This window comes from Protopterus annectens, chromosome 7.part0 (genome assembly GCF_019279795.1).
Source record: "Protopterus annectens isolate FY-2018-M chromosome 7.part0, PAN1.0, whole genome shotgun sequence".
NCBI classification, from domain to species: Eukaryota; Metazoa; Chordata; order Ceratodontiformes; family Protopteridae; genus Protopterus; species Protopterus annectens.
In genome coordinates, this window is record NC_056739.1 from 1,549,232,856 (window position 1) to 1,549,377,034 (window position 144,179).

Sequence of the window (144,179 nt, forward strand, 5' to 3'; positions counted from 1 at the left end):
TGAGTGGCATGTGTATTGGAAAACCACTGCTTTGTGAGACAGAAGTATATTGTATTTACAATGAGTTACAATGCACATATGTTCAGATACATCATATACTTATCAGGATATAGGCACAAATGTGTTGCACATAGGAGCAGTACTTTCTTTGGTCTCCTCAGACCTTACTGTTACCCCCATGTCCACACTGGGATTGCCAGCTATCCTATTACCCATTTCCCAGACTTACTGCAGTTTGCTGGCACCAGTCATGAATCCTGAGGGCGTCCTGGAGGCTCAGCACGTCTGTGCTTTCATCTGTGGGGCACATAGGAGTAGTACCGATATGAAATCAGTATCCATACACATATGTGGCTGTTTGCTTTAAATCTACCATCAAGTTATTGAGCACTAGAATAGCATATTTAATGTCAGGGAATGATAATAACAATAATAATAATAATAATAATAATAATAATGCTATTTGCATGTTAGATGGATATTTTGAGAGTAATTTGGCCATTTTAATGTATGCTGCCCTCACTGCTTAATGCAATTTGACTGTCACACATCATCACTGTAGGTGAAAGCGTATGAGATATTTTGCATTGTTGAGTAGCAGAGTAAATTATACTGTTGTGTTACTATTATGCATCTGCATGCATTATTTATGTATATGTTTGACATGCATGATTGCAAGCATAGACGTTATTCCTGTTCAGCAGTCACTGATAGTATTTTAATTCATGTCTGCTTACCATGCTAAGCTACTTCAGTAAATAACTATTGCAATTTGCTATGTGATTCTCTGTCTGCAATGTTATGTGTGTTTCAGCTTGTGGTAGGGATGTCTGTGTGCCATGTAGGAATATTATTATGATAAATAAATAACATTTGCTGGAAGATCCAAGTGATTATAATGGAGCTAATGGTGCTATGGTGCTGTGCCTAGAAATTGCAGATACATTTGCATAATGTTATTATGACATACTTAGGAAGCAGTCTATCATAGAAGATGCATAGATCACATAGGGGTATATAAGTATTGCATGTGCATGTGCAACTGTAATTTTCTTACAGAATGACATATATGTTTCAAACATGCTAGAGTTTTGTTGACAGCACTGAAATGGTTTAAATTTTTTTTTGGTGTAAACATCCTGGTGGTTGTCATATTTTATATCTATATCAATAAAGTTTGCATTTTAATTATCAGCGTATACTAGGTTTCTGTAATCTTATTTAATATTATAGAACGCTATTAGTTCTTTGCATGGAGTCAGACGGGAAGGCTAAATATGGCATTTCACTGAGCAGACTCAAAGTTTTCTGTATCTGGCCATTAGAACAACAATAAAATAAGTTAGAGTAAATGTTGTCACTGTGCTTATAACACACGTTACTTTTAAATGTCTGCTAGCTATCACCTAGAGTGAAAAAGAAAATGTATTGTCTGTAAAAGATGGTTTTATTTGCCAGTAATTAACTACTGCATTCTACAATTTCTTCAGTGTCAATGCAGGAACATAGGTTATAGTTGCTGTAGAAATACATTTCAAGACTATAAAGAAGATGGTGGATTGTACTGGTTTGTTTTTTGTATAAATTATTAAGTGAAGTGCTCTTAGTTGAAACATTGACATTGCACTTAGAAGATTGTCCATTTACAGTGGCATGCAGGGGGAAAAAGTGTTGGATTCAAGTAATATTTATAGAGAGGAAATGTATTACAGAAGAGCTTGAAATGCACTGTGTATGTAATCTGGTATTAGCCATTTTGATTGATAAATTTAAAACTGCACCACAAAAAAGAATATTCATGAAGATGAACATTGTGACTTACCAACAAGTAACAGATATGTCCTTCTGAATTTTTTATGAAAACCGGATCCAATAATCAGAATTTGATAAGTATTTTCATGCTTTTATGTTTCAGTTTTAGTAGCTAGTTTCCATTTGCATCTCTTCTTACAGCAAGGATGGAAACTATCAAAATTGCCTGATTTTCATTTGAAAAAAAAAATCACTATTTTAAACTTTTTAAATTTTGTCACATGTAAGTCTAAAATTCTGAGTAGTATGTTAACAAATAAGCTTATCAAAGTCACATCCAGCAAAAGTAAAGAAAATGGAGACATTAGGTAGTGCTACAAGTAACTGAATACGTATATTCAGTGATTTATTAATGCCTGCTACATTGAGATGATTAATATGGCAACAGTTTCTGCCGATCTGAACATATAACATCTTCAGTTGATCTCATGCAGGTTTCTTTCACTCCCAGCCTGAGCACGGTGACTCCTTGTTCCCCTTTCTCCTCAAGAAAAGGTGATTTGTTTGAAATGTTCACTAGGAATCTCAAGACTTTTTGCTGGTTTGTTCTGTTTCTACATCTGGATCACTTTTCTCCACAAAACAATTTTCCTCTTTTTTGTTACCTCTGTTTTATCTATTTTCCTAGACTAACTTGGAGATATGTTATGTCCATTCCTATTGTTTTTACCGATCTGAAGTTAACATTTGTGCCTTGAGGAAGCCCAGAACTGCTGCTGTTTACCTTAGTTTAGTAAGCAGAACAGATCATCTTTCTTTTTTTCTCTCCAGGTGCTGAAGATGTAATCGTATCTGTTGATCTGATAGCTATTTTACCATAAAGCAAACTAAATAATGCTAGAGAACTATGCAGTATTAAGAGATCTGTCAGCAGAAATTTTAGAACACATGTACCTCTTCTTTAATCTGTGCTAAAAGTGTCTCAGTTTGAGTCATAAACAGTTATAAGGAAATACGAAAAAGACAAGCTGTAGAACATACTGTTATTTCATAGTTAAAACAGTGTCTGTTCTGAATGTTCAATATGAATGCTTAAAAACAGAAATGTAAGTGTATAGTGACAAACAAAATGAATGGCAGGCTAGAAATATAACATCGAGAGACAAAAAAGGTATATTTCAACATGCTCTGATTAGTTTTCCTTGGCTTCATTTAGTCTTTTGATTTGATAAACTAAAACTCTGAACAATGTTAAATAGCAGCTGCAGGAAGAGAAATAGCAGATAGCAACTTTAACAAGGACAATACATGATTTTGAAGGAGGGGTTCCCCTACTACCCTTCTCACCCCCAGTAAAACAGACAATCATTGCACATTATACATTTTTTCTGCAATGTAGAGAACTATATACAACACTACAGTTAAAATGTGCACTTCACACTTAGCATACAAAGTTCTGTTTTAAATAGAGAGATAATTATTTTGCTTTCTGTATATTTCAGACTGTGAAATTTGCAGAGAGGCATCAAAGTGTACAATGGGCACTTTACAATACTATGCAAAGGATTAAGTGAGCAATGCTGTAGCTGGGCATATTCTAAGTGCTCAATTATATTTTTTCACATCTCTCAAAAACATGTTGAGGTCAGATCAAAATCTTCTGTCAATAACTGCACTTTTGCTTATATCAGTACGCTGACTTCTTTCAGGCAGGATTACTTGTCTGAAAGCCCTCTTTTTTGGTTGAATGGAGCATCTTACAAAAAATTATGCATGCAGTTCTGATTTACACAATTTTTAAGCTGGATGGAAGATGAAGCAATGTCAGGCTGCTCAACACATTTTAATGAATAAATAAATAACAAATCCAATATTCGTAACATGCTTTTCATCCAGCTAAGTAGCCGAACTTCATCAGACAAACAGCAAGTAAAGCCACAACTTAATATAGAAGCAAAACTCCACCTCATGCAATTGTTCAACCAATGAACCTCACCAAATAAAAAAAGCTCCACCCATGTATATCATGAAGTAACAACCAGTACATTCAAATCAATTAATATCTAAAATACAATCATACTAAAAAGTATATAATCATAATACAGTACAAATTACTTATAAAACATATGTCATAAAGTCTTTATAATAACAAATTCCATCCTCAAGATATATGCATAATATAAAATGTGCATAATAAAAAATAGGTAAAATGTTAAACATAAAACATTGTTAACTATAACCCCCCACTAGATTCTTAAAGCCTATATAAAGGCTTATATCACCTAGTCAAACTTCTTAATTTCAAAATACATGTTATTGATGTAACCTCGTTTAAGCCTGGCTGTCTGCTAGAGCCTAATCGTAGCTGCCACAGCAGCTCTTGTTTTTCCAGCAATAACTGGAAGGGACCCCCTCTAATGTCAGGTACAACTTGCTCAATAATTCTAAAAAGGAACACATGTTCAGGGTAACTTGCACAGTGTCTTGCTAACGCGTTCTCCATTTTACCCTTATTAATACTGTACATGTGCTCATAGACCCTTTCTCTAAGTTTTCTGTTGGTTTTCCCGACATAGAACACTGGACATGTTTGACATTGGGCTAAATAGACCACAGATTTCGAATTACAATTAAATCTTCCATCAATTTTATATGTCCTGTTCCTGACATAAAAAGTAGCCCCAGAGGCCATATATTTACAAAAATTACAGGATTCACACTTATACATTCCTGGGGTCCTGTGTACATTGTGTTTATGCCCTTCTAGTAAGGCCTTCATGTTCCTACCCTTTCTAAAGATCATAGTTGGTCGTTCGCCTACTTTTTCCTCAATCACCTTTTCAGTAAGCAGTAGGTTCCAATTCCTTACCAGGATGTTTTTAATACTAAAAGCATCTAAACTGAAAGGTATGATGAAACTAACCGCATAATCCCCTTTCTGGATATGCTCCCCTTGTTCCATCCCTATATGGCTTGTGGTATCAACATGTATAGATGCTACTTGGGTCCCAATTGTATTGATTACTTGCTGGGTACCTAGAATAGGTCTACAAGTCCTTATTCTTCTTTTATGTTGCACATAATACATAATACATAAGTTCCATAATCATAGACTCAGGGTACCCTCTATGTAAAAACATGTGTTTTAACATTTCACATTCTTCAACAAATGTCTCCTCTTCAGTAACCATTCTGACTGCTCGCACCAACTGACCCTTAACAACTGATCTTTTCTGGTGAGTTGGATGCGAGCTAGTAAAATGTAGTAAGGAATTTGAATATGTTTCCTTACGATAAATCCTGTCGGAATGTTGCTTTCTAATTTTATCCTTCCTCAAGTCCACATCTAAACAAGCAATCCAATCCTCTTGAAAGTTGCTAGTAAACCTTAAAAAACTAGTCGTGTTATTCAAAGTTCCTATCATTTGTTCAGCAGCAACTCCACCCCCTTTAAACATGACAAAAATGTCATCAAGGAATCTGGTGTAAAAAAACGATCCTTGCAGTAATATCAACATGATTGAAAATATAGTGATGCTCCCAATGGGCCATCACCAAGTTAGCAAAACTTGCTCCACATGGTGAGTCCATTGCTACACCCACTTTTTGTAAAAATATATCATTGCTAAACAAAACAAAATTGTTCGATAAAATTGTATCTACTAAATCTTCAACGAGTCTCACTTCAGGGTTAGGGGCCCCATGCCATCTAATTCTATCTAAGACCCATTCTATTCCTGTTACTTGTGGTATCAAAAAATATAAATCTGCAACATCAGTTGTAAGAAAGTTCACCTCTTTGCTGTATTCATATTTATTGATAGCAGCGAGAAATGCCCATGAGTCTCTACAAATTAGTTTTTCTTTCTCCACATATTTCTTTAGTGTAGAATCGATCAGTTTTGCTATAGCATATGTAATAGAAGATCTAGCATCTACTAGTACTCTCATAGGGGAGTTACAAATGTTTTCATGCATTTTGGGGATACCAAACAATAAGAGAATTCTTGGAGCAAGTGTAGAAAGATAATTAAATGTCTGAACATTTATCATTCCATCAATAAATAGGTAATTTTAAAAACACTTTAATATGGTTGCATGCCAAATGCAGTTTGTTCAGACTTGCTTTTTCATATGTATCACTTTCCAGAACTGCCCTCATCCTCTTGTTATAGTCCTCAATGTCTATGAGTACCAACCCACCCCCCTTATCAGTCTTTAAAACTCTAACAGGCAAGGATGTAAATAAATGAAGTGCCTCAATTTCCTTCTTCATTATATTCCAATCATCTAATTTAATAGAATGGTTTGCTAAGGCCCTAAGATCAAGTTCACACATATCCTCAAAGAGCAATAGTAATGGATGCATGGTAAGGTTATATGTACTTAACACTCTCCCGCTATTGTGTTCCACCAGCTTGTTACCAAGCAAAATGTTCAAGTTTAGTTTACGAATGTAAAGTTTTAAGTCCACATTGGTTTTAGGCAGGTTAAACCGAGCTGATGGAACAAAGGTAAGACCCTTCGAAAACAGTTCAATTAAATCAGGGTCCATTTCAAAACTAGAACGATTATATATCTTAAAATCACCATCCTTGTTCATCACTATCTTACATTCCCTAGTGTTACCATCATCAGTGGATAAAACCATTGAACCAGGTTTTACCTTTTCTCTTTGTTGTTGTTGTTTTGGTAGAACTTGGTGGCCCCTCTCGTATTGTAGGGCCGTTGATGGTTCTGCCCTCTGTTGTTGTGAAAACCCTGCGAGTCCTGGTGCTGCTGCTGGACATTCTCTTTGTCACGAGGGTTATTGTAATGGGTTCAAATCAGCGTGCTGGCTGCTTGCATAGGCCGCTCTTCTCCTTCACAATTACTCAGCCCTAAGCTGGGTGATGTCACTTTCTCATTGTGATCTTCCCTGTTAATATTCTGGATGAGGGGGTGGTTATCCCCTTGACCAATAGGGTTCCTGTTCTGTGAAGGGGGTGGTTCAGGATATGCTACCCTGTTCCTGTAGTCTCTAAGATCCCTGTTTAATTTCTTGATTTTTATCTCAGTACATTTAGAAATTTGTTGGCTAACAGGGTTGCCACCTTTTCAAATGCCCAAAGTGGGACATTTTTGGTACAAATATCAGATTTTGCAGTCCAAAACATACCCATGACCAGTACGAAGGACAGAACTTCACTTTTTTGCTTAAATAAAAACTTATTCTTGTAGCATTTTAGTTGCTTATTCTGTTTCTTTTAACATTTAGGTGTTTCAGATACAGAATAATGGTTTTATGCAACTATTACATAAAATATAAGAAATAATTTTGCCCTAAAATCTCAGGACATTTGCCATTTTTACAATTTTTTTGCAGGACACAACTGCCCAAAGAGGGACTGTTCCTCGCAAAGTGGGACAGGTGGTAAAGCCTGATAGATGAAAATATTCTTTTATAATCAAACTGGTACCTTGCAAAATCACAGTCCGATCTAATGTCAGTATCAAGTTCAGTAATCTCTTGATGCCAGGCTATATATCATAAGTTTATAGTGTTTACACATCAGGTCAAGGAGTTCTAAACCATTCTTACTGAACAGTTGAATAAGCTCTATGTGGAAGGCAAACGCTCCCTCCAGCCCTGTGGGGTATTACCAGGACCGGAGACCTTTCGGTACAACACCTTCCTTGTTACATTCTGCAAAATAGTTCACCCCCAATTGTAACTTCTTAATTTTTAACAACTTATAGTCCAGTGTCTTTAATTTGGAGGTTATTGACACACGTCCCCCAGCTGGTCATCCCTGATTCAATTCCTCAGCACTGTTCTTTACAAAAATTGTTCGATAAAATCATACCCAATAAATCTTTAATGAGTCTCACTTCAGGGTTAGGAGCCCCATGCCATCTAATTCTATCTAAGCCCATTCAATTCCTGTTACTTGTGGTATCGAAAAATATAAATCTGTAACATCAATGTCTGATGAAGTCTGGCTACTTAGCTGGACAAAAAGCACTTTACAAGTATTGGATTTGTTATTTATCTATTCATTAAAACATGTTGAGTACAGTTCTCTGTTCCTTGGTGGTGTTTTCTTAGTTGGTCGTTTTTGTTTTGGTTGTTCCAGCTTTTTAGTTACACTATTGAAAATGAGATATTTCTGCTGACTTGCAAGGAAAAGTAGAATTTTCTATACCTCAGCTTATGGGAAACATTAGAAGAGATTCAGTTTGTACTGTTAAAAGAAGAACAACAATTTACCAAATAAATTACAAAATATGCTGCAAGTGCTTCCACTGCTTTGTAGTGCACAGTTCAGTAACATGTCATAATATAGTGCACATTTCTTTTTTTGTATTATTATTTATTTGTGCTGTTCATCTGGAATACCAGACCTTCTTTGAAAATGAAGCCTAAATTCACTCAGAACTTAGCAAAGTAAGTAGTTCGGAAAAGTGTAATGATTTTTTGCATCTGTAAAATACACACCATAATATAATCTAAAATGTATGTGTTGTGCTTATATTTTTGTCATACCTTAAAATGGGATATTTATACTGCTCTGGTGATACACTTTTCCATTATAAACACTGGTATACTTAAATGGAATTCTAATTACACAAAGTACTAATGTAGTTTAACTACTGTCTGTACTTTATGTATTGCTTGTGTCATGTGATGTTCATTTCCATGTTGGGGTCAGAGTCCTTGAACATATCACAATATAGAGGATTGGGGGGGGGGTCTGAAATATATGAGTAAATGAACAGAACAACTATTTTATGCTCTTCCCGATGTATCCTATGAGGAAATTGTTATTTTCAGCATTTCTTATATTTTTTCATGGATATTTCTGGCTACTTTCATCAATCACTTACCATTTTATTTCAACATTTTCTGTTTCTAGCAAACTGTAAGTATAGGCATCCATTCTATGATGCATATATTGGATGAGTTGGCAGTACACATACAACCCACTACCATAAACATACAATAACGATTAATCTGGAGACTTGTCTAAGATGTTAGCAGTTTGGCTGGCTAGGACAAACTTGGTTCAATAAACAATTGTTTTTTTTTCCTTCTGCTCTTGAGTTCCATGTATGTTTATAATTTCACTGTCCAGCTGCTGCAGACACCTTTACCTTCTGAGGAAGGTGCTTTGAGTTGCCTTTTGATATACTTTTATGTATTGTTTCATTAGTTGTATCTAGTGATGTTTACAGTATTGCAAAATTCAATTGTGTTGTTACTTATCTTCAGTAGATAAAAGGATACATTGTTTTTGGGGCAGCATTCAGTAGTTTGTGTGGGGTTTCTTCTGGTGGTCCACAGAGACTGAATTTTTTTGGTGCTACCCTTGCTTTGTTAACTTTATTCAAGTACTGACTGCATTTTGAATGTACCCACTGTTTTCAAGTGTTCTGTATGTCAGTTGATATTCAGACTAGATTTGCTATAATTTCTGTGGACTATAGCTTCTGAAGGAGATCTTGTAGAGGTATCCTGGTATGAATTTAAGGTGGATTTTCTTTTGATTGTCTTTTTCTGGGCCACGTTTTAGCTTCGTTTTTCACTTGCTGCTTTTTTGCCATGTTATGTTATGTAATAAACTGTTCTGGGGACTGTGTGGCCAGAAATCATAACAGAAAAATCCAGAATTACTTGTCTAAAGCCAGTAGATGAAAACATCACTATAACACATGCTTATTTGAAGTGCGGTTTGGAATGTGGCTGACCTGCTTTAGTGGACTTAATCCAGCCACTATGTTGCTCCATCCCTTTGGCTTTCTATATAATTCTGGAGGCTGCTGAAGTTGCTGTTTCATAACTGTGGTGCTTCATCAAGACCATTTAGAATGTTTCAACTGCTGCTCAATTTATATCCTTACTAATGAATATGACATTTTTACAAAATAATATACAGATATTTATTTATTCTTTATTTGCTTTGGTAGTTCACATTCTTATGTTTATACTCCATGTGTGCTTGTTTGCAAACGTTGAATGTTTAGTTTTATATTCTTCTTGTCTACATTCTTAAATTTCACTTGAATTATTTATAACTATACTTAGGAAATAAGCATTTAAAAATGCAGTTGAAGTTGGAGGCCAAACAAACATAAAATTCAGTTCCAGTATGTCTTACTCCAAAATGTTGAACATTGTATACATTATAATCCTTCCTCACACCATCCAATTTCATGGTGGCTTTTGGAAACCCCTCAGCCAAAACTTAATCCCATAAGACATGAATTTGATAATGCCAACCCATTAATTTTGTTTACAAATACTGCTGTGTCTCAGATGTTGTATACAAGCTTCCATCATTGTTCAAGAAATTGTCCTTTCTTCAAATACTTCCAGATGGAGAAAAAAATCTAATTGTTACAGACTGTGGTAGCTTTATAAAAACATACCATCACATCAGCAGACCATTTACTGCCATTCTCTTTTGTACCCTACAGCAATAGTCTGCCCTGCCCTAAGATGCAAATGAAGATCAAACTGGTAATCATGCTGTTAAAAGTGCTTCAAATATTTTGAACCTCTGGCTATTTCAAATATTTTATGAAAATGAGATCCTATTAGGTAGCCATGCTTCCAACTTGAAAACTCTTTTGCATATTTTTTTTTCCAGATAAGATCATTGCCACTATAGAAATTAAAAATATGCATCAGCAAATAATCCAAAAGCAAGGGAGAAAAGTGACCTAAAGTAATTTGTATTTATGTCAAATGAGCCATTTGCTCCTCCAGAAAGAAAAACAGTCAGGCCTCATGCAACTCACAAAGAGCCAGTTCCAGAAAAAAGGGGCACCAATCCTGTATCACTTTTGCTTTATCTGCTTAATCCATATTCATCTGAAGTGGACGAGCAAATTTACAATCCCACACCGTGACATGAGCACTCCTAACCCCCAGATGTTGAGTCTACAAGTACTTCCAAAATTCACCATCATAGATTTCATGCTAAATCAGTACTTTGGAATGATTCCACAACTGTCCTTGATCTATACAAGTCTTGTACCAGACCAAACTCTAGATGCCTAGTGAATCTTCTCCTGCACAATGTGGATGTGTTTATTAGTCCAAAGGAAGACAGATGTTATGTCGCTGGAACATATCCATGTCAGACCATTGACGAGATGCAGGTTATTCCAAGTTACTTTTGACCAAGGATTATGCCTTTTTTCCTTTCAACATTCACATATGGTCTTCATGTCAAACTGCCCTTTCCTCTGGCATTTGTGATCCCCATCAGTTTCTGGGTTCAGAAGGCTAGTTGGCTGTAACTGAAATCTGCTAGACTAAGATCATGCAGCTTATAAATTAGACAGTTGACATTTTCCTTACGTGTGCTGGATTAACGGGTCAAAGAAATGGTGACAAGGTACTGAATTTTTTTTTATATATTTAGAATTAAAGGAAAGAGGCAAATGGACTAGGTATCTGTATACTGGCAAAGGTACTATCACCTTTCCTGCAGCCAGTTTCATTCTAAAGGTAAAATTAGATGTTCCCAAGCCTCTTCATGTCCCTGCTATGAGGCAGTAACGCCTCATACTTTGCTATATGAATGAGCATCACCACAGACCTTAGCTAAAACCCAGCATTTTGGTATTCTCATTTGCTTTTGATAAAATGCTACTACTGAATGTGAGAGTCATTCAGAGGGAGTATTTATAAGGTACTGGCCTATAGGAACCTAGTGTTAAATCTGGTTCATAGCTACATACTGTAGTGTCATCTAGAAGAAGGTAAAACAGAAGCAGAGCACTGAAAAGAGTCTTCCGGCAAGGGTTATTTAATAGGATCTTAGGATCATAGGAAGTTACTAGGCTATTGACCCTGAGGTCCTTATAAGCCTAGCCAAGAGTTTAGCCCATGCACGGACAAATCAGCATCCGATGCCCCTGTCCAGCAGGGACATGGGTGGAATCTCAGGGATCTATTTTCTATTTCCCATCCAGTTATCCAGGTTATGCTTAAAAAGGGATAAAGAGGTACTCTGCTTGAAGCGGAGAGGGAGTCTATTCCATAGATAGGGGAGTCTCTGGAACACAAATCTGTCCTGCCAACAAGTCCTATTGATGTCAAAGACCAGGTTGAGGCCATGTGTGTGGGTTACTCGAGTGGAGCTTGACTTGCGGATATGCTGACATATAGAAAGATTTTGCTCCTTCTCAAGATTGTCCATGAACTCCTTCATACAAAGCACTTCATTGCCCATTAGTAGCTAATGTGCAATTCTAGAAATTTACTATGGATCTAGTGGGCTCATTAGTGAAATCCACTAGGGGTGCCACTGCATCTTAGTTGAGCTGAAATATGCTGACCATTTTCTAGAAGCTGTAACACTGTTCAAGTCTTCTATGAAATGCATAGTGAAATAGCTAGAAACAGGAGACCAAACAGTTAATACTGAGCTTTGTCAAGAGACTGAGCGAAAACGCTTGACTGATTCCTTGTGTGTGATTTAATAAACCTTTTGGCTAGATTTCCTGGCTTGCACTTCTTTCTTGCTGTGGACTTACATTTTTTGCTGTTCATAGTGAAATAGCTAGAGCATACTTATGCTAAATGGGGTTGGAATACCAGAAGAAATTCCAGCCATTCAAAGAAAAAGCCAACTGTAAGCATTTTTTGCAGTAATGTGGTGGTAAGACCCATACCCCAAACCGATATATATACCAACTCCATGGTTGCACAAATATGAGAAAGGGATAAATCTCACAAAATAAAGAAAGAAAGAAATCACTACTACACATACTTAGAAACCACACCAGCAGTGATTTCCTGTGGAAAGCAGTAGTCAGGGGAGTTCAGCTTCTCTGAGTTGTGCTTGGCATGTTGGTTCCTTTTCCAGTCTGTACTCTGAGTAGTAGCAAAGTCCATTAAACACGATCAGAGCAAAAGTCAAATTGTTTCACTACATGTCAGTTTTGCTGTCAATAATTCTTGCATGCCCCTGAGATATATAAAAACAGCAAGCATTGTTTAGTATCCATTTGTTTTTTCTCAGTGAGGTCTAAGAAGAATCCTACATTTCTTATGGAAAGAACTGATGAATAGAGTTTATGTATGAAGAAGACCTTGACATGCCTTGTATATGCTGATGGACTGCTTGTATTATGAGAATTGAGAGAAAGGTAAACTAAGGTAGCACTGAAGTATGTCATGAAAATTGCAAGTTAGGAAGACTCAGAAAGACCATGGTGAAGCCTAGAGGACATGAATGAATGAATGATGAGTCATTTGGGAAAGATGCATAAGCTACAGTTATAAAGAGGGACTGAGAGAGAAATCTGGCTGCCATATCTTCCAACCAGAATGAGAGCCACTAATTCTAGGACTATCATGTAGGTCTCCTGGCAAAAGTGCAGCCAATATCGCCCCTCGCTGTACCCGCTGTTTTAACAATGGCTTTGTCTTTAAGGAAATTACAGGAGAATGCTATCCAATATGCCAGCTCATTACATATAAAATGCATACTTTATAAGCTGATATTAGTAACTTACATGCAACTCAAGAATTATTTTGCAAAGGCTAAGTTTTATAGTTTTATATAAAGGTAACTCAATAGTTATTCCAAATATAATTTTATGGTGAGGATTAAAAAAAAGGGCAGAGTAAAATTATGGATCACTATCCTTTCTGAAAATCATGGATTTTGTTGACCACTATTTGATTGGTTTTAGAAAGACTGAACCACATGGTAGTTGATCTTTACAGCAGCCAGCTCTGTTTAGTTTCATATCTTCTTTGGTCTACTACATACTTTTCTTTTAAATAGACCCCCTTGCCAAAAAAGAAAATGATTTAAACTGTTTTTCCTTGATTCTACTCCCATTGCACAGTTACTGGCCATACAATGTTTGACAAACACCTATAATTAGGAAGTATTCAGTGAAATTAATCCAAGGGAAGTAAACAACTATGATCTGTTGTGGTAAAACAAAATGATACTCAGTTTTATTTGACCTAACAAATCATAATTAGGTAACCATATTACTGATTATTATAGAACACGCACACTAAGTAAGTAAGTGGCAGATTCTTAAACTACGTTAAGCGCTTAAGGTTTAATATAGTTTCTTTTACAGTTGAAGGCTGAGAATTAACTTTTTATTAGTATCAGTGAGTATGCTGTCCCCAGTCAAAATATTAATGTATTCTCTCAATCAGGCTGCATGGGATAGGAAGTATTTTGCTCATTTTAATATTACAAATGTGCAGCGGGTTGGAGGCCTGACTATAATCCAAATGATCATACCACTAACTTGTCCCTTATTTTGCAAAATGTCCTTGATTTTGCCTCATATTTTTGCACTGTGCCTCATAACATTTTTGACTTTTCTGGTAAATGATTGATAATTGCAGTTAGTCAATAATGCCAGACATTAGGGTTTCATGCTTCATATTGTTGAAAAAAATGCATGTTACTGTCATACCTTTTCATATATTTTGAATGAATTAGAATATTATTTAAAAATCGTCCATAATATTGGGGCTTTGACATCCCCCAGATTATTTTTGGGTTTTTCCAGAGTTCTTGAGCAAAGAAATTATGAGTTATGCTGGTGACCCATGTTTAATTAGTTGGACTAATCCCTGGGGAATAGAATGGGGAATTAAAAGGGAGCAGCAGTTATGTTATATCACGTATCCCAGGGAAGGGGATGAGGTTTCCTGGCAAGTAATGCAGCCCACAGTGAAGACTGCAGACTCTAGTCATACTACAATGGAGATATACACTACCACTGCATTTTTTTTTGCTGCCTTGCTCACATTGACACCATTTCAAAGATCAGACATAAAGCTGGGACTGAGGGTAGGGCATAAAAAACAATATGAACTTCCTGAGGATGATGGCTCACCTCCACCAGAGTCTGTCACCAGCTGTTGATATGGCTACAGCCATCTAGTGGAGGAAGAAATGTGTCAGAAGGGTGAGGAAGGGCCTTGATTGTCTGGGCAGAGAAGGCTAAAAAACAAAAAAAAAAAAAAAAACAAAAGAAACAAATGTAAAGTTAAAATTTATTTTGAGAATAATTCTTCCCAATGTTTTTGTTTCCAAAGACAGCTAACATGCAAGATTTCACGAGAAAAAACACAAATGAACTTAAACAAAATGAAAGGCAGTGAAACCAGAGGTAGAAAACAAAACGAGCTCTAACAGAAACAAATTCAGATACCAATGGACTCAGAATGGCATCAATAACTAAAGCTATCCCTTCGGTAACCGAGTGGGGAGCAGAAACTATAGGCCGAAATGGTGGATCTAATTGATTCTTATGTGTCTTGGGAATTCCAAATAGAATACCTATTCTAGGTTTGTCAATGAAACAAAACTCATAAACATCCAAAGTGATTTCACCTGACATTAGGGCGTCATATAAGAAAGAATGAATTAATCTCTCCTTTCTCTTAATGTCAAAGAGCTTGACAATTTCATACTCATCCTGATTCTCAAGTAATTTTAACATTTTTACGTTGTATGATTCTTGGGACATAATTACTATATTCCCACCTTTATCACTTCTCATGAATCTGATGTTATGATTCATATGTTTTAACCTGTTAAATGCCTTTCTTTCCTCAATAGTTAAGTTATGTACTGGCCTATCATTTTTTCCTAAGGAAGAGTGTAATTCCTGTAAACAAGCTTCCTCATAAATTTTTAATGTATGGACCAATGGGGGGTTAAAGTTAGAAGATTTAATTAACTTTTTATCATGACATGAAACATCATGTAAGATGTAAGCAAGATTTAATCTCTGAGTAAATTTCTTAATATCAATGGTAGTTTTGCAAAAATCAGCCTTCCTGGTAGGGACAAAATTTAGTCCCAGCCTAAGAATATGTAATTCATATGGCCCTAATTCAATATCAGTCAGATTAATAATGTCAAAATTAGTTGGTTCCACAGATTCTCTTCTCAATTCTCTTCCCCCGAAGAGTTGGAGTTCAAAAATGTCCTGCTTCTGGTAAAGACAGTCTTCTTTGTCACAGCCGTTTTTTTGCCTAAAAAAGTCTTGTTACCCAAACTTGTCGAGTTAACTTCACTCATAAGATTGTCAGCATTTAAATTGTTAACTGCGTCATTGTCAGGTTCAGAATCAAAATCGACATTATTAGCGGAAATACAGTGGTCGTTTTCATTAAGTTTTTTACTGCCAAAAGAGGTCAAATGTCCAGTTACAGGAATTGCCTTTAACTTTTCAACTACAGCGTCACTGTTAATGATGGCGGTAGTGACTCGTCCAGCTAAATTAACATGAGCCGAGGGTTCAGATCTTGTAAAAACACTGGAGGAAGGCACCGTGTTTTTATTGTAGGCAAACCCCTTAGATTCTCTGCCATTAGGAACAAAAAAAGAATATGCAGAGTTGTTCTTATAAGCTAAAATGTCACGTTGTAGCTTGACCAGTTTCCTGTTTGTAACTTCAACGGAATGTCTGTCAACCTCCTCAAATAGAGGTGTAAGAAAGTCCGCGTTGTCAACACAAGACAATTCGCTTTCCAAGCTTAAATCAGACATTTTTAAACTGTTGTTGTCGACTAACAGTTTTAAAAAAGACATGCTACTTTCATTAAAAAAAGTAACCAAATTATCGTAAAAAACATCCCCAACATGTACACCGTTGGGACACTTAAAGAACCTTAGTCCCTTGGGCATTATTTTAAGTTCAATGCACCTTTCAAAATAATGATTCTCTATAGACAAAGAACGGAATCTTTTAACCAACCTGGTCAATGTTTCACGTTTCTTTAAAATGTCCCCTTCACAATAAAAGTCCTGGTTGACGAACTTCGCGAATGGGTTGTTAAATAAATCCAAAAATTTTTTAACATCACGTCGAGTTGAGTTTGTACCTTGTTGATGCTGAAAACGGGAATTGAGACGCAGACCACCATCCGTTGTTGAATTCCGCCCCGTAGGTTCTTTAGTTGGCTCCACCTCGACAACTGTATCTAGTTCCTTAAAGGAACCGTGCGGGCTGGAAGCTGCAATTACCTCGGCATTAGAAGCATCAGCTCTGGACACCAAAAACTTTAAAGACTTTTGAATATCGACAAGAGTGGAAATAAATAACGAACTAATGTCCTTTTGAGTTTCCCCTTCGGGAAAAGAATAAGTGCTGAGATTCAGTAGTACCTCGTCGGTTCCCTCCGCCATGGTAAAAAAATGTCACAAGAAAAACCACAAATGAACTTAAACAAAATGAAAGGCAGTGAAACCAGAGGTAGAAAACAAAACGAGCTCCAACAGAAACAAATTCAACTTAGTATCATATATGAAATTTTACTAGTAACACTGCAGCCTTGAATGTTAAAATAAGGACATGCCACAGCATAGTCCACATACATTTTTGGAGTAATCCTGTTTAGAATTAATACAGCTGACTTTTTTCACAAGACTAACCAACCTTTCTTAAAAACAACTGTCAATAGCTGGTAACAATCTGTACATATTTCATTTGAGGGAAGTAGTATTTTGATCCTCTGATTTCAAAATCAAAATTTCTATCTCTATCTCTGTATTGTATACATCTGTGGAATATGGTCATAGGAGAAAGTTTAATGTGAATTTTCCACATGATGGCTTTGCTCAATTAATTGTAAAGATGAAACTGTTTAATTCTTGAACTTTTTCTGAACTATTACTATTAAATCCAAGTGAATGATTCCTTGGGAGCTAGACAAGTACATAGTACATGTTCTCATAATAACACAGAGATACTGCTAGGCAGGCGATCACAAGGATCATAAGAGGCCTAGAGTTCTTGTTACCTTTTCAAACAATTAAGAGTGATCATCCCCCTCCCAAATTTAGTAGGCTGTACATGATAACCCCAATGCAAATTTTGCCTACCCATCCAGTCATCAAGACTTGCCTTAAGGTATCCAAAGTAGTACCTTGATCTCTCTTGGTAACTTATTTCATGGGCTGATAATACACTGAGTTAGAACCTATCCTTCCAGCAAGTCTGTTTTATTTGTTAGTGTAGATTTAGGTCTGTAATGCAGGTATTTGTATGGCCACTGGTTTTGCAATGAAATAGGAAGTTAAAAAAGATTAGGTCTTTTGTGGATCAAAAAGCAATTCAGTCACCTCGAAGCCACTGGTTGGCTACTAAGTATAAGGCAAGTTGTCCTAATCAAAGGCTTTAAGGCCTTTAAAGTTCTTGGTAAGAAATAATTGGAGCCTTTCCAGTTGAGCAAAATGCTTGGATTTGTACATAGCAAAAAAGGCACTGTATTCAATGATGTATCTGATAGTAGGATGACTTCTGCGGATCTTGAAGATATTCCTCTGGAAATTAACTGGGATCGGTAGAAGGATTTCTTGACTACAGTGAATGCATGATGATTAAATGACAATTGTCCACATAATTACCCAGGTCTCTTATGACTGTATCAGTCTGAAGAGGAGTACCATTTATAAAATATGAACTAAGAGCAGAGTATGTACCAAATGCTACTATACTGGCCTTTTTTTGCGTGCACATTCCAGACTTTAGTGGAGACATTTAGTATAAGTGGATGAGCAGATAGTGCACAGCTTGCAGTCACCAGCAGATTTGGTTTACTACACTTCTGGAATATTGGCTTGGATGTTTGCAAGATAATTGCCAAACAGGAGACGGCACAGCACTGATCCCTGTGGTACCCCTCTAGTTACAATGTTGCATTCAAAGAAGGTACCAACAACTTTTAATTCTTGGGATCTGTTGGATTGCCATTTGGTTTGCATTACATTTGTGCAATTCTCCAAAAGAGTCAAAAGCGAAGGTTGAGATAAACGCTGTGCATGGAGTAACCAGTACATACCCTCTGCAACCTTTCTAAGAAGCTCACTAGGCTCAGAAAACAGGACCTGCCCTTCAGAAAACCAAACCATTTGGGGTCTAGATCAGTTAAGTTGCCTATGTCTGCATAACTAAGTCCTAATATGGCACATTTCTTGGCTTTGCATGTAAATTTGGCAAGGCTGCTGGCCCTATAATTACACATGTCTGTAGAGGAGGAGCCCACCTTGTTAGGGAGTCAGATGACTGATTTCCAGTTACTAAGTACAAACCCTGTGAATAAGCTCAGACTGAATAGTTAAAGTAGAAGCTTGCATAGGCCACACTTGTCAAAACAGAATGCAGCCTGGTATACTGTCTGGTCCCACAGAAGTGGTACTTTTAGCCCTTGACAGGATTTCCAAGACTTATTGCAACTTGATTTAAGGGGATAATAATGCTGGCAAGTGGGGTAAAATGAACACTAAGTTTGTCTACTAATATATCGACTGTATCTTTGGGATCAGAATGCACAATATATATATATATATATATATATATATATATATATATATATATATATATACATATGGATCTACTTCAGTAGATCAAACTTTTACTAGTTCGAACGACATATGGCCAAGACCATATGTTCAAACTCGCAAAAGTTTGAACACTGACATAAAACCACATAAAACTAAAAAACACAAAACTAAACATCTATAGCTACGCCCCCCTGCACCTCCCACACCCCCTTACTTAAATATACCAACTCCAAGATCGCACTACATTACAGAAATGGGAAATCTTCCCTTTCCGCTCTGTACAGAGATCTCCATTCAGTCAGATCGGACTTTTACAAGTTCGAACATATGGTCTTGGCCATATGTGGTTCGAACTTATAAACGTTCAATCTACTGAAGGGGACATATATATATATATATATATATATATATATATATATATATATATATATATATATATATATATATATATATATATATATATATATATATATATATATATATAAACTAATTGCACTGCTGGATATTCTTTCTTACTTTCCTGTATAACCATAGATTCATAGGTTCATAGGTAGGTACTAGGCTATCGGCCCTGGGGCCTATACAAGCCCAGCTAAAAAGGTACCCTGGCTTTTGCCACCCAAGAAAATTATTTTCCTGTGCCACTGTCGAGCAGAGCCACAGAGGTGAATTTCCTATTTTCCATCCAATCATCAAGATTTTTCTTGAAGAGCACTAATGAGGAGCTTTGTTTGATATAGATAGGTAGTTTATTCCAGAGTATGGGAAGTCTCAGGGACAGGAATCTATCCCTCCAGCATGTTCTGTTTATTGTGGTGACAAGGTTTAGGCCCCTAGCGTGTAGCTCAGAGGGATTGGAGTTTCTTTAAGTGGAGCATGTCCAACAGCTCTGGGTTTGACATAGCTTTGTGTGTTAGGCAGAGATCACCTCTGGGTAGGCGATATGCGATGGAGTAAAGCTGAAGTTTTTTGAGACGGTCTGCGTAGGGCATCTGTTTGAGGCCGGTAATCCTCTTTGTGAGGTATTTCTGTGCCCTTTCCAATTGTTGCAGATGTCTTGTAAGGTACATACCAAAAGGGGCATTGTACTCTATAATGGGTCTAATGAGCGATGAGTAGAGGGGAACAATGACCTCTTTTTTTCTGGATAAGAAACCTTTTGTGATGAGGTGTGCCATGTAGAAGGATTTCCTGACTACTGTGGCAATGTGATTATCAAAGGAGAGACTATTGTCCACCTGTGTCCCACGGTCTCTTATCACACTTTCGGTGTTAAGTATACTACCGCCTATGTTGTAGTACATGGGTACAGAGTTTTTACGAAAGGGGATGACAATGCACTTTTTGGCATTGAGCTTGAGGCCATGGCTTTGACACCAGGCATCTGTCTCAGTGAGGCCCTTTTGTAGAATGTCCACATCGTTAGGAGTTTCGATTATGGCTCCTAGTTTGCAGTCATCTGCGAACTTCATTAGCCAAAGACCATCTGTGTTAGCCTGTACTTCAGAGAAGTAGATACCAAACAGAAGAGGACCCAGGACTGAACCCTATGGTACTCCACTTGTCACTGGTCTGAAGCCGGATTTGGAGTTTGCTACTTTCACAGTGTGGGTTCTGTCAGTGAGCCAGTTGACAACCCATCTTGTGGCATAGGGATTTATACCTAGTTTAGTGAGTTTATCTATAATTCCAGAGTGGGGGATGGTGTCAAAAGCCTTGGCAAGATCTAGATAGGCTGTGTGACCCACCTTACCCTTGTCTATTGCTTTGGTGACTGCTTCAAAGAAGTCTATCAGGTTTAGGAGACATGATCTGCCTTTTACAAACCCGAATTGGGTGGGATCCAGAGTTTGGAGATTACCAATGTCTTTGTTTATAAGTTCCATGATGATACGTTACATGGCCTTGCAGACCAGGCTGGTCAGGCTAATGGGGCGGTAGTTCCAGGGGTCCGTGGTGGCTCCCCCCTTGTGGAGTGGGATAACCGTTGCTGTGCGCCATTCAGCAGGCACAAAGCCTGAGGTGAGGCTATGATTGAACATGGTACTTAGGTGGGGTGCCAGTTCGTTCTGTAATTCGTGTAGAATGCAGCCTGGGATGTTGTCTGGTCCCATGGATGCTGTGTTCTTGGCTTTGGAGAGTGTGGTTTTTACCTGTGCAGCCATGATTAGAGGAACTTTGCATTCTTCCGGTATAGAGAAGGGCTCTTTAGGGGGTGAGAGGGGGGTAAAGTTAGCACTGAACCTATCTGCCAGGATGTTGGCAATATCAGTTGGGTCTGTATATTTAGTGCTATAGAATGCTTTGTGGTTGTCTTTAGAATCAGTGGCGATTTTGTTTTCGTAACTAGCTTTGGAGGATTTTATCAGGGATCACAGCTTCTTACTGAGGCTCACCAGGGAGCTCCTCCACTCGTGGGATTTTACTCTCTTTTGCAAGAGTTTCTTCCTTCTGTTGTACAGTTTGTTTATGGCAGGGGACCACCAGATTGGCTTCCTTTTTTTGGAGGATAGCGTCTTGGTTCTGTTTGGGATAGCACGATCCATACACTCATGTAAGTGCTTATAAAGTGCAGTTGTGTAAGATTCAGTAGTCATAACTGTATTGTCCATCTGCATGGGTGTCATGAAGTTCACCACTTCTGTCTTAAGAAGCATGAAGTTGGCTTTGGAGAAATTTTTTACCATGGTTTCCTTAATGGGGGGTGGAGGCAGGATGTGGACATCTAGGGTAATTAGCTTATGGTTGGATCAGACCAATGAGGCGTTGACTTCAGGTGTGAAACACCGGTCACTCATATTGATAATGACTAGATCTAGGATATTGTTGCCCCTTGTGGGGGTGTGGATAAGTTGATCCAGGGCATTGGAGTTTATGAATTCCAGAAAGCGTTGAGTGAAGGAGTTGGTACATGAGTAGTTTTCCCAGTTAATGGTGGGGTAGTTGAAATCGCCCATTATTAGGGTGTTTGGTTGAACCCTAATATTTTCCAGTACATCAAGAAAAGAAGAGTGGGAATCCTGGGGCATGGTGGGTGATCTGCAGCAAGCTACAATTTGGATTGCAGTTTTGCCCAGAGTTAGTTGCATTTGGATAACCTTGGCTGCATTATGCTGAGCAACTAGCCTGGAGGTGTAGATATCCTTAATGAATATGGACACACCTCTGCCTTTGGTGTTCCAGTCCAGGTTACATGGCCGAAAAGTGTGGTATGAGTTATAGCCTGGTAGTGCAGGGGTGCTCTCTGGAGTCTTGAACCTGGTCTCAGTCACTGCACAGATATCAATGTTCTCCATTTTAAGGAGTGCCTCCAGTGAGTGCATTTTGAGATTTAGACTTCTAGCATTGAGTAGCATCACCCTCAGTTTTTGCTTGCCTGTTCCTATTACAGTGGTGAATTTGTCATTTGAACCTTGCCTAAAAAAGGCACTATAGGGGCGGCAAGAACCTTAGCCAGTATCCGGAATCCCAGGGGGTGACAGGTGCAGGCCATCTCTGGCAAAGCATTATGGTCTGTCGACCATGTCATCCCAGGCAGACAGATACTGGATCCCTTTAGAATGGCACCAGAAGCTTAGCCAATTGTTGAAGTCAATCATTTTGTCCTTGTACTGCGGCATCATTCTGGGTGATGGCAGAATGCTACTCAGGGCTAGGGTCATACCTGCCTGGGCTTCCATGTCTCTTTTCATGTAGTCCAGGGAGGTACGTCTCAGGTCGTTCACACCAACATGGACAATGACCGAGTTATATTTGTACTTGTTGTGGAGTGACCTGAGTGCGTGGGTTATGTGGCAGATCCTGGCACCTGACAGGCAGCTGACAGTAACCTTCTCCTTGTTTAGCCTGGTGAGTGGGACATCAGTGTGCCTGACTATAGAGTCACCTATGACTAGTGTGTTGGGTACGTTGTTTTGCCTTATTGGCTGTGGTTGAGAGGCACACTGAGTCTGCGGGCTATGTGTCATTTGGGTTGTGTTGGGGGTGGAGGTTGCTTGCATTTCTACTTTGGAGGTCTCTGTTGCTTGAGCAGATTATTATTGAGAGCCTCCGCAAATGTTTTTGTGTTTCTATGTGTGGATTTTGGTGGTGTAGATTTAGTGAGACTATGTGAAGAGTGTGATATGGTGCAAGTGTTTACCTTCTCCTCTTGACTGCCAAGTTCATTCTTGATTGGAGAGCGCTTTACCTCCAGTTTGGCTAGATAAGTGCATCTCTCACAGGTTCTAGTGTTGGGTGGTAGGAGGAGAGGGTTGTCTGTGTACATAAGGCAATTTCTGCATTGCCCTAAGATGCCCAGATTCATCAGATAGACAGGAGAGAACACTGGGAGCTGACCCTTGGACATGCCTGAATAAAAAAAACTATTTTCCTCTAGATAAGTGAGGAAAGTGAGTACAAGAGCTGTTTTTCTCTAAGCAAGTGAGGAAAGTAAGTACTAAAACTGTTTTCCTCTAGGTAATGAGGAAGGTTGAGTGCTGTAGTAATTAGTAGGTTATTTAGTGCTTACAAGTTCTGAACAAGTGCTGATCATGAATAAGCAAATTCAAGTGCTAAAAGTAAGAATCTGTATCTGGACTAAACTAGTTACAGGAAAGGGGGGAAACAAGTGCAAATGTGGGCTTTTAAATCAGAAAGTTGAGAGAGATGGAAAAACTGCCCAAACGGCCAATAACTAACAAGAGGTCATTGTACCCCAGTCGCCTGCCGTGTCTCAGGTGTGATCTCTGATATACAAGGCCATGTCCAACCCGGAATTAATCACCTCAAAAATCCCACCAGAGCCAGAGAGAGAGAGAGACTTAACCTCAACACGGATATAATAAGGACGTGCGCTGGAGGGACAGAGACTCCTACACTGATGGGAGATCATAGGTTTTACCCGGGAATCATCTACAGAGGCACAGCAAACAATGGGTATAGTATTTTTCATCCTAAAGGGGTGGGAAAGTCCACACACACTCTGGCTAGAACCTATGAACCTATGAACTACAATTTCTGGGCCAGAACCACTCCTTATGTGGTAGATAGGTTACCTAGTGCTTACCACTCCCACTGATAAGCTAGAAGGCTTCCCTCCAACACAGAAAGCTTGGGGGGGCTCAGAAGCTTACATACAGTCCTGGATACAGCAAATCTGAATCTGGACTACACTAGTTACAGGAAAGGTATTTTTTATTTATTTTTTTATATACAGAAAAGTAGCTAAAACAGCAGTCAAAACAATTCAAATGTAGTTGAAGCTAGCACATGAGTATGTAGCAATGTTAGACCAAACAGTTTAAAAAATGCAATTAAATTAAAAATGACTAAAAACAATGCAGAAGGAGTCTATTAGGTAGAATGAGGTAAAGAGATGGGATGGGGGGGGGCGTGTCCCAGATCAAATCTACAGTGGGGGCGGGCAACTGCAAAAACCTCCAAATTTAAACAACACAGGAATAGGGAGGGTGGGTATGGGAAAACTAACACCTTCAGCAGAGCTCTGAAAAACTATACAGTGAAGCACAAATAACAGTGCACAACTCTGAAGTCAGCCAGCAATGATAGTTTTATAGTTACCTTTGGTATCAGTATTGACCTAGGCTTGTACTCTGCTTTATATTTTCTAATAGCACTCTTGAGTTCTTTGCTGGCATGCTTCAGTGTGGTCATAAGATAGGGGGATGAGAATTTTATACAACTTTTTATTATTTCCCTTCTTTTGTATTACAGGTTATTAATACAGTTGTTCCACCGGAGAAGTTTATTCCTGAATTTACCAGTATATTTAGGGATGAAATCTTAAAACTTTTCTGTGTTGCAGTTTAGGTAAAATTTGGAGGTGAATGCAGCAGTCCTTTCAGTTGATTCTATTTATGGGGAACTGTTGAGAATTTTGCATAGGTCTGCTACAACCAGAATCAAGTTTGCCCTGGAGAAGTCCCTAAAGAATGATATCCTTCCATTTCACTGTTGCAGTATTCCTTGCAATATGGATCCCCTGCCAAGGGTGGGCCGATATCCGGTCAGTATACCAAAGCCATCTTCAATTGTCTGTCTGAATGCTCACTTCATTTGCTGGTTTACCAAGCCATCTTTCATATAAGTGCCATGTTGGGGTTTTGCCCTTATCTTATTTCCTTTGTTTTGTTGCTTGTGGGGTTCATTTCATCCAGAAAGGGTAAATGCCAGTGTGGGAGACAGATTCTCCATAAAGACCATCACAAGCAGTGCTTATTTTGTCTAGGTGCTTCCCACGACAATAAGTCCTGTCCTATTTTCCAGGCTTTCATCACAAAGACTTTGCATAGCCAGCTTTCCTCTTTGGCCATCTATTTAGAAAACCAATATCTTAAGCTTTTGGCAAAAGACACAATGGAAGGAATTTCCCAGTCCAAAGGTCAGCAGTTCATGAAGAAGAAGAGCAGGAAATCTAGGTCTGATTCTTCAGCTGTGCTGCCTCCACTGGATATCTCTCTCAAGACTAATAAAAGCCTGGAAGACCACCTGGCTCCTTTGTTGAATTCCTCTGCCATAATCACTTCAGAGGTTGGCATGGATCCAGCTTTACACACATCCCTGGAGGCCTTGCAGATGTCTGCTTTGGATGTTCAGGAGGAACCACGGCTGATTATTACCAAAGGACCTAGGGGTGCTCCTCAGATTTTGGTTAGGGAGGAGGTGTCAATTACTATTATAGAGTGTTGTACAGGGTCTGAGCATTCTAAGGTTTACAAGGCTGATGTCCCCTTAAATAAGAAACAAAAAAGTAAACATGTTTCTCTTGAATGGCAGCTGTTCACTCAAGGATTGTTTAATGCCTTTAAGGTTTTGAAGCCTGTGCAAGGAGTTTCTGTTCCAGCTCCCCCTTGGTCTTCTACTCCTCTTAAGAGGCCTAGGGAACCAGATTCCTTTGAAGAGGAGGAGGATTCGGATGAGGAACCTCTTCCATATTCCGTCTCCCTTAGACTATGGTTCTGAGGAAGAGGAGTCCACTAGTCCTGACTCTCCTTTTGAGGAGATTTCCTTTGAGGACACAATTTCGAGAATGATGGAATTTTTCAAATGGGATTGTGACCAGGTGTCTGATGTTCAGAAAAGATAAAGCTTCTTCAAATGGACTCTACTAGACCTTCTGCTGTTCCTCCTGTCCTGGCTGTCTTGTTGGATGTCTTTTCTACTGCATCTAAGGCTCCTGATTCTCATCACTCCACTCCCAAAAATACCTGATAGGCCAAGGGAAACAACAGGGAAGACAACAGAATGGCTACAATCAACAAAACGGCTATAAACGACAGTATGAAGGTAAGAGAGACTTTCAACAGTCCAAACAACAAAATAAAAGGACTAAATATTAATTTTAAATATGTTAGTACAGTAGTTAATAGTATGAAAATATGTGCTTTGAATAACTGCGTTATGAATTTATCTGGGGTTGATTTAAGTGAAACTGAAATATCTCTTTTAAAATATGGGTTAAAGTTCATACCAACATCTCTACCTAGAGCACATTTTATTAAAGCAGAAGTGTTTAAGTTAATAAGAAAATTGCATTTGGCTAATTACTGTGAATCTAATGGTGAAAATGTGTGAGCTAATGAAGAAAGTGCATCTGCAAGTGAAGATGAATTGTTGGATTTCTTTTCTTGTGATTCTTCATTTGAAACAGCTGAAAATGTTAATGCATACTGCACTTTAAATACTGAAATGGTTACTTATACTAGCATATCTATACCTGTATTTAATAATCAGGTGATTTTGCAATTTTCCAAGATGCTTAATTTTGCACTAGAGAAATTTCTGAAAGATTTTTCTTTTGAAAGGAAAGACATTTTGTATAATATGAGTAAGAATGAATGGTTGTCTTTATTAAATGTATGTAAAAGATCAGACATAATTATAAAACCCTCAGATAAAGACAGAAAAATTGTTGTTATGCACTGGAAACAAGTATCTGAAAATGAATGTTAAATGTGATGAAGAATATTACTAGATAGTTACAGATGTAAAAAGTCTCTGTACAAGTATTGCTCATGAGTTAGGTATGGAAACTGTTAGATTTTTCCTGGGTGATAGAACTGTCACTAATTATGTGATGGAATTATTATATTTTTGTTTGACGAACAATTTTTTTGAATTTAATAAGCTCATTTACCATCAAGTACAAGGTACTGCCATGGGTACATCTTTTACACCCATGTATGCTAACCTGTTTATGGGCCTCTTTTAAGTTGGGTTTCTGTATAGATTGTGTTTTTTTAATAGTTATGTTGTTTTATATTGTAGATATATAGATTATTTGATTTTTTTATGTAAGTGGGAGTGCTGAAATAGTCCCTCAGTTTATTAATGATCTAGATGTAAATCGTTTTCAGGTACAATTTGATGGCTTACAGATAGGAAAAATAGTTAACTATCTAGATGTCACGTTGACTGTTAGGAATAATAATATAGTAACTAACATAGATAGAAAGGGAAATGGAGATTATAATATTTTGGATAGTAGTAGTTGCTATCCACACATATTTATTTTGAAAGCGCTACGTTACAATGAATTATTGAGAGTCAGCAGACTGTGTAATGATGAAATGGGTTTAGAAAAGGATATAATAAAAACATGTATCAACTTTAAGCAAAGGGGTATGATGAAAATGTTATTTTAGATACTCTTTATAAACTGATTGATACTAGCTTACTTCATGATAAGCCTTTAGTGAATAAGATAAACAACAATAGAGAATTTAATATAGTGCAGTAGTGCCGAAAAGTTTACTTTGTTACTGTATATAATATTTTAAGTGAGAAAATTATTAATGCCATTAGATATTATTGGCCTTATTTAATTAATATGGAAGGGGTAAGAAATCTTTGTAGAACTCCAAATATCTCATTTAACAGAAGTAGAAATATTAAAGACACGGTGGTACACAATGGTTTTGTTTCACCAGATGAAGAGTTAAATTTACAGATTTTGGAATGTGGCACCTTCCCTTGCGGAAGGTGCTCAGTTTGCCCTAATATTACTAAATGTTTTGAAAAAATAAATAGTGTAAAATGTTGTTCCACTTCTGTTTTTTCATGTATGACTAAATCAGTGATATATGCTTTATCTTGCCCCTGTAATTTGTTCTATATAGGGGAGACTAAAAGAATATTTAAGCTACGGTTGCAAGAACATATTAGAGACATAAAAAATAATAATGCTATGAGCCCTATAGCTTTACATTTTTTTTTACTTGTCATAGTAGTAAATTTTCACTGTTAAAAGCTTGTATTTTAGAACATATTTCAGAAACATATAAAGTGTTAATGAAAAAGAAATTATTCTACAAAGAAACTTTATATATTTTAAAATGTAATACACTATTTCCAGAAGGTTTAAACAGTGAATGTAACTGGAGGGTGTTTCTTTAAAATGCATATATGATTATTTTAATTTGATGGTTAATTGATTAGATGATTGTTTAATTAATTGTATTTAAGTGAATACGTGTGTGTGTGTGTGTGTGTGTGTGTGTGTGTGTGTGTATATATATACATATATATATATATATATATATATATATATATATATATATATGTATATATATGGATGTATGGTGTTGGGAGTGTTATTTAGTGTGAATAAACTATTTAATGTAAGATTTGTGGCATCTTTTCACTGGCTTTGTAGTCTGGTGTGCAGGTTTTATAAGGTGCCTGATGATTGCAAGTTCCTTTATAAGTGCCCTTCTGCTGACCCATCTGTGGTGTCTGTGACATCTCACAAGCCATCAAAGTTACTGCCTTCTACAAAGTTGCTTCCTTCTGGTAAAGACAGCAGAACTATGGAAAGACTGGGTAAGGAGTTATATACCTCAGCTACCCTGGCTTTTAGGGCTGTCCAGTCTCAGACCCATATGCTAAGATATACTTTGGCTCTTCTATCTCAGGCCTGTCAGGTTATTTCTGACCTTTCTGACTCTGAGGGGAAGACTTCTGCTCTCTCCATGTTAAGGACTTGTTCTCAGGTGACTCGCTATTCTATCAAATGGAGTTATGATGCAGCAGATGCTTCTTTTGGTTCTGTGCTGAGGAGATATTCCTGGCTTCGGCTTCAACCCTTTGCCCGATGATACTAAGGCTAAGTTGATGTTCCTCTAGATAACAAGGATTTATTTGGTGCTGCTGCAGATTTGTTTAAGTCTCTACTGGAAATGAATAAGGCCCTACAAGATGTGAAACATATTTTTGTTTCTCCTGTACTTAATTTCCAAAGGAATTACCATACTAAGCTGGCCTTTGATTGTAGGCAGTCTCACCCTCCACCCAAAAGTAAAAAGGATGGTAGAAGCGTCTGCCTGTTAAGGCTACCCAGACTCCTTCAGCTCAGAAATCTCATTTTCCTGACAAACAAAGTGCTATCTGACTATCCTGTTCTTCTTACCCACATTCCTGTTACTTTTTTCATGTCCCTTCCTGTTTGGTTAAAGATTACTCAAGATTCCTGTGTTCTTTCCATCATTCGCCAAGGGTACTACATGGTCTGGAAATCTCTTCTCCCTTTCATAGGAATTCCTCAGCTTTCTAAGGAACAATTATCCTTTTTTTCCAGAGGTGCTTCATAGCCTCTTGACTCAGGTAACTATTCAGGTCTTTCCAGTTTCTCATAGGGGGAAGTGATTTTATTCCCTAAAATTCTTGGTCCCTAGGAAACAGGGTAATTGAAGACCCATTCTGTCTCTCTCTCACCTAAACACCTTTCTGAAGGTCCTTTCCTTTCAGATGTTGTCCCTTCAAACTTTGTTTTCTCTGCTGTTTCCTCAGTGTTTTCTAGTTTCTCTGGACCTGAAGGATGCTTATCTTCATATCCCTATTCATCCCCTTTTCAGGACGTTTTTACATTTCTCTGTTGCTTCCTGGCATTTTCAGCTCTCCACTTTGCCCTTTGGCCTTTCTACTACCCCAAGGGTATTCACCAAATGCATCACTCCAATGATTGCTTTTTTAACAGGCAAAGGGGGTTATAGGTATTTCCCTACCTACACAACCTGCTTTTTCAGGGCACCTCTCCAGAAATTCTTCTGCAGGATCTTCACTTTTCCATTTCTCTCCTGCAAAGCCTGGGGTTCACTATAAATTTTCAAAAGTCCTTCCTGATTCCCTCACAGGAGTATGTGTTTCTGGGATGCAGAATCCAGATTGCTTCAATGCTGGCACCCCTGCCCCTCCCAAGGTCTTATCTTTCATTGCCTTCTTTCAATCCATTCTTCATGTGGCTTCAGTTACAGCCAGGGAATTTCTGTGAGCTCTGGATTTCATGGCTTCCACCATTCCTATGCTCCATCTAGCCAAACTCTACATGAGAAAGCTTCAGTGGTTTCTATAGTCAGTTTGGTTTCAGCACTCTCACCCTCTAGATTTCATAATCCCTCTTCCTCCATGCCTCAAGCTAGGTGGTGGATTCAGCAGTTGTCACTCAATCCAGGGCTTCCTTTTCAACCCCCACTCCCCTCTGAGGAGCTGTTCACAGATACTTCAGACATGGGATGGGGAGCTTCCTTCAGCTCTCTAAAAGTGCAGGGCCTCTGTTCACTTCAACAAAAGAAAGACCACATTAGTGTTAAAGAGATAAGAGTTCTTCTGTTAGCTCTTCAAGCATTTCATCCTCTTTTTACTCAAGGGACCCTTAAGGTATTTACAGACAATACTACAGTGATATGGTATGTGAACAAGCAAGGGGACACAAGATCTTATCTCCTTTGCAGGTTAGCACTTCTTGTGTGGCAGCTAGCTCTGCAGTATCAATTGACAATTCAGGCAGTTTGTATTCCCTCAGGTCAGAACATTGAGCAGGTCAATATCACAATCCAGTGAGCGGATGCCTCACAGGGATGTGTTTCTGGACATTGTTCACCAGTGGGGTACTCCACAAGTAGATCTATTTGCCTTCCCTCTGAACAGACAACTTTCTCTTTTTTGTGCCATGTCCACTGGTCTGGAAGGTGGACGCCCTCTCCTTTTCTTGGAAGAGGATATTTTTTTATGCCTTTTCTCTCTTCCCTGTCATTTCAAAAGTCCTGTTCAAGATTAAACAGGATGTTCCCAAAATCTTGCTGGTGACTCACATTTGGCCCAGACAGCATTGGTTCCCTCTTCTTCTGCATTTAACCAAGGGCAGTTATCAAAGGTTACCTCACAGGGTGAACCTACTCACACAAGACAAGAAATCTTTCATCCATTCCCACTTGTCCACTCTATAACTGACACTGTGGGTGATAGGATTTTGATTCCATATAGACACCTTTTTTCTGAGGATGTGCTTAGGGTCCTGCAGGAGGCCAGAAAACCCACTACTAGGAAATCCTACTTATTCAAATGGAAGAGGTTTTCTGTTTGGTGTCCTTCTCATAATCTGGATCCACTTTCTGTGGATGTTTCTTTGTTTAACTCTTATCTGTGTGAATTGTTCAGTGTTTGGTGGGCATATTCTTCTGTTAAGGCCCACTTGTCAGCTATTTCTGTTTGTCAACCTTTAGCACCCTCTTTAACCTCTAGATTTGAGGCTAAAGAGTTTTTAAAGGCATCCTTCATATTAGACCTCCCAGGAAGCCTGTCCCTCCTTCCTGGGACCTTAATTTTGTTTTGAAGAAATTGACCCAGGCTCCTTTTGAGCTTATGGCTTCAGCTTCCTTGTAGCATTTTTCTTGGAAGGCTGTTCTTCTGTTGGCCCTTACTTCTGCCAGCCAGGAGTCTGAACTTCAAGCCTTTATGGTCGTTCCTCCTTTTTTAGTTTTCCATAAGGACAGTGTGTCCCTTTGTACTAATCCTTCTTTTATGCTCAAAGTGATGAATGAGTTGCCTCTTAATCATTCTATTCATTTGCGCACATTCTTCCCTTCTCTGCAATCTGCTAGTGAAAAGATTTTCCACACTTTGGATGTGCCTAGACAACTCAGATTTTATTTGGATAAGAATAAAGCTGTTTGAAAACCTAATCATCTTTTTACTTCCTTTCATTCTATATCTTTATGACTGGCTGTTTCCAAGCAAACTATTTTTTCTTGGATATCCAAAGCCATTTCTTTTTATTCTTATTTTCATGGCATGCGCCTTCCTTCTTCTGTTAAGGCTCATTCTACTAGGGTTGTGGCTCCTTCTGGTCCTTTTTTCCAAGGGTTTACTTACTAACTCTGTTCTTGAGGCAGGTACCTGGACTTCTGTGCATACTTTTACTAAGCAATATAAGTTGGATGTGATATCCAGGGCTAGAGCTGGTTTTGCTAGGGCCATCCTTCATGGGTTTCTAGAGGGCTCTGCTGGTCCTTTCTCCTCCCTGTCTTCTTCCTGAGCTTTTGCACTCTCCCTATTGTAAGGCATACAGTGAAATGGAAGGACATAGTACAGTTGTGTAAAGTCTTACCATAACAGTAGATGTCCTTCTCTTCACTGTTGCAGTATTCACTCCCCTCCCGGTTCTTTTTCCTTCTGGATGTGCTTGTTACCTCTCTAATTCTTGGACAGGCATTTTTACTAGAGCTCTCAGTTATGAGGATGGTACATCTAGATGTCACCTTTATGCCCTACGCTGTACATGAGGAGCATCCATGTGACGTACGGCATGCCCTTGGCAACCTAAAGGCTTTGCTATACTGGCTGGACATCAGGCTGCTCTTGGTAGGGGATCCCTATTGTAAGAAATACTGCAACAGTGAAGAGAAGGACATCTACCATTATGGTAAGATTTTACACAACAGTACTTTTTATTAGGTGTTGGTGGAGGGATGCTATCACTAGGCCTGGTATGGAGGTGGATGACTCGTTTGTGTTAATATTTAACCAAAAATGAGATGTGGGGTGAAGAATAGCTGTTGGCTAGGTTTGTAAGGCCCAGGTCAAGGATATTAGAACATTTTGTGGGTAGTTTAAAAATTTGCTCCACTGCATTGATATCATACCTCTCAACCTCTTAGTGCAATAAATCTGGACAAAGCCCGACTAAATGGGAGAGAAAGGCCCAGAAACAGGGACATATTTTAAATATTGTTCTTATAAACTTAGAAGGTTGCTAGAGTAATAGAGCTTGTTTTAACATACATTTTCTGAAGGATTTGAAGTCTGAAACTCCAATGTATTTCATTATTTAGTGACTTCAACCCCCAGATCATCCTAGTGATTTGCCAGAAAACCACAAATTTTATGAGGAACAGACTAAAAATATGGGCCAAAAATCTGGACATTCTGTGAAAATCTGGACAGTTGTGAGGTATGATTGATATTAACAAACTCTAGATAAAGTTGACTATATCCATTTTAGAGGCATAGGTGTGCCAGTAAATGCTTGGGTAATTGAAGTCCCCTTGCAAGAAAGTGCTTTTTTGAAATGTAACCCCTCAATGGTACTAGATAATTTCTATGAGCTCTGGGGGACACTGATGGAGATTTGGAGCTAGCAATAAAGAAATAGCTGGACTTGTTAAGGGTGATTAGGACTGTGAGTAATTTGATGTGAGGATCTGGTGTTTTTGGCAACTGCAGTTACTCCACCGCAGTTACCCAAGGGTCTAAAGTTATAATAAGCATCAAATCTTAGCAATGACAGAGTATTGTCATTGCACTGAAACCATTATTTCAGCAACTACATAAATATAAATGTATTTGAGTTGTAAGAGGGCCTCAGGTTCAGCATCTTTCTTTTTAAAGTCCTTGTATTGAATTGTGCCATCATGATAGTGTCCAAGTTTGAGTTTAAGTTTGCTATGTAGGAACGTCCAGTAGAGGGACTCTGCTTAAAAAAGGCACAATGGGGGCAGCTAAGGTTTTAGCCCATACACAGAAGCCCAGGTAGGAGAGCTGCAACCCATCCCTGGTGAAACATGGCATTTAATCTACCATGCCATCCTAGGCTGACACACAATGAATTCAGCATTAGAATGATACCAACTACTTAGCTAACTGTTAAAGCCATTTATCTTGTCTTGGTATCTAGACATCATGCTTGAAGAAGATAAGATACTACTCAAGATTAGTGTCTTTCCTGCCTCTAGTACATGGGCAATAGGTTTATCATGTCTCTCTGCATGTCTTTGTGGATGGAGTACCTTTGGGCATTCACTCCCACATAGGCCATCACTAGAGTCACAGTCATATTTGTCTAATTCAAGGGGCCTTAGGGCCCTTGTGACATCATAGACTTGGCACCTGACAAGCAGTTTACAGTCACCCTGTTCTTGCCCAATCTGGTGAGTATAAAATCTGTATACCTAACAAAAGCATCACCAATGACTAAAACATTTCCCTGTGTAGAAAAAGATTTAATAAATCATGTGGGCTGACACCTATTTTCTTGGTGACTCTTGGTGAGCTGTTTTGATGGCAGCATGCATGCATGAGAAAGTAGGTGTTGTCTTTTGTGCTGGGGGCTGTGATCTTCTAGAATGTGTTTTAGGAGACTATGCCAATTTTTATTTACAGCCTCAGCATAAGTTATGGGCCTAGTGGTGTGTTGTGACTCTGAATGTTGTTGTGTCTTTCGGCTTTTCCCGATTAGGGGTCACCACAGCGGAACTCCGGTCCGCTAATGATTGGCAGTAGATTTTTACATGCCAAGTTGCCATCCCTGACGCACACCCTTCAACGAAGATACTCCCATTCATGCATGTCTCCACGCAGAAGACGCTCTAGCTGAGAATCAAACTGGACAGCTTCTTACTGTGAGGTGACAATGCTACCGCAGCACCACCACTGCAGTGTTGTGACTCTGAATAAAACTATTTTTTTCTCTGATTACTGTACTATTTTTTTTCTCGTGGGTTGAAACTTGGAGAAAGAAATCTAATAAAGCTCACATATAAATGTACATACTGTATATACTTGAAATAATTTTGCAGAACACTAAAAATTAATCTTATGAGCTGTCCTGCTAAATCCATTATTTTGGGTTTCATCCTTTTAAAATGTTTTGATTTCATTTTACTTTTCAGAGTGATGATGCATAGTTTCAGACTATCTGGGTGGCTATTATCGAACCAAATCTGAAAATATTAAAGATGTGGAACTTAATCTGAAAAGATTAAGTAAATATAGAGAAGAAGGAGAAAGTCAGTACTCCCTCCAGTTACTCTATTGAACAAATTAGGCTAGGCAGGAGTCTTAACTATGAAGCAGAAGAAAATGTAGAAGCTTGACAGAAGCAGAGAAAAGTACAGACTTGTTAGCAAGACTCAGTTATAGAAAAATATGTTACTTTGGAAAAAAAAAACATAACAGATGAAGAGAAAGGTATAGTTTTAATAGTATGACCTAAGTGAGAGGAAAACTACAGAATCACTTATGGAAGAATATTTTAATGTTTCTAGAGGTAGCTGAAGCAATGGACCTGAAGCAGTATGATGCCACAGAGGAAAAGTCACATAAAATTAACTTCATGGCTCTGTTTGAAAGACTGCATCTTGTCAATCAACTTTTTTGTTGTTTAACTTTGCCACAGGTGATGGCTGGAATTCTTCTTACATCATTACTAAATAGCTAAATAAATATCTGGCTGTATAGCACAAATGGGAGAAGCCATAGGCTGCTGGTGGGTTTCATCATGTAGTCCTGGGTTTAATTCCTTTAGTCGCCACTTGCTGAGTAAGTTACTTAGCTTAATGAGACCTGTGTTCTTGGGCTGGACAGGTTAGATGTGCGTAGTGGGGATTTCTCCATTAACAGAATACTGAGATTCAGTACACTATCACTATAGGATGGAGCTCAGATGCAGCCTATTTAGACTCTCGCAATGGATCTGACACAGTTCCAGACATTTATGAGATACTGTCTCTCTTGAGTTGCACAGCAGTATGAAGCAGGACATGCACCTATGAGTCTTACTAAGCTACAAACGTGATGGCTGGTAATCAAACGTATTTTGCTGATCTTTTACACTTTACAATCAAATGATAAATGCCTGTCAGGAATACAAAAAACAACAGTGTTTACTTTATGAAACAAGTAACTGTTAGCCTGTAAAACAGTTAGTCAGAGTCCCTCATATAGTTATATTTTTAAGTACTAGAAATAGGCAAAATAATTGTAGTAAATTCGGTGCTGCCTTCAGGTTCCTCTTTCTGATGGACCACAAGAGGGACACAGTAGCTAGCTGGTGGGGCACTTAAGATATGTTAAAAAAACACACCAGTACATGATACATGGTAACAACTCACCCATAATCCAGTGTTAAAATGAAAGATCATTTCCTATGAAGAAAAGAAAAGCAGTGAATGATATAATTTTACAAATCCTGGCAATCTTTACAACGATGTCATACTTATAAATTATGGTTTGGATGAAATGTTGGTATGTTACAGAGTAACAAGTCAATGATATAACTATTAATACAACAGAGGTAGGAAAATGTCATACACAAAGATGTTTGTGCCTCAGTAAAAAGAGAAAAAATATCATCAACCCAAATTTAAGAACAGAAAGTCAGATTTATTGTGTTCTGTGCTGCATTGTAAGGAATATTTTAAATTAAATGCATCACATTTTGCCAACATTTAAGATAAAGCACACATATTCCCACAGCAGACACCAGTGAATAGTAAAGTAGTTTAAATGTCTGTTAAACATTCTTTGAGGTAGAAGCAAGAGTGGTCAGTTAACAGCTCCGGGATTACAGTGATAATTTTGACACTGTGGGAGAGGGTCTGTCAGCACTTGGACTAAAATAGGAAGCCTTAAAACAAACAGTTCAGCTAGTTTATTTTGTTGAGTATTTACAACTACTAAATAAAACAAAAAACAGTCCAACTGTGTAATAGTGAAAACAAAATCCCTGCACACTGAAGGTCATGTGATGTATTGTGTAGAATTCAAAAGGGCTTTGTATGAAACAATGTAACTGTCTGATGAAACGGTCTTCTTAGAACCGCGAAAGTGCTTACATATTTTCTGTCAGAATAAATTGCATTTTTTAACTTTTGTGGATTTTCAAGTACTTAATTCCTTCTACAAGACTTGTTTCTGCTGGCTGCTGGGATTTTGTTTTCATTATTTACAGCTACTGTTAAAGATGTAAAAGCTGCTCTGAGAACACAAATCAGAGTAATTCAAGCAAAAAAGTGAAAATGAAAATAGGTTCCAGAGCCTGTGCAAGGTGCTGTGACTCCCATTACTGCCACTCTATTTGCAAATAAGTTAAAAAAAAACAAAACAAAAAAAAAAAAAAACAAAAACAATTTCCTTATATCTAGTATGACTCATACAAATGGGGCTTGAAATGGATTTTGAGGGAAAAAACTTCCAAGTTCACTTTACAGTAGCAGGTCCATTGAGATATAATAACCATGATCACTTAATTATTCTGATGCATTAACATAGTCAAGATTACAAAGATGTAATGAAATAACTGATGTAGTGACAACAATAATTTATTTATACATTTTGTTGACTGGGTTAGTCCTATTAGGGCAATGGCCTCATTTCAGGGGAGACCTGAAGTACTATTCATACTGATTAGAGGAAGTTTGGCCAGGACACCGAGGAACTTCCCATATTCTTTTTAAGAAGTGCCATGGGATGTTTTACATCTGCTTGAGCTACCACCAACTCAGCCAGATGGGATTTTTGATTTAACATCCCATCCGAGGGATGGCATACCCAGGAGTAAAGACCTGCCCTATGCTGCACTGAAATTTCTAAAAAAAAATAATGTTACTACCTTGGCCTGGAATAGAACCCACAATCTTCTGTACCGAAGGTGCATGTGCTACCTGTTGAGCAACTCAGTTTGCAAATAAACACATTAGCTTTCCAGCCCCCTCCAAGAAAAACAGCACTGATAAATAAAAAAGCCGTACCAAGCAAATGCAGCAACATCAACTGCCTAATACTCTGTTTCTGGTTTGCTGAAATAGCACTAATAGAAATAATTTAGATCTGATTGTTTTTGGTTAGCACCATACCTTTTAACTTATTTAGCCAAGACTTCTGGACAAAGCCAAAAGTAATTTGGGGGGGGCACATTTTAAATATAATTTTTGTTTATCTTAACTATGTAAACCCAGTGAGAAAGTGTCCCTTATCGGGGATGACATGGGAGCACTGTCTGGCTAACTGACTTGCTCCAAGTTACAAATTAGGCAAATAGATGTGAAAAGATTCCACCTCTGTACCTTTGTCTACAGGAAGCAGTTTGTCAATATAAATGCCAGGCAACTCTAAATCTTTTAAAATGTTAATAGAACAATGAGTGCTGCATTGCCATATATATTTTCAAAATAATAAAGAGTATGAGACTGTAATGACTGGCATTACTGACTGATAGTAATCCTCAGTGATTTACCAGAAAAAACTAAGTTAATGAAGGGTAGGGCATAAATATGAGGGAAAATCTGTGAAGTTCTGCAAAATCAGAGACAGACAAGAGGCAAACTACTCATATAAAAAGTGAACAGAACAACAGATTGTGCATCAACATGCATTTTCTTAATATCCGAACAACAAAAATTATGAAACGCTAATAACTCTAATAGCAGAAATTAATTACTGATTATAAACCTTGGCGATTTTTAACCTTTGGTGATATATCAGAAAATAATTTAGGAATTTTTATTTGTTTTATTTTATTGTGTTTTTAGTGTAAAATAATCAGGGAAGTAGAGTGTTTTTCATTTATTTTGCGAAGGCCTGTCAGTTTGTGCAGAGTATTAAGACTCTGAACTCTTAGTGGGATGTTTCCTGTAATCAAGGGTACAACATTTGATTCTTTCTACCTCTGTTTGCCTATTGTGTGACTTTGAGTAAGTCACTTAACCCAACAGTGCTCCTTGGTTACCTCTTTACCTAACTCAATGGACAGTTCATGTAAGTCAGAATCAAAATTCTTTAACATTAAATTCTTTTGAATTTTCCGAATGGAAGAGTAATGGCTTTAACTTTAACACTGATAGTAATTCCAGTTTGCAGAGAAATGTCTCTGCTCCCTCTTTGGTGGAGCAGCTTCAAGACTTTGAAAACCTATTGCATAAGTTCAAGAAATGCAGTTGGAAAATGCTTATTTAACAAATAACATTGAGGCAAAATGTATTCCTAGGGGTTTAAGAATTTGGAGATTCCCTAATGGTGCAGCTGAGAAAAATGGATTTATTGGCTGATTTGCATAATTTATTTAATCAAACTAGTTTGGAGATTATGTGGCTGCTAATAAAACATAATAATATAGACTCTGGTGGTTCAGAGCGTATGCTCTTTGAGTTGGCAGTGGTACCTTTTAACTGTGTTTTATAATAATATAGAACTTGAACGGTTGTCAGCCGAGTTGGATTCCTTGAATAAATCCATTAGGGATGACCTTCTTTTTCTAACCTATGAAACCAACTACTTGAGTACGTTTGAAAAGGTGGACACTGCTTGTAATAAGATCCTCAAGCAAAAAACTATAAAGTTTAAAAGAGATTTATCTGACTTTGAAAAAGGGAAGGTTTTTCCCAACCCACCAGGTTACCAGGGTGACCAAAATCCATCGACCAATCGTATTATTTCTGATCTGCCTACTTCCTCAAACTCTACAAATTAATCTTCAGAAAGTGGTGGTATCCCTTTTGAGAATGAATCTGTAAGGAGATCTGAACAGATCAAAACTATCAACAGCAGAACAATGGTTCTTAGATGCAAACCACCAACGAGATTTATTTAACCCAAAGAGTGAATCCCAAGCAATTTTACAAGAGGAGTCAACATTAGAATTAGAGTTTTCTCCTTTTACAGCAGGTGCTGAATATTTAATTCTGGAAATCATTACCAATTCTTTGAATGATTTCAACACCTATAATTATTCCTCTAAGCATCTATCTATGGCTCATGTTGATCTTCTGGCTAAGGGACGCACTTCTATACCTGCCAGGAGAGCTGATTTAACAGATACTTTGATTGATTTAAAGTTATTTATTCAAAGTTAAACTTAGGCTTGTGGTTTAATAACCATGGAACTACTGGGGACTTAATTACATTACATTGACCCAGTGTGTTCAACCCTCCTATACAGCATGAGTTACAGACATTTGATAAAATTTGTGTATTGTACATTTGGGACATTTGTAAAGACAAGTGTAAAGTGGATTATTCTAATACATCAAGAAGGGACTATATGTTATTAAATGACATTACTGGTGATGCTAATTTATGGGTTATGAAACCATATTAGGGCAGAGAGCTGGTGGTGATGAATCAGATGGATTATTCTAACATCATGAATCTTATGTTGTTGGATGACACATATTAAATTATATCCAAAAATGAGAATAATATTGCATATTCTAAAACTGATTTATTATTGTTTGATTTACTGTTGGAGGGACTTACTGCTAAAAGTGAGAATGAATTTATGTTGAATGACAAACCAGTAGTAGCTAATATTTTTGGAATACCCAAACTGCATACAAATATCCACCAAACCCCATTTAGACCCATTGTTGATGCTAAACACTCCAAGACCTTTTTTATAGAAAAAAAATCTGGATATTAAGTTAAAAAACAATCTTTCAAAAGTGGGACAGATATGCAAAGACTTGTGGCATTTCTTGAAATTATTGAATAAAGTTTCATACCAACTCCATTTTGGTTACTATTGATGTTCATAATTTATTTTCAGTCATTTCTTATGTTATAGGCCTTTTATGGTTTGAGCAACAATTGTTTAAATGTAGTGAACTAGATGGTGTCAAGGCCATGGTCACCCTTATGGAAATAGTGTTAAAATATTTTTTTTGTATTTTGAAGGGCAATACTTCAAGTAAACTACAGGGGTGGCCATGGCAGCAGCTTGTGCCCATTTCTTTGCCAATTTTATTATGGCCAAATGGGAAGATTGTTTTATTTTCAAAAGTAACTATGTTAAGTGTTGGAGTTTATATACACAGTTTTTGGACAATATCTTTCTTTATGGAATGATACACTAGAGAAATTTCAGGAATTCCTTATTTACATTAATAACAAAGTAGATTTTTTGTCTTTTTCTCATTCATTCAATTTTGATATGATTGCATTCTGGATGTTGTAAGTCATAAGGACAAGTTAAAAGGATGTATGGTTTCTAATATATTTTGCAAGCCTACTTTTTCTTGCTGTTACTTGCATTATTCTAGCTGGCATCTACAACATCAAAAGAAATCGGTAGTTAAAGGCCAGCTTGTAAGGCTTGCAAGGATATCAGATTACAATACTTTTATTTCTGAGTGTGACAATTCAGTGAATATGTTCATCACTAGGGCTTGCCCAGAAACTTTTTAAAATGAGATTAGGATGGAAGTAACCACTAAAAGTTTTTTTAGGGGTTTACACCCTCATTTTAAACAACACTGACCAATTGACAAAGGACAATAATGTTATAAGTAATAATAATGACAACTTTGGGAGGGGTGCTTTTATCACCATGTATACCCTGGATAGTTTGGCTATAGCTGAGATTATCAAAAGAAATTGGAGGCTATTTTTGGTGGATTCTCACCTACTGGATAATTTTGGTATTTTTCCTACCATTATATATAAGAAAGATAAATCTTTTAAATACTTATTGGAAAATAAGAGAGTTCATCACTACTCTACTGGGAGAGACGGTACTTTTAAATGTGGCACTTGCCACCAGTGCAGTTACATTATTGGGAGAAACTGATTTTATGTAAAAGGGTTACCATATAGAATGAGAGGACATTTTTATTGTGTTTTGCAGAATGTGGTATATCTAGCCCAGTGTTTAAAGTGTCTTGCCTATTATGAAGGAAAAACCTCAAGAAGGTTGAGGGACCATATTTAGGAACACTTTACAGACATTAAAAAGAAAAAATCTACCATTGCTTTATTTAAGCATATTTCAGTGTACCCCTCCCATAAATTTGGTTTTATGGTCATCTACCACATTAGAATAGATTCCCAAGGACGGATTATGGAAGAACATTTAAACCTTAAGGAGCTAAAATGGTAAAGTAGAATAAATGCTACAATTACACCTGGCTTAACTGAAAGTTATTCTTTGACTCCAGTTTTAAAATTGAAGCATTATGTGACGCAAATAATATATATATATATATATATATATATATATATATATATATATATATTTATTTTTTTTTTTTCATTTCCTGTTGGGAGTCTTGTTCATAGGTGCATAGGTGTGTACTAGGCTAATGGCCATGGAGCCTTTACAAGCCTAGCCTATAGAAGTGCCCTGGCATCGTGCCGCCCGACGTTAGTTCCCAGTGCCTCTGTCAAGTAGAACCATTGGAGTGATCCCCAGGGTGAACATTCTATCACCCATCCACTCATCAAGATTTCTCTTGAAGAGGGGGCAGCAAGTGCTTTGCTTGATATGTATGGGAAGTCTATTCCAGACTGCATGGCAGTATCTGGGTGAGGAACCTGTCCCTCCAGCATGTTCTGTTGATTGTGGTAATGAGGTTGAGGTCTCCGGAGCATGTGGTGCGGAGGGATTGGGATTTCTTTAGATGTAGCATTTCTAACAGAGGTGGGTCAGACATGGCTTTGTAAGTCAAGCAGAGATTGTCTCTAAGTATGTGATATGAGACAGAGAATAGCTGGAGTCTTTTGAGTCTGTCCATGTAGGACATGTGTTTAATGCATAGAATCCTCTTCATGAGGTAATTCTGTGGCCTCTCCAACTGTTGCAGGAGTTTAGTGAGGTACATGCCAAATGGGGCGTTATACTTGAAGATTTGTCTAATGAGGGAAGATTAGAGAGAGACAATGACCTCTTTCTTCCTGTATGCAAAACCCTTGGTAATGAGATGTGCCACATAGAAGGACTTTCTAACCACAGTGGCAATGTGGTGGTCGAAGGACATGTTGCTGTCAACTTGTGCCCCCAGAATCTCTTATTACACCTTCAGTTTTCAGTGGGCTCCCATTAATGTGGTAATTAGTGGGAAATGAGTTTTTACCAAAGGGGATGACGACACATTTTTTTGTCATTAAGCTTAAGGCTATGGTTTTGACACCAGTAATTGGTCTCAGTGAGGCCTTTCTGTAGGATGTCTGCATCACTTGGAGTTAATAATGGCTCCCAGGTTGCAGTCATCTGCGAACTTGGTCAGCCAGAGTCCATTTGTGTTGGTCTGAAATTCTGAGAAGTAGATGCCGAACAGGAGAGGACCCAGGACCGATCCCTGTAGGACTCAACTCATGACTGGTCAGCAGTCTGACTTGGAGTCCGCTACTTTCACACTGTGTGTTCTATCTGTGAGCCAGTTTGCAACCCACCTAGTGATATAGGGGTTGATGCCTAGTTTGGTGAGTTTATCAACATTTCCTGAGTGAGGAAGGGTATCAAAGGCCTTGGTCAGATCGAGGTAGGCTGTATGCACTGCCTTACCTTCATCCACAGCCCTGGTGACTGACTCAAAGAAGTCAACCAGGTTGAGCAGGCATGATCTCTCTTTCACAAAGCCAAGTTGTGTGGGGTCTAGTGTTTGGAGATTTCCTATATCTTTGTTAATGAGGTCCATGATGATGCACTCCATAGCTTTACATATCAGACTTGTCAGGCTAATGGGGCAATAATTTGCAGGGTCTGTAGTCGCTCCCCTTTTATGGAGAGGGATGACTGTAGAAGTGCACCATTCAGTAGGGACAAAGCCTGAGGTGAGGCTGTGACTGAACAGAGCACATAGATGTGGTACCAGTTCACTTTGTAGTTCATGTAGGACACAGCCAGGGCTATTATCGGGTCCCATGGAAGCTGTATTCTTGGCCTTGGACAATGCAGCTTTAACCTGTGCTACAGTAATGCTGGGTGTGATTGGTCCTTTGGGGGAGAGTGAGGGGTAAAGTTGGCACTGAATCTGTCGGCCAGTATGTTGGCATTATCTGTTGGCTCAGTATAGGAGGTACCATTGTGCAGTAACTCAGAGCAAATCTGGGTATTGCCGTGGAGGTTCTTGATATAGCTATAGAAGGCTTTGTGATTGTGTTTAGTGTCTGCCACAATTCTGCCTTCATAGCTGGCTTTAGAGGACTTGATGAGGGATTTCAACTTTTTGTTGAGGCTAATAAAGGAGTTTTTCCTGTCTTGGGATTTCACCTTTTTCTGCAACAATTTCTTCCTTCTGTTGTAGAGCTTATTCATGGGAGGGGACCACCAGATTGTCTTCCTTTTTTTGGAGGAGAGTGTCTTGGTTCTGTTGGGTATGGCTAGTTCCATGCATTTACGTACACATTTGTACAATGGATTGGTGTATGATTTGGCAGTCATGCAGCTTTTCTCCATTGGTGTGGGTGCCGTGAAGTTAGCCTCCTCTGTTTTTAGGAGTCCAAAGTCAGTCTTGGAGAAGTTTTTCCAGGTGGTTACCTTTGCGGGGAGGGATTGACTATTGGTGTAGAACAATGGTTGCCTATGTTATTAATAAACAAGTCAAGGATATTGCTTCCTCTAGTAGGTATCAGGATATGCTGGTCCAGGGCATTGGAATTGATGAATTTCAAGAAGCGGTGGGCCAGTGTATTGATGGTTGAGTAGTTTTCCCAGTTGATGGAGGGGTAGTTGAAGTCTCCTAGTAAGAGAGTGTTGGGTTGGACCTTGATAGATTCCAGGGTGCTTAGGAACATGGAGTGAGAGTCTGCGGACATGGTTGGGGACCTATAGCAGGCTATGACCTGGATCGCTGTCTTACCCAATATTAGTTGTACCTGAAGTAAGGTTTTATGTCAAGTAAGGTTTTATGTCAAGTTTTTAGAGTGTTTTATTGTAATAAGGGCATGTGACTGGAAAAATGTATTTGATTGGTGTTTTCACATTTAAATATGATGGTTGAGTTAATTATTAGTTCTTATGAAGTTCCATTTAGAGAATGAAAGTGCTTAACTGAGTTTTTGCAACAATAAAAGCTCTATTTTTGTCTTTTTGGTGTTTTTTCAGTCGTGTGCCCCCTTTTTCTGTTGTGTGGGGTTTTATAGTTTGTGGTTTTCTGGTTCAGCTGTTTACCTCCTTAACTGCTTTAAAAGATAGACTGAGGAAAGGTAGCCGGGAGGAGGTGGGGTATAGATCTCCTTTGTGAAAGGAGGAAAAATGCCAGTAGTAATACCCCTACGAAAGCAGCTAAGAATGCGCACCAGTTGTGCTGTGACCTTATAGTCCTTTTGTAACCTCTTGCACAGCTGAAAGTGTAGGCTAGAAGACCAGTGGAAACAGGCCTGGGCTCTAGTGGTTGAGGGTGCCCGCCTTACTGGTGGCACCACCTGTAGTGCTGGGTAGACTGAGTTGAGGGTATCATGAACTCAGTCCCTTAATCTCAGTCCCGAAATCTGCATGTGGAGAACCCACCAATGCTGTTGGGAGGGAGCCTGTCTTGCTAGTAGCACAGCTCGGAGCACTGGGGCTGCCAGTGGCGTGGGGCAAAATCTTAGGTCAGACAAACTCAGACACAAACTAGACAAATTCAGTGTCTAAAAGACCAGACCAACTCAGTGTATACAAGACTGGGGTCAACTGGGTGGCCACCGGACCTGCTGAATGGACAAACAGCTGTAACAAAGATGAACAGACAAAGTAGAAAACACAGACGAAAATTCTTCAGAAGATCTCAAAGTTTATTGTAGCCATCTAAGCGTAGATCCAAAAAGTGAGACAGTATGGTGCATTGCTCCTAGATTTATACAGAAAGTAGGGGGCATGTCCAAGGGGCCTAATCTTTGCTGGGAGTAACCTTTATTTTGATTGGGTGAACCACTATGTACATGTCCCTTGACATTTAATATCACAGACCATTAACTGTCGTCTTTAACCTAAGTCAAAAGTACATATTTAAAAAGTAAAAGTTAAATGTTGGAAAATACGATCAATGTTCGATGTAAGAACTAAAAGCAAAAAACAATCAGTAATGGCTGTTAGAGCTTAGGCATTATAGTAAATGTTTTTTGTACATATTGTTAGGCTACACTTTCCATAGGCACCTTCTTCAGGATGGCTAACTAGACCCAAACATTAAGCTGGGACTTCAAGGACATAATACAGAAAATCAATAGCACATAAAACCACAATAAATGCATATGAAATTGCACCCTAACACTGAAAACATGTAATGAAGAGGAGTATATAATCAGAAAGGGGAAAACCAGCAGTTGGGGAGAGTGGGCACCATATGGAGTGAGCACCGGAGCTGAGAAAGAGGTCACAAGGCATGCCACAGGTAAGGCAGTGGCCGCTGGTGTGGGCAAAATGCAAGAACAAGAAGAGAAATATTAAAAAATCTAAAATAATCAAAAAAAGGGCAAGGGGTAGGCTTGGAGAGGTGGCTAAAGGGGAACTGTATCAAAAAAAGGGAGGTGTATCAGAAAAAGGGAGTAAGAGGGTAAGAATCCATGTGGAGAGGTGGTGGTGGTGGAAAACGTGATGAGAGGAGCCAACGATGGAACAGGTTGCAGATGCAGTCCTGGCCGCTGGAGAAGTGGTGACTGTTGGTGTAGGGAAAAAATTAAAATAAGTGGAAAAGTACAGGTGCTACGTGGCAAGAAAGTCGGCGCTAGGGTGGGTGGCCAGGAAGGGAACACAGTGGTGCAATATCACTGAGAAGCAGCCAGGGCCAATGAAGAGAGATACCAAGTGAGGCCTCGAAGCTCAAAATGGAGAGTGGAGGCAGGTGGAAAGCGAGGAGTGGGGGCAAAGCTGTCCGGAGGCTAAGAGGCAGCTGCTCTGTTAGACAGGGAAAATGTGGCCTGAGAAACAGGAGAATAACAGTTGAGATGGGAGACATGTATTAGGGCTGAGTGGAAAGCCAGGACCAGGGAGAATCGGCCATGGGAATGCAATGGGTGGCAATACCCACAATGTAGGCAAAGCAAAACAGACCGAAGCCAAGCAAAATGGAGAAGGCGGCAGCAAAAATAAAAAATTTTAAATAAAAAGAGAGAGTGAAAAGTAGGGTAAAAGGAAATCCAGTGAAGTAAAAAGTGACTTGAAAAAGGCTGCAGTGGGAACTCGTAGATAAGTCGCACAAAGAGTAAACAACAACATGCCTGAGAAATGGTAAAACAAAACATGTAACATAAAAACTAGGACATTCCTGAGAACTTTTAAAGTAAACCGCATAACATTGAAACTGGAAAGCAACAAGGCAATAACCAGAAACATACTAACCGACAAGATTAAAAAGAAAACAATAACAAAAACAAAAAATACTGTGAAAAAACAAGGAAATGAGATTACAGTAGCTGGTGTGTTGTCTGAATTAGGTGGTCCGGGTCCAAAAAGGTTCAGTGTTGTATTTTTCTTAGGATCAGAACAGGCATGAGATACTCAGCATAGTTAAGTCCTGGCTTGGTCCTTGCCTAGCAATTTGATGTGCAATTCAAGTCCCTTTCTCTCTAGGAGAGCGTTGTAGTCCCCTCTGAGTGGGGCTTTGGGTAAGTGGTCTAGCACATGGAATTTGAAGACATTGTGAACTTGAGTGTCCAGAGCATGGAGCGCCAGCTGATTTGTATGCTTAAGGTATCTAAGGTCATGCAGATGTTTGGATATCCTGGTCTTAAGAGCATTAACAGTCTTGCCAACATAGAACACTGGGCACTTAGTACAGGCTGCCCTGTAAACTACCCCTTCGATATTCGATTATGTTTGATTTTTTTAATATTTCTCTTCTTGTTCTTGCATTTTCCCCCCACACCAGCAGCCGCCGCCTTACCCGTGGCATACCCCGCGACCTCTTTCTCAGCTCCGGCACTCACTCCACATGGTGCCCTCCCTCCCAGACCACTCGTTTTCCCCTTTCTGGTCAGATACCTCTCTTCATTAAATTTTTTCAGTGCTAGGCTGCAATTTCATATGCATTTATTGTGGTTTTATGTGCTACTGTTTTTGTGCATTATGTTCTTGAAGTCCCAGGATAATGTTTCGGTCTAGTTAGCCATACCAAAAAAGGTGCCTACAAAAAGCATAGCCTAACAATATGTACAACAAACAGTTACTATAACGCCTAAGCTCTAACAGCCATTACTGATTGTTTTTTGCTTTTAGTTCTTATGTCGAACATTGATCATATTTCCCAACATTTAACTTTTACTTTTTACCTGTGTACTTTTGACTTAGGTAACAGACAAGACTTAATGGTCTATGATATTAAATGTCAAGGGGCGTGTTCCTAGTAGTTCGCCCAATTGAAATAAACGTTACTCCCACCAAAGGTTGGGTCCCTTGGACATGCCCCCTACTTTCTGTGTAAATATAGGAGCAATGTACCATACTGTCTCACTTCTTGGATCTACACTTAGATGGCTACAATAAACTTCGAGATCTTCCGAAGAATTTTCATCTGTGTTTTCTACTTTGTCTGTTCATCTTTGTTACAGCTGTTTGTCCATTCAGCAGGTCCGGCACCCACTCAGTTGAGAACGGTCTTGTATACATTGAGTTGGTCTGGTCTTTTATACATTGAGTTTGTCTGGTCTGTGTCTGAGTTTCTCTGGTCTGAGATTTTGCCGCACGCCACTGGCACCCCCAGTGCTCCAAGTTGCACTACTAGCAAGACAGGCTCCCTCCCAACAGTATTGGGGGCTTCTCCACACAGAGAGTTCAGGACTGAGATTAAGGGACTGAGTTTGTGATACCCACCACTGGGTGCCACCAGTAAGGCGGGCTCCCTCAAACACTAGAGCCCAGACCTGTTTCCACTGGTGTTCCAGTCTACACTTTCAGCTTTGCAAGAGGTTACAAAATGGCTATAAGGTCACAGCACTACCGGTGCACGTTCTTAGCTGCTTTCTTAGGGGTATTATTACTGGCTGCTTTAAAAGGTAGAAAAACAAAAATATAAAGCCATACTTTTGAGACTATATCTACAGTTTCATTACAATTAGATCAGAGCTGGATCACCATCAAATGGAGCCCTAGGCATAGTAATGGACCAGACCCCCCCCACTCACTCCCATACCAATATACCATTACTTAGCTTACTGTCCCCAGTTATCATAAAACATTGATGAAACCTTTCCATGTAATTTTTCTTCTTTATTTTTACAATGATGACAGAAATTTGGATTTAATTTAAAATGTTTTAAAAATGTCTATAGCAAAAATACTTAGCATACATTTGATAAACAAGACAAAGCACTTCCACACTGAGAACTTACAGCATGAGCAACAGTAAACTTATCTTCCTTTAAAAATCACATTTATTGAAAATATATGTGGCAATCCATTAAACTACAACAGAAGTACAGTGATTCATTGTCAAATAGCATACAGTAAAGCACAAATTAGGGGCTGTCTTAAGGATTCAGGAATTCAAAAGACAAATGTAATTAATTTTCTAACAGCTTGGGCAGCCTACTGCACATGTTCTTCGGGGTAGTCCAGGAGCACTGTCTGGTGCAATGACTTGGCCAGACTCACAGCAGACAAATGAAGGATGACAGAATCAAAACTTATATTACAGGAGGTGAATTAACAGCTAGGGTTACTGCCTGTCCCACTTTAACAGGACAGTCCCTATTCAAGCATGAAAAATTGCAAATGTCCTGAAATTTTAGGATAAAAGTATTTCAGATGCTTGCCTGCAATAAAATGAATAAACAAATACTGTACATAAATAATGGCCGAAAAGTGTATTTCAAATCACTATTGTAAGAACCATACAGTGCATACCACTGCACAGCCATCCTCTTAGATCAAGAATTACAGACAAAAACCCAGCAATCGGAACACATTTTAAATTGTCTTGTTATATATTACAAAGCTGAATTAGCAAGCATTTTCAGAAAACCACAGATTGTACAAGGAGCAGACCAAAATAATTCACATTTTTTTTTGCTCAAGAATTCTGGACAAAGCTGAAAATAATTGGGGGGGGGCAAATTTTAAATACCAATTTTTTATCTATTTGTTAACCAGGTAAACCCACTGGAGAAAGTAATTTGAGTGCTGTCTGAACGACTTTCTTATAGTAGGCAAATTGAGATTGGAGGATTCAAACACTGTAATTTTGACCACAGGAAGCAATGCATTAACAGCTCAGAGTTTTATGGGCTATATAACTCAAATCCACTTAGAATAGTTAAGAGAACTTACAGCAGGTGGTGAACAATGAGAACTATGAAACTATAATGAGTGATTTACCAATGAGTCAGTCAGTTGGTGTGGAAGATTAAGGCTTAAAGCTCTTGATGAGCTTCTTCAAGCGTACAGTGTTTGATTCTTTCTATCTCCATCTCTGACTCTGAGCAAGTCACTTAACAAGAAACCCCTAACTGTAGCATTACACACAACCCTGCTATTGGGAAAAACTGTAGTTCAAGACATTTACTAAGACTTCTCCCAGCTGCTGCCTAAAAAGCAAGACAGTATAAGTACCTTAACATGCAGTAATCTGAACCACATGGGTGGAAAGCAGAAACAACACTTTGGAAAAATGACTGTGCTTGCATGTGCTCAAGAGATTTTTTTTTTTAGCATTCCAGGAACTGGAGCATTAAGGGGAGAAGGGGACACGCATTTTAAGGGTGAGGTCACCCCTGCATATATTTCCTTTGAGAATAAACATGTCCTAACTAGCTAAAGCAACAATTTATTCTATTATTCAGAAAGATTCCTCTGCTTTATCTGTGAGCACAAACATCAATGTAATTGCAATATAGTATACACACACACACACACACACACACACACACACACACACACACACACACACACACACACATATATATATATATAGCCCCCTATCCACCCTGCTAATGCATGTTAATGCAAAATCTACATCTTATCATAGAAAAAGAAACCTTCTGTAACACTATTCAGACAAACCATGTCTTATGGTACTGCTATGATTTAGGAATTTTTGTTTTATTTTATTGTGTTTTTAGTGTAAAACAATCAGAAAAGTAGAGTGTTTTTCATTTTTTTTGCCATTTATTTCCTGTGGGTTTTGGTGTTTTTGTCAGTATTTTGATGTGTCGACATTACAAACTCTGTCTTTTTGATTCAGTTGTTTGGATGTCTGCATTTTGATATGTCGACTTTTTTAGCTGTAATGATATATATATATATATATATATATATATATATATATATATATATATATATATATATATATGTATATATGGGTCTACCTGACATTGCCGACAGTCCAGGCTGACACCATATGATCGGCATTCGGATTGCTGACAATGGGAAACCCGCATTGCACTATAGTGTGGAATGGAAAGATTTCCATTCCTGCGCTGTAGTGTGATCTCGGAGTTGGTATATTAAAGTTATGGGGGGTGTTGGGGGCAGAGCCCCCCTGCTAGCAGTTGAAAGGGAAGTTTATGTTAGTTTTTTATGATTTTATTGTGTTGTCAAGATTTTGGTTGTCGGTGATGTGGTGTCGGCCATGTCGTTGTCGGTGTTTTGTGGTTTCGGTGTTTTCAGGTAGATCTATATATATATATATATATATATATATATATATATATATATATAGATATAGATATATATATATATATATATATATATATATATATATATAAAATTATATAATATTAATGTCACCCAACTAAATGCACAAAATACCTTAAGTGCATTAGGGTTTTTGCAAATACTCATCAATATGATATGCTGGTTGTCTTCGATACCTATTTTAAACTTCTCCCTTACCCCATGCTTCCAAGAAGATTTTCTCAACTTCTGTCGCAACTGCCCAGGTGTCAGGTTTGAGGGTTATATAACAGTACTTAATAATAAAGAATTGTGTGGATATCATGTTCAGAATAACCGCAGTACACTTAGCACTGCCATGTTCCAGACTGGATATTATTTGAAATCCTTTTTAGCTGGGTTACTACAGTTTTAATAGCAAACATCTGTATCTCTCCACAGTCTATGATCTCAAAACTTTGAGGTAATCTGGTCTCCATCATAGATCTATATTCCATCAACATAACATACCCATACTGGTTTCTAACCTAACTGGCTTGAGAGTAGTATGGGTGCCTTGGACAGGGTTATCAAATCTCTTGATCTTACCAAATTCATGGACAAACCCACCACAGCTAATCCATAGGCCTTAAACCACTCATGTTTGAACTTGTGATTAAAAAGAGACCAATAGATTAATAACCAGTTGATCAGTGATTATTTTACAATATAACATCTTGGCCTGCAGAAAACATTAGGGTAGTTTAAACTGTTATTTCCTTTTGAGACTTCACTCCTCTGTTTAAGCTTACTGTTCTACACAATATTAATAATATGTCTTGGCCTCTTCTATATGTGCCCAAGGATGTGTATACAGCCTCAGCATTCCTCTGTATTATATAAAATTTACAGTGTAAACTGGGGGGGGGGGGGGGGCAGGACAGGGTGATGCTACTAAGGCACAACATAACATGACAGCTCCATGCATGCATATTCTTTTTTGTTTATTTTTTTATTGAAATTGTCTTAAACATTGTAGTTACAACCATAGCAATTTTTCATAAATATATTAAAGGCAAAGTCATCTGCAACCCCCCTATTCATAACAAAAATCATTCCATTCCCAAAATGGCGGATGATCCTTTACCATGTTACAATACATTCTAAATACTTCCAGATTCATTAGCTGCAGTTTAATATGGCAGTTAGTGCATGACACACCTTTCTCATTTACCTTCCTTCCTCTTTCAGTAGCTCCTCCACATAATTTTAAACATTCCATTGTATTACCTGCCTCTTACTCCATATTCTTTATATCTTGTCTTTCTAACCACCTTAACCTCCAAAAACACACAGACCATTTGAAATTCCACAGGAATAAGTTGCCCAACCACAATGGAAATATTATTTACTCTTTTATTATCAAACAGCAGAGTGTGTTAGTCTCTATGGACATTATCAGAACTACATGACACTTTCCCATCACATGATTTTATACTTACATAATCAAGATCACTTGTTAAAATCAACCAATAACAATCAAGACATTCTGTAAAAAATGTTAAATGTATTATAAAAATACAAAAATGCAACCTATTGCCAAAATTCTCTGAATACATAAAACAGTGTAAAAACAATCTAAACTACGAAATCGGTATAGTAATAAATAAATCATTGACTAAAAATTATATTGGGTCCGTAAAAATATTCTAAAGAGTAGCAGGGTGATATAGAAAAGAATGTATAAAAAATAAAATGATAAAAACGTTACAATCTCTGTACGCTCTGTCTTACCTACATTACTCTCATTGTGTTTTAATACTATACAAATGAAATGTTCCTAAATATATTTCCAGAGTGTCTTACCTACATAACAACAATAACAACTACATAACAACAATGGCGCAGATCACAGTAAGCTAGATACACTAGCTCCGTTTTGTTATAATTATATTTATAGGTAAAATTAAAATTATAATCAAAAGTTTTAAGCTTAAATTCCACCCCAACATAGATATAAGAACATTGCAAACACATCCATTTAGCTGTGCAAGGCACTCTGGTAGAACATTCATACACATTGTTCTCCCTTTCTAATCTCTCTTAAATATTCATATTTCTCTTGTACACAAAGGCAGATTTTTCACCAGATTTTGGTCTTATCGTAACATGAGAAAACAATAGCTTTATTATATCCATTGTTATTAGGTGGAATAGTATCAGTTCTGTTGATTCCAGTACCCAAAAGTGAATATTTTGTTTGACTTGTAGTGGCAACGTATTCCACAGGCTGCGTATATGCAGTATTAGGAGTCTATCCCTCCAGTGAATCTTGTTTATGCTTTGGTATATAGTTTGGTCCCTAGTGCAAGTATTTGTAGAGGCACTGGGTTTATAAAGAAATAGAAGGCCAAATATGATTGGGTCTTTCATGAATGAAAAAAAGTTAGTCACAGGTCACCTCAGTGCAGCCAGTAGGCTACAGAGTTTAAGAAGAATCGTGCTAATCTTTTGGTATAGTTGAAGGATTTAAAACTTTTAATTTTTCTTGGTTAGAAATCTCTGAGATGTTTCCACTTGATTGATATGCTTGGATTTGTACATACCAAAGTGGACATTTTATTCAATGATGGGTCTGATAAAGGAAGATTACAAGGGCAAAATGACTTCTTTGCCTCTTGAAGATATTCCCTTGGTAATTAATTGGACCAGATAAATTCATATACTGGAAACATGATGATCGAATGAGACAGTTGTCCACATAAGTACCCAGGTCTTTTATGATCATTTCAGCCTGGAAAGGAATACCATTTATAATATATGAAGGGTGTTACTGAACTTTACTATGCTGCACTTTTTTGCATTTAAATTGAGACTGTTTTCAGTAGACCAGGTATACACATATTCCAACTCCTGCTGGAGCTGTTTAGTATCAGTGGATGAGTGGATAAAAGAACTCAGCTTGCAGTAATCAGCAAACTAGACCAACCACACTTCTGCAGCACTGGCTTTGATGTCAACTAAATTAATGCCAAAAAGAAGTGAACCTAGCATGGATTTATGTGGCACTCCACTTATTAGAGTTTTACATTCAGAGAGTGTGCCAACAGCTTTCACAACCTGGAGTGTATCGGAGAGCCAATTTACAATCCAGCAGACAGTATAGGGGGTTATATTAAGTTTGTCTAATGCCTTGTCCAGGTCAAGATAAGCAGTATACATCTGTGCTTTCTCATCTTGTATATAACTCTCAGGATAAGACATTTTTGTTTCAAGGAGATGTCTTCAGTTTCTTCTGTACAACTGACCATCTTTTACTTAAATCACATAAATGATTAGTTCAGGTGATGAATCAGTTATTAAAGCTTTAGAGCGCTCATCCTTCCAAGACTGTGTACCTCTTGCTCTGTCTCCTCTCTGTAGTTATGAATGTTTTCTTGAGTGTTAGTCATAGAAATAGTCCCATCTTTGTTGATTTCATCCAAGCATCTTATTTACCTTGACTTAATTCTTTAGGATTAGTGAAGATATATATATATATATATATATATATATATATATATATATATATTATTTTACTTGTTGGTATTTTCCCATTAGTAAATGACTGGTAAAAGACTGAGATTTTGCAGTAGAGTATTCATGCATTAAAAATTTGCAAAATAACATTCCCCAAAATTACTGCTTGTTTGCTTGCATTTTCAGCAGCATTTTCATTGTTTGGAAAGTCCTGCACACCTAGCCTTTACAACATAACTGCTTTGCTGTTACATGCTTAAACTCCAGTTTTTGTTTGCACCTCTTAAATTCCGTAATCTTAAATTATAGATTATTACTAGATATGCCTTGTCTAGAGTAGACGGCCTTATCATTATACCTGTTGCTGAATTTGTTAATTTAATAACTTCAAAGTACTTTGCAGTAATAATCTATGAAACCCAGGTAATTTGCCTCATCAAACGGGAACAAATCTAACAGTTCTGACTGCTTCGATCACAAGGTACCATGTAAAGGCAACAGCTCTTTTCATAGATTCAGTATATTACACACATCTCAGTTCTGCTTGTCATTCTCTGTATGCGCTGACATTCCTGTCTAATGTGTGATTCTCTTTCTTTTTTCTTACATTTTACTATTGCAAAATGTGATTTGTCTGTCTCAAGCATATTTTATCCTAAGCTCTTAGATGTCTTGCTTACAGCTAAATTTCCTTTGCCTAGTTAAAAACTGGATTTCCTTTTTGAGTGATCTTTTTACCTGGGCAAAGTTCTCCTTGTCACTCCCGTCAGTAACTGCATTTCTAAGTCAGTGTCGGTACAAATATGAAATTCTTTCACTCTTAACTTTTTCACTGTCAGCTGTGGGATCATTCTTCACATTGCTAGTGGTGGAATCATTCAAATAATTTTTAATTCATCATCTAGTAAATCTCTCTGCACCAATATATATTCAATTCAACACATTTGCTATATAAAGTTCTTTGTCTGAGCTATATTTCACTTTCAGGTCATACATGTGCAGATTATGAAACATCTTCTGCAATCCCATTGGTTCCTTATACAAAGATGCTCGGAACATGATTTGCAAAGATTTAGGAATGCTTCTACTTGTACTTCATTGCCATAAAATATAGTCATGGAATTTCTCACATCCAGTGGTGAATTATAATAGGGGAAAATGGGAGGCCACCTAAAATCCACAGATTTAAGAGGCCCCATGGCCAGCCAATAAAACAATACAGATATAGCATGTCACAACTAGCAAAAAAAGTTTTAAAAGTCTCTCTTTTCCAGGTCTCAATGTCTGTATGTCTTTCTCTCTCTCTCTCTCTCTCTCTCTCTCTCTCAAAATCTCTTTTTCTCTCTCTGTCTAACAGCAAGCACAGGAAGAAGTAGATGCCTATAACTTCTGGTAGGGGCTATATGTGGATGAAAGTGCCTTATGCTCTTATTGAGTTATTTTAAACAGTATTTAATCTGTTTTTTCAGGACTAGTGTACATTTGTTTGTGAATTAAGTTGAAATACTATACTATGTCTAGTATGTGTTTTGAGTGAAATACATTTACAATATGTTACTTTGACTATTATTATTAATTTTTTACAAAAACATCTGAGAAGGATGTAGTGAACAATATTGTTATAAATGCTGGGTTTGGGGATGTCTTTGGATAAAAGTGAGTGGCCCCATTGAGTTCATAAAGTCATTAGTCTGCCTCTGCAGGAGTAGTGTGTACTTGTATAAAGCAAATTGTAATGCAATACTTTACTGTGATAATTTTTATCACAATCAGAAATATTATGTGTACACAGTTATTAATGTGGCCATAACTGATAAGTACAGATATTGTTGGATTATAATGGCAGCAGTTTGAGTGAACTTTTATGGTTGAAATGTTCAGAAATTTATATTTTTGTCATTATTGTTTAATATGTTTTACTTACTGAATGGATACTTTTGCCACTATTGGCTAATACATTTGACTGCACTGATTACTGGAAAATGTTCACAGCTACAAACTTAAACACACTCTAACAAATGTTACTATATTAAACAAGAAATGTAACATAAAATAATCAGGAGTGTGAATCCAAAAGAATGCATGCATTTATTCATGGTATGAAAAATTTGGGGGGGTTGAAAAAGCCCGTGAGCCATTGCTCACATCCATATATTAACAATAATAGTTCTTTGTTAACCTGAGGCTATCTCTTTTGTGCATCTGTAAATGCTTTTAAAGGAGAACTGCACCCACAGATTCAAAAAACGTCTGTTTCATTATGGTTTGGTGTTTCCTACATTTTAACATCACTCTGGGACTATTTAGAGCTTTTTAGATATTTTTATATGCAATTTCTGACTCTGACCACATGGGGTCTGGCATCTTGAGATAATTCTGATTGTTTAGTCTGCCTCTAAGTATCCCAGAATGCATTGTTTGTCTCCAAAAAATTGCATCATGTCTGCCAGTTTTTCCCTAAAGCTCCTGTCAGTGCACTGATTTTACAGGCATGCACTGCTGTGTTATAGTCACCTACTTTTGGTTAAAATGTTATCCTTTTTCAATGACTACTTCAAACACAAGCAGTGAAAATGCTAGAGAACAGAACTGGAAAGTGCATTTTATTGCTCTTTCATCTTAGAAATGCTAACTTGATTTCTTTTGTGAAGGCTAAAAATCTAGTTCTTCAAGGTATCTCCCATCCCCCTTCACACCTACCTCCCCTAGCTGTCAAACAGATAAGGGTAATTTGACCCATTATCTGCATGTGATTGACAGCTCACAGCAGGTAACCAGACTAATGTACTGTTTTCTTGTCAGCCTTTCCTTCCTTACAGTGGGAGACTTTTTTGTTGCACTCCTTCTGTCAAATTTAAAACCAAGCTCCATAGCACTGGGAATAATCACTGCTTTGCAAAGCATCAAACTCCCACTTATTTTTCCTTCCTGTTTGGTTAAATAGCTAACAAATGATACACTATAAACACACACACACACACACACACACACACACACTTGCCCCTTGCTTGCATTCACACACACACACACACACACACACACACACACACACACACACACACACACACACACACACACACTCTTGCCCCTTGCTTGCATTCACACACACACACACACACACACACACACACACACACACACACACACACACACACACATATACACACACACTTGCCCCTTGCTTGCATTCACACACGCGCACACACACACACACACACACACACACACACACACACACACACACACACACACACACACACACACACACACTTGCCTCTTTGTTCTACAAATATGTAAACTCGGATTCAATTCCAGCTATTGCCATGCATAAATGCCCAGCAAAGATGGCTACTTAGCACTTGCCATTATAGTTTGATAGAGAGATTTCTCATAAAATGATTACTGGCTTCAAAAATACAGCCTTCCAAATCCCAGAACTGGCAACTCCTTCAAAAGATTTCACATAAATCTGTTATAGACAATCAACAGAAGTGAGACTTTTGTTCACCCTTATAGGGTGTAGGGGGCTGGGCAAGGCAGCTCTGACATCACAATGTGGGAGGTCCACTGGCTCTTCTACAGAGCATGCAAATCAGACAGTGCTTATGCCACTTTGGGGGAGGAAACATCCCTGTAACTACAGCAAGAGCTCTGGCAGATGTGACATCATCATTTAAGAGCCAGCTAGAGGGTTTTCAACTTGGCTTTCAAAGTGAAAGTAAAACAGTAGCAAGCCTAAGAGGTAAAACAGTTGAGTGGATTACTTTTTAAAGCTGCAGTTCTGATTTTTTGGCTGTATCGACTAACAGGGACTAAAAGAGACAGTAGGTTGAGCCATCTACTTGAATATCCCGTTGTTGTCCTTTAACCTATAAGCAACTAAACTGTTTTTCTGTAAGATCACAGATACTGTACCATTCAGTCTTTCAGCTGGGTCTATATTAGAAGATCGAATGTTTAGACGACCGAACACCTAAACATCTACTTTCTAATATCGAACCTCAGAACGTTGAACGTCCCAGGGAAACGCGTTCTTTGGCCACAAAAAAAAAAAAACTTTACATCTAAAGTAAGTGGGGGGCTTTGCCCCCCACACCCCCCTAACTAAATATACAAACTCCGAGATCGCTCTACAGTATGGGAAATGGCAAAATCCAGCGAACGGCCAAGGGAAATCTTTCCCTGTGTTAAATCAGCCATTCACCGTTTTTTGCTTTCGATATTGGAAGATCAGTGTTTAGGTGTTCGATCACCTAAACATTCAATCTTCTAATATAGACCCTTTCAGCCATATGTAACACAATTGTCTTATTATACCATACAATTTCAGCATAACTGTATCTGTCTCTTGATGTTTGCAAAGCTCATTTCCAGGTCATACCATCACTGTAATCCTCCATCTTGCTCAAGCAGCTTTCTAAAAGGCATATTTCTCTCATTCATGCTAGGTATAAACTTTGTATTATACTGCATCATACCCCAAAACCCCAGCAATGCCTGTTTTCCTTCTGGCTTTGGCATTTATTACAACTGTTCTGGGTTCAGCCCCAATGATATCAGATTATGACCCATACATTTCTGGACTTGGCACTCTTATTTAATACTTGTTCTTATCTAAAATAAAACTGTGCTGTCTCATTCCATTGAGTAGCTGTATTGGTCTCTTATCATATCTCACTTACAGATCATCATTTATGTTCACACTAACAACTAAGCCTTCAGTTGCTTGTGCATCTGCTATTGAAATACGTCAGGTACAGATGGCATACCAAAACAGAAGTCTCATTAATCTAATTTTTCCTGATGGCATATTAAATGTACACCACTTGAAAGTTTCCTCATATAGATCCATATGCTAAAATTCCTCATCTGCATTCAACATAAAACACAACTTACAATTTTCAGCATAGATGAGACCATCTTTTCAACTATAAGTAACAAGTAATGTTCTTTTATTCACATTATTTAGGTCTGATGGATCATTACACATGCAGTGCTTGTTCTGCTTTACAACACTGACTGCTATTCACCTATTCTGTTAACTATATATGTTTCTTAATGATACTGAATGGCACCTAAGCTTTCCATTCATTTTAATTTCTCCTTCTTTTATAAGCAGTATGTGTTGTCTTTTGCTGCTTTGAACTGGCTAAAAAGGATTTTCAGAACAATCCACCTACTGGATTGACAAATGAAAATTCTAAATTAGATACTTAATTTAAAGAAGTGTACATATTAATGACAACATCCAAAAACGTTATGGCACGTCGAGTAGCATATCATGAAGACGGCTTTTGCCAAAGGACAGAACAGACTACCTGGGCAATGTCAGCCACAATGGGTGTTCAGATTGCTTGTACTTTGACACAAATGTAGAAAACAGCTTAAATCAAAAGGCCATAATAGATTCAAGAGCCAAGTGATGTTAATGTCAACAGTTTGTATGATAAACTGTACAGAGCAAAAACAGACTCAAAGAGACTCAAATGCTCATGAATGACCTAAATGTTATAGGTTACACAGTAAAGATACAAGACTAAGATTTGTAAAAATGGAAGCATAACTTGGACAATCATATGGGGAACAGAAAATTCATCCTGGTTTTCATCTATGTCTCTAATTGACAAGGCATCCTGTAAATGGTTCCTCTCCCAGGTCACTGCTTGCAAATCATTCATCTCCCAAGCTAATGCTTCTACTTACCAAGGGTATCAGAACTTCTTGGAGATATGGGATGCATGGCCAGGCTTAAAAAAGCTCCAGTGGTTGGTAACCTAGTACACACTTATGAACCTATGTCAGCCATTCAGTGTGCATCATAAGTAAGTCAAAAGGTTATTATTCAATTGTTAGTGATCTGCTCACAAGGTTTAGGCCTATTGCTGACTGTTTTCATGGGGTTTTAAAATCTTGAGTTACAAAACTCCTTAATATACAGACACATACCTTTTAGTAGTTGTTCCTGACTCCCAGCTAAGCCAAACACACTAAAATTAACATAAGTACAAATACACAGCACAAGGTTTCTGAATTGGCTAAACAGCACATTGTAGGCAATAAAGATATTACTTTTTTTCTGTAAGGCCCTGCATATATTCTACATATATCTCACATTTGCTAATAGACAAACAGCTACTGATTGTTTTTTGAGCTTTCTTGCATCTATTCTCGTATCTCGGGTATAGCCCTGCTCCGTTCGCCCTTGCTATGCTTGGGCTCACTTCGAGCCACACCCACCCCCCCCAAATCATTTCCTTTATATCTAACCATTGTTAACACTCACTCTGAAGCTTACTTCCCCTTCCTGTTCTCCACACAAACCAGAACCAACCCCTCCCCTCTCCCACACTACACTACCCACATTACTCCTAATCCCCTACTCAAACATCACCTAAGCAACAAACTCACACATACCTACCAGCAAAATAAACCTACTACTAACTCCCCAATCACCAATTTCAGTACTCTAGCACTCAATACTCTTACCGATCGTTTCTTTCTCTACTACCCATTTTGTAGTACTACCTCCATTATTCCTCCTTCACATTCTCACCTCACGTAATATCCAGTTATCTCCTATTCTCAAAGTTCCTACAATACCTCATACTAGTGATACCTCATCTCCTTATCATACATTTGCTATTTTTGCTTCTATCTTTTCTACTGAAACTCTCTTCCTAAAGTCAAAATTCCCCCCACCTACATCACATTCCCTAAAAATAAAACAAAATATTTTATCTTTCACTTTTACAAATATAACTGCCACTACTATCCTAATGTTTTTCTACTTGCAGGAGATATTCATCCCACTGCAGGTCCCACTCAACACAACTCCACTGATAATTATACTCCCACTAACTTATACACCTCTGCCCCCCCCCCCACACACACACACAAACAGATCTCCTTTTACTCCATAAACACTAGAAGTATATTAAACAAGGTTAGTGAACTTCATGCTTGGATCTCAAGCCACACTCCTGATGTCATCACCCTAACAGAAACTTGGCTAAAACCACAACACCATGACAAAGACTTTCTCCCTCCTGGCTATAGTACACTGCACCTTGTCCGCCAAAAGAAAAGGGGTGGTGGAGTTGCCATTATTTACTCTAACCACCTTACTCTGATAACTCCTAATAAAACTATCCCATCCTTTTCCCCTGCTGAAATACTGACATCCAACCTTGTACTTAACACCCATACCACCATCACAATAGTAGCAATCTACATTCCCCCAGGGGATAACTTAACACTGCTGGAAAACATTCTCTCATACAACTCCCAACATATTCCTAATGAAACCATTATTCTTGGTAATGTCAATATTAATTGGTTATCTCTCTGTACCCCAAAGTTTTCCTTACACATCAACTTGTACGGCTTTACTCAACTTATCACTGATGCCACCCATACCAACAACTCTCTTACACACAGCACCCTTATCGACTGGATTCTAGTCTCTCATCCCTCTAAATATCACAATCCTGAAATCCTTCCCAACACAGTAAGTGATCACTCCCCAATAAAAGTACTTAGATATAGCCCTCACTTTGCTAAACAGCATAGATTTATCACATGCCGCAAGCTTACTAACTTCCACCCTGACACCTTTAAGTCTATTCTCTCTAAAGTTAACTGGAATTTCCTTACCCAACTCTCCCTTGATGATGCTGTCCTGTCTTTCAACTCCACCTTTCTCAATATTCTTGACTCACTTTCCCCACTTTGCACAGTCCATATTAAATCTAATATATCTCCATGGCTATCAAATTCCACCCACATCCTAATGAAAAATAGAGACAGAGCATGGAAAACATGGACCAAAACAAACCTCCCTGCAGACTTGCTAAAATACAAAGAACTTAGAAATCAGACCAAAAAGGGTATTAATAAAGATAAAAGAGACTTCTACTATAATCCACCCTCAGCCTTGAAATCTAACCCCCCAAAATTTTGGAACTCCTTAAACTACATACTACATCCTGGTGGTCCCTGCTCCCCCAATCCTTGTCCTGATAACACTCCCAAAGATACTGCCTCCACCTTCAACACATATTTCATTGACTCTATATCCAAATAATTTAACCCCAGTGCCAATTCATCTACCTTGAATAATATTTCTAACCACACTCTATGAAATCCCACTATACTCTCATCAAATTATTTTTCCCTCAAACCTGTACCCACTAGCTGCATCAAATCCCTACTTTCTAAACTCAAACCTTGCTCAGCTTCTACCAACAACATTCCTTCCCTTTTCCTTCAGTTTGCTGCTGACTGTCTTGCTCTCTTTGTATCTATCTTAAATCAACCGCTCCATTTCAGAGTCCAAAGTCCCTTCCATACGGAAACAATTCTTCACTCTACCAATACATAAAGGAGGTAACTCCTCAGACATCACTAATTTTAGACCAATTGCCGTCTTCTCTCCTCTCCTCTCTCTAAAGTTCCAGAAAAATGCATACATAAACATGTTATACCCTACCTACTCTCTGCAAATCTGCTTACATCTACTCAGCATGGCTTTAGACCTAAGCATAGTACTACTACTGCCCCACTATCATTCCTTAATACTATAGCCCTTGCCAGAGATAACAACAAATGTGTCTCCTGCCTATTCTTAGATCTCTCTAAAGCTTTTGACACTGTCTCTCACCCTCTCCTTCTGCACAAACTAACCAACCTTAACTTCTCCCCTGCTACTGTTGTATGGTTTTCCAGCTACCTCACTGACAGATCTCAAACAGTGAAGTGGCAAGCTGCACTCTCCTCTCCTCTACTCTCCCAGTTAAAATGAATGTCCCTCGGTTCCATCCTTGGTCCACTGCTTTCAACATCTTCACTAATCTTCTTTATTCTTCCTGTCCTCGGTCATCACTGGTCCAATACACTGATGACTCTACTGTCATCACTATTGCTGACTCTCCTTCTGAACTCATCTCTACAACACAGACTTCCTTTAACTCAATAGAAAACTGGCTCTCTGATAACCAGCTTATCCTTAACCCAAAAAAATAAGCTACTGCTTTTTCTTCCTAAAAACTACAACCACATTAAATCCACTTTCACAATCCTGTCCCTCAATAACATGCACATCGAGGTGAAAACTAGCACTAAACTCCTTGGTGTCATCATTGACAACCAACTTAAATTTGATCTACACATTAACAACTGTATCAAGAAAACTCATCAGAAACTAGGGCTCCTCAACTGCAACAAAAAGTTCCTCACCAATGAAGCTAAAGTAACTCTACTTATGCCTACCTCCTACCCAGTCTATTTTATGGCTCTCAAATTCTTACTTTCCTCAACTCCACACTCCTTGCCAAACTTGAATCTGCCTATAACAAGATAGCCAAATTTGCAGCACGTCAAACCTACAAGTCACATCACTGTCTCTCACTCGAACACCTTAACTGTCTTGAACTACCTCACCAGCTTCTTCTCCTCAACTCCAGATCATCCACTCCATCCTTTATCAGCCTTCTTACTGTTCTACCCTATCATCTGTCATCTCCCACTGTTCACCTGCTAGATCCCTCCGGAGCTCTAACCTAGATCTGCTACAAATCCACAAATCTAAAACTAAGAAAGGATGTATTCTCTATAGCTATAATCCTTCCAAGGCATGGAACAAACTCTCACTAAAGATCAGGTCACTCAAGCAACTTAGTCAATTCAAGCTAGGCACTAAAGAATACCTGTTAAGCCAATGGACCTGCCTCTGTACCCACCCCCCCTTAAACAGCTTATCAACCCTAACTGCACACTCTATCTACTCCCAACCTATGTAACTTTCTCTAATTCTCTAGAACTTGTCTCACATTAACTTCTCTATCCTAAGCACATTACATAATTCTTATCTGCATAATGTAAGATTTTACGTCTGGTGACAAAACTATTGTTAGTCCTTCTGAATGATGTAGGATTCTAAATCTGACAGACATAATGATTAGTTTGCTGTAGTAAATCCTTGTTTTTTATGTATATGTTGCTTTGAATATTTTCTGTAAATCTCAGGGTTCAGTCCTGGGGCCGCTCTTGTTTGGCATCTACTTCTCTGAAGTACAGGTCAACACTAAGGGACTCTGGCTAACAAAGTTTGCAGATGACTGCAAACTGGGAGCCATTATTGAATCCCCAAATGATGTGGATACTCTACAAAAGGGCCTTACAGAAACAGATGCTTGGTGCCAGAGCCATGGGCTCAAGCTCAATGCCAAGAAATGTATTGTTATCCCCTTTGGGAAAAAACATGTATCCATGAATTACCATATAGGTGGCAGTACACTAAACACAGAAAGTGTGATAAGAGACTTAGGGACACAGGTGGACGGTGGTCTCACCTTCGATAACCACATCGCCACAACAGTCAGGAAATCCTTCTATGTGGCACACCTCATCACGAAGGGCTTTTCATCCAGAAAAAAGGAGGTCATTGTCCCACTGTACTCATCCCTCATTAGACACATTATAGAATACAACACCTCATTTGGTATGTACCTCTCAAGACATCTGCAACAACTGGAAAGGCCTCAGAAATACCTCACTAAAAGAATCACAGGCCTAAAGCAGATGCCCTACGCTGACCGACTTAAAAAACTCCAGCTATACTCTGTCGCATATCGTTTACTCAGAGGCAATCTCTGCTTAACATACAAGGCCATGTCAAACCCAGAGCTGTTGGACATGCTACACTTAAAGAAATCCCAATCCCTCAGAGCTACACGCTCCAGGGATCTAAACCTTGTCATCACAATAAACAAAACATGCTGGAGGGATAGGTTCCTGACCCAGAGACTCCCCAGACTCTGGAATAGATTGCCCATACATGTCAAGCAGAGTGCCTCTTTGGACCTCTTCAAGAGGAACCTTGACGATTGGATGGGAGAAAGGAAATTCACCCCAGGGATCACGTCAGTCGCCCTGCTAGACAGGGGTCCAGGAAAGTAAATAATGTGGGAAGAAATAGCCAGGGAATTGTTATGGCTAGGCTTGTATAGGCCCTAGGGCTGATAGCCTAGTACCAACCTATGAACCTATGAACCTATGAATAAACCAGTTGTTGCTTGTTTACTTATTTTTGTAAATTATAATCTGTAGAACATGTGGAGCTTTTCTCCACGGGCTTCCGCTGAAAAGGGGCTACTTAGCTCAGTCGGACAAACCCGGTCAACAAATGTAAAATAAATAAATAAATTAAGTGGACATAGTCTTTCTAGCTGGAAATATAAGATGTTTCTGTAGCTAAACTGAGTTTTGTACAGTCTGATTATCAGATGTATCTGTGCTAGAAGGTCTGATAATTGTCCCCATGAAGGAACATGGCTCATAGGATGTGTTAATGAAAAAAAGAGATGTAGAAAATATGATAAAGAAATGTCAGAAGTCTAATATTCATTTCCAAAGAAGTAAGCCATTTTATGTCATAAAGTCCTCTGCGATAACAGTGTCACATACTGAGTGCCTTGCTTCCCATGAGGATGACGGAGAAGAATGTTTCCATTATTTCTTAATGTGCAAATGACATGTCTATTATTCTTCTTAACTGTGCAAAGCATTTTACCTAGTCTAGCTTCTTTAATTTGATTTCTTTACCTGTCTCACTGTACCTTACCTGACAAAGTTTTGAATTACTCATTTGAGTTTCTTTATATTTTCTCTTCTTTTTGAGAACCTTCCTTTTTTGTTTCATTGGCATCCTTTATTTTTTCATAACTATTAATTCCATTCCATATTTTGTATACATAATTAGAAAAGAGGGTATCACCTGCTGTATTATTTGACTTAGTTACTGTGTGAATAAGTTTGTTACTGGAGCAAAGAGTTCTGTTACTGGTGTGGAGGTGAAGTAGGCTTTGCAATGCAGGTTTTTTCTGGTTGATATAAAATTTTATGGGCCAGAGAGAGCTGGTTGTAGTGCAGGAGTTGATGAAGTTCCAGCCAGTTGAGCAGCTTCAAGGATGAGCAGTGGTGAGATCTAAATGGGAAGTCAGAGGCAAATCTAGCTATTTTGTTATAGCAGGAGTCAAGCTTAGCTAGGTCTGCTTTTCTAAGGTTGGTGAGAATAGGTGAGGCGTAGATGAGGATAGAAATAAGGTGAGTGTTTGTTGGGTAAGGAATTGTCTATTTCTATAGAGGGTACCTAGTTTTTTGAAAACTTTCTAGATGGTCTGGGAAATATGAATATCAAATCTTAGGTTGTTATCATTCTTAATGCCCAGGAGTTTGGTGTGCTCTGTGGGAGAAATAGTAGTTTTGTTACTGGACATGATATTAAAGGTAGAGGATGATGAGGTGAACCTAGTGGATTTAAAGAGTAGTAGTTTGGTTTTAGCATTGGATAGCCATGTTTCTATAGAGAGGAAAGATTCCCGAGTTAATGTAGGAAGTTCCTGTAGTGAGGAAGCTGCACAAATTAACATAGAATCATCAGTGTATTGGATGACAGATGCTTTGGGAGTGGAGGAATGAAGCTTATTGGTATAGAGGGTGAACAGCAGAGGGCCTAAAACAGAACCCTGGGGAACACCAAGATTAACTGGGAGAAGGGGGGAGAGCTCTTGTTTCCACAAGACTGCTTGCTGATGGCCAGCTAAATATCTCTGGACCCAGGCTATGATGGGAAGAGAGAGTCCTAATTCGGACAGTTCTTTGATAAGAATGTCATGTCTAACCATATCAAAGGCCTTTGAAAGGTCAAGAAAAGTGGCAGAAACAAATTTACCAGCATTTCTATGAGAGTTTACTGTATTGGAGAAGGACAATAAGGCAGTGGTGGTACTATGGAAGTGTTGGAAGCAGTGCTGGATGTTTGATAAAAGCCTGTGTGTGTGCAAGTAGTGAATCATTTGGAAGTGTATGCACTTTTCAAGGATTTTTGCTAGAGGGGATAGAATTGCTATAGGTTGGTAGTTTGTAAGCTCTGTGGAGTTACCTCCTTTATGTAGGGGAATTATGTGAGATATTTTTCATATCTCTGGGGCAGTGGCTTCTGTGAGGGATCTGTTAATTAGAATGGCTATAGGGTAGGCCACTGCATCGGCAGACGAATTCCTCTGGTAATTTTTCAGCAGCCAGAGTAGTGGGCTTAAATTTTTTGAGGTACTTTTTTATCCTATCTATAGTGACTGACTGGAATTTGAAGGAGCTATTCCTTATGGGAGTAGTGATGGGTTCAGAGGAAGGGTGTGTGTGTTGATTTTTCTGTTGGTTGGCTAGGGTCAGTATTGTTTCAGTAAAGAATTGATTAAATTGAGTGGGAATGCTGTCAGAGTTATTTACTAAGGTGGGAGAGGGGGCACCAGTTTTGCCTGGTAGTAGTAATTTGTTAATGGCTGCCCAAAATGTTTGAGGACTATTTTGGTGCTTGATTTGAAGATTGGAGTAGTAATTAATTTTGTCAAGTTTTACTAGTTTCTTAGCTTTATTCCTAAGCTCCTGATATTTTTGTTTTGCAGCTGGGAACTTAATAGTTTTCCAGTGATCCCATGCTTTATCTCTAGCTTTGAGGAGGGTTTTGATTTCTTTGTTAAGCCATGGAGTGGGATTAGATCTGGTTCTTATGGTTCTAGGAGGGGGTGAAGATCTAATATATGTAAGAAGGTGTTATTAAAGTAAGTAACTGCCTCATTTAATTCCAGATATTTCAGGGGTGCCCAATTACAATGTTTTAGTTCTACTGTTAAATTGATGGGGTTAAAGTTCTTTTTCTTTATACTAAAATGATAGACTGTACCTTTGGGATTATGGTTGCATTGTCAGAGAAGGAAGGTTGGCAGGTGGTTACATAGACCATCAGGGAGACAACCTGCAAGATATGGGTGGCTAGGTTTATTAGTTAGAATCCATTCAAGGATTGATTCCCTGTTAGTTGTCTTGGCAATTCTTGTTGGAGTTTGGATGGCTTGGATAAAGCCATGGCGATTAATATGATTTGCTGGGGTGGAAGAGTTACAGGATAGCTAATCTATATTAAAATCACCCAGAATGATGGTTTCATTTTGGAGAGATAAACAGGACCAATGGAGCAGATTTTCTAGAGTGGGTATATTGTTGCTGGTAGATATATAGCATCCAATTATGTTTATTAGTTTTTTGGAGTTGAGTTGCAGTTGGGTGAACAATATTTCTGCATTGTCAACAGAGGGATATTGCATACTTAGTATTTACACTATGATATGGTTCTTAAATAATATAGCAATGCCACCACCTTTTTTTGTCCTTTCTATCCTTCCTTAGTATATTGTATCCGAGTTGAATAATTTCATTGTCGTTGATATGTGGCTTTAGCCAATTCTCAGTTATAACCACTATGTCTGGCAGGTATAGAGAAAGGCAGGCATGCAGGTCATGGATTTTGTTGGGGATACTTCCACAGTTTATATTTAGAAACAGTAGGTCAGTAGTTTTCCTAGGAAGTTGATTTAGACTATTGGAGAGAAGGGGAATTTGCGGGGGGGGGGTAGGTTTGTAGTAGTTTTTGGTCCAGGGTTGGGATGAATATCCCCAGAGCGAGATAATTTAGAGGCAATATAGAGAATGAACTGCAGGAGTTTTGTGATTTGTCTGTTGAATTTTAGGGAGGGTGGATGATATTTGGGGTGAGGTAGTATTTTAAAGCATGAGTAGTTGGTGGGTGATAGGGTAAGGATAGAGGAAGAGATAGAGAAGTAAGATTGAATGTACTTATGATGAGAGGCAGCAGTACCTGCATAATGTGGGGTTACCTGTAGGTGGGTATGGTAAGAGGTAAGGAGAGAAAGTGTAAGTAGTACAATTATGGAAGCAATATGTACTAGTAACATGTTAATAAGATGAGTGGATTGTAGTCTTTGTGCAGGGTAGGGTTTGGGAGTGATAGTTGGTGTATCACTGATAGGAGGAGTAGTAGAGTGGAGTTAATTAAGGGAGGGGCTTAGGAGGAGAGTTGGATGATATGGGTAGATATACGTGACTGGGTAATGAGGTGGGAGGTGTGGTTATTTGTAAAGATAAATGTAGATGTAGTGGGGGTGGGTGGGAATTGGGGATAGGGTAGTGAGCCCGAGCATAGCGAGGGCGAATGGAGGGGGGCTACACTGGCTGGCTAGATGAGCAAAAAGAGGAATGCACACAAAAAAACAATCAGTGGAGAAGGTAGGTGTGTAGAGAAGTGTTAGGATAGTTAGAAGATACAGGCAGAGAAGGCAGGGAGAGCTTAGGGGTGTTAGTAACTATAAGTAGTGAAAGAGTTTTAATAGAAAAGCCAGCAAGATTATTATGAGAAAGAGAGGTGTAAGGCAGGTTCTGGTTGGTTACAAACTACAGCACTAATGGCAGGTAAGGAATACAAGATTTATTTTCAGTCTCAAGGTAGAGTTAGAGTCAGTGAGACCTGTGGTTATCCTTTGTGATAGATGCCTGCTGTTAATGGGTGAGCTGGTGGGGAACCATAAAGTGGGCTGCAAGGCTGGATATTTCCAGGCTGCTTTCCAGGAACCCCAAGTGTCACAGGTGGGTAATGACCTGTAGTTATCCTTTGTGGTAGATGCCTGCTGTTAATGGGTGAGCTGGTGGGAACCATGAAGTAGGCTGCAGAGCTGGGTATTTCCAGGCTGTTTTCCAGGGCCCCTAGTGTCTCAGCAGGGTAATGACCTCTGACCTCTGTTCACAAATATACAAAATGATACTGTTCGCGTTTTGTTTATCTGCTGTAGTAAACACCAGAAGCCTTGTAGCAGACAGTAAACAGATCATAGTGGAAAGACAGAGTGGAAAGAAATGCCACCTTTTCCTGCAGTGAGGATTTGAATCTTGAATATTGAATTCTATGGTATAATATTTTATTATTTTATTATTTTACATTTGTTTACCGGGATAGTCCAACTGGATGCATGTTCATTTTCAGCAGAGGCCCGGGGAGAAAAGCTCCACAAAGACAAACTTACATAGCTTACACAGAAGTTAGCAAACAATTATAAAAACAAAGTGATTATATACAATGGGTTAGTAGTGTTCCCTAGTAGGGACTCACAATTGTCATGGGCAGACAATTAAAAGTAAGAGACATCAGATTGGAAGCAGAGCTTGGTGATGTAGTTACAAGTTATGATAATTGCAGAATATGCTTTTAGTTTATAATTTAATCAGGATTGGTACATGGGCATAGCCAATTCACTTTGAGATACTGTTTGAAGTTTTTTTTGAAGAGACTTTTGGAGGATTGTAGGGTTATATAGTTTGGCAACAAATTCCAGTTTTGCCAATGAAGTTGGTAAATAGGAATTCACCAGCAGAGTTATTAGCTTTGTGGGTAGTTTATCGGCTGACCGTAGGGATCTTAGATTGCTATATGGCTTAATAATATTTTTAAGTGAGGGGATATCCTCAGGGTGGTACAAAATTTTGTGCACTAAGAGTTGATTGAATTGAATTAAGCTGGGCAGTTCTAGCCACTCTAGTTATTTAAGGTTCTGGCAGTGGTGGGTTCTATAGGTGGAGCCAGTGGTGAATCTGGCAATATGATTGTAGCTATGGGACAGCTTACCTAGTTTGGATTTGTTGAGGTTTGAGAGTACAGGTGAGGCATATAAGAGAGTAGACAGTAGGATTGCAGTCCTAGCCAATGAGGTTAAAAATGTCTTGCTTCTATACAGTGATCCAAGCTTCTTATTGATGGTTTGTATGGTTTTATTGACCTGTAGGTCAAATTTGAGATTATTGTCTATGATAACCCCTAGCAGTTTGGTGTGATTATCTGGGGAAATAGTGGTACCATTGTTAGATGTGAAAGAGAATGAAAGTGTGGTGGATCTACTAGTGGGAGAGAAGAGTAGAAGTTTAGTTTTATTGGGGTTCAGAAGTAGACGTTGATTGGTGAGCCAGTTCTCGATAGTGTTAAATGTATTATGAGTTAAGATATGCAAGTCGGATGGGGAGGTGGCTGAGCAGACGAGTCTGGAATCATCTGCGTATTGGATGCAGGTGGCTTTAGGGATAGCAGTGTGGAGGTTGTTGATAAAAATAGAGAAGAGTAGTGGACCTAGTGTGGACCCTTGAGGGACACCAAGTGCGAGAGGTAATTGGCTGAAGAGTTTGCCCTGCCATAATACCACCTGCTGTCTACCAGTCAGGTAGGACTAAAATCACTGGATAGCAGGCTTGTTGAGGGAAGTAGATTTTAGTGAAAGAATGAGAAGTTCATGGTTGACCATGTCAAAGGCTTTTGATAGGTCAAGAAAGAGGACAGAGGTTAGCCTATTGTCATTCCTGTTTTGGTTTATGGCTGTAGTAAAGGAAAGGAGGGCTGAGGTGGTGCTGTGGCATGGCCTGAAACCATGCTGGGAGTAGGATAGTAAGTTATTCTGCGAAAGGTATTGCATTAGCTGCTTGTGTACACATTTCTCCATTATTTTGGGTAGTGGGGAAAGAATGGCAATGGGTCTATAGTTGGACATGTCTGAGGAGCTACCACCTTTATGGAGTGGGATGACGTGAGATATTTTCCAGGGGGAGGGGATAGCATTTTCAGATAAGGTTCTGTTGATGAGGATAGATATGGGATATGCAATGGCATCTACAGCTATTTGCAGGTACTCTGCAGGGAGGAGGTCAGCAGTGAGGGTGGTAGGTTTTAGATTTTTTAGAAGTGTTTTGATAAAACTAGTGGATATTGGTTGGAAGCCAAATTCCAGGTGATTATTAGGTAGATTAGGCATGTGGTTTAAGTTAGAGGGGGTTAGTTGATTTGCTAGGGATTGGATTGTTTCAGTGAAAAAGTTATTAAAGGCGCTAGCTATTGTCTCTGGGGAACTATGGGTGTAGTTAGCCAGGATTGGGGTGGTGGAGTGGCCTGGACAAAGTAATTGATTTAAGCCTGCCCAGAACATTTGAGGGTTGTTGTGGTGTTTTTGTAGGAGATTTTGGTAGAAGCTTTTTTTATCCAGTAAAATAGATTTTTTTGTATCATTTCTGAGTTGACAATATTTTAGATGGTCAAGTGGGGCTTTGGTTGTTCTCCAGCTGGCCCAGGCTCTGTTTCTAGTTTTGATTTTTGCTTTGGTATCTTTTGTGAGCCATGGTGCTGTATTTGATCTAGTTTTTATTGTACGTGCTGGAGCATGGGAATCAAGGATACTTAGGAATTTAGTGTTAAAGTGATCTATGGCCTCCTCTAATGTTAGACTTTTTTAGTTTTGACCAGTCAACTGCTTTTAATTCATTTTGGAATATAGCAACATCAAAGTTTTTCCTGTTTCTAAATGTTTTATATTTGGGCTGGTGAGGGTTTCCTGCCTTATGTTTTATGATATAGGTGAGACAATGGTTGCTGAGGTCATCAGGGACAGTACCAGCTGTGTACAGTTGGGGTTGGTTATTAACTAGGATCCAGTCTAGAATACTTTCCTTGTTGGTTGGTTTGTTTATCCTAGTGGGAGAGGTTATGGTCTGTTTAAACCCAGATAAGTTTATATGAGTGGGGGGAGTCAGAGGAGCAGGGGTGCCAGTCGGTGTTAAAATCACCAAGAACTATGGTTTCTTGGGGATAGGTAGTGGATAACCAGTAAAGGAGATCTTCTAGGGTATTTAGGTTGTTGCCTGGTGGAATGTATGCACAGACAATGTTCAGGTGTTTGTTTTGGTTAATCTGTAGCTTGGTTATGAGGAGTTCCGCATTATTGAATTGGGAAGGTTGAATGGTGTCTCTATTAATGGTTAGAGTATTTTTGTAAAGGACTGCTATCCCACCTCTTTTCCTTGTAGCATGGTCTAACTGGTGAATATTATATCCTGGAGGTAGTATCTTATTGTCAGTAGTACTGGGTTTTAGCCAGGTTTCCGTAAGACACGTAATGTCTGGGGAGTGGGTTGCTAGGAGGGCGTGTAGGTTGGGAATCTTATTGTTAATAGTTTTAATATTTAGGTGAAATGCTAGGAGGGAACTAGTGGGAGTATTCATGGGTAGCTTGACTGTGGGGGTTGTGGTAGGGGAGTGGAGGTTATTAAGTGTGGGTGGGCCAGGGTTGGGATGAATGTCTCCATGTGTTATAAGGTTATAGTGACAGGATATTCTGAGCTTTAGGAGGTTGTTTATAAGCTTTATATAGTCTTTGTCTTTAGGATTATGTTTTGTGGCTGTACAGGGGTGGTATTTTATAGAGGGTGGTATATTCGGTGTGCAGGGGAAGGTAAAATGTTTGGTGTTATGTGTGAAGTTGTGGGTGTCTGACCATTTGGGTAGTGAATACCATGGTCAAGTGTTTGTTCATAGGTAGTGAGATGGTAAAATAGAAACAGTATAGGCATTTGGGTAATTAGTGTTTTTTTGCTTGTTTGCATTTTGATAGGGGGCAAGCCAAATTTGATGGCTGACTGTGCTAACAGGGTGTGGAAGAATGAGAGAGAAGGAAATGGGTTAAGGGGGCAGGGTTGCTCAATGATGTGTGAGGTGCTGATTGGTACTTAGCAGGAGAGGAATTGCAAGGGAGTGGCAAAGTCTGGTTTAAATTTAGCACTAGTCGGGGCGGGTGGAATTTGGGGGCAGGGAGGGGAGCGTAACGAGCTGAGCATAGTGAGGGCGAGCGGAGCGGGGCTGACACTGACTCTGAGAGTTACCTTGGGCTTTTGGTTTTGTTTGTATGACTGTATGTAAGCAGTGTTGTTGGCTGTACTTTAATTTGTTTATTCTTTTTTTAATTTTACACCAATTTTCAGGCTAATTTTAATTGGATCCGAGGGGTAAACTAGCAAATGTAGTCAATAAGGAGGGAGCGAAATTACTTTACCAAATTAAAAAGTAAATGCTTGGGACTGGAACACTGTGTGAGTGTAAGGCTGATTCAAAGTGGTATAGCCCAATCTAGTGGCAGTTAGCTAGATCCCTTCACTGTTGTTGTGCATACACCATTAAGTCTCAACAGTTTACAAAAACTAAATTGTAGTTCACCTATTGCAATTGAAAAGCTGGAGGGAGTCAGGTTCTTGCTTCCCAGATGTTTTACTTAGTTAAGATAGCTAGCTTCAGTGGAGAAGGTAGAAATTGCTTTATGCAGTGAATCCCAGGTTGGGAGGGGGAGGTCACTCAGGAAAGAAACCCATGCAAACTATTACTATTGAAAAGCTGGAAGGAGTCAGGTTCTTGCTTCCCAGAGGTTTTACTTAGTGAAGATAGCCAGCTTCAGTGGAGAAGGTAGAAATTGCTTTATGCAGTGAATCCCAGGTGGGGGGGGGGTCACTCAGGAAAGAAACCCGTGCAAACTATTACAATTGAAAAGCTGGAGGGAGTCAGGTTCTTGCTTTCCAGAGGATTTACTTAGTTAAGATAGCCAGCTTCAGTGGAGAAGGTACAAATTGCTTTATGCAGTGAATCCCAGGTGGGGGGGGGGGTCACTCAGGAAAGAAACCTGTGCAAACTATTACAATTGAAAAGCTGGAGGGAGTCAGGTTCTTGCTTCCCAGAGGTTTTACTTAGTTAAGATAGCCAGCTTCAGTGGAGAAGGTAGAAATTGCTTTATGTAGTGAATCCCGGGGGGGGGGTCACTCAGGAAAGAAACCCATGCAAACTATTACAATTGAAAAGCTGGAGGGAGTCAGGTTCTTGCTTCCCAGGGGTTTTACTTAGTTAAGATAGCCAGCTTCAGTGGAGAAGGCAGAAATTGCTTTATGCAGTGAATCCCAGGTGGGGGGTGGTCACTCAGGAACGAAACCCGTGCAAACTATTACAATTGAAATGCTGGAGGGAGTCAGGTTCTTGCTTCCTAGAGGTTTTACTTAATTAAGATAGCCAGCTTCAGTGGAGAAGGTAGAAATTGCTTTATGCAGTGAATCCCAGGTTGGGGGGGGGGTCACTCAGGAAAGAAACCCGTGCAAATTACTGTGCAGGCACAATGAACAGTGGGGTAGGGAAGGTACAACAGCTACAGGATGAAATGAATAACTTAGCTCCATTTCTACCTAGTCACAACACTGCTGGTGATGTTGTCATGTGAGCTTTTGTATAAGAATCCTCTCAGTATGATAAAATACTTTGAAGTAGATTGATATAATTCCCAGCTATGCCATTAAACCTAAGAGGATAATATGCTCTATCTTTATCTCAGCTTTATCTCAGCTGCCATTTGCATAATCTTCTGGATTCCCAATCATTCCCTTATTGTCTTAACATAATGCAGGCATCTTACCTCATTCATGCAACCACCACCATTCTAATAAAAGCTGATTCCACATCACAAGTAGCTGCCCTTTCCAGTGTGGTCATTGTAACTGTTCTGTGGGACATCATTGTAGATATTCCCACCATATAACATGGTGGTGAAAAGATAATAAGCTTGGTTGTGTTGTCATAATTTTCAGACCCAATAAGTATTCTGTGGGACTATGTATTAACATTTGTCCTCTTCTTCATAAAGCGCATTAACAGAACCTCCATATACTTAAACTTTAATTTCTTCTCCACATTAAAATCCTGGAATTCATCTAGGTCATTGCTATCAACCTAGATTTTAATACCAATATAATGGTTATGACAGATTATGGCCAAGGAAGAAGGAATGAAGAAAAAATTCTAACTCATCTTGGTTGGGGTGGAAGGGTCTTGCTTCCCTACACCGGTAACATGACTGTATAGACCTGCAGACCTCACTGTAGATTGCAAGTAACTAGAGGTACAACCCTCATAGTAGGAGCAGATCTTTGATAGTAGAAATAAGCTTGAAATATGACCTGATCTAATATGGTGACAATGTGTGTGTTTGTTCTTTAGATGGCATAGGATAAAGGTAGTGTCAATAACCCACTGTACCTTGCATTTTAATGACAAGGAATACCACCAACAGATTCACACTCCACGATGGAGATAAAAATGACACAGATTAGTGGTGAGCAGATGCTATTATATGAGGTTGGTAAAGCCGGGGACCAAAAATAAAGTCTGTAAATCTACTAAAATCTTGCTATCCTGATTTCTTCTATTGTCTTTGACATTGCCCGATGGAGTGCATGCTGTCTTTTTCACAGTTCTTTTGCCTTTTCCCTTTTCTTTTAAAACTCTTCCATGTCATTTGCATTCTATTTCATGGTGAAGTAGCTGCTACCTTTACAACTAGTCGTCTATTTTCTCACTCTTCAAACTTTATTTAAAGTGTTTTATACTTTGAAAGTCTACTGAAAAAGAAGTTCTATGCCTCTTGACAGACTCTGTGTAAAAAGGCAAAATCAGTGCAACTATTTCAGTTATTTATTGATTTCCCCCAAATCCAAATCTTGAAGATTTGCCCAGTAGAGTTTGTTCCTCTCTCACTGCTATCACCAAATTTTATATCACTATACTTCTGATGTCATGTCTATCTGCTGTGTGTTCAAAACTGTCCCAAACATACAGTAGTCCAAAATATCCCCTACATTTAACAATATGCATCCAGTTAGACCATTGATTTTACCTTTTATCCATACGGCTTTGCATTTTACAGTGATCTTCTTTTTTAGTAGACTGAATATATTGATTTATCCTGTTCTTCATGCTTACCAGCTTTCAAGCTCATAATTCTATGCTGTCATAGGTTGCTGTGTAAATAAAAGTAAGACATGTGACCAAAGAAGATCATTTCACTGAAAAAAATGTTTCTTCACGGAGATAACTGTAAGGGCAAGGAACTACTTACACAAGGTGCAATGACCCCAGAGTTAATTTTTTTTGTTTCTTTTTTTTTAGTCAAAATGGTTGTGATTCCATCTCCTTCAGTCATATAGCCTAGATCCATGTGCAACGGCACAGAAGTTACTAACTCTCTAAGCAAGCAAAGGTGTTTGTATAGTTCTGTCCTAGAAGAAGGCTAGTGAAGTCACATAAATATTTATACTATACTGGTGTTTAATTACCCAGCTTTTTAAAAGGCTTTTACTGACATGAGAGCTCTTACAAGGCCTACATAGCTCAGTTCTACTCTCCAGGGCAACCTTAACTACCCTAGACGTTGAGAACTATTGTGTGTTGTCTATTCTCAGTTATTGTTTCAGGTTGCATGATTCTACTGGCTTTAAATGTGTTGCTGCTTTCACTTTCCTCATCTCTTTTATTATTCATTGTGCTCCATTTTCTACTAATTTCTTCCAGCTCCTTTATATTTTTCCTCCAGTTTCCTTTTGTTTTGAAGTATTTATTTGCAACTATTCATGCTGTAACAATCAGAGACCTACCACTTTAAACCTCTAATATCTCACTGACATGTTGATTTTGTTACTTTGTGTTCCTGTTTGTTAGTTTCACCTTATTTTCTACCACAAGATTCACATCTCCAGATGTCAGCTTTACCACATGCTGTATAGATTTTATGAAATTCCAGTTCTCTTCCATGTTTTCATGCGTATTTTCTGGCACCCATATTGGTATTAAAAAAATGTGTCCCCACTTCTTCCTAGGGATTTCACGTAGTAGTTCTGTCTAACCTAGTAGCTAGTTACAAGAAAACAAACATTCCCAGGCAGGTGCACAGATAATTTTCAGAAAAAACATTGGAAAATACAGAAATGTATATACAAATACATGCATAAATCTCTCTTTTCAAAATATTATGTGACAGATCAATTGGCCCTTCCAAAATTCTTTTCAGCACAATGTCTACAAAATCCACACTAACACACAGGTCTCCAGTAATGCAATAACTTCAGAAAGCCTGGCACCTCACAGTATGCTTATGTTTTCATTTCTTTCTGCTACACCTAACTTCACCGTTTTCTTATTTCCCAAATGGCTAAATCTCTACAGATGTCAATAAATATGAAACAAAATCATACAAGCAAAAGTTTTATGTGCACATCAAACCTTCAAAATGTTTATTTCATTAGAGCATGTTGCAGTCTACAATAATCATTGGTTTATAAGCAAGGCCAGCTGCCTTTTTAAGCCTAGCCAATTTCGCTTGGTGAGAATCAAATTTGGTACCTCTTGTCCGTGAGGCAAACACTTTAACCATTATGCTAACTCCCCTATTAAGTAAGATATACATTTTCCTATTAAGGATCTCACAAGTTCATATGTAATTACTAGGCCAGCGAAGGCAAACCTTTTGGGTTCGGCATGTCAACAATTTGAAAAATGTCTAACTTGACTCTGTTGGTATGTCACCCCCCACCCCCACCCCCCACACACACACAAACAAAAATAAATAAATAAATAAAAATAAATAAAAGAGCATAGCTCTCATTACATAAATCGCAACTGAATCATGGACAAATCTGCAAATAAGAGACACGGACAGTTTTAAACTACTAGTACTATTAATTTAAGACACTGACAGAAAAAATGAGTGTGAATTAATATACATTTTCTGAAGTAAAATGAGTCTATTAAGTGTAAAAAGTCACCAGTTTTAGGAGGGATTAAGAGGGACAGTTGAGAGGAATATAAAACAATACACGCTTAGAAATGCAGACTACTTGCCCTTTGCAGAAGTGTAACCACGATGAGAAAACTATGTCAGCCCTGCCCTTTGCAGACTTTATGAAGACATTATACCGAAATAGACTTTGAGGTTAATAACTTCCTTACCTCTGTAGCAGTGTTGTTGAACTGGTGCCTGGCACAGAATAATTTAGTGCACTTCACATGAGCAACGAATGTAAAAGCAGTTTCTTTCGTAACTCAGGTGTTGGTGAATGCTGGCGCATCACCCAGAATGTCATGGCGTGTTGTGGTGTGTCACCTTTGACACATGTGTAATAGGTTCACCATCACTGTACTAGGCTAACAAACCCATGAGGCCTTTTTTTAAGACTAATCATGCTAACCAAAGGTAAGAATCAAACTCTGTGCCTTGTGTTTGCAAGGTAAATACTTTAACCATTATACCAAATCCCATTTTTAAATAAGTACTAGGCTAGCTGCCTTTGTGATCTATTTAGCCTAACCAATTTCCCTTCCAAAGGTGAGAATTAAACCTTGTACCTTGTATATGTAAATAATGTAACCATTACACCATTGTGTAAATATTGAAATCAGTGCTGCTTATGACAATTTTTCTTTTTGCTTCCTGAGCTGCAGGTGGATTCCAAAAATATTGAGTTGTATCCTCTGCAGAAACAAAACCATCAGACTTATTAAACATAGCATAATATATATTTTTATTTTTTTAATAAACATAACATAATATTAAGAAAGCCAGTTAAAATCTGACTATAATGTCCTTGTAAAACATGTGATACAAAAAGGTATAAATGTATGGATGGATTTTCAAAATGAATGTTACTGTGCAATTCTCAAATTTTTAGAACAGCCTTTGTCATGTGAAATGTTTCAAAATATATGCAAATAATTTATAAATATAGTGAATCATGTGCAAGAATTTTGCATCTAACAGTCATCAAATTGTATTCATATTAGAGTGTGTGTGTGTGTGTGTGTGTGTGTGTGTGTGTGTGTGTGTGTGTGTGTGTGTGTGTGTGTGTGTGTGTGTAGAGTTGACCTAGTAGTTAAGGACTTAGGGACACACAGAGATAGTAATCTAGCCTTTGATCATCACGTTTCTACAGTGGTGAGGAAATCATTCTATGTTGCACAACTTGCAAACAAGGGTATGGCATCTAAGTCCAAGGAAGTCATTGTTCCTCTATATTCAGCATTCATCAGACCTATCATTGAGTACCAAGTACCCTTTGGTATATACCTAACCAGGCATATCCAACAGCTGGAATGTCCACAGAGGTTCCTCACTAAAAGAATACAGGGCATAAGTAATATGTCCTATGCAGACTGTCTCAATGCCCTATCCCTGTATTCTGTCTCCTACAGGCTTTTGAGGGGAGATCTATGTCTGGCATACAGGGCGTTGTCAGACCCCACTTTGATGTACCTCCCACATATCCACAAAACAAACAGTAGCAGAATTACTTGTTCTAAAGACTTAAACCTTGAATGTGATATAAATAGGATGTGCTGGGGAGATAGGTATGTATCCCAGAGACTACCCCCATCTATGGAACAGGCTCCCCATCCATGTGAAGCAGAGTTCCTCCCTAACCCAATTCAAGTGTAACTTGGACAATTAGATGGGAAACCAGAAATTCATCCCTGGTTTGGCACCTATGTCTCTAATGCAAACAGGCAACCTGTAAATGGTTCATCTCCCAGGCCCATGCTTACACTTATCATGAGTATCAGAACTTGTCAGAGATTTGGGATGCATGGCTAAGCTTAAAACGGCCCTTGTGGTCATTGGCCCAGTAAACACTTATTAACCTATGAACCTATGTGCTCATGTTATTGCATAAGTGTGTATGTGTTTGTTTATGTGACGTGTAATGGGTGTGCAGATGTCTATGAAAACAAGATCCCATTTAGAAGATAGACTCAACAAATAGTCTAACTTTATATGGTCGAGACAATATGGTCGACTTTCCGAAAAGTTGAATGATGGAAAACAATAAAAATCTACATTTTTGCAGGGGCACCTGCACCCCCAATCCCCACTGTACCGTGATCTCTATTCAAAAGCTTCGACATTTCAGAAAGTTGATCATATGGTCTCAGCCATATATAGTTCTACTTTCCGTTGAGTCGATCTAATGAGTGGGACTCGTGCAAGTATATAGTTGCAGTTTGTTGTACCTATTCCAAAACATTAAACTGTTTTGTTATACTATAATACTATAATATTATAATAAATTCTAAATTCCAGCCTTGAACTCCTTGCAATCTATTGTATCTACGCCAAAACTTTAAACTGTTTTGATATACTATAATACTATAATATTATAATAAATTCTAAATTCCAGCCTTGAACTCCTTGCATTCCGTATTAAAACATTGCACTAAAACTGCAAACCATTTAAATATGTGAATAATCATGTGAGCCTTTCTTTGGTTTGAACTACTCTTTTCCAAATTGGAGAATTAAGAATTAAAACCCACTTATTCATCCATTCAATCAATCACGCCTGTGTTTTGAATGAATAATATAAAGGTTTACTACAAACAGTACTAATACCAAAACACTTAATTCCTTGACCACTATAAATCAATTGCATTTGTAAAACATCTATATGGAGATATTTGAATACAACAACTGTGCCTTCTGGGAGGTCTTAAATTATATAAGCAGTACTGCTTATGTGAATAATTTGTTTTATTCAGTGTAATTGCTAAAAACAAATGTACTTAACTGGATTTCTTGTTTCATTTGGCTTAATTTCCAAAAGTACCCTCAAATACTATGAGGTCAGTCAGCAGCTAGGAAACACAATAAAGAAGTGCTAGCCATGAGGTCTGCCTTGTGTGTCTATTGGTAGTGAATTTCACCCTGCAGTAGGCATATATACATGCACACATTACACAGAAACATACACATATACACATAATGCACATGCATGCACACATACATGCAAATACTTACGTGTGTGTGTGTGTGTGTGTGTGTGTGTGTGTGTGTGTGTGTGTGTGTGTGTGTGTGTGTGTGTGTGTGTGAAGATAGAGAGCTGTAGGGATATATGAGTAGAAACAGATTCACAAAAGGTACAGACGTATGGATGTTACTGTGCAATTCTTAAGTTGAAAGAACAGTCTTTGTCATGTGAAATGTTTCAAAATATATGCATATAAATATAGTGGATCATATACAAGAATTTTGCATATAACAGTCATCAAAGTGCATTCATATTGAAATACTTTTTTCTTGCAGAGTCAAGCCCACCTATACTCCTATGTGGAGGACTTTGCCTCCACACTCCTTTACATATGTGTGTGTGTGTGTGTGTGTGTGTGTGTGTGTGTGTGTGTGTGTGTGTGTATATATATATATATATATATATATATATATATATATATATATATATATAAATACCACAAAACACACAAAATAAAAATACATATAGCTACATCTGATTTCAACTCCCAGTACCTTACTACTCCAGCCTGCTGCACTCATAACTATGTCCTACAACCTTGTTCATCCTGTTCTTTGCTAATGTCTCTAGGACACATGCACCTTCAGGTTTGGCACAAGTAACTCATTTGGTGCCAAGTTTCATTATTTTGAAAGTTTACATTTAAAGTCTAGCAGCCTGCACCCTATTGTGTAAGCCAGCTTCTTCTGGCTAGTCCTGTATAGTGGTGACATGGAAAATATACTCTTGAAACAATGAAATTAAAATCTTGTTTATAATGTAGCTTTAGCAACCTGACCCTTACTTCACTACTTACTGCTGTTTCAAACAATCCCTGAACTGCAAAAGCTCCTGTAAAATTGCTATGTGAATTGCGATATTTGTTTTTTCATCAGAACCATCAGACTTTCTTTGGTGAGCAAAGCCTTATAATGATCTTGCTAATATTCAGATACCAACAAATTCAGTAGGTGATAATTAGTGGGGGTGTGATTGACACTCTTTGACCATGATGCAGTGCCATAAGCACTTCTTCAGTCTAAAATTTGAATTGTTACAGGGGCCCCATATGTGGCTTCATAAATTGTAGTAAACGTGGCAAAATGTATTTTGACAAACAGTTCGACCATTTAATTATTTAACTCATTCTACCCAATGCACTTTGATAGTTAATCTTTTTGTATGGAGGGTATGACTGCTGCCCTTCATATTATGAGAAAGGCTGTGCCACATCTTGGATGCAGCCTTTTTTATATTTATTTTCTAAAGGTACATGTATAGTCTTTTGTGTTGTTTGTGAAAGGATAAGATGAGTTCTTCCTTCCTCTCCTCAAGTGTCTCCAGAACATTACTGCTATTGCCTGATAGGAACTTTGTCCATATAAAAAAGTGGATCATCTGCATCTAGAAGTATCTTTGCTGATTGGAACTTAAGCCCAGAGAGGCTAAGGGTAGGTGAGTAAAGGATGGAGGACTTTCTGATAGGCTTACCACAATGGAATGCCTTTTAGTATCAAATCATTATTCTACCAAGTAAAAAAAAATAAGTTTCACTGTAAGCACCACCCCATCCTTCTTCATCCATTAACTGCATTTGTTTCATTGTAGGCACCACCCCATCATTTTTCATTCATTAACTGCATTTGTTTCACTGTAGGCACTACCCCATCATTCTTCATTCATTAACTGCATTTGTTTCACTGTAGGCACCACCCCATCGTTCTTCATTCATTAACTGCATTTGTTTCACTGTAAGCACCACCCCATCGTTCTTCATTCATTAACTGCATCTGTTTCACTGTAGGCACCACCCCATCATTCTTCATTCATTAACTGCATTTGTTTCACTGTAAGCACCATCCCATCGTTCTTCATTCATTAACTGCATCTGTTTCACTGTAGGCACCACCCCATCGTTCTTCATTCATTAACTGCATTTGTTTCACTGTAGGCACCACCCCATCATTCTTCATTCATTATCTGCATTTGTTTCACTGTAAGCACCACCCCATCATTCTTCATTCATTAACTGCATTTGTTTCACTGTAGGCACCACCCCATCGTTCTTCATTCATTAACTGCATCTGTTTCACTGTAAGCACCACCCCATCGTTCTTCATTCATTAACTGCATTTGTTTCACTGTAGGCACCACCCCATCATTCTTCATTCATTAACTGCATTTGTTTCACTGTAGGCACCACCCCATCATTCTTCATTCATTAACTGCATTTGTTTCACTGTAGGCACCACCCCATCGTTCTTCATCCATTAACTGCATTTGTTTCATTGTAGGCACCACCCCATCATTCTTCATTCATTTACTGCATTTGTTTCACTGTAGGCACTACCCCATCATTCTTCATTCATTAACTGCATTTGTTTCACTGTAGGCACCACCCCATCGTTCTTCATTCATTAACTGCATTTGTTTCACTGTAAGCACCACCCCATCGTTCTTCATTCATTAACTGCATCTGTTTCACTGTAGGCACCACCCCATCATTCTTCATTCATTAACTGCATTTGTTTCACTGTAGGCACCACCCCATCATTCTTCATTCATTAACTGCATTTGTTTCACTGTAGGCACCACCCCATCATTCTTCACTCATTAACTGCATTTGTTTCACTGTAGGCACCACTCCATCATTCTTCATTCATTATCTGCATTTGTTTCACTGTAAGCACCACCCCATCATTCTTCATTCATTAACTGCATTTGTTTCACTGTAGGCACCACCCCATCGTTCTTCATTCATTAACTGCATCTGTTTCACTGTAAGCACCATCCCATCGTTCTTCATTCATTAACTGCATTTGTTTCACTGTAGGCACCACCCCATCATTCTTCATTCATTAACTGCATTTGTTTCACTGTAGGCACCACCCCATCATTCTTCATTCATTAACTGCTTTTGTTTCACTGTAGGCACCACCCCATTGTTCTTCATTCATTAACTGCATTTGTTTCACTGTAGGCACCACCCCATCATTCTTCATTCATTAACTGCATTTGTTTCACTGTAAGCACCACCCCATCATTCTTCACTCATTAACTGCATTTGTCCTTCTTTCTGTTGCACAGAAGATGAAAATTCAAGTTTGCTGTCTTTACAGTAACAGGATAGTTATTAAAACTAACACTATTATTAAACCTCTTGGAATAAACGTTCCCTGCATAGTAAGCCATGTGACTCATTATCGTCCTTTAAACATAACCTGCATGACTGAACAGGTAGTCACAAACTTATTGTGGGACTGACTCTTATGGTCCTCCTTGAGAAATGAGATCCAGCATGAGGGAGGGTACTGGTAAGGCGTGAATGGTCATAAGACTTAATGGCCTTGGAATATCTTTGAAAACTCTGAAAGCACCTCAATGGGGCAGCACATTACAAATGTTTTACATCAGTACTAATGGGCAATTATATGTAGCTACTGGGTTGTAACTGAGTAACTGAGTGCAGAGATAATGTAGGCTAAACAAACCAAATGTCCTGAGCATGGTCCAGCTCATACAAATCTGCCGATCATCAAACTATCAAGGGGCATTCTGATAGTTTCTGCTCCTGAATCTTTTTTTTTTTTATTTTAACAGGTTAAAAATTGTTACAAAGGTTAGTGCTATCAGAAAGAAGAATACCTATTTAATTTTTTTTTTAATTTAAAATCAGGCAGATAATTTGCTGTACTTTGTCTGCATGTCATACTGGACATAGCTCTTCCTTTTTTATTAACTTATTTTTCTTTTAACATTATCATGTGCATTTATTCTAATGGGGTGTATTCAGAAAAAAAGTTAGCCTATAGCATTACACAGTGTGCAGCATGCAAGGAGGGGCAATTCAGAGACACAAGTAGTGCAAGCATACTGCTGAAGAAATAGTGCAGTGTAAATGACTACATAATGGGATGCAGAGGGACATCATGCTAACGAGAGATTGTGCATGCAAATGGTGAAATCAAACATGGTGGAATACTACAGAGATGCATAAATTTAGCACAAAGAGCCACAAAGCTCATCTATTCTAAAAACCCGGGTTTCTTGGAATGCAGGAGCTTTAGCCATGCTGCTGTGGTAGGAATAGCAGAAGCGTTTACTGAAATGCATTAATGTAGGCAGCAGGGTACTGATAATGAGTGCTAACTGTCGTGTGTTGCAGGTGACTCAGGATATGTCATGTAACTAGGCTAATGATGCCCACCCATAACCCCCAGGCCATGTATGAGATGGTATACAGTACCATGCATTCACACACATGGATCATTACTGCTGAAGGCATGCTTTTACTGCTTTGTACTGCTTTGATACATCTTTTGGCTCACTGCAATATGAACCTAAGATCAGGTGTATGCCATGTTGCACAGTATGATAGAAAGAAAGCAGCTATGATTTGAGAACAGTCCAGTACAGCTTGACAGACCTGTTGTAGCAGCAGAAGAGGAGTGGGTCACATAATCATTGCAAGAACTAGCTGCAGTGCCATCTGACACAAAGCAGAGATAGTTTTTTTAACAAATATTAGCCTGTTAAAATGTAAAAAAAAAAAAAAAGACTCTGAAGCAGAAACATTGCAGTACTGGCAAAGAGGCATCCTCTGATCAACAGCTATCGGCCATAACAAGGACAACACAGTATAACAGTGATGCATGGATTAACATCCAAGCTATGCATTAAATTATACTAACTGGTCACAGTGTGCATCAGAGATTTTGCATTACAGTGGCACTGACAGGTCACATTATATATCAGACATTATCTTACATATACAGGCCTGATAGGTGGTCAGGGCACATTCATCAGCATTTGCACACTGTGGAACATAGTGACAAGTAGCAGCAGTGCTATCATAAATAAAGGTTATGGGAGATGGATGTGGTGGCCACACAAGTAGGTAGTAGGCTTGGAGGGAAGAGAGACATTGTATACTTCAGCATTCTTGTGAAGCCTCATTGTCATGAACATCAGACAGGTGTGCAGTGTGGCCCTACACTTTCAGGTCTGGATGCATTCTGCCTGAGAGATAGTGTAGCACTTCAAGATTGTGTAGGAACCCTAATGTCACTCCTCATATAGGGAGCCAATAAAACGATGACCAACAGGGGATAGGAACAGTATGGAACTGTGAGAACTAGAGTGGCCAGCCTACTGAGACATATCTGTGTTGGAGCCAGATAAATATTAAGGTCCATGACCATGGGACTGACCAGAGTCATATGTGGTTTATGTCATAGCAATGTGTTATGCAGTCTCTCGTATACTGAGTGCCATATGTGTAATCCTGGCTTGGGGTACCAGTGGAAAGTAACTGCTTGGCCAGCATGTCAACCTTTTCCCCTTACCTCTACGATAGTGCAATCTCAGAGTTGGAATATTCTGTTTTAGTGCTCTTGTTGGTTTGGCCAGTGGGCTACTTACCATTAGTTCCCCATCGGTGTTCTGAGCAGCTGTTTTGTCCTTTCAGTACTCTCAGCCCAATCATATGAAAGTCAGGTAAGTGGCATTTCAGTTATGTGTAGGGGACTCATTCAGACATATTGAATTGAAATTGTATCTTCAGCAGGGCTCTTGCCTTTTGCAGCCAGAAAAGAAAGAAAGATCTTTTTGTGTCTGCTGCACAGGGACTATCAGAAGCACTTCCAAGACCATTTTAATGGCCCCTTATATAAGGTTGATGCCTGTCACCAGCTTGCTAAGGCAGTGAGTGATGCCACTGGCATCAACCACTCTGGTGAGCAATTCAGGCACTGCTATGGAGGAGGCACCACTCCAACCTGATCCATCAGTGGGAGGCAGAGGTTAGGAAGAGTGTGCCAACATTATACAGTAAACACTAAATATAAAATTTGTGCTTTGTATTAATTTCTGGCTATTTTCTGTTAGCTGCATTTACAGAGCCACATTGTACTGAATAGTCTTAACTTTCTTTTTTTGGTACCCAAGGAGATGGAATTTAACAGACAGGCCTGTATAAGGAGGTCTAAAAGGCTATCCAGTTGTAGGGTATATATATTTTGTTCATGCCTGTCATATTCAGCAAAACTGTATTTGGCATACGCATGTGTAATTATGCATTTTATTTATTCTCCTTCTGTTTTTATGTCCTACAGAATCAGAGGTAGTGTAGGATGTGAAGTCACTTTGGTCTGCTTCCACTGAAGCCCTTGGTGCTGGGTCACCAGTGGCTACCAACCCTGCCTCTCAGTAGGCAGGTAAAGATCAGTTTTCTTAAGTGACCTGGAGGGCTTGCTGGTGGTTTCTAAAGCACTCAGAAAGGTGGATGGGGCTCCTCTTCTGAAAGGGTATACCATGAGAGTGAGCTGTTTTGTCATGTTCAGGGTGAGTTGGCAATTGGACTTCCACACTGGAATCATAGAATGCCCACTGGTATGGCTGCTAGAATCATTTGGCCATCCAACCCCGACCACTGGATCACCAAGGGCAATGTCTGAAAATGACATCAGCCATGGAGGTGATTGGCATCTGGGTTGGGTCTCTAGTGGGCTGGCTAGACTGATCCTGTGTACCTCGCCCTATCCTCATCATGGTGTTTCCCTTCCTTATGTGCCACTCCCTATACCGTGTTTGTTGTCCAGTCTTACCCAGCACCAGTTGTCCTCTCTTTGTGTGTGTGTGTGTGTGTGTGTGTGTGTGTGTGTGTGTGTGTGTGTGTGTGTGTGTGTGTGTGTGTGTGTATACATATATATATGGAATAACACAACACGAACACAGGAACTGCTATTCAGCACAAATATACCACACAACGAAAGCCAGATAAACAAAAAGATAGATTTATTCCTCTAGCGCCTCGGCCACAATAAGCCTTCAAGGAGTAATACATAACAATATCTAAAAACCTTTTATAGTACCAGCTCTCATTAATAAAATCAAACAATTTATCAATCAAACAATTAAAATATTAATTCAAGCAAAATTTAAAGTAACATCTATTAAATTCATACAATACTTTTCCAACAACATTCTGTATTTAAACCCCTTGGAATTAATGTATCAAATTTTAAAATAAACAATATTTCTTTTCTTAAAAGCTTTAATTTATACATTTCTTTATCTAAATATTTCATGTCTACCTGTTCCAGAATAGTAGCTTTTAAATGTTCTGTACTTCCATCATGGCATTTATTAAAATGAAGAGCCAAAGGGCTCTCCATTTTATTAGCCCTAATATCTCTCAAATGTTCCAATAAACGCGTTTTGAACATTCTCTTTGTCTGCCCAATGTAAAACATGTTACAAATACACTTAATGGCATAAACAACTCCCTCTGTGCGACAATTAAATATTCCATTCGATTCAAATCTAATATATATATCTATATAATTTTGTTTATTTTAAAATTTGATACATTAATTCCAAGGGGTTTAAATACAGAATGTTGTTGGAAAAGTATTATATGAATTTAATAGATGTTACTTTAAATTTTGCTTGAATTAATATTTTAATTGTTTGATTGATAAATTGTTTGATTTTATTAATGAGAGCTGGTACTATAAAAGGTTTTTAGATATTGTTATGTATTACTCCTTGAAGGCTTATTGTACCGAGGCTAGAGGAATAAATCTATCTTTTTGTTTATCTGGCTTTCGTTGTGTGGTATATATATATATATATATATATATATATATATATATATATATATATATATATATATATATATATATATATATATATATATATATGGGTCCACTTCAAAATACCTAAACTCAAAATACTGAGACCAAAATCTCTAAAGCACAAAATACTAAAAACTCAAAATACTGAAAACACATAGGATACCAACACTTATTATATTCCTGCACAGGTAGATACTGAAACAAATAAAACACAAACCATATTAATCTTCTCCAAGTATAATCAGGGAGGCAAGCCCCCTTGCACTACCCCATGGGGGGGCTGCGCACCCCACACCCCTGCTACTTAAATATATCAACTCCAAGATTGCGCTATACTTACAGAATAGTAATATGTTTCTATATGTAGTTCTGCTGCACTATAGTTGTGTTGCTGTAGTGTGTTTTATTTTCGACATTTTGAGTTTCAGTATTTTGACCTTTAGAGATTTTGGTATCAGTATTTTGAGTTTAGGTATTTTGAAAGTCAGTTTACACACACACACACACACACACACACACACACACACACACACAAGTGAATCCACATATATATACATATATATATATATATATATATATATATATATATATATATATATATATATATATATACACACACACACATATATATATATATATATATATATATATATATATATATATACACACACACACACACACACACACACACCATAACACCGACACACAAACAACACACACACACTACAACACATATATACTATATATATATATATATATATATATATATATATATATATATATATATATATATATATACACACACATATATATATATATATATATATATATATATATATATATATATATATATATCTATGGATTCACTTCATAACATTGAAAACTCAAAACACTGAAAATGAGAAAACTTCATAATATAGAAGACCAAAACACTGAAACTTCAAAACACTGAAAACTCAAAACACTGAAAACACATATCATACATATAGTGAGTTTAAGCAACATAAATCATAGCACTTTCCACCAAGTGTAAGCAGGGGGGCAAGCCCCCCTGCACCTCTATGTGGGGGGCTGTGCCTCCGACATGCCCTGCTACTTTAATATATCAACTCCAAGATTGCACTTGGTGGAAAGTGCTATGATTTATGTTGTTTAAACTCAGTATATGTATGATATGTGTTTTCAGTGTTTTGAGTTTTCAAGATTTTGAAGTTTCAATGTTTTGGTTTCAGTGTTTTGAGTTTCAGTGTTTTGAGCTTTCAGTGTTATGAAGTGAATATATATATATATATATATATATATATATATATATATATATATATATATATATATATATATATATATATATATATATATATAGGGTTCCTATTACATTATCGAAGTTCTGAAACTCCAAACACCATAAGGTCAAAACCTTATGTTTGAAGTTTCAGAACTTCATTAAGTAAAAAAAAAAGAAAATAAATAAAGTCTTGCAAGCAGGGGGGGAGCAAGCCCCCTGCACCCCCACACACCCCGCTCTTTAAATATACCAACTCCAAGATCGCAATACACTGCAGAAAGGAAAGAATCCTTGCAATTGCAATGTACACCCACAGTTTTTCTCTCCCCCTACTACACTTGTGTCTTTTTTTATTGTATATTTGTTTGCCACTGCTACCCTCCCTACTCCTTCTTTCCTTCCCACATTGGTCCCTTGTTGCCTTCCCCATCTAAACGTCTTAAAAAAAGTAACATGGGTGCCTGTCCCCAATAAACTTCCTTTTCTTCTTTATCTACCTTTTCTTAAAGTTGACTTTGTGTGTTCTTCTGCTTGTTCTTGACCCTTTTCTTTTCAACTTTATCTATCTGCCCTTTTTACCCCATTTATTCAGTGAACTGAAGAGACACATTACTGTGCTGTTTCTCATAGGCCTACTCACAATGCCTGTGTTGCAGCTACAGAACACCTTGTCTTATGTGTGGACTCACATAGCCTCCGGAACACTGCCAAGTTGTTCTTGTCACCTTAGTCATGTGAGTACCTAGAGTACCTGTAGGGTATCCACTTCACCACAGTTAAGTAGTAGGACTGCTGCTAGTAACATGTCTGCTGTAATTTCATTGTGGCACACTTTTCCTGGAATATTGGCTCTATGTTGATCCTACTATGTAGCGGCTCTATGTTGATCCTATTATGTAGCGGCTCTATGTTGATCCTTCTATGTAGCGGCTCTATGTTGATCCTGCTATGTAGCAAAGCAGCTCCTGGATGCGTCGTGCCACAGCAGCTTTGATATTTACCATAGCACAGCAAATCTTTCTGACCCCCCCCCCAGTTGTATTTTGTTTATTACAATTAGCATTTTTTCTTGCAAATTCCTTTAGAAGGACAGAATGGGTTTTGGTGTGCCTCAAGTTATTTATAGTTTTTAATCGCTATTATCTGTACTTTGTGTCTTGATTTTACTCTGTAGTAGTTGAAGTCACTGTTATGCTGTTTGTCTCAGTTTAAGGCAATTTATGTGACATCCAGTTTTTATAATTTCAAACTCTGTTTTTTAGAAATTTATTTTATAAACTTTAAATATTGACTTAGAACCTGAGAGCAATTATTTATTAATGTTTTATGTACTTGTGCTTGTTTCAGATTTGACAGAACTTTTTTTTACTCAAAAACGTCACTTTCGGATGATAGAGCTCTTCTTGATTTCCCGTGAACACCTTCTAATATCCATTTACAGCTACCAGCAGTAGATTAAATATGAATGCATATCTCAATTTTATTTGTGTATTCAGATGTCTTGTTCAGAATTCTGCCAAGAACAGTCCTTGTATCTTGATACTGGACTAAAATCTCTGTTAATATACAACATTTCTCTCTATGGTTGTTTATCTTACATGATATGGTGTTTATCTTACATGATGTGAAGGGAAATTAAATATGTTATTTAGTAAGCCCAGTTTACCCCCTCAATGTAAAAAAAAATATTGTTCAGTACAGAAATAACAACTATAATTCAGTAAGCCCAGTGCATTTCCTTAAAAACACAACATAATACTTAATTGCTCTTTCCCTAACAGTTTCCAGAGATAGGGATTCAATGTGACACTGAAACTGATGACATTCTGTTCTGAAAGAGTACCTAGGGATATTTTGTTGAGTAACCTGAGGTTATTTGTGTGTCATTTCATGATATCTTATTGCTTTTTCCTTGGCTAGAGTACTGTGAGAAGTGTTTTATAGGGTACAGCATAATTATTCTGAGTTCTTTTGATTCAAGCAAACATTTTATCAAATAGCTGAAAGTAAAAAAGTTAAGAAATGCTGTCATGGGTGAAATGGGGGTGATTTTTCCCACACATTTATCCAGTCACCTCTGCAGCCTTTTAATATAACATGTTCCAACAACAGCCAACCTCAGGGCAAAAGTAGGAGTTTCAACAAATGGTATATTGAATAATCAAAACTCAGATAATTCTAAATTTATTGGTGTTATCCACATTTCCCTGTCTTAGATAAACTTGACATTGATGTAACTTCCAATCAAGAGGTGAAAATATTTAGATATGTCTGGCATTGGTGAATTACCCACTCATTTTTTAATGAGCTAAAACCTCAACATTTCGTTTGGACCTGTAAATTCTGTGTTACAGTTATCAAAACATGCAGTGCAGACATGACTGAAGACTGTATGTCAGCCAGGAGATGGTTAAAGAAAAAACAGGAAAGCCAGTATCCAGTCTCTCTTCTGGGCTTTCATCAGTCCAGAAAAAGAAATTGATTGAGAGCAATCAAGCTTGGAGCAGGATAAAGTCCAATTCATCATGCTAGATTTAGAAAAGATCAGCCAGCAGTTCCCTGATATAGGAGACATGAATACTGTAATGTTTGGCAAAGTGGAGGTGGGCCTGTCTTTACATTTGGATCCGATACAAAAGTTCTGGGGTGAACTCCAGGAGGTGAAACACAGGGCTACAGCAGTGGAGGCTTTGGTAAAAGCCCTGGAATTGAAATATTAGGACTTAAAATACTGAGCAAGAAGAAAAACATCTCATACCTGAAAGTGTGAAGGGTGTTGACTGTGCTTCATATATAAGAGACAAGTTGGCTGAATGATGTACTCTTAGAATGAGCCCACAGCATACCTGTTAACCTCTTAGGCAAGAAATCTAGACAAAAAATAAATAAAAGTGGGACAAAGGCCCAAGAATAGGGACAATTTTTAAATATTGCTCTTACAAAATTGTAAAGTTGATAGAATAACATGATGTTCTTCATGTTTCACTGTTGCAGTCATCACACTTGAGTTATCTGCCTGCAGGTAGCCATCAGTCTGCCCAAATATCAGAGACTTAGTATTTCTGCATCGGTTGCTGTCACTCCAGGACTGATGTCAGGTCGTCAGGGGTATAAAAACAGGTAGCCGACGCCATTACATCAGTCTTTCTTGCCGAGGAGCCCGAAGCAGAAGCAGTTCGCATGAGTGCTGGTTGGCCACTACCTGAGTTTTCATTTCCAAACTGAATCATCCTGAAGTCTTCTATAGCTAAGTACCCCACTGGGGATCCTCTTTTCTTCCTCTAACCAATGTCAGAAAAAGGTAGCAATTGTCTCGCCTGTGGAAAGCAAATACCACACCGAGATTTCCATTCTTACTGCGTCATCTGTTTAGGCCCAGACCACGACGTACCTCGCTGTCAGTTGTTCAACACCCAAACTATTCATCGTCAGGCCCTTATTGCCACTAAATACGTTCGCTCTTGATCTCCATATTCCGAAATGGCTTTGGTAAGCCATCCGACTACTGATCTTCCAAAAAAAATAAGGATAAAGACAGAGACAAGCCGCACAGGTCCAAAACTGCCAACGATGCTTCCGTTAAGCTAGTCGCCAGTTCACCAGTACTCAGTGAGACACTTTCGCAGCCCCTGAGGCCCGCTTCAATAGATTTGCAGGCTGCTACCAAGACCCATTAGGAGTCCGGTATGCCACGAGACTCTTCTTTGACTATGGAACCTGCGGATGTCTCTATCTTGGATGGATCTAGAGCCACTGTGCAGGCACCAGCTTTTGAGGAAGTTCTTTGCACTACCAATATTTGACACAAACTGACGACTTCTTTCACGCCTTCAGTTCTGTCTAAAACTACTGAGTTTCTAAGGCCAAGAGTATGAGCTATGCCTAAAAAAACAACGACCCAAACTCAAGCACCTGCTTCCTTGCCACAACATCAAATGCTTAAAATGGCAGAAGACCTGATTATGCTGATTAGGGGAAGCCAGCCTTCCCCTACTAAGAGAAAAAGAGACTTGTCCCCAGCAGCTTTAACTGACCAACAGTCCAATGACTTTGAGGTTTCTGAATATGAAGACAATGCTTTATCTGCTTATGAGGATTCAGAAGCAGAGGGATCCATTCCCTCTGCTTCTCCTCCCAAGGATTTATCTTTTGGTGAAACCCTGCATACTTTAAGAGAGCATTTCCACTGGGAATGCCAAGACTATCCCTAGTCCAAAAAGGGACTCAGAGAATTTTTAGATTTGCCACAACATGGATCTTTAGCAATACCCCCAGTTCTGGATGTTGTGGATGATGTCTTTATGGAATTCAGTCTAACTCCTGATAATTTACCCCCTGCTTTTAGGAAACCAGACAGGTACTACAGAGTTCATGACTCTCACAAATTTCTTTTCAAAAATCCTACTGTTGACCCACAGGTCATCTCCCAGGGGCCTAAAGGTATAAAAGCAACTGCAGCTAAGAATCCCACCCCTTCAGACAGGGATTCCAGAGCTTTAGACAGATGGGGTAAAAAGGTATACACCTCCGCTACTCTTGCCATTAGGGCATTGAATTGCCAGTTTCACATGCTCAAGTACCAGCAACATATTATGGAACTTATTAAGCAAACATTAGCTACCTTTACAGACTGTGCAGAAAATAAAGAATTACAAGAGCTTATGCATTCTGCAAGCCAAGTTATCAAGCATACTTTGCAATGTAGCTTTGATTCCCTAGAAGCATCTTGCAGGGCAGCAGTCACTGGTTATGTACTGAGAAGACATGCTTGGCTTAAGGAGCAGACCTTGCCAGACCATGTCAAATCAAAATTACTAGATGTTCCCTTGAACAAGGACAATTTGTTTGGCACCAAATCAGAAGAGGTTTTTAAAAAGATGGAAGAGAAAGCTAAATCTATGCAGACAGTCAAAGATTTCTTGCAAGTACAGCCTCCTAGAGTCAGTAGGCATTGCCCTTCGAAGCATTGGTCCTTTCCAGCACCCTCTAGGCCATCTCAAACTAGACCCAGGGGAAACAGACCCCCAGACTACAGTCTCAGTGTATGAAGAGATCTAAGCAATGGAGTGCCTCCACTTCAAAGACAGAGAGTGCTAAGCCACCCCCTTACGGAAAGAATTCACAATGACTTCTCAATGCCACTCCTCTCTTCTGCCCAACTGCTCATGCCCCTAGGAGGAAAATGTACCCACCATGCAAAAAACTGGACCTTCATCACCAAATAGGTCCTCAAAATTGAATACCAGGGGTACAAAGTTTACTTCCACTCACTGCCAACCCCAAAAGGGTTCCCAGACCTTCCTCCAAACCAGTGGGCAGAGGCACAAAACCAAGTTCAATCCCTGCTCTCCAAAAGGGCAATTAAACCTGTTCCTGCAGAACAGATATGTCAAGGGTTCTATTCCAGACCTTTCCTGGTACCCAGAAAAGAGGGCACTTGGCACCCAGTCCTAGATCTTTCCATTCTAAACATCTTCCTGGTGGTGCCAAAATTCAAAATGCTCACCCTTCATCAGTTTCTTCCTATGCTGGCCAAAGATGCTTGGTTAGCCACCCTAGACCTAAAAGAAGCCTATCTGCACATCCCTATCAGAGACTCATGCAGAAAATACCTATACTTCAGGGCAGGATCTATGCATTATCAAATCTCTGCACTTCCCTTTGGCTTATCCACTGCTCCCAGAGTATTCACAAAATGCCTGTCACCAGCCATTGCCTACTGCAGACATAGAAAAATTCAAATTTACCCGTACTTGGATGTCTACCTGATTCAGACAGACAGTCGGGAAATGCTGTTGCAGCACCTGACATTTATAAAGAACCTTCTAACCTCCCTGGGGTACACTATCAATGAAAAGAAATCAAAACTAGTCCCCAGTCAAAATATTGTATTCCTGGGAGCAAGTTTGGACACAGCATCCCAGATGGCATTCCTTACTCCAGAAAAACAAGCCTATCTGACAGACTACTTCACTCAAATGGCCACCAGAACCCAGCTATCCACAAGGAAAATCCTGCAGGCCCTAGGGTTCATGGCCTCTTGCATCCTATTAATTCCATATGCCAGACTGCATATGAGGAAACTTCAATGATACTTGAAAAGTCTTTGGTCCCAACATTTGTACGACCTGGTAACTGTCATTCCTATCATACCTTGTCTAAGGACAGAGTTTCTTTGGTGGGCAGCAGCATGCAACCACAACAAGGGCCTTCCCTTTACTCAACCCCACACCGCCCAGACCCTAACCACAGATGCATAAGACTATGCCTGGGGGGCACACCTGGATGACAAGTGCATTCAGGGCCACTGGAGCCCAAGTCAAATTCATCTGCACATCAACCAAAAAGAGATGCTAGCCGTTCAGAATGCTCTAACAGCTTTCAGAGCCCTACTCTCACCAGGACCCCTGCTAATAAAAACAGACAACACCACAGTTATGTGGTACATCAACAAGCAAGGGGGAACCCACTCTTACCCACTTTGCAGGCTTACCATGGCCTTGTGGAACATGGCCTTGGCATGCAGGTCCATCTGCAAGCTCAATTCCTGCCAGGCAAACAAAACTCACTGGCAGACGACTTAAGCAGAAATCTCCTAGACCCACATGAGTGGCAATTAGAGCCCAGCACCTTCAGCCATCTAATCCAGAAATGTGAGACCCCAAAGGTGGACCTCTTTGCCTCCCCCTGCAATCACCAGCTCAGCAAATTCTGCACCAGGATACTTCACAGCAGGGCCTGGAAAGTTGATGCCCTATCCTTCCAGTGGGAAAACCTCTCAATCTATGCATTTCCCCCTCTGCCCCTTCTCTCAAGAATATTACTCAAGATAAGAAAGGACAGACCAAGGACAATCCTGATTGCCTCAGACTGGCCATGTTAGCACTGGTACCCTCTACTGCACAGCCTGTCACCGGTGCCACCCTGACACCTACCCCAGAGCCCAACTCTCCTCACTCAGCAGGGGGGACAGATCTTGCATCCGCAGCTGCAAGCCCTGAATCTTGCAGCCTGGCTTATTCCTTGAATTCTCCCCCAGTGACCAGCCTAAGCTAGCAGGTGTTGGATGTCATTCTTGAAGCCAGAAGACCCAGTACAAAGATATCCTATGCTGATAAATGGAAAAGATATTGCTCTTGGATTCAATCTAAAGGAGAGGACACAACACTGCCCTCCCTACCTCTAATCCTGGATTACTTAGCAGATCTACTCCACAGAGGCCTAACCTTCTCCTCCATTAAGATCCATGCCTCTGCCATCTCTGCTTATTACAACACTGAGCCACCTCTCTTCTCTCACCCCCTCATCAAACAGTTTCTGAGAGGGGCAAACAACTTAAGGCCACCAAGGAGAGCACCCACCCCTGCTTGGGACTTTAACTTTGTACTGGAAAAGCTAATGTTACCCCCCCTTTGAGCCTGCAGTGTCAGCAGAGTTAAATTCATCTCATGGAAAACAGCCTTGCTTTTGGCCATCACTTTAGCTAGAAGAGTGTCTGAGTTACAAGCACTTATGGCTGTGGAACCCTTCATTATTTTTCATGCTGACTGGGTCTCCCTCCGGACTAATCCTTCCTTTATGCCTAAAGTGGTATCCAGTGTGGTTCTCAACCAATCTATCCATTTGCCAACCTTCTTCCCTAATCCTCAAAATAAAGGGGAAAGGATCCTGCACTCCTTGGACGTGCACAGACAGCTCAGATTCTACCTGGATAGGACTAAGCCCTTCAGGAAATCTGACCAGTTACTACTCAGTTTTGCACCAGGGTCAGAGGGCAAGGCCATTTCAAAACAGACAGTTTCCAAATGGATAGCACACTGTATCCATTTCTGCTACAAACACCATGGGAAATCAACCCCTCAGGGGGGTCAGAACACATTCCACTAGGCCAGCTTCTACCTCTACAGCATTTCTCAGGGGACTCCCTACCAGGGACATTCTGTAGCTGCTACCTGGAGTTCTGTGCACACATTCACCAAGCATTACCACCTGCCTATCTTTTCCAAATCCAGGGAGGGTTTGGCAAAAGCAGTCCTGCAGGGCATACTAGCCAGCCCAAACTCTTCTTGACTGCCTCCACCCTTTCTTCATCTTTGGGAATCAACCCAAATGTGATGACTGCAACAGTAAAACATGAAGAACATAGTACAGTTGTGTACACTTACAATAAATGTAAATGTTCGAGTGTATTCACTGTTGCAGTCCTGGTTTCCCTCCCTCCATCCCCCTTCTCTCTATCTCTCTCCTCTCTGTGTATATTGCTCACCTCTTACAGGGGTATTGGTATTGGTATTTACTTTGTATTGGTGATGATTTTCCCACCATAGCTTAGCTCCCTATTGGGGGCAACTGACATTTTGGGCAGGAAAACTGATGTAATGGCGTCGGCTGCCTGTTTTTATACCCCTGACGACCTGACGTCAGTCCTGAAGCAACAGCAACCAACACAGAAATACTAAGTCTCTGGTATTCAGGCCAACTGGGGCTACCTGCAGGCAGATAACCCAAGTGTGATGACTGCAATAGTGAATACACTTGAACATCTACATTTATGGTAAGTGTACACAACTGTACTTTTTGCATTAACATGAATTTTCTGAAGGGCATAAAGTCTGAATCTCAAATATCTGTTATTATTTTCTAGCTTCAGTCTTTAATGATTTGCCACTTATTTGCCAGAAAATGACATTTTTTTGAAAAACAAACCAAATATATGAAGCAAAAATCTGGGCATTCTGCAAAAATCTGTACAACTGAGAGGTATGGCTCAAAGGGCTTTTCTTCCTTTAGAATTAAGGAGGAAATCTCCATGCCCTCTACTTATAAGGCTTGCAACTTTTGCACTTAAAAAAAAAGATTTGGTTGGTAATGTTGGTGCTGAGAAAAGTGGTGAAGATAGACAACAAGACAGTGTTTTGTGAAGGTAATTACTGTATGGCGACCAGGAAAATGAGAGTGATGTTTTCACTAATGCTAAGACTGTGTCAGCAGCTGAAGTTGAAATGTAAGCTGTAGTACTCTGTAGTCTTTAAAATTCATTTCCCAGGGGTAACACTATTTTTCTAAATCCAGAAGATGTACTCAAGCATTTAAATCAACAAAGAGAAAATTGCTTAGGAGCTTCAATACATGCCTCCCCCATCACAACATTCAAATCTTGACCATTTTGGAAAAAAGTAGAGATAACTCCTAAAGTGAGAATAGATATCCAGTTTATATGCTGGCCAACTTAACAGTATGGAAGGTTTGATTACTCAGAAGAGGGTAATACTAATAGGGTAGAGAAGCAGTGGGATAATTTTAAAAATACACTAGGGCATAAACTCAGTAATTTCTGCAGGCAAGGAGCTACAGATTGGGAGACTGAAATTACAAACCTGACGGGAAGAATTAACACCTTGCAGGCAAACCTGCATTCAATCCCAGCTCTCCCAACACTTCACCAAAGTAACCTCTTCCCAACATGACTTCCACCCTCATCATAGCACTACTGCAGCCCTCCTACATTTCACTAATATTGTAAATACCTATAGGAATGAAGGAAGGCTAGTATCTGCCCTCTTTTAAGACCTTTCCAAAGATTTTGACACAACCTCCCACCCCATCCTGCAAAAACTCTCAGCTCTAGGATTTGATGAAACCTCTACTACATGGTTTAACAGCTATCTTGCTAACAGATCACAGGCCATAAAATGGCACAAAGACTTCTCCCCTTTCCTTCCAGTCTCTACAGGTGTCCCTAAAAGTCCATTATTGGCCCCATTCTTTTCAACATCTTCATTAACTTTGCAGGTGCCTCTAAATCACAATACTTCAGTACACCAATGACTCCACCATCATATGTAGAGCCCAATACCTTAACAACCTTCAAAAAATCAGTCAAGAATCATTCACATCCATTGAAGCCTGGGTAATCGTCTCACAACGTTTTCTTAATCCCACAAAAAGCCAACTGATTTTCTTTACCCCAAGATACTTCTCAACCCAGAAACCATCCTTTTGATATTCTCCATCAAATAATACTAAAATTGAAGTCATCCCACATGCTAAACTGCTTGGCAGCTACATTGACAATAGCTTAAAACTTGACAATGACATCCAACCCACATTAAAGAAAACCCACAAGAATTTGGGTTCCTTATATAGAGTCAAACCTTTCCTCACTAACCAAACCAGAAAATTCTTAGCATCTACTCTACTACTCTCAATGCCTGTCTACTCAGTCCTATTTTCACAAACGTTCAAGTCTTTCAGCTCTCAAAGCGCAAACAGTGCTATCACAAAGTAGCAAAGTTTGCAGTAAAGCACCCCCAAAAATCCCACCACTGCTTAGAATTCAAAAAACTAAACTGGCTCAAACTACCTCATTTCCTATCCCATAACCTCATCTATAAATCTACAAAGTGTCCATCTCTGTCAGCTCTAATCCAGCCACACAAACCAAACAGACCCCTTCGTTAACACAAATGCTGCCCCTCCATGCCACTGCATCAGACAATACAGCTGGTGACCGTCTTTTCTCAAACTGTGTCACCAAAGCATGGAACATTGTACCTCTATCTCTCTAAAAATTGAAGACCATCACAAAAATCAAACATTTAAAATAAAAAAATCTCTGGCTCTGACCTAGCACTAAACCTGGATATGCACCCTACATTTAATCATGCTTCCACACCTCCTCCTACCCTTCAACTTCTTCCCTCTCATCTCCTTCTCTCAACCCTTCTTTTCTCTTCTCTCATCCACTCAGTGTATCTGACCACTTTCCCCCTCAAGTCATCCTTCTTACATTCACTTATAGAATCTTCTTTTCCCACCCATCTCCTCCTTCTTCACACTTTCAGTTACTTCTAATCCATTTCCTTCTTTGATTCTAATATGTCTTTAGTTTAATACACTAGCTGTTCACTATTAAAAAAAAGAAAAAAGAAAGGATAAGAGGATGCTGCTTTTCTGCAGTTTTATGTCTATTTTATGTCTTTATAATGCACGGCTCATTAAAAACTTAAGTGTACAATGTTACTGCTCCATTATAGTTAAAAAGCAATTAAGCTAATTATATAACTCTATGGGGGATCTAATTTGGGACTTTCAGTACAAGGTATAAGCAGTTCAGATATTCAGATTTCACCAGGTGTTGTACAACTTTCAGGCCATTTTAGTGTCCCCACCTAAAAGATTTATTCAAGACAGTAGCAAATTTTGCAAATTTTACATGGGTATATAAACCAAACAGTATATAACAGGACATGTTGATTCTACTGGGTAGTTGGTAACATTGGGAGTTCCAGATATTATTTTTTTTGCAAGGGCATTAACACTTTTAAAGTCTTTATTATTTAAGAAATGTTCACTATGAAGCCAGGTGGAAAGATATTGATGTGTATGGTTGTGGAAGGATCTTTGAAATCTATAAAAGGGTATGTAAAAGGTCTGCTGATACGGTATCAGAAGTTTCAAGTCTGAAAAAATATATAATAAAAATAGCTTGAACTAGTATTGATACCCACAAAGTGTAGGAATGGAAAGATGTGATTAAGTCAATTAACGTTGCCTTATTCTGGAATGGTAGAGACAGAAAACTTATTGTGTAACATGATAGATTGAAGAAGCTAAGGGAAACAACAACAGCGTCAAATGCAGTGAAATTATAGAGTTCAGCAAATGCAGAATTTACTCCCATCAGAAGAGATCATTTTAAGTATAATTGGGTGCTTCTTTGTTATAAATTCTGCTCTTACACTCCTAAGAACAGGCCATAATTTACTGAATTAACAGTAGAAACATGAGGAGACAACTCACGGATTAGACATTTAGCAGAATATATAAGATCTTAAATGGACAGTTCTCATCAGCTTTAGGGAAGTTACAGAGAGCCTTTGAAGGAGATCTTGGAACACCAACCTTTCCTAGAAATTGGGAGAAATTTGTTCTTTAATGCAAGTTAGCCTCAACTCCTCTGTAATAATTTGTTTTGGCAATGTCTGCATAAGTTTTTTTATACCCCAGATAATTTACATATGATACTTTCAAATTCAAACTGGAAATGTTGGAGGTATGATCAGATGGTCTTGGAAACTGAGGACACACGGTTAAGAATTACTCCTGGTTGGTACAGTTCAAGGAAGTTATCCAAGCTTTAGTCAATGACCTCTGTCAGGATGAGATTAAAGATGATCCTCTCTGCTTCTGATAGTAACGTATAACAGAAAGAACTGGTCCCATGCAGAATGCACTTTGCTAGACTCTTTGATATTACTTGCCAAGAAATGTTCAACTAAAAAGAGTTAAAATGTATGAATTTACCCACAATTAGAGAGGTAGTAGCATTAATGGATACACTCTATAAGCATGATGTAGTAATTAGCAATACTAAAGTGAGAGGAAACATTGAGGTTAAAATGAACCCCTTGGATTAGACGTGTTAATTTTCTTATATAAAAAGACATAAAGTGAAATTAGTTAATACATAGTTAGAAACCATTCACATAAGTTAATAATGTCTTTTCCTTGCAAAGGTTTGAACTGTTAAGGTGATATTAAATAATGGAAATCTTAGTCTTTATGAAAATATTGTATTAACACCAGCGTATGTTATGACTTTTCTGTATGCTCCATGTTTTTTTTTAATTCTATTTAAAGTGTTATATTGCTAATGTGACTATTGTGAATAGTGATTACAAATGGTATCCATTATTGTATGTTTATTTATATTTGTTTTCCATGGTAGTACACTGATCAGAACTAACCAGTTATAGGTACAGTTCTGGGGAATAAATTCAAAGACACAAAAACATACAAATGCAATATACACAAACATAAAAATATTGTGATAGTGGTTAGGATCATTTTGTGGCAATGCATTACATGCAATATGTACTAGTGAATCAATGCGTGAATATACAATGTGTACAGTTATGGAGTTGCTCATATAAGAAGAAATGGAAACCAAAAGGTTTTTGCAGGTGACAGATATGAGTTGATGTTTAGGTCTCTTGTGAGATATATTATGGGGATGGGATTTGAAACAACTAAGCACATTATTTGGAGTAGGAGGCTAGGTCTTTTATATCTGATAGAAGGGATTCCCAGAGGTTTGGAGCAAGGATGGACAACGAGTGTTTAATACAATGTAATTTGGTTTGTGGGGTTTGGAAGGTGGATGCCGTTTGTGGTTTGGAAGGTGGATGCCGTTTAAGGATTAGGGATGGGTTTTGCTGTGAGTTGTATAGCAAGAGAAGAAAATGAATCTGGTTGTTGTGTGCTAACTAATTAATATTTTGTGATATGCTTAATAAAGTTGTTTTGAATAAAAAACATTGACACTGATAGAGTGAATGTTGGTAAATGGTTATTTTTATAGATATCAAACCCACTGAGAAAGATGCTAAGTGTAGGATTTTAATGTTTTTTTTTCCATAAAATGCATATTCTAGCAACTTGGCTATGAAATCAACAGTTTACTTATTTTAGTTCACTGCCAGGTGTAAGTGAATAATCTGTTTTATATTGTTTTCTACTCTATAGCAAGCAAACATAGAGAATTCATGCTAAACACATGAAAGCATAGAGAATTCATGCTAAACACTTATGAAAACTCTTGAGAATGTTAAAGAGCATAAAGAGCTGCTTTTTATACAGCATCACTTTTTGGAGAGAGGGTGAACATGTTTGAAAGAGGAGCTTCTCCCCCATTTATATCATGTGTTGCCCTCAAAGAGACTGAAGAGAGTTTTTAAATATGGCATAGTAGCTTATTTTGTAATGATCTATAGACTGATTGCTTAGTACTTACCTAGGAACTTTTTATGAATCTATGCATCAACCTTATACAAATAGCATAAACAAGATTAGGAGCATTTCAGTTATTAGAGTGCCTTAATGAGGTGAAAAGCCACTTTTCTTGAAACATGAGCTGAAAGATTAAAGGCAAACAAAGGAGAATCTGTGAGATTTATGTGTCATACCATATTTTTTGTCATCAGCTTCTTTTTCTGAAGCTTCATTTATTTAAAAAAAATTAGTGTTTTCAAACTTCTGTTTTTCCAAGCTCAGTCTCAGATTTCTAAGCCTTTTGGAAGAAATATAAATGTTTTCTGGGAAGGTAAGCAGTAAAAAATAATCAAAATAAATAAAAATAATATTTTCCCCAGGTGCGTTTTTTTTCCTAGGTGGTAGGTGCCTTGTATCTGCCAACCACTAAGCCTCCCTCAATAAGACTCAGCCCTTTGTTTTCCCTTTAACAGAGAACTACCACAGTGAAGGAAAGGGGCAAGAGTTGTCAGGAGGGGTGTCAGACAGGCAGCCAGAAAGGTTGTTTTGTGCCCTCACTGTCATTCCAACACTGAGAGCATTTGTGTGGCCTTACCCAACCAACTCTGGGGACAGGAATAACCTACTCACATAACTGTGGAGATCCGTTATTCTTTCTCTGTGACTGTACTCTGTCCTGCACTTATTAATGAAGTCTACTGTCAAGAGGAGGTTCGGAGGGCTAAAAGCCCACTCCAGGATACACACTTCATTGCCACCTCTCTTCTGAAAGATTGTGGGTGTATGTACCCTGCTTTGGCCCTACCTTAACACCAAGATGGGCAATTTCATCTGCCCCTGCTTACTCTGTCAAATACTCAACCCACTAATAGAACTCAGGTCAACTGGGTTGCAGTTGGGGTTTATATCACGCCATACCACTGGAGTTTGCAACAATCTAAATCTTAGATTAATACCCAAAATACCATCTTCTCTCCCCCCTGTGCAAAGATAATGCCACCAAACAACTCTTTTCATCCTTCTTTTCTATATGCCCCCACCCCTTTCATTATATTTCTGTTTTCAGCTGTCTTCTTTTACTATGTGTTGATTTTTTTTCTTATTAGTAAAGGTCTGAAAAGCTGATGTTAGAGAAAAGGGTATTTTAAGCCCTTGGGTAGGTGGTTCAAGGTGCAAGGTGGTTTTCAGAACCTCTTTCTCAAAACATTTCTAGGGATCTCAAGTCTCTGCTAGTAGGGGCAAAACCTTTATTAAAAGAAATGCAAAGTATGATTGAAAGTGCAGCTATCATATCTCCACTGATAGGATTTTACTCAAGATTTTTTTCCTCGTTCCCAAGAAATACAATCAAATATGGGAAAGAATGCATGTCTAAGCTCATCTACAGAAGACTGAAGTGAAATAACTCAAGCATCAGTAGCCCAAAGGGGAATATAATCTCGATCACTGTTTTCCATATGAAATCATTGCCAGTGAGATTTGTAATTGTGTGCTGACAATGATTCACTTCTTTTGGGAGATTCCTCCCTTGTTTGAGTTAGTGCGTCCATGGAGTATACTTTAGATGGGGCTTGTCCCCTTGCAAAAAAGCACTTAAAGCTGTTTTTCTAGGTTTTTGGATATCAACATTTCATATAGAACCATTTACCTGTCTTTTCTGAACAGGCATTTGAAAATTTAAAAATTCACTGTACCTTATCCTTGGAAATTGCTAGGCAGTAACCTATTTTTTAAACATCCAAGCAGAAATTAATCAAGGAAGAGTAGTACAAATCTCCATAAATAAAAATGTTTATCAGCTGGAGTATTCATAGACATAATGCACAGTCCCTTACATGAGAGATGCACAGAGTGTCCTATACGCAGTCATCATACGCAGTCATTAATATGACAAGAGTCGTTAATGGAACTCATGCAACAGTTGCAGTGTACACAGACATGATTTTCTTTGTAGGAATCACAGTACAAGCTGCATGCTTGGCTTGCTCAAATGGTGTACCACATTTTATGGGGGGGTTTGCATATAGTGGCAATGGCAATAAAACTGAATGACACTGGCCACAGTGCAAGATACATGCATCATATTTTACTGCTGTGAGAATTCTGTAACTTCATACTTGGCAGTCCTAGTATGATCCCATAACGGCATTTTCAAGTCAGATATTATGATGTCCAGATCCTTAGATGTTTTTGTGACTGCTGTGGGCAAGGTAGGAGGGTTTAAATGGTGATGTGGCAAGATAGGCTAAGTCTAGAGGCCATATGCATTTGTTCATGCCTCTGTGGTCATAGAATATAACTTTTTCCTGTCAGGTTGTATAACTTTGTTACAATAGTGAAACTAGCCTTGATAATAGACTGTAGTACTATGGTTTGCTATGTTCGAATCGACAGTCATGGCCAGCTGTAATTCTTATGTATTTAAGTCTGTTTGGCCATGACTGAGGAACACACATCAGTGAAATATAGTATAGAGATTAGGTCCCAGAGAAATTACTATTGGTCGAATGTTGCATATGACCATGTGCTGACTGCAGTATTGTGGGTAGTTTTGTAAACAGGTTTATGTGAGCAGAACAGTGTTCTATATGCAGCATTGTTCCATTCATTTACTTATGGATGTGCACATGGTTTATTTATTTATTTGTCAATGGTGCTCTTCAGCTGAATTATGCAGAGCAAAGTACCAGTTTGTTTGGCAGATTTGGACCTTTTTGTAACATGTCTGTGTGAGTAGTCCACACTTTTCTTATGAATGCTTGTACACCATCCCCATGTCCTTCATGAAAAGCAGAACCTCTTTTACTACCATTTTGTACCCGGCCTGTTCTTGGTAAGCAGTCACATGCTGCAAACTCCACGTATGTCTCTATTTCATGAAATGCACAGGATTCTGATATGTGTGTTCCACTGATTTCTAGCCATACATTTTTACTGAAGATGTTTATGAATGATGTTAAAATCCAAAAAGTGAAGAAGCAGACCACCAAAGCTGCAGTTCAACCATTTATTAAAAAGGTAAGTGCTTTTTGTGTTACAACATTTCATCAGACCATAAAAGAGATGAACCCAACATCCTTAAATACACATCCTAACTAGTAATGAACCAATAAGATCAATCAATTAAAAAACAATCAATCAATAATTAAGTTTGATTGGCAACTTTGAATACGTTAGTGATCTAGCTTCCGAATTTATAAGAAAGGTTTTAAAGAAACACTGTCATTTATACCTTAACCCTTATCTGCTTGTAGGGTTATGATCCATTTTAACTCTTCATTTTCAATCCTATTAAGCAAGCTGCCTCCTCTAATATTCTCACTAATAAAACACAACACCATAAATTCAAAGGAATGCCCTTCAGCTTGTTTAACATGTTTGTTCAGAGCATTAATGGGTACATCTCTCCTTATATCACTCAAATGTTCAAGCATCCTATCCTTAAGTGCCCGACTGGTCATACCTAAATGAAAACAGGGGCATTTTTTACAAGTCGCTAAATACACTAAGCTAGAACTTGTACAATCTGCATAAACATTAACACTATATCTAACCCCTGTAGTAGGGTGATCAAAACAATTCTTCCCAGAAATATAAGCACCAGCTTTACAGGACCAACAGGATGGGTCCCTATCCTACCTGAAAACATAGATGGTCTCCTCTTTCTATGAATGATGGCCACAAACATGAAGAAGCAATCATGTACATAATCAAAAGAAAACATGGAAACAAAGAGCTTAAACTGTAAACAAAAATACCTTCCTAACATTAAAATAAATGTATTAAAACTAAGTGCAACAAGTGACACTGCAACCCTGTTACTGCTGATGTAAGTTTTTTTCTTTATCATTTATCAAATGCTAATCCTATTGAGGAGTTTCCAAAAAAACATTTATGAAAAGGTTCTTTAAGGTGTTTAAAGTTAAACAAGTATATGTTTTTAATGGTCAAGGTACGTCAATCAAGGGTACTGCCCACTCTTCTGTGGTCACCTTTAGGGCTTGAATACCTATCTTTTCTTCAAGTCGGTGTTTTAATTGTGTTGTAAATGCTGTTCAGTGCATTTAATGAAGTCTGCTTAATTCTAAATGAAAAGTGCCTATCTTTCTTTGTGAAATTGCTGCATCACTGTGTTTTCATATTTCTCATTTAATATTTAGAAATTGTTTTTCAACAAAACAAAACCACTGAGTAAACAAAACCATTCTTGAAAATTTCTTTTGACAAGATGATGTTGCTAAAGGTAAAAGAATATTTAGATTTCTTTTTAGAAATCATGGAATTAGACTAACGTAAGTATATTTTACTAAGAGTGATCAAAATATCATTACAGATACTTACGAGAAATAACATTAAGTCCATACTTGGAATAAACATTATAAGTCAAAAGACATGTTACACCATACCTCTTAATTGTCCTTGACTTTCAGGGATGCCCCTGATTTCGATTCAAAATTCTTACTCCCTCCTAAAAATGATGACTTTTGGAGAAAAGGTGGTGAATTACATTTGATAAATAATCACAATAATTAGAATTCTAGACTTCTTTCCATCAGAAAATGTATAAAGTTATTCACACTTATCTTGCTTTGTCAATGTCTTAAGTTAAAAAAAACTAATATTATAAAGTGCCCCTTGTTGTGCCTGATTCTGTTAAGATTTGTCCCTGATTAGTTGACAGTAATGTTTTATGTATCTAACACCATGATATAAATGTAGTTCACCTGAATCTATATATGACAGAGATGAATAAATTAGCATCACAACAAAGGGAAAAAAAAGGTCACACAGATAAACCATTCAGTAGAAACTAGTGTGTGATACTTTAAACCTCCTATGCTGATGAGGTCAATAAATACATTTATTTATATGTAATTTGCTCCTTTCCTTTTCTAAATATCCCTCTTCCATTTCTTCTATCTCTTTTATAATATTCAACACTTCAAATACAGTTGGTTTAGATTTTAATTTCCATTTTCTAGTAACTGCTTTTTTGGCAGACAACAGAATTAAAGTTAATAAGGTCTTACTATGCCTAGACAATTCAGATCTTGTGTCCCAGTTCAAAAGAATCATTGCCTTAGTTACAGCCATTTGCTTACACATTTATGATAAGTACTCTGTTTTTTAAATGTGCAAACTCATTAGACTTCAGAAACATATGTTCTAGTTACCTCTTTCCTCCCAATCACACCTCCAACATTTTCTACCTACCTGTGGAAAAAATCTTTAAAGTCTGCTTGAGGTATAACAATACCAATACAAACACTTCCAAGCAAAGATCCTAAACCTTCTGGGCTTGGTTGCATACTTGGGAGACATGCATACATCCTCCCATTGTTCTCTTGTAAATTGCTTTTCCAGTCTCTCTTCAGAATCTTTTCTAACCACCTCTAATTGAGTTCTGTAGTCATCATGTAATACTTTATATGCCATACTAATTATCCCTTTTCTTAAAAGTGGCTTCTGCTCTAAATTTAACTAAAAACTACCAGAGTAGGTCTTTCACTTAAGATTCCCCTATCCCTTTCTCTTTGCTTATACTCTGATAGCAATCCCAGTAAGAAAGGCAATCCCTAGCCTGCAGTCCAAATGTTCTTCTTGGCCTCATCCCACTCTATTACCTTCCCCTCTCTAGTTATTTACTCCCAATATCTTAGTTCCTTTGAAAGATTCTCCAGTAAATTCCAGCCCCTACTTAACTATTTTCTGTACTCCTGCTTGCAGTTATCCCTATTTGCAAAATCTTTCCCTTTCCTCGTGTTGGCTTACTTCTTAGAATACTATCTCTTACTTTACAAATATAATATTAATTATGTTGTTAGTATTCTCCTTAAGGATCTGCATCCATAATCCCACTCTCTCTTTATTTCTTAAACTCCCCACTCCCTGTCTCATCATTATCCCTTTCCATTTTGAATTATAACCCTCTGCTTGTATAATGTATAAGAACCTTAACTGTATAGCTCTAAAATATCCCTTCAAATTGGGTAATCATAAACCAATTTGTTCTATTGGAAGGATCAGCTTATCTCACTTAACTCTTGCCTTCTTCCCCTTCCCCTTTCAGATAAATTCCTTCAGCTCTTTATTAATTATTGTCCACAACTTCGTCTATGGTTGATAAAAATATGCCTGACCTGTATATAAAATGAAAGGGACTAAAAACATTTTCATTGCTTGTATCTTACTTTCCATATCCACAGACAAGAGCTTCCAGTTTCTCAGTTTTTGTGTTATCTTTTGTTTAGTCTCTTTCCACATATCCTTAGCTGCCATAACAGAATGCTTTTCAATCCATACTCCTAAATATTTCATCTTAGTGTATCCCCATGGGTATTGCTGAACCAATTTGTGTGTGGATTTATAATTTATGACTATAGCCTTTGTTTTGTCTTCATTATTTTTATATCCCCAAAAGACTTTGAACTGTCTCAAAATGTTCCATAAAACTGAGATGTCACTTTTGCTAGATTTATCACATACAGAATAATACAATCCACAAATAAAAGCAACTTTTCTTGATTACCACACCAGTTATATACTTGCATTTCTGAGTCCATTATTTTGTTTGCCAATGGGTCTAAATATAAAGCAAATAATAAATGGGAAGGGGGACACCACTTCCTTCTTCCTCTGTCCAAACATAATTTATCAGAATGGAACTCTCCCTCTTTAATTCATGCCTCCAATCCTTAATATAGCCTCCTAATTAATATTATTGTATCAGAGAATGTAAGCGTTTCCATTGCCCTAGTCATAAAGTCCCAGCTTACTCTGTTGAATGCTTTTTCTGCATCAAGACCCACTAACAACCATGATATTTTCTTACATTCTACTTCCCTGTGGGTCATCATTGTTTTATTCATGTTTTCAAATGTTTGCCTGCCCTCCACAAAACCACATTGATCCATATCTATCAATTTGGCAATACCTTGCCATTCTTTAAGTTAATATAGACATTAACACTTTATAATCATGGTTTAAAATTTAAATGGGTCTAGATGAAGTTGGCTTTGTTGGGTCTTTATCATCTTTAGGTATTACAGCCATCGCAGCTTTCTTACACGATGTTGGTTCTTCCCCTCCTTTTAAAATACCGTTAAACAAAATCTTCCAGATCTTGACCACTTTCCTCCCTCCTAACTTCCAAACTTCCACAGGAATACCATCTGTTTCTGGAGACTTTCCTGAAGGTTGATTATATATCACCATTTTTATCTGATTGCCTCCAATCTTAACCATTAATTGCTGAGCCTCATCTATGTCTAACCTTGCCATAATTAAGACTTCAATAAATATTTCATTGTGTGGTCTTTCTTTATTTGCACATTTCTCCACTTTATACAAATTTTCATAAAATTTCTGAACTATATCTAATTCCCATACAGGATCTCTGATTATTTTTCATGTCATAGGCTCTCTAAGTTTGGCAACGCAACATCCCTTTCTACTTTCTGTTGTTAGTTGTTATGCTAAAAGTTTTTGTGCTAAAAGGTTTTGTGTTCTGGAGTTATTATAAAAAAAATATTTGTTTAACATCAACCAACCCTAATAACTTCAAAAGCTCCTGATGTGAACATGCAACACTCCTGGATAGACCTCCTTTAGACAAACAAGATAAACATAGCAGAGCCAGCACAGAGAGAGAGATGTGTAACTGTAAAATAAGTATTAAAACCAATTTTATTAAATATAAAGCAGTGATCAACACAGAGGATAAATATTTTACAATTATACAACTCTATCTGTGGTGGCTCTGCTACATTTATCTTGTTTGATACTATACTTTTTTGACTGAGTGAGCCTTTGGCAAACCCTGGTATGTTTGTTTGTGGTGACTCCTGAATAGACCTCCTAGTCCCACTGCTAGTTATTTATCCTTAATAATAATGTAAAACATAATAGCTCATTGATAGTGGCAACTATAGGTAAACAACCTTCTGAATCACTAATCTGTACCTTACTGTAGAAGATGTATGATTCTTTAATCCGCATATGAATGCTTCAAATTAGAAAACACATTCATTTATGTATTACTAATTTACTAATGAGTATTTCTGTTAATTTCTATAAAAAATCTGTATTTTCAAAGTTGCTTTTCCCATACATGTTGATGACAAATTTACTGCTTCATTTTTACATGCTTATGTAGTCCTAGTCTGTACTGTATTTATGTATTTCTAATTTGTATTTATATTTGTACTTGTATTTGGCATTTGTACTTGTTCTGGAGCTTATCTCCCTGGGCCTCTGCTGAAGAAGGACCTGTGTCTAGTTGGACTTTCCCGGTAAACAAATGTAAAATAAATAAATAATAAATAATAAATTTTAAAAAATCAATATGTCTAAGCTCATGCACATTACCCACATACTCCCTTATCTTCCCTTTAGCACTCTACATTTGTGCCTCTTGTTCTGTGAGATTCCCCTTATTCTGCAGTACTTTAAACTTTTTCTGCCCTCTATGTAATTCCTATTGCGTCTTAACCATCTCTTTCTCATTTATTTCTACCTTATTTTTAAATTCCATTTTCATTTTATCCCACTCACTAGCTATAACTTCTGAAGATATTTATATTTCCCTAATAACGCTGTAATAATTTAAACTACCCATTACTTAAATTTCTCTCTTTTTAACAGGTAGGTGGAAAAGTGCCAATGCCTCATTTTTACTTAATTGCCCTGCATTTCTGTCTTGCTTTTTGTTGATGGACAATCTAAAATAGTTTTTGGATGTGTGTCAAATATTTCAATTAATGCACTTGTTCTTGTGAAATATAATTTCTGTGTAGTCTAGCCTGGTTGTACCTTGGCAAATAATATGTAAATTTTGTCCAAATTCCGTCTACTGAATTCACATCTTCCATGCCAAATGTTTTCAAAAACTTCTTCAGTAATCTACTTTGGTTTATTACTTTTTTCCTTCTAGGTCCCCCTGATGCATCTTCACCATTGCAAATCAAGTTGAAGTCCTCACCTATGAATAATCTCTGTTGAAAGCTGATCATCTCTCTTAAATTTTCTTAAGCTCCGTGGACTATAAATACATGCCAGCATAATCCTTCTCTCTTGCCAGCAGTTCCTTACTACCACAAATCTACAGTTATTGTCTTTTTTCCCTCTTCTATCACTATTGGAGCCCCTCTAACAATTAGTATAATTGCTGTCCTTTTCCTTTGTCTTTGATATTCTGTTGAATATCCAACCTGATATCCTTTCTTTGTCAAACTGACATGCACATTTCTTTCCAAAGGTGTTCCTTGCAGCATTGCTATTTGCATTCTGTATTTCTTAATATAATTCAATACTCTTTCCTTTTTGTCTATACCTGTAAGGCCATTTACATTCCAAAATAATATGGATAACATAGTCTTTATGATAAAAAGCTATTGTTCCCACACATTATACATGGCAGTTTTTTGAATGTCTATTTCCAACTTTCTTGTTACATGCACACACTAATGTTTGGTATGCTGATTTTTTATACAGTTGTTTCTTCTTATCTGAACCTTTATCACATTTTTCAAGACTTTTTATTTTAATGAAAAGCCTCAAACAACAGCAACAAAAAACAAAATACATTTTCCGAATACCCCATCCCCTATTAACTTAGAACAAACTCATATCACTATGTACATCTTCAAAAACTGAAGTTTAACACTACAGATAGGATCAATTGCCCCAAAACAGCAGCTGCAACAAGCATTGCTTAACCTAAAATGAAGGTTACCTATGCTAAGTGCATGTTACAGCTTTTGTTCTCACTTAAACTGATTACTGTCTGTTCTTTTCATATCTCTATTCCCTTCCCAGATGTGCAAAATAACTTGTATCCTTTCAGAAACAATTAACTTTTAGTCATAAGAAAAAGTGTATTGGCTATCTGTAAATAAAACTAAATTGTACACTTTTCTATTAAATGCATTAAGGTATTAAGGCTGCTAGATTGGCTTCCATCTTTTATTCACTTTCTCTAATTTCATACTTTACTTTTCAGTGAACTGCTTGCCATTGTACTTTTACATTTTGCATTTCCCTCTGCAAAGAATGCTCAGAATTCTGAAGATCAATTACTTGCACCCACAGACAGATGTTCTTCATGTAAAAGTATTCAACAATGAATTTTTGTAAATGTCACAAAGAACAAAATGTACAACTGCCTTCAGTTGCAGATTTCTTGACTCCCACTGAACATTTGCTAATGGGAAAAAACAAGTTAATATCTTTGCAGATGTAAAAAAGCTTAGAATTTTTCATGATTTTCATTATTTGTCCTATTTTTCAAGCCTACTTGCTTACAAAAACACTTGTTTATAGGTTAAGCCAATGGCATTAATCTAGACATTTACCCTTAACTATTTTAGTTCTATGTATAATATAATCACTGTACTTTTTACACCTCACACCAATCCCAGGTCCCCAAGATCACAGCCTATTAACATTAAACTTGATTTTGTCCAGCATCACTTTTGTTATGCTATAAAGCCTATATTCCTTACAAATAAAAAAGTACTTAACTTTAATATCCTTAGAACATACAACAGTCACTGAAAGTTGTCCCCCACACATTTAAAAATAGCACTGACTACACACTAGATAAAACTGCTTTACTATATATAGTATTCAGTTTATATCATGAAATGTTTTACACAGATACCAAGTGGAAGAAAAAATGTTTTACTTAGTTACTTTTTCTCCTTTTAGTGTCCTTATAAACATTAATGATATAAAGTGGGGTATATACTTTACAGTCCATCCATAGATTTAACAAAGTCAACAACAGCCCAGTCTTTCTCAGACACTTTTTTTTGGAAAGCAATATTATACAAATGTGATTAATGGTTTATAGTCTTTTATCTATTCATTAAGTTCAGTGTTGCTGGTCTTCATCATGATCATTTCCATCTCCCAGCACTGGGCTCTGATTCAAGTCCAAGTCAGTCAGTTCCTGTGCTTTTTCTGTCTCTCAAGCATTTTTCTTTGGAGCATTGGAAAAGGTTTACCTGGCAAAGTCTCTCTATGAGCTTTATTGTCAGATGAATGAGAAACAGAGTCCCCTTCTACGTACTGGCTCACGGTTTGCTGGATAAACTTTTTTGGTTCTTCCTTAACCTTTTCTGCATCAAAAATGTTTTTGATCCTTCAGAAAAAATATTCTAAAGACTGATACAACAGCTTGAATCTCACACCTGCCTCTCAACATTCCATGATTGCTGGGATAAATTTGCTTCTCTTCTGTCTGGTGTACAGGGAATAATTATTTTCCAGAAATCAAATCCAAAAAACGAAGAAACGCTGGCAGTAATACAAAAAGAGGCTTAATCCAGAAATCCAACAATTCCTCCAGATAAAAAACATGAAGTACAACCACAAGTGAGCGCTTTCATCTCCTAACAACGGAGACTTCTTCAGACGTTGTTAGGAGATGAAAGTGCTCACTTGTGGTTACTGCCAGCGTTTCTTCGGTTTTTGGATTTGATTTCTTGGTTGAAAGCGTGCTGCTTTTTTCAAAATTTGCAAATATTTTCCAGAAATACATGGCTGTCTCTGATTTGTAATACTTTTCCCTTCCGTCACAGTTTTGTACGGATCAACTCTTTCTGCTGGTATAATTGCATCTTTACTAATGTAGGCCTTGGCTGCTTTCCAATGGCCAGGTTTGGATAATGCACTTGATGTGCCCTTTCAGTTAACTAATCCTGCCGTGGAATACCAGTCAAGTTGCTAATTTATGCTTTCATAAAATTAATAAAGTCTGTTCCTTCCAGTTTCTTGGGTACAGCAAAAAATCTCAGGTTTTCTCTGCACACTATGTCTTCTAATGCTACCATTTTTTGAACTAGCTCTTATTGAGAAGTCTTACACTCAGCCAACCTTTACTTCATTTAAACCTCTGATTTTTGCAGTTTTATCATTTCATCTGAATAACTAGTTAAACCTTGCATTTTTTCCAGCTGTTTGTTATTTGGGTTGATATACTCCTTCAGTGTTTCATTTATTTTTAATCAGCAATGAGTGCATTTGATTTATTTTTTTTCTCTGAAGTACTGGACACCATCTCTTGTACCAAAGCTGAAGCTTGAACTGCTTTTTGCTTAACAGCTGAAGGGTTCTTCCCAGCCATTTTTTTCTTTCCCTTTTCTGATTGATTTTCTTTCAGATTCTCTAAATTTCCTCTCTGCTGGCATCTAGGCAGTATTGTTGTGAGTCAGTAACTGAATTTTACTAAAGCTGACACTGTTATTGGCTCTTATTTCTCATTTTCTTTTTTCACTCTGGGAGAGTGGAAATTAAGCTATCAATCAGTTTGCAGCAATCTTGAAAGTCCTTTTCAGACATTTATTGATGGAGTATAAAAAAGCAAGCCTGTAACTAATAGATATGTTTAACTTATTTATTTGACAAAAGAAAATTTTAATACATTCAACAGCTGTTTACTTAGTGTATTTTGGAAAAAGCCTCTAAAAATATTATATATATATATATATATATATATATATATATATATATATATATATATATATATATATATACATAGAGAGATTTTATTCTTACTGCTTGCCAACCATTAACCCTTCCACAGTTGGTCAGCTAATTTAGTCCTCTTGGGGTGAAAACCAGTTATGGAAGACCATTGTCCAGGCAGCCATCAAGGTTTGCTACTTGAAGACCTAGGGCAAGATTCCAAAAGAGTTGCTTTCAGTGTAAGTTTGCCCTGATTCATAAAGGCTTGCTCTCAGTGTAAGTGATCTACTTCAGTGTAAGGCCTATCTATAAACAGGCTTACACCGGGATCCAGATTCCAAAAGACCTGCTTTCAGTTTAAGTTGTCCCTGCCCCTTTTCAGCTGATATATGGACTTAACTTGCATGAGGTCCAGATGCACTCTCCCCTCCAACAAAGCCATATATGCATGCTTCTGCACACATTGTCCAGAAAGCTATTACACAGCACATTTTATCAGAGTCAGTCAAACATCCCCAGTGCAGACTACATTTCTTCTTTACTATGGAAGGCAACATTGCAGTAGCCTTGACCACCCCCTTCAACTCCAGGATAGGCAAGCTGATGTTGGCTTCTCCAGCATCTAGACCACTAATCAGTCCCAGATCATTTGGGTCATCCCCTGGCCTTCATCTTCTTTATCAAGGAGATGATTTGATTATAAGGTGGTTTTGGTCACATTAGCAACTGTCCAGGAACAGCTTCTGCTGGATTTGAGCATCTTATGACTAAATTACATTTTGTAAAAAAAGTTTGGTTACAATGCACATACCTTACAAGGACAGACTACTTACTGCCTCTAACTGTATCTTTTTACAGTACAGCTTTTCTCTTACTTATCACTTGTATCATTGGTTAATGACATGAACTTTCTACAGTATGCTTGGCTTTTGGTCATTTAAGAGATTTAACAGAAACCTGATAGATGTTAACATTTTATTTTGAAGGACTATCACTTTCCAAATTTACCAAGGTATCTGGTTGACTGATTTACCTTTTAGTGAATCTTGAATGAGCCAGCCCATTTTAATTAACTGATACCTAGCAATACATTTTATAATCAGCCCCAAAGTTTTGCAACAATAGAGTTAGTTATATTAAGGAAAGGGTTGCAGGGTATAAAGTCCATGCACTGTGATGTGAGGGGAATTGTCTTCATGTACGAATCTTTTTGACAGGTTTTATTTTGTTGAACTGGGCTTATCTGATACTGATCCACTAGCAAACAATTGGATCAGTTTAACCATGTCCCTCACAGAACATGTAGACCATGACTGTTTTTTCTTGAACCTGATTTATAAGTTGTAGTACTTAAGAGAAAATAACTTGTTTTATATAAAAATATAATAGACAGCATTTTGCACTTTGACTAAAAGATATACTATTAGCCCTGCCAGCTTAGCATAAGAGGTGCCTTAGAATCTTGAAATTGCTAAATATTATCTCATGACTTAGGTTAACCTAACACATAACCTTCACCTACTAGTTAAGATTTGTATGAAAATCCATTAAACATACAGTAACTGTGTTATATATAATATGGATTGCTATTGACAGCCTTCACTATCATTACTGACCACTTGTATGAAGAAAGTGCTTGCTGAAGAACAGAAGTACTTCTGTCCCAATGAATCTCTTTATTTTATTTTATTTTATTTTATTTTACATTTGTTTACCGGGTTAGTCTAACTGGATACATATCCATTTTCAGCAGAGACCTGGGGAGAAAAGCTCCACAAATAAAACAATACAAAGTTATTACATCAAGGTAAATTCATAATAACAAAAGATAAATAGACACAAAATTTGCATACTAATACATTTGTCAGTTTCATGGTATGTAAGTAACAGAAATATTTAAGAGGCTTTTTGGATTAGTCAGGGTTTGAACAAGGACATAGCCAATGAGCCCTGAAGAAAAGCTTGAGATTAGTTTTGAAATGACTAGGAGAGGTAATAAGTCTTAGGTTGTTAGGAAGGGAATTCCATAACTTTCCTATGGAGTTGGCATAAAGAGCATCACCTCCCGAATTATTAGATTTCGTGGTTTGTACCAGGACACTATTTGAAGATCGAAGGCAGTTGAGATTGGAGTAGGGGGTAAAGAGTTTATTCAGTGAAGGGGTTTTGTCCGGTTCTTTAATTATCTTAAATGCTTCAGTAAGTTGGGTGAGTTTGAGAAGATTAGGCAATTCTAACCAGTCAAGTTTTTTTAGGTTAAGGCAGTGATGAGTACGATAAGGTACTCCTGTTACAAACTTGGCAATATGGTTATAGGCAACAGAGAGTTTCTTTAGCTCAGTCTTATTGAGGAAGGATAGTACCGGAGAGGCATACAGTAAAGTGGAGAGAAGGTGTGTTCGTGCAATGGTTAGTTTGGTGTTAGGAGTGAGAAAGTTCTTAATTCTGTACATGGAACCCAATTTCTTGTTTACTGATTTAATGGTTTGACAAATGTGTATATCAAATTTGAGCTTGTGATCAATAATAACACCTAGAAGTTTGGTGTGAGAGACAGGCTCTATGATGGTTCCATTAGTGGATTGAACGTGAAAGGTCCTATTATTGGAATGTAGAGGGTGTTGCCCTAAGGGAGTAGATAAGGAGGGGAAAATTAGTAGTAATTTAGTTTTTGTTGGATTTAGGATGAGCTTCCGTTCAGAGAACCATTTTTCAACTGCAGCAAAGCAGTTTTGGGTGACTAATTGGAGATTATGGAGAGAGACATCGGAACAAATCAGGGTAGAGTCGTCTGCATATTGAATGCAGATGGCTTTGGGGATGACTGAATGGAGATCATTTATGAATACGGAGAAAAGAAGGGGACCAAGTATTGAGCCTTGTGGGACTCCAATAGTGTTTGGTAGCAAGTGAGATAGCTTGCTTTGCCACTGGACTGCTTGTTGTCTCCCAGAAAGGTAAGCTTTAAACCAGTTTAAGGCTAAGTTATCAAGGCGAAGGTTTTCGAGGGTGTCGAGCAATAGTTGGTGATTGACCATGTCAAAGGCTTTTGACAAGTCAAGAAAGAGAGCTGAAGTAATTAATTTGTTGTTGTGGTTGCTGTTAACAGAGTTAACAAAGGAGAGTAGGGCAGTGGTTGTACTATGATGGGGGCGAAAACCATGTTGAGTTTCGGACAAGAGATTGTTTAGAGTGAGATATTGAAGGAGTTGCTTGTGTGCACACCTCTCCATAATTTTAGCTATTGGAGACAATATTGCTATGGGTCTATAGTTCGATGTTTCCATGGAAGAGCCTCCCTTATGAAGTGGGATGACGTATGATATTTTCCAAATAGAGGGGATAGTTGCCTCTGTTAAAGTTCTGTTAATCAAGATTGAGACCGGATAGGCAATAACATCTGATGCTATTACCAAGGAATAATAATTATTCTACCGGATGAGTTAAGTACATGCTTATTGCATGGCAAACTTTTTACAAAGCTTGACGCACCACTCTACCGCAGCATTTTTATTTTTATGATCAGCTCATACCTCACCAGACACCAGGCATTCACAAATCCTGCTTTTGGTCTATGCAGAGCAGATGCATATACCTTCCAGTGAAACTTGAAAAAAAACATACTGTCTTCATGCTACTGTTTCAGACAAGTCCCACATTTTAGGAATTTCTGTTTGCATTATTAATGACTCTTTTACACAAGAAAACTGAAATATAGCATACATAGGATGTGACATATTTTGGCTATATGAGGTTTAGGAACACTTACAGTTGGTCAAGTTACACTAAGGCCTTGGCAAGTACCCATGAAACAAACTGACTTCACACAATACACTTCAGGATTTGCAAAACTATCATCCCTTTTGTTTTATTTTTCATTTACACAGGACATACCAAGTAAGAGCTCCTATCAGTAAAACAGTAATGATCTACTCTTCAGAAAAAGATATATCACCCTAAGTTAAAAGCCATGCCAGTCAAAATACAATAGAGGCAACAAAAATATAAAATTATACGTATAACAAAAAAAGCCAGTGGAGTCTAATTGTCTTCCTTACTTCAATATCCAGTAGAGGCCAATAGAGGCTTAGCAATTAAAAAGTGAGTGGAATAATCTGGTTTTCAGATTGCAATGAGGAACCTACAAAGTGGTATTTTAGCTGTTATAATATCATTAGCAAGTAGGCTTTTATAAGATACATAAAATGTGATTAACATCACTTACAAACTTATCAAGGAAATTCTGAATGTTTGTTATGCCAGTTAACAGACATATGTACTTCATATCAGGACACTTAAGGTATTTATTCCCATAAAAAAAAATAAAGGCTTTTTAAGAAACCCAATCTCACAAATGCTGCTTGTAGTCACGAAATATCATTAGGGAAATTTTCCAGTAGCAAAAACAAATCTCATACAAAAGAAAATTGAAACTTCTCTTGATCATTCAACATTAGGTGAAAACAGTTGCTTAGATGTTCAAAAGCTACCACAAAAATCAACTGATATTTGATACCACCTTTTGTAAAAAAAAAAAAAAAAAAACAATGGCTGAGACATACTTTTGAAATGTTATGATTCTCTCAGATGGACAAAGCTTGACAATAATCTCCATTGTTTCTTAAAACCAAGCAGATAGTCCTGTTAGATATGAATTTTGTGGCCACTGCAGGTCATAATTAGTTTTCTTACTTTCTCTTAAAAATCTATGAAAGTCCTAAACTCAGATGCTTAACGTACATTGTCATTGGAGCCTGAAAATATGCAACAGTTCTGAGATGAAAACTTTGTGATCTCAATAATTCATAGGTGTTCAAGTTTTATTGAATGAGTAATATCCTTGTGGTGTTGTAATTAATGTAGTTTGTGGGAAAAGTTCAGGTAAGCTTTAAACATTAAGATTGTTCCAATAGCTTCTAACCACCTAGATTAACCATTTTTCCTTGAAGGGCCCTCAGATCCTTAGGTTTGTAAATGTAGCTTTTATCTTCAGGCCTCTACTGAAAAGTGGCCTAGCAGGACTACCTCAGTCAACAAAAGCAACAAGTGAATTAATAAATAAATAAAAATACTTTTCTGACCTTAGACCTAGAAAAGAGAATGTCATAAAAAACAGATCTCATCCACAGTACCAGTTATTTTGCTTATAACCATTTTCCCAGGCCATTCAGTATTTATCACCACTTTACTCTCATCTTCAAAAACAATTGTTGGACCTAGTTCAGTAGCACTACAACGCAACACTTTCAGGAAGCATAGACACTACACAGCAACCACATTTAAACACTAAACTTAATGCTAAATCTTTAAATGTGCTTAATAGCTAACGTTGTACCTGTCAACCTCTGATATGGTCATGGTAGCTCAACACTCAACTCTATGTTAAAAGATTATCTGCAGAATCTAAAGGGTTGCAGTGATATTTCACCATTCTAACACTAGTCTGTAAACATCTGTCACAAAAAAGTGATTAAGTACCAACCTAGCGCAAGAAACAAAATGCCAATCATGCGAAATTAATGTCACCAGATTGTTGTGCAGTGCATGCAGGACCCTTTGCAATCACTGACATTTGCTGGCAACATACTGACATGTGCAGAGGCAACTGATATTTTACAGAATTATATTGCATGGGAATAGACATGTACAGTGGTTAAATGTATTAATTTATTTATTTAATGGCAGTGTAAGAGGTGGTACTGTGGGTATACATTATACTGTGTAGCTGTTAGCACCTGAGTGAAGAACTTCAGTCCTTGGCTAGTTCACTGATTCAGGATTTCCAGCAGATGAAACTCCATCTCAACCCTTCTCTACTATTAGACATGAAGCTGTTCCCATGTAACACACCCATACCAAGTTTGGCAGTCATACCTTGCTCCTTTTTAGGAAATTAACTAGAGTTACTAAATAGTGACATTTTTACAGCCAAGCTTTACCTTCAGACATGTGTATCAGCTCTCCAACTGAATCTCTGTTATTGGAATGTCATACTCAGCAAGATTAAGCACATTCAACAGGATGATGGAAAATACAGCCAGAATACACTTCTACTTGCAATACAATTTACCTTACTTTTAGAGATAACCGTTATATTCCAGAACTAGCAGAACCTCCTTGACCTTGTCAGGTGTTATTGTGGCAACTTCATCAAAGGCATTCTGAACTCCTCTAGGGGTAAAAAAAGCTAGCACATGTAGCATGTCAACCCAAGACTGGACCAGGCAGTCAAGAGGAGAAGGGAATTACTTGCATAACACCACCAGTCTCACATAGACCTATGAAACTAGCACCAGCAAAAAACACACATAAATAAACAAAAACATACTCGGAGGCTCTAAATAAAAAACTGCAAAAGCAACAGAGACCTTCAAAGCAGACATCCAAGCAACCTCCACCCCCAACACAAACAATGAAACACATACTTCACAAAACCAGTATGCCATGCATATTCACCAAGGATACCCACACGTCCAAGTTAGTAGCACAGCACGATGCTTCAGAGATCATCCATGTGCAACTAACAGTGGGCAAAACTGCAATTCAAATTGTAGCTTGCTACAGATCACCCATCATGTCCCAGGACCCCCATTCCATGTTTCTGGAAACACTGGGAAACATAAAGGTCCTACCAAACACCCTGATATTGGGTGATTTTAATTACCCAAACATTAACTGGGAGAACTACTCAAGTACTAACTCCATTGCCCAACATTTTCTAGAATTTATAAACTCAAACACCCTGGATCAACTGGTCAACACCCCAACCAGAGGTGACAACATATTGGACCTGGTCATCACCAACATGGGCGACCGGTGTTCCACACTGGAGGTCAACCCCTCGCTGGTTAGATCTGACCATAAACTAATCACTCTGGATATCCACATTCCGCCCCCACCCCCAGTCAAAGAAACCACCGTGAAAAACTTCAAAAGCAAACTTCATATTACTTAAGACCGAGGTGGAAAGTTTCAAAGCCCTCATTCCCCATTAAGGTATCATAGACAAGCTCACCACCTGAACATAAACCCCTACGTCATGAGATGGGTTGCCAACTGGCTCCTGGACAGAACCCACATGGTAAGAGTTGCGGGGGCTAGGTCTGACTCTAAACCGGTTACAAGTGGAATTCCCCAGGGCTCAATCCTAGGACCCCTCTTGTTTGGCATATACTTCTCAGAGGTACAGGCAAGCAGTGGACGACTATGGCTGATCAAGTTCACAGATGACTGCAAACTAGGGGTTATAACTGACTCTCCAGCTGACACAGACATCCTCCAAAAGGGTCTCACTGAGACAGATACCTGGTGTCAAAACCATGGCCTCAAGCTAAATGCCAAAAAGTGCATAGTCATCCCCTTTGGAAAAAACAAAGTACCCACAAACTACCACATAGGTGGTAGCCCCCTAAATACTGAAGACGTAATAAGGGATTTGGGGACCCAAGTAGATAGTAACCTCTCCTTTGATAATCACATTGCCAAAGTGTTTAGAAAATCCTTCCATGTGGCCCACCTGACCACAAAAGGGTTTGCATCCAGATCAAAAGAGGTCATTGTGCCCCTCTACACATCACTCATAAGACCCATCATAGAGTACAATGCCCCATTTGGGATGTACCTTACAAGACACCTACAACAGCTGGAAAAACCAAAGAAGTATCTTACCAAGAAAGAAACTCCAGCTGTACTCGGTTGCATACCGCCTACTCAGAGGTGACCTCTTCCTGACATACAAGGCCATGTCCAACCCAGAATTGATGGACATGTTCCACCTAAAGAAAATCATATCCCCTTAAGCCACATGCTCTGGGGATCTAAACCTCACCACAACAATAAATAGGACGTGCTGGAGGGATAGATTCCTGTCCCAGAGACTTCCCATGCTCTGGAGCAAGATTCCAGTCTACATTAGGCAGAGCTCCTCACTAACCCTCTTCAAGAGAAACCTTGATGAGTGGATGGGAAACAAAAAGTTTACCCCGGGGATCACTTCAATGGCTCTGCTGGACAGAGGCACAGGTATCTAATCTAAGGGGGCAGTGAAAGCCAACACATTCTGGCTAGGCTTATAAATGTCTTCGGGCAGATAGCCTAGTACCTACCTATGAACCTAAGTCGTGCATTGCTGTCATACTCAGCGGCAAGGTGAAACTTCTGTATCTGCTGCCGTAAGATCTGCCCCCAATCTGAAGAAGCACCTCTTTGTATTGGCTTCAGAGTTGTGCTTTTGAACAGACCTTATGGTGGCTTTCTCAAAGTTTGTTAGCATATACCTAGTTTTAATGCTGTCTTTTTGGACCTGGCAAGCACATCTAGTAATCAATATGTGCGTTTTTTTCACCATTATACAGTATACCAGTGACACAATCCAATAAATGGCAGCTGTACCTCTTCTTCCATGCACTGAGTACAGCTGCTGACAAACTGAGGCTGAGGTGAGGACTGCATAATGAACAGTGATCAGGCAGTTTGTTTGCTGTGGTTAACAGAAGGAGGGTACAACTATGTTCTTTGCCATTAGTTTAGAGGATGACTAACCCTATGCTGCTGTGGATGTGTTTGACTGTGATGTCTAGCAATGAGGCAGTGGTGGTTACTGTGCATCCTGTTTTGCCTCCTGCAGGTAATATTTCACTTCAATGTCCTTGCGGATGGTAAGGTCTGGACCACATTGCTACCAATTGGTGAAGTAAGATCTTGTATAATTCATGCAAAGCTATGGAATGTATCATCATCATGGACCTAATAAAACAAGGATATAGGGAATCTCCAGACTCTGGATCCCACACAGTTTGGTTTTGTGAGGGGTAGATCATGCTTGCTCAACTTGGCTGACTTCTTTGAGTCAGTCAACAGAGCTGTGGATGAAGGCAAAGTGGTTCATACAGCCTACCTTGATCTGGCCAAGGCCTTTGATACCATTCCCCACTCAAAAATCATAGAAAAATTCACTAAGCTAGGCATCAACCCCTATATCACTAGGTGGGTTGCAAACTAGCTCACAGATAGAACCCACAGTGTGAAAGTAGCTGACTCCAAGTCAGACTGCTGACCAGTCATGAGTGGGGTCCCACAGGGATCGGTCCTGGATCCTCTCCTGTTTGGTATCTACTTCTCTGAAGTTCAGGCCAACATGAAGGGACTCAGGCTGACAAAGTCGCAGACAATTGCAAGTTGGGAGCCATTATTAAGTCCCCAAGTGATGTTAACATCTTACAGAAAGGCCTCACTGAGACCAACAACTGGTTTCAGAACCATGGCCTTAAGCTCAATGCCAAAAAACGTGTTGTCATCCCCTTTGGGAAAAACCCAGTTCCCATGAATTACCACATCAATGGTAGTCCACTGAACACAGAAGGCGTTATAAGAGATCTGGGAACACAGGTTGACAGCAACCTCTCTTTTGACCACCACATTGCACTGTGGTCAGAAAGTCCTTCTATGTGGCATATCTCATTACTAAGGGTTTTGCATCCAGGAATAAAGAGGTCATTACCTCCCTCTACTCTTCCCTCATTAGCCTAATCATCGAGTACAATGTCCCATTTGACATGTACCTCACTAGACACCTGCAACAACTGGAGAGGCCACAAAAGTACCTCACAAAGAGGATCCTAGGCCTTAAACACTTGTCCTATATGGACGGACTCAAAAAACTCTGACTATTCTCTGTCTCCTATCACCTACTTAGAGTGGATCCCTGCTTGACTTACAAAGCCATGTCTGACCTAGCTCTGTTAGAAATCTTACAACTAAAGAAATCCCAATACCTCCACACCACAAGCTCCAGAGACCTCAACTTCATTACCACAATCAACAGAACATGCTGGAGGGACAGGTTCATAACCCAGAGACTGCCCATGCTATGGAATAGACTTCCCATAAATGTCAAAGAGAGCACCTCACTGGCCCTCTTCAAGAGAAATCTTGATGAATGGATGGGAAATAGAAAATTTACCCCAGGGATCACTCCAGTGGCTCTACTCGACAGAGGCACTGGGAACTAAGGTCGGGTGGCACGATGCCAGGGTAATCCTATGGGCTAGGCTTGTAAAGCCTAGTACACTCCTATGAACCTCTGAACTTATGTTGGAGGTTATTGTTGATGTGTATGTGTGTGTGTGTGTGTGTGTGTGTGTGTGTGTGTGTGTGTGTGTGTGTCTGTGTCTGTGTGTGCGCGTGTGTTTACACACACACACACACACACACACACACATATATATATATATATATATTTATCATATACAATAAATCTATTTATGTGTGTGTATGCAGGTGGCTTTGTAACACTGATGGGCATCATGAGCATGGGAGATTCTGTCTTGCTACAGTACCTCTTTACCTATAATGGAATGGAATGGAACTTCTGTACACAACCTAGGGGACATGTAATAGATGTCTCTGAACTGAGTTAATAATGTTACTAATGCTTAGTAGCTCATCTGTATTTGCACTGAAGACTAGCTGCCTGGTTGATGTGCTGTAACATATAATTTCTGTAGTTATAGTGCATGATTACTTCTGAATCAGAGGCTGGTCTTTTCTCTGCATTTTTTTTATAAGTACCTAAGTAGTGAGGCTCATATATGAGTCTTTCCCCTTGGAAGGGTGTCTCTTTATTGTACTGCTTAGTCTTTCAGCAGTCAGCTGTTGCATACATTTTTTTGTTTGTGTCTTTCGGCTTTTCCCGGTTAGGGGTCGCCACAGTGGAACTCCGGTCCGCTAATGATTGGCAGTTGATTTTTACGTACCGGCTTGCCAGGCCTGATGCACAACCTTCAACAAAGGTACCCCCATTCACACATGTCTCCACACAGAAGACGCTCTAGCTGAGAATCGAACCGGACAGCGTCTTACTGTGAGGCGACAACGTTACCACAGCACCACCACCGCGGGTCAGCTGTTGCATACGGTCATTCAGTTAAATAATGCAGAAATGTCAAAGCTAGTGTTAGTGGTGTGTGTGTGTGTGTGTGTGTGTGTGTGTGTGTGTGTGTGTGTGTGTGTGTGTGTGTGTGTGTGTGTGTGTGTGTCTGTGTGCTCCAGACATCAGACCTATAGCAGTCCAAGGTATGTGAAATAAGTACTAAAACCAGCACATTTAACAATTTACTGATATGAATTTTGCTTTAACATTTCAATGTATAATGTGAAACAGCACACAGCCAAAGATAAACATTGGGTTTTACTGAGAAATATAAATAAAAATATGTGCTGGTTAAAAGGAAAAAGTAGCAAACAATGCTTTGTATTCAGTCAAGCAAAGCATTAATTCTGTATTTATACTGTCTTTTTTATTACTCAGATGTCATTCCATCCAGCCAACAGACCTACGACAGTCCAATGTATATGTTCTGGGTAGATGAATATGAAGAAGAGCATGAGAAATGGGAAAGGCATTTGTTGCCTGTTGAGCTGGAAGGGTTGCAGGGATCTTCACACATGAGAATAGAATGAATCTGTTAATATCAACAGTGTACTTACACAAAACTTTTCTTTTTATAACCAGGCATCCAACTCTGAACTGGCATCAGCCTTCAGATTACAATCATCTGTCAGCATATTGACTGACAGAAACATTTTAACAATTATTTCTGCAATGTTTTCATTGTATCAGGGACAAAAGAAACTTACTAAAATTTATGCTGAGCAAGAACCAACAAGGCCTGTCAACATTTCTAGTACAGTACCAGGCCAAAACAGAAATAAGAATACTTTCTGTTCACTAGAGACACATAAGAGGTAGTCACTTCTAATGCAGTCAGACAAAAAAGGAACTGTGGTTACTTTCTCATTATGGGAGCTACATAAGATACGGTGCTCTAAAATCTTATTTTGTACTTCATCTCCCAGCCATTTACTTCATGGTGAAAGTCATAGAATTACAAATTGAAATACTATGAAACTGCTTTTACATCGCCTGTATTATGCAATTTCTTTATATATGTGAATCACAGCCTACTTTTCTCTTCATGTGAAACCATGTTTTGCAGTTTTCAGCTGTTAAAGAAACTACACGGTTTATGTTCTATCAATTATTTCTGTCATTATTCCATAATTGTTGTCATCTCAGAGTTCCCACACACAGAAATAGTTTCATCTTTGTAGGAGTTTTCTTTATTATGAAGAATGCAACCTTTCTCTAACATCAGTGGAAAAGGCGGATAACTGCCTAAGGCATAGTTTCACCCATAGCTTTGTCATATTTGTACATAAAATCTAGCTGAAATCTCAGTTAGGCAAATTATGGTGGAGGAGGGCTGTGGGTGAGTATCTACTGCATTAAGTGTTATCATCTACTTTATTTGTAAAGTTTTGAACACATTCTGAATATTTCAGTCCTTAAGTCTTAAGAAATATGTTTATTTTAATTACCATGGGAATGGGGCTGTAGATATTTAAACAACCGTAGTAATCAGCTAACAAGTAATAACTTCACTTTTAAAGCAAGATACATTTAAGCATTCATGGATTTATAAATTACTCACTTTTAATATTTTTTAACAATATTAATAAAATATAAATCCACTACAGTGTGGCTATAATATTTTGGAACATTGTCTGGGAACTGTTTAGTATTAATAATTTTTTGTTAGCATCTATCTACAAATGCTAGAAACATAATTATTTAACCCCCTACATTTCGTGCAGAAGAGTGTGGTCTTAGATCTACCTGCACAGATCTAAACCCACTTTCCCACTAAATTTAGGCTATATGTGAAAGTCGGATGGAGCTGCAAGTGACTGACTGCAACTTCTATTAACTTATCATGACATCAAAGGAAATGTGCTTTAAACCTTTTATATTAGCCAGTAGAATGGCACAACTGAGTACTGTATATACGTGCCTAATTCCAAAGAATGGGACGTGAAAGGAAAAGACCCAGCAGAGATGTAGCCCTCATAAGGCAGTCCAGCAGTAGAACAGATTATTAAGAGTTGAAGCTTTTTTACTTGGAATCTCTCCAGATTAAGGGCATTGAGTCACACATTAACAATTCTGCAACTTGATCCACAAAGTAAGACAAACCGTGTTACAGTGTGATTTAAGAACTATATACCAGATGTTCTGCTTCTTATTTTCAACTAAACTCAGATGGGAGTAGGAGTCCATTTGGAGCTCTACAGAACGATTTATTTGGCCATATTTGTTATAATTACTATAATCAGAGATGTGTAAAACAGAGGAAACAGAGGAAAAAAACAACAGCCTGGGAAAAACTCAAAAGAATTTCATCTGACTTGATTGTGTGTATGTGTGTGTGTGTGTGTGTGTGTGTGTGTGTGTGTGTGTGTGTGTGTGTGTGTGTGTGTGTGTGTGTGTGTGTGTGTGTGTGTTTGCTAGGGACTGTTTATCTCTAAAAAGGGAAGATAAAAAAACACAAAGATATCTCATGGTGACTTAGAAGATCATGACATGAAATATACACTGCTGTTGTTGTGTTTGGAGGGTCATGTTGATTGTTTTTTTAATGATGACTAAAGCATGTGGCAGGAAGTGTTTAGGGAAAAGTTGGTGTTGCAATATTCTTTCTTGGTGCTTTATCCTCAGTGACTGGTGACTATCAACTTCCCTTTTTGAGCCCATCTGCTTCCTTGCCACGACAGCATCTCAACAGCCACAGTGAGATGAATGGAGGGAGGGTCATCATCCAGGCTGCCAAGAAGCTTGTTTGGTCCCTTTGCCTGCATAATTTCTTCAGCAGGTTTACAGGTCAAGGAGCACCCTTACCCAAATGATTTGAGGGTCTAACTTTAACCTCTCCCACACCATGGCCTTCCACTTTTAAGGAAAACCCTATTTGCCCCTGACCAGGGAATTACTTGACATACCCTTCATCATAAGCTGTGCTATTCATGATACAGAGCTCAGAGTGTTTTTACATTATGCTCCAATCCCACGCTGGTGGCTGAGGTGTGCATTTACATAATTGCAAGAGTTTAGTGTGCCTTCCCCTCTATGCTGGTGTGCTTCCACAGATATGCCCATGAAAGTTAGTGTGAACAGCCTGGAAGGGCCTAGTGCACATCCCCAGTCTATAGTGCTTCGTGCTACACACTTACTGCTAAGATAGGTTTTGGTATTGCAGTGCATTGAGCACCCTCATTCCCATCAGGATGGCCAATCCAGAATTAACCATTAACTCCTACCATCCCTCACCAGCACCTCAAGTGCTCAGATTGCTAATCAATATTAGATTTCCTAAGTTGCACTCAGGGATTTATGCCTCTGTGTCACAGAGCTGATGGTTCATGACTCCCTTTTGGAAGAGCACAATTCAATATTATAGGTCTTGACACTTTAAAAAATTAGCAGCAATTCATTAAGTCTTCCATACCCCCCAGTAATGGGAGCTGTGCTCCCAATACCACTGCAACCTATATACGCCAATATTAAGACTCCTGTATCTCAGACTCTTGGAAATGCTCTGATATGCCGCAATCTCAAAAATGGTATATATTACCCAAGTCAAACATAAATTCTCACTGTTCTAAGGACTGTGGTTTCAGTCCTTTGATTTTCAATGGTTTCATACACAAATGCATGTGTGTGTGTGTGTGTGTGTGTGTGTGTGTGTGTGTGTGTGTGTGTGTGTGTGTGTGTGTGTAAATAAAATAAAAAAATATATTTGTAGTCAGGTGCAATAGTTTTCCAGACTTGGGTGTAATACATCTACCCATAAGGAAAAATGTTAACCTTCAGGGAAAACTGTTATTTCATGAGCAACAAAGTTGCTATCTAAGACTCTTTAAAATCAGAAAAAAGAACTATGAAATGTAGACAAGCTCAGCTGAGACTTTAAAGTAATCAATCAGAAATTGATACCTTTTTATGGAAAAATCAAAATGAGCACTTTCGCCAATGACCAAGCTTCATTCAATCTAACTTCAGTTTACATAACATTTAGTATTTATATGCTACAACACATAGTCCATTGCCAATTCACTTGAGCTGGAGTCCTAAATGTATGCCTTATGCTACTTGGCCAAGCTACAATGGGCTAGGTCTCATCTTTCACACCTGTTCTGCATATCTATTCCTGTTGGTAGGTAATAGGTTATAGCTTATGTTCTGCATTCCGACCTTTATGGCTAGTGCCTAATTGACATAAACATTTTATATAACTCTTTCACTGGCTATGCAAATCCATTAGAACTTCATCTTAACTGTGATGAAATATGTTGATATTATTTGCCTTTTTTAACATGGACAAGTACTAATAAATATGTGACAATCAGTCAAGCTATAATCCTTAAGTATTATACTGGTATCATCATAACTGCAGTTAGTCAGGACCATGCTGAAATCTATCTAGCTGCCCCAGTGACTTGGAGCACATACCTTATATTCCTCATGTCAGGTAAGGTATCACTTTTTTCAAGAAAGTAGGCACCCATTTTGTGATACATATGTAGAGATTTGTGGACTGTGCCTCTAAAAACATGTAAAAGGACTTGTGCAGGTAAAATGCTCAAAGGACTTAGTTGGGCAATCAACTGTATTACTCAGTTAATGACAAGCCAGTTGCCTGTTTAGTGCTGTACAACAGGAAATTGTCTGTTTAAGGCAAATCAGTAATTTGGTTCCTGATCCTGATGTGTATCATGGGTCAGAACAGGGGTTCTGAACTAAAGATTCATGGACTTCAATGGCCCAGTCAGGACTTATTGTGGACATGGCCAGAGATGAACTCACGGGAAGATTTTTCTGTGTTTTGTGAATCTGATGGGTGGCCTAGTAGTGTCTCCAGCTGTCATTTATACTTTTAACAACCTTTTAACATCCTGAAAACAGAGTTTGTTACTGTACTGGTTACATAGACTATAGGTTCATAGGTTCATAATATGGTACTAGGCTATCAGCCCTAGGGCCTATACAAGCCTTGCTATAACAATTCCCTGGCTATTTCTTCCCACACTATTTACTTCCCTGGACCCCTGTCTAGCAGGGTGACTGACGTGATCCCTGGGATGAATTTCCTTTCTCCCATCCAATCGTCATGGTTCCTTTTGAAGAGGGCCAAAGAGGCGTTCTGCTTGATATGTATGGGCAGTCTATTCCAGAGTCTGTGGAGTCTCTGGGTCAGGAACCTATCCCTCCAGCATGTTTTGTCTATTGTGATGACAAGGTTTAGATCCCTGGAGCGTGTGGCTCTGAGGGATTGGGATTTCTTTAAGTGTAGCATGTCCAACAGCTCTGGGTTTGTCATGGCCTTGTATGTTAAGCAGAGATTTCCTCTGAGTAGACGATATGCGACAGAGTATAGCTGGAGTTTTTTAAAGTGGTCAGCATAGGGCATCTGCTTTAGGCCTGTGATTCTTTTAGTGAGGTATTTCTGCAGCATTTCCAGTTGTTGCAGATGTCTTGGGCGGTACATACCAAACGGGCATTGTATTCTATAATGGGTCTAATGAGGAATGAGTACAGTGGGACAATGACCTCCTTTTTTCTGGATGAAAAGCCCTTAGTGATGAGGTGTGCCACATAGAAGGATTTCCTAACTGTTGTGGCGATGTGGTTATCAAAGGTGAGACCACTGTCCACCTGTGTCCCTAAGTCTCTTATCACACTTTCACTGTTTAGTGTACTGCCACTTATGTGGTAATTCATGGGTACATATTTTTTCCCAAAGGGAATAACTATACATTTCTTGGTAAAGAGCTTGAGCCCATGGCTCTGGCACCAAGCATCTGTTTCTGTAAGGCCCTTTTGTAGAGTATCCACATCATTTGGGGATTCAATAATGACTCCCAGTTTGCAGTCATCTGTGAACTTTGTTGGTCAGAGTCCCTTAGTGTTGGCCTGTACTTCAGAGAAGTAGATGCCAAACAAGAGCAGTCCCAGGACTGAACCCTGAGGTACTCCACTTGTCACATGTCTGGAGCTGGATTTGGAGTCGGCTACTTTTACAGTATGGGTTCTGTCAGTAAGCCAGTTGGCAACCCATCAAGTGACATATGGATTAATGCCCAGCTTAGTAAGTCTATCTATGATTCCAGAGTGGGGGGTGCCATTAACTGGGAAAACTACTCGTGTACCAACACCTTTGCCCAACGGTTCTTGGAATTCATAAATTCCAACGCCTTGGATCAGCTAATCCATAGTCCCACCAGGGGCTCCAATATCCTAGACCTGGCCATTACCAACATGGGAAATCAATGCTCCACACCTATGGTCACCCCCCTCGTTGGTCAGGTCTGACCATAAGCTAATCACCCTTAACATCCACATCCCACCCCCATGCCCCAGTAAGGAAACCTCCATAAAAATCTTCTCCAAAGCCAACTTCATGCTACTTAAGTCAGAAGTGACAAACTTCATGACACACATGCAGACAGGAACTGAAAGTTGGACTGCTGAATCCTAGACTAAGGCACTGTACGAGCACATCCACTCATGCATGAATCGTGCCATCCCAAATAGAACCAAGATGCTCTCCTCCAAAAAAAGGAAGCCAATTTGGTGGTCCCCTGCCATAAACAAACTTTACAACAAAAGGAAGAAACTGTTGCAGAAAAGAGGAAAATCCCAGGATGCAAAAAACTCCCTTACCAGCCTCAGTAAAAGGCTGAGATCCCTCATAAAATCCTCCAAAGCTAGCTATGAAAATAAAATTGCCAAAGATTCCAAAGACAGCCATAAGGCATTCTATAACTATGTCAAGAATCTAAATGGTAATGCTCAGATCTGCTCTGAGCTACAACAGAATGGCATTAAATATACTGATCCCAAGGATATTGCCAATATCCTGGCAGATCAATTCAGTGCCAACTTCACCCCCCCCTCACTCCCTAAATGGCCCATCTCAATACTGGAAGATTGCCACAAATTCCGGTAATAATGGCCACACAGGTAAAAAACGCATTCTCCAAAGCTAAGAATACAGCATCCATGGGACCAGATGACATCCTGGGCTGTGTATTACATGAACTACAAAATGAACTGGCACCTCACCTAAGTGTCATGTTTAATCATAGCCTCACCTCAGGCTTTGTGCCCACTGAGTGGCGCACAGCTACAGTTCATAGGTTCATAGGTTCATAGGTTGGTACTAGGCTATCGGCCTTAGGGCCTATGCAAGCCTAGCCATAACAATTCCCTGGATATTTCTTCCTACAATATTTACTTCTCCAGGCCCCTGTCTAGCAGGGCTACTGTCATGATCCCCGGGGTGAATTTCCTATCTCCCATCCAATCATCAAGGTTCCTTTTGAAGAGGGCCAAAGAGGCGCTCTGCTTGATATGTATGGGCAGTCTATTTCAGAGTATGGGGAGTCTCTGGGTCAGGAACCTATCCCTCCAGCATGTTTTGTTCATTATGATGACAAGGTTTAGGTCCCTGGAGTGTGTGGCTCTGAGGGATTGGGATTTCTTTAAGTAGAGCATGTCCAACAGCTCAGGGTTTGACATGGCCTTGTATGTTAAGCAGAGATCGCCTCTGAGTAGACGATATGCCACAGAGTATAGCCATAGTTTTTTTAGACGGTCAGTATATGGCATCTGCTTTAGGCCTGTGATTCTTTTAGTGAGGTATTTCTGTGGCCTTTCAAGCTGTTGCAGATGTCTTGTGAGGTACATACCAAACGGGGCATTATACTTTATAATGGGTCAAATGAGGGATGAGTACAGTGGGACAATGACCTCCTTTTTTCTGGATGAAAAGCCCTTAGTGATGAGGTGTGCCACATAGAAGGATTTCCTGACTGTTGTGGCAATGTGGTTATCGAAAGTGAGACCACTGTCCACCTGTGTCCCTAAGTCTCTCATCACTCTTAATATTTTCCAGTATGTTTAGAAAGGTGTAGTGAGAATCTTGGGGCATGGTGGGGGATCTGTAACAAGCTAAAATTTGGATTGCAAGTCTTACCTAGTGTTGCACCTGGAGAATTTCAGACGCATTGTGTTGGGCAACTAGCCTGGTGGTGTGAATATCCTTGGTGAATATGGACACTCCTCCACCTTTAGTGTTTCGGTCCTGGTTTGGTGGCCGAAAAGTGTGGTAAGAGTTGTAGCCTAGTATTGCAGGGGTGCTCTCTGGAGCCTTGAACCAGGTCTCAGTTACTGCACAGATGTCGATGTTTATGATTGTACTTCTCAGACTATATAAATAGAATACTAAGCTGAGTGAGCTAATTTTGTTTATTTTATTCTACTTTTGTTATAATAAAGCTGTTTTTTACAATCTTGAGTCTCCAGTTTCTCTTAAGAGATCCACAGGAAGTGTGTACATGGTCATTTTGGCCAAGGATGCACCAGACAGACCATTCTTTGCCATGCTTATGTTGCCAAGTGTATGACCTATTTGATCTAATATTGCCCTGTAAAGTTTGTAACCAGACAAATGTTGTTGCAGTTCCTGGTATGAGAAACTAGTACTCTGCTCTTTCTCGGTGTGCTTTCTTTTGCCTGCAATCATAGAGAATCCCAGGGAGAGACAGACCAGAAGCTAATGCAACTGTAAGAGCAGTTGGTAGGACTACTTAATGTATTAGCTATATCAAGACATGTGCCTACCTTAAAGAACTTAAGTAAGGGGATGACCTAGAGTCCCTTTTGGAACATCCCACTCAAGAAAGCTTGGACGTATCTGAATGGGCTAAAATGCTAACTGACAGAGGAAGAACTAAAAACATACGTGGGTGGGAACTGATTGTACTGACTATGAAAGACTTAGAAAAATAACTTTTAGCCAGGGCTAGGGTAGAATCTGAAAGATTAAGCTTTGACATTTTACAAGTGGACTTTTTTTTCAGTTGAGACATTAAACCAAGGTCATGGCTGCCTGAACTGGTCAAATTTCAGGCGGATATAAAAGCTCCCATGGCACTTTAAAAAAAAAAAGTTGCTCAATGCTCTGATCTAATTTCCCCTTGTCTGTATGAAAACCACTTTGGGTCTTCCCCAAAAAGAGGACACTGGCCTATTGGAACTGACCCAAATAGACAGATAGACAGACAGACAGACAGACAGGCAGACAGATAGACAGATAGATAGATAGATAGATAGATAGATAGATAGATAGATAGATAGATAGATAGATAGATAGATAGATTTAATCATTTTAAAGCTGGGGTTATAACCAGATAGTAACAGTAAAACAAAAATGTTAGAAACTGTAGCAGAAGACAAGATTTAAAAGAGTAGAGCCTAGTATAATGAGGAAGTGGGTATTGCAGAATGATCAGAGGGTACTTCTTAAAGTGAACAAATATTTTTGCGTGTAGGTATAAGTCTGATATTTTCACAATTAGGAGTTCATGTCTGTATGAGTGAGATAAAGCAGTAGAGATGCAACACCATGCAAGTATCCCTCCATCACCTAAAGGAATTGCCCAATAAAATCCCTCCATCACCTAAAGGAATTGCCCAATAAAATCCCTCCATCACCTAAAGGAATTGCCCAATAAGACTAATAATTGCTGTGTCATTCATTACCTTGACTAATCCCAAAGCAAACTTTGGACCATATAAATCTAGATGTCCTGCATACTAGGTGTAAACCATTTAATTATTATTTTTGTTACTTTTTTATTATTTTACATGGGGCTAAGTATGGATACTAACATGTAAGAGGATATCATATTGTAGAACCTCATTTTGAGGATAAATGTCATGTTTAACATCCACTCACACAAAAACTGTTACAAAGAACACTTGGGTATGCATTTAAATGAGACAGCAGGAGTCTCTGTATCAGTGGAGGTGAACTAAGGCAGAAGCCATGCATAGCCTTTGGCTTAACCTTACTCAGCAATTTGCATTTAAAATTTTAATCGCTAACCTGATAAACCGCTAGGCACAAGTGTCACTATATTTGTTCAGATACAAATATAGTGTGTAAGTGAAGACCAATGGAACCAGGGCTACATGTAAAACTAGGCAATACAGCCAACTCCTTTGCATTATAATAAATTTGGCTAGAATAAATATCAGGAGGTTGATGGGTACTTACAAAAGAATAATGGGAATGCAAAAATGGGTAGGTCATGTAGGTTTAGTCAGTGAATCAACTCAGGAGAGAAGCATGAATTAATTCAGGACCTACTTGTCAGACAGAGACTTTTGTATAAGCACCTTGGCTACCATGTCTGCACTATTTATTTATAGCTATAAGTATTGCTCAAGGCTTGGTCCTCACACAACTAATGTATTCCTTGTTTATAAAATGCCTTTTCTGTTAGATTACACACCAACAAATATGCAGTCCACCCATCAAGATAAGAGACCTATTCCATCTTCTGTAATATCACAGCCTATCACAAACTAAAGTACTCACTCCAAATTGTTTCCAAACAAAAACTCTTCACAGATTTAAAGAAATTCAAAGGAATAACTCTGGAACCTAAATCAGTCTGTCTTCAGTTACTCGCATATGAAAGGGTATCATGCACAGTGGAAATGCCACTGAGATTGTAGGTACCTTTCAGTATCATTGGGTATGGCTGGACCACATCTCTATGTGTTTTACCTAAAAATAATATGAGAGGCAGTCAATAGTGAAGTGCTTCTCCCAAAACTTGATTTGAGTACTCATCCCACCCAGTTCAGAGAATTTCACTAGCATCAGTGCCATAAATGTTTGCAAGTTTGTCCTACAGGCCCTGCCCCGGTAATATAATTATGCTTTATGTAACAAATTTAAATTAATTTTTATCTGCTTTTCCACCCTCTGCTTGCCAACCATCCAGCCTCCTCTTACCATACTTGGATCTAGTGTTTTCCTTGTGGTGGGGAATCTTTTCCTTAGATCCCCTAGCATGGAAGCCCTCTGAAGAAGTCATCATCTGGGAAGTTTGTGCTTTCTTCATCATCTCAGCTATGAGAACATTTTGTATGATTGGTCTTAACCACTTCTCTTGGATGGTAATATCATCTGTGTCCCTGCAAAGATCATCATTGTCCATTTAACAACACATGATGTACTCCCTTATGTGCAGATGTAATCAGCTATCATAACTGCCTGGATTGGCCCTGCCCACATCTGTCTCTGCACCACATGTGGCTCTCTCCCCATCCTCCAACAAGTATTACATCCAGGAGTGGCAGCGTAAGGTCATCCCCTCCGCATGGATGAGCACACCCATCCTTCCCTGTTTCACCATCAAACACCCAACCCCCTAATTAAACCAGGGTCATTACCAGGACTTTATCCCTCTGCTTCAACAGCATAGATCCAAGTTTAAATTCTTCCTTTGATAAAATGCAGTGTCTTACACTAGAATGCTAAGCTACAGATTTACTAAAATCAAAATCAGTTCATCCTTAAATCTCAAAAGTGAACTGTTAGGAGACAGTGTTTATTAAGATACATTGACTTCAGCTGTTCTTTCCAGCTCCATAGACTGTGGCTAGTACATCTGAAAAGCTTTTCACCAGCCTGCTCATCAAACATTGATTTCCTCACCTCATTAGCTAAGATGATAGATATGTTCACGTTCAGGTAGAGCTTGAGACCTTTGTATTTTGAACCGCCAACTGTAGATGCACCATCTGATTATTCTTCCCTGCTATTGTCTTTTGTTAGCTTTATAGTGAGTGACAACAAAACTCACCCCTTTCATTAACAGCAGACTTGAACATTGCTTGTCCTACTTTGCTGTGTGCTCTTAGCTGATGTTACAGTAACTACTTCACTGAAATTTGAAGAATTTTGAAGAATGACTGATTTGACACTAGTTGTTACCAAATGTCTATTTCATGCTGTATATTTATATATGTTATAAACTCTCCTAAATTTCTGTGTCCTATTTTATTAGCAGTTGTATGGGTGCATTTAGGACTACATCAGCAAATTCTCATGTCTCTTCAATATATATATATATATATATATATATATATATATATATATATATATATATATATATATATATATATATATATATATATATATACGGCCATCAAAGAAATAAAATAAACAAATATGTTGCACACTGGTGGACCTTTAGACAAACCCACACAGTCAGGGCATTCATGTCATATGTCACTGTGAATAGCTTTCAGTATATTGTAGGGCAAAGCAGAGAGTCCTTGTCTCTGAAAGTGTTATGAACTTAAAGATTAATAACAAAAATATCCATCTTTCCACAACCACTTTTCTGGAATTACATCCTTACAAAGTGGCACCTATATGTTTATTTCCCTTTATTTTACTCACTTTCTTTAATTGGTACCAAAACAAGAAGCTATGTAGGCTTTTGTTTCTGTTTGCTGTCAGATGCCTGTGTAGCTCTTTAGAACATAAACAGTAGTTGCAAGACTTGTTCTTTCTGTAACTTTTTTCATAGTCATGTAGAGAAACACCTACAGTCTTCCATTGTTCTAATAAAATAAAATAAAACATTATTTGAGATGGAAAGTAGTTTTTTCTAATTAAATGTCATGCCCTGCTCTCTCAGCTTTTCTCATGCTAAACTACAATTTTCAGTGTACCATAATTCATGATATCACTGAAGTGCATTCCACAAAGGATCTATGCCTAAAGAAAGACCACTGAGGCCAGAAATTAGAAACAAACAAGAAACCGCTCTGATGTTAAATAAATATATATTTTCAAAACTGAGTTTTGTGAATCCTCATTTGTAAATGACGGAGATCTGCACATAATCAACAAACTGGAGTGAGAAAAATGGAGAGCATGAAAGAAAATTGGAAAACTAAACAGTTGATATTTCTTGTGTTGATGTAATTCTTTAGTTTCCAGAGCTATTGTAACATTGGCAAGTTCTCTTTGCCACTAATTATATATAATTGCAGCATAGCATAACATATGGATTTTATTCCATAAAATGTTCACACAACTGTGAACTACGTCAAAATAGAGATCAGCCTGAAGAAATGTGCTATTCTAAATCCAGAGCTCTCTTGTATAAACATATATGCTATGCACTTGTGCTGTTGTGTAAAGAGCGGGAAGGGAAACTCACAACATTTGCAAAACAGTTCTAAATATTTATAGTACTCATGCCATGGCAGGCATCCAAACCATATGTTAACGACTGTGTAAAAATAGAAACATCACTGGTCTCACTGGTTCTGTCTTGACATTTTCCATGCCACACATTTAAAACCATGTGTAAGTCTTCAGTTTTGCAGATTCTCCTTCCTGACTTGTCTCATTAATTATGAGTAAACACTTCTATTGTACAACAAACAAAAATGAAGTTTGATGCCACAACCACCATCATCAGCCTGTGTGATGCTTAGAGACGTGTGCCAGTATTTGTAAATGGAAATCCATTTTCAGTGATAAACCGGGAACACTGCAGAAGTTAGCCAACTTTTCAGAAATGTGTATGACACAGAGGCTATGGGACTCACACCCTATATGTTGTTTGTCACAGCTGCGCACTATAGCTTCTGACTTATTTAACTAGTCTCCACCCATGTGTACCAGAATCTCAGTGGAATATAATGAAGAAAACAAATGGAGCAGCTCTTTGTGAGATAAAACTTTATCGATGTGTAAAGGACAGGCTAGAATGCAAACATTAGCTTGCATATATCTGACTTTCCAAAACTGACATGGCCTACTCTTTTCTCATACATTTTCAAGTGACACAAAGTTGCAAAATATTGAGCTAGTCAAACCAGATTCCATTAGAATTTTTGTTGTAATATGCTTAGTATAAATAAAATAATTTATTCATGACTGATATACATTTATATATGGATCTACCTGACTACATCGACAGTTCAGAAGAACGAAAACTACTTCACCGACGCCAGAAGATCGACAGTTCACAAACACGACACCTCATACACTCGACACATCATAACAACAACAATCAACAAACAAAACAAATCCCCTGTCCAAAAACCACACACACAACACAAGCACACCAAAATCCTTACAAACCAACACTAACCCTTACATACACAACTTATCTACAACCCTAACCGAAACCCTAACCCTAAGGTCCGTCACTATCGCACACTCACCTAACCCGCGCCCTAACCCTAACTCACTTAACCCGCCCCAACCCAAAAAATATCACTACTGCACCCTTACCTAACCCACGCCCTAACCCTAACTCACTTATCCCACCCCTATCCCTACAGACCGTCAACATCGCACACTTACCTTACTCGCACCCTTACCTAACCCGCGCCCTAACCCTAACTCACTTATCCCACCCCTATCCCTACAGACCGCCAACATCGCACACTTACCTTACTCGCACCCTTACCTAACCCGCGCCCTAACCCTAACTCACTTATCCCACCCCTATCCCTACAGACCATCAACATCGCACACTTACCTTACTCGCACCCTAACGTCCGTCACTACCACATACTTACACATCCTTTCCCCATCTCAGTGTTCTCAGCGTCGGTGTTTTCCTCCGTCGGTCTTCTAACTTGTCGATCTTCTGGCGTCGGTGAAGTCATTTTCGCTCTTCTGAACTGTCGATGTAGTCAGGTAGATCCATATATATATATAGATATATAAATATACATATACATATGTATACACACACACGCACACACACACACACACACACACGTGTGTGTGTGTGTGTGTGTGTGTGTGTGTGTGTGTGTGTGTGTGTGTGTGTGTGTGTGTGTGTGTGTGTGTGTGTGTGTGTGTGTGCACGCGCGCGTGTGTGTGTGTGTGTGTGTGTGTCTCTATAATTGATACCAGACACTTTCTCAGATGGATGTCTAAGATCCCCCTGGCACTTAGTGAAAAGACTAGGGGAACTTCATTAAACAAAAATATTAAAAATATGTATACAGAAATTAAAACCAAGGACATTCCCAGTATCTTAGTATCTTATCTTGTTCCCATCTTTTTTGCCATAACCTCCTTTTTAAGTTTCCCTAATATAAGTGCATGCAATTTATTATGCAAGAGATTATCACATCTAGCAAGCCAGTAGACTCATCAGGCACTTGCATTCAATTTAGCATGAGAATCATGCTATTTGCATTTAACATCATAATGACCATACTGAGGTATATCAAGTGATAAGCTCCCCAAATTATAAAATTATATACTTCATATACATTCTTCCAAAACATCTGTGCTATTTCATACATCAGTGAAGTATGTTCATAACATTCCTCTATTTGATGACTACTACACTGTCTTTTAGAAAAATAATAAATCTGTCCTTTTACCAGTAGTTTTACCAACATTATTCTCCATAAAAAATCTGGAATTTTCCAAATACGTTTAAATCTATCTTGTCTTTCTTTAATATTGACTTTAAATCAAATATCTAATTTGTACCTTAGCCTTTCATGATAAAATGTATCCATAACGGATTCTTACCACAGCTTCCCTTTCAGAAGTTCTATAAGTAAAGAAATGTTCCGCAAACATATATTATCAACATATTCTTTTAGTAAAAAAGATAGAGATAATTTCCCTTTCCTTGTAGAAGACTATTCCATGCCTTTGTATAATTTTGCCATAAAATATATTCAATAAAAATCATTCGTTCTATTGCATAGTTTCATAAGCCCATAATGGAGATGTAAGGAACCTAAATAAACTCTGAAGTTAATCAACCCTAACCCCCCCCCCCCCGCCATCTTCTACTTTTCAATAAAAAACATTTTTCTTTTGATTGGATTCAATCTATTACCCCACATAAAAATGTAATAACATTTTCTCTCCCTTTTCTGAACTATCAAAGAATCAAAGAAATGTTATCCAAACTCTATGAATGCAAAACATATATTTTCTTCTTAAATGGTAATTTAAACATTTACCATT